The sequence below is a fragment of the Coregonus clupeaformis genome, chromosome 37, assembly GCF_020615455.1.
Source record: "Coregonus clupeaformis isolate EN_2021a chromosome 37, ASM2061545v1, whole genome shotgun sequence".
NCBI lineage: Eukaryota > Metazoa > Chordata > Actinopteri > Salmoniformes > Salmonidae > Coregonus > Coregonus clupeaformis.
In genome coordinates this window covers 15,005,992-15,150,170 of record NC_059228.1, presented here as the reverse complement: position 1 = coordinate 15,150,170, position 144,179 = coordinate 15,005,992, and the positions used below count along the sequence as shown (strand labels likewise).

Genomic DNA, 144,179 nt, shown 5'->3' with positions numbered 1-144,179 from the left:
ATAGAATGAACCCCTTCCTCACGTTGATAGATTCTCTTGGCAAAGGAGAAATGCTCACTAACATGGATGTAATTATTTTTTTTGAGAAATAAGCTTTTTGTGCGTATAGAGAATTTCTGTGAGGTTTTATTTCAGCTCATGAAACATGGGACCAATACTTTACATGTTGTGTTTATATTTTAGTTCAGTGGAAAATCAGCATGAATGGGGCATAACTTTGTTTTGGGCTAGAGACACACGGTTTTCAGCAATGTAAAGGCGCAACCATGACTTCACTGTGCTCCATTTTCCCTCTATGGCAGTGACAGCGAAGCCTATTCAAACTGGCCTGTGCTCTTGGTTCTAACAGGCAAAATGAATGGATAGTGGTGTCTCCACTTCACTCACGCTGCGAGCCGCTCCAATAATTAGAAACACATGTAACAACGGAGAGAGGCAGGTGACGGTTGATAGGGGTTATGACGGGGATATGACGGGGATATGACGGGGGTTATGACGGGGTTTTGACGGGGGATATGACGGGGGATATGCGGCTGGCTGATCACAGCTGTCACACGTGATACTGGATGAAGCACTCATTCTGATTTGACATATCTGACATCACGCTCTGAACTCTGTTTAATATTCTCTTTGCAGAATGCGTAGGGTCATTGATTTCGATATGAGAAACAAATCTCCCCCCAAAAAAACTTTTTTCGGTGGATCTACACGATTCACGTGGATGGCCTACTTTGAGATCAAAACGGCGAATATCATCGAAAACAGCCCCATATCCCCTACCAGCCTTCACCTGCTAGCACTAAAGAGTTCCCTACCTCGTATAAACTACCTTCACCTGCTAGCACTAAAGAGTTCCCTACCTCGTATAAACTACCAGCCTTCACCTGCTAGCACTCGAGAGTTCCCTACCTCGTATAAACTACCAGCCTTCACCTGCTAGCACTAAAGAGTTCCCTACCTCGTATAAACTACCAGCCTTCACCTGCTAGCACTAAAGAGTTCCCTACCTCGTATAAACTACCAGCGTTCACCTGCTAGCACTAAAGAGTTCCCTACCTCGTATAAACTACCAGCCTTCACCTGCTAGCACTAAAGAGTTCCCTACCTCGTATAAACTACCAGCCTTCACCTGCTAGCACTAAAGAGTTCCCTACCTCGTATAAACTACCAGCCTTCACCTGCTTCTTTTCGTTCGCTCTTTCTGCACATCTCCATCCGTTTTTTTATTTAATCTAGCCGTGATGGCGAGCTGGGGTGGCTTATTGGATACACTATCTTTTCATTTCGCCTGCATCTTGACTGGCTGCATCACCGCTTGATATGGCAACTGCACCGCCCCCGATCACAAGGCCCTACAGAGGGTGGTGCGTACGGCCCAGTACATCACTGGGGCTGAGCTCCCTGCCATCCAGGAACTCTATACCAGGCAGTGTCAGAAGAAGGCCTGGAAAACTGTCAAAGACACCAGCCAAGTCATAGACTGTTTTCTCTGCTACCGCACGGCAAGCGGTTTGGGACCAAAGGGCACCTGAACAGTTTCTACCCCCAAGCCATAATACTGCTGAACAATTCATCAAATGGCTACCCGGACTATTGCATTGACTTTATGCACAATCACTGGACTCCACACACACACACACACACATACACACACACACAAAACACACACACACACGCATGCATGCATATTGCCGCCACACACATACTTTCACACACGCTGCTGCTACTCTGTTTATCATCTATCTTGATTGCCTTGTCACTTTCACCCCCATCTACAGTGCATTCAGAAAGTATTCAGACCCCTTGACTTTTCCCACATTTTGTTACGTTACAGCCTTATTCTAAAATTGATTAAACAAATGTTTGTCCTCATCAATCTACATATACTGGTCCCCCCTGTAGCTCAGTTGGTAGAGCATGGCACTTGCAACGCCAGTGTTGTGGGTTCGATTCCCACGGGGGACCAGTATGAAAATGTATGCACGCACTAACTGTAAGTCGCTCTGGATAAGAGCGTCTGCTAAATGACTAAAATGTAAAATGTAATACCCCATAATGACAAAGCGAAAACAGGTTTAGACATTTTTGCAAATTTACAAAAAATTAAAAACAGAAATACCTTATTTACGTAAGTATTCAGACCCGAAATTGAGCTCAAATTCATCCTGTTTCCATTGATCATCCTTTAGATGTTTCTACAACTTGATTGGAGTTCACCTGTGGTAAATTCAATTGATTTGATATGATTTGGAAAGGTACACACCTGTCTATATAAGGTCCCACAGTTGACAATGCATGTCAGAACAAAAACCAAGCCATGAGGTCAAAGGAATTGTCCATAGTGCTCCGAGACAAGATTGTGTTGAGGCACAGTTCTGGGGAAGGGTACCAAAAAGTGTCTGCAGCATTGAAGGTCCACAAGAACACAATGGCCTCCATCATTCTAAAATGGAAGAAGTTTGGAACCACCAAGACTGAGCAATCGGGGGAGAAAGGCCTTGGTCAGGGAGGTGACCAACAACCCGATGGTCACTCTGACAGAGCTCCAGAGATCCTCTGTGGAGATGGGAGAACCTTCCAGAAGGACAACCATCTCTGCAGCACTCCACCAATCAAGCATTTATGGTAGAGTGGCCAGACGGCAGCCACTCCTCAGTAAAAGGAACATGACAGTCCACTTGGAGTTTGCCAAAAGGCACCTAAAGGACTCTGACCATGTGAAACAAGATTCTCTGGTCTGATGAAACCAAGATTGAACTCTTTGTCCTGAATGCCAAGTGTCACATCTGGAGGAAAACTGGCACCATCCCTACGGTGAAGCATGGTGGTGGCAGCATCATGCTGTGGGGATGTTTTTCAGCGGCAGGGACTGGGAGACTAGTCAGGATTGAGGCAAAGTACAGAGAGAGATCCTTGATGAAAACCTGCTCCAGAGCGCTCAGGACCTCAGACTGGGGCGAAGGTTCATCTTCCAACAGGACAACGACCCTAAGCACACAGCCAAAACAATACAGGAGTGGCTTCGGGACAAGTCTCTGAATGTCCTTGAGTGGCCCAGCCACAGCCTGGACTTGAACCCAATCGAACATCTCTGGAGAGACCTGAAAATAGCTGTGCAGCGACGCTCCCCATCCAACCTGACAGAGCTGGAGAGGATCTGCAGAGAAGAATGGGAGAAACTCCCCAAATACAGGTGTGCCAAGCTTGTAGCGTCATACCCAAGAAGACTTGAGGCTGTAATCGCTGCCAAAGGTGCTTCAACACTACTGAGTACTGAGTAAAGGGTCTGAATACTTATGTAAATGTGATTTTCCATGTATTTATTTTTATACAAACATTTCTAAAAAGCTGGTTTTGCTTTGTCATTATGGGCTATTGTGTGTAGATTGATGAGGGGGAAAAAACAACTTAATCAATTTTAGAATAAGGCTGTAACGTAACAAAATGTGGAAAAAGTCAAGGGGTCTGAATACTTTCCGAATGCACTGTCCATGTACATATTACCTCCATTAACACATTTTCTTAGTTCAACCCACTGAACCATCCATAGTTCAAATTCAAGCCCAGGCAGCCGATGCGCTAGTTTGACAACCACTTTACTGGGTGTATGACTGAATGATGGAGAACACTAGTAAGGGGCTTTTAAATGGAAAATTCAATTTCAGATCCCTACCAGATAGCTCTCTGGATAAAACCAAAGTAATTTGCATCTACTGCAAGGCTGAATTTGTTTATCACTGAAGTACATCGAGTTGTTATCATTTACAATGGAGGACATCTTCGGCAGGCTAAGCTAGAAGAGTGTGCACGCGGGGGACCTATAGACAAGCTAACACAAGCAATAGCCAAGTGGACAGCTACAGCTTGAAGGCCAGTCCACATTGTGGAGGACGAAGGCTTGAGGGATATTATTCGGATCGCATCGAACAACTCAACGTATGAGTTACCGTCGAGAGCCACCGTCGATACAAGAATACATGAGCTGAATGAAAGCGAGAGGGCTACGAAAGCAGAGTAGTTGAAACATGCAACGGCTGTTGCTCTCACAGTAGACCACTGGACTTCGGTGAGTAACCACAACTACCTTGGGATTACTGCGCACCACTTGAATGAAAACTGATAACTGCATTCACACGCTCTGGACGTAATGAAGACAGAAGAGATGCACTTTGATGAAACGTGAGCCGAACATTTCATGGATGTAGCAAAGTAGTTGAACATTGAAAACAAAGTTACCACACTTTGCACAGATAGTGCACGGAACATGATTGCAGCTGTGAGACATCTGCCTTTTGAACACCTGCCCTGCACCGCACACAGTCTCCAAAGGTCCATCACAGTGTCCCTATAGAACAGCGGGTTCGACAATGCCCTAGCCAACATCCCAAAAATGGTTGGGCATTTCAAACACAGCCTACCAAACGCTGCAGAGCTAGGACAACAGCAAGTTGCAAATCGGTAAAAGGAGGAGTCACTTCACAAGATGGAATTCCACTCTGGAAATGGTCAAGCGTGTCCACAGAAACCAACAACCACTGAGAGAGGCTCTGGCCCAGCAGAAAACAAGCATCACCATGTTCTAGTTTAAAGCAATCAATTTAGTGTCCTCTTGATGACTATAAACGTTTATATTAATATCAACAATCTGATGTAAAAAATTATGTGTAATTTCACTCAATTGTATGAGGTGAAAATGCGAGCTTGTGTAAGGTAGTAACACAAACTGTCCATACAGTGAGGGAAAAAAGTATTTGATCCCCTGCTGATTTTGTACGTTTGCCCACTGACAAAGAAATGATCAATAATTTTAATGGTAGGTTTATTTTAACAGTGAGAGACAGAATAACAACAAAAAAATCCAGAAAAACGCATGTAAAAAATGTTATAAATTGATTTGCATTTTAATGAGGGAAATAAGTATTTGACCCCCTCTCAATCAGAAAGATTTCTGGCTCCCAGGTGTCTTTTATACAGGTAACGAGCTGAGATTAGGAGCACATTCTTAAAAGGGAGTGCTCCTAATCTCAGTTTGTTACCTGTATAAAAGACACCTGTCCACAGAAGCAATCATTCAATCAGATTCCAAACTCTCCACCATGGCCAAGACCAAAGAGCTCTCCAAAGATGTCAGGGACAAGGTTGTAGACCTACACAAGGCTGGAATGGGCTACAAGACCATCGCCAAGCAGCTTGGTGAGAAGGTGACAACAGTTGGTGCGATTATTCGCAAATGGAAGAAACACAAAAGAACTGTCAGTCTCCCTCGGCCTGGGGCTCCATGCAAGATCTCACCTCGTGGAGTTGCAATGATCATGAGAACGGTGAGGAATCAGCCCAGAACTACACGGGAGGATCTTGTCAATGATCTCAAGGCAGCTGGGACCAGTCACCAAGAAAACAATTGGTAACACACTACGCCGTGAAGGACTGAAATCCTGCAGTGCCCGCAAGGTCCCCCTGCTCAAGAAAGCACATATACAGGGCCGTCTGAAGTTTGCCAATGAATTATATGGTATTATTTTATGTATCATTAAGGCAAATGTAGGGAGAGGTCAAAGGTAAAATAATAATATTAGTAATAAGCATGGATATGTTGTAAAATTAAAAACCTATATGCCTTAAAATGTTTATGGATTGAGAACCAGTTGAAAGGTTAATACAGAGCAGAGACATTTATGTGTTTTTCATAAAACTCCCTGCAGCTGGTCTGGGAATGTCAATGACGTGATGGCTGTGTGGAGATTGAAGTAACAATGGAACTAGTGTTATCATTTCTTTATGCTTATGACCTTATGACCTGACACATGGCCACATGCACATAATCTCAGGGGCCGGGGAGGATGATGAATGATAAATGTTTTATGTGTTATGAAATGATAATGGTGAAACAGAATGAACATGTTTGTTACTTGTAGCTTACTTAGAAAGGATAGTTAATTCATTCTGTAATGGCGGGGTGATGGTTTAATTGCGTGGCTATGATTTTAGTTGATTACAAGAGAAATAGGATATAGTTTACGACGCATGGAGAAGTGAATGTCTTTTATGGTAATAGATCAACTGAACCAAACATGACGTTACTACGGCAATTTAGGATGGTTAATGTTGTTAAGTTCGTTTTTAAACCCTATGATAGAGGTAAATGCAGAACGCTGTTTGAAAGTGTTTTATTGGGTCTGCTAGGAAAAATTGAAGAATTTCCATTTTTTCTCTGTGGATGTTAAACTTGCTGAAACGTGAGAGCGTTATAAGGGACATTATGGGTTACGTTAGGTGTACGGGGATCGCGTGTTTTGTGGGAGGTCGTGGAAGGTTGAATGTTATCGGCAGGAGATTGCTAGCTAGTTAGCAGTGAGAGCTAGTGTGGTTTTCGTTGGGTGACGTCACTTGCTCTATGAACTGGAAGTAGATGCTTTGTGTGGCACTGGTGGAGCGACGGGTAACGGTGCTTCGATGGTGAATGTTGTCAATGTGTGCAGAGGGTCCCTGGTTCGAAACCAGTAGGAGACAGAAAGCAAATATTTTACATTGATGTTGTTGATGTGAATTACTGGTTTCATTGATAACATTATAGGAAAGATGTTGTCCTACCAATCCATGTTGGATAGGATAACATAGTAATTGAAATTGCATATTGGTGAATTGGATGTTTTATTGGTTTATACTATAAATATAAAATAATTTGTCATCTGTTGAGGTACCGTTATGAGGGAAATTAGCGGTAGAGTATGATAGATATTGTAGAGGGTTTAAAATATAAGTTAATTGGGTGATGAGACAGGTTGACTTGATGTTGAATGGGATTGTTTAATAGAAGTAATTATTTCTACTTAGGAGAATGAGAATATGTTATTAGGTAGTATTGCTTTGTGAAGATGATTAACTAATGAAGAACATGTCTCGATAGTTGAATAAGGAACGATATTTGATAATTGATCATTTTATTATGACATTATATAGTTTGTTTAAACAGCAGTGAGTTATGATGATGTTTTATTACTTCAGATAACGATAATTTGTTGATAGTACGTTGAACCTGGGGAGGTAGTTGTTGCTGTTGACTTGATGGATTAAGTAGACATCTTTTAATGGGTTTTGGATTATGAAACAATAAGTTTATATAAAAACATTTTTTTTAAAAGAGAACATCAATGCAACAGTTTGCGACGTTTAAATTACTAAAAAGGGGTTATAGGTTTATAGTGGAAGGTGTAGTTAACTTAATAAAATGTGTTATTATCTAGTGTCTTCTAAGTGGGAGTTTTCTTTTAAGGTTTGATGGGAGTCTCCTATAATATTATGTTAGGGGTAAAGTAGGACACGACGTATCAAACAATTTTAAATCGATGCTGGGGTTAATGATTGTTGATGAGATAGGACTGGGGATATATGTATGATGTTTTGTGTGTAATTACTATCTTTGGATTGTTGATTATATGTTAACGACATGTATACTTTCTCTTCCAGGAACATGGGGATTTCTTTATTGGGAGGTTAAAAAAGTATGTCGGCTAGGGTGGAACTAGTTAGTAAAATTAAGTAGTTTTATTTTTAGGTTGTCATAGGGAGCTACCAAAATAAATAAGGCCTGGCCATTTTTGTTTGTTTATTGTTTTACTATATGGTGTTCAAATAACCACAAACAAACTACTTAGTATGAAATGTTAGTTGTATAGGATTTGTATTTCTATTTGGGGTTTTTTGACAGGATGGAGGTGAAATATCTTAAAGGGGCATACGCATGTAATTTGGGTTTTATTTACTGAGGGATAAGTAAATATGTATGATTTATTTTGAAAAGAGCTGTACTAAGGAATTACAACATTTATGAAAGGTTTTGATGGTTGTTAGAAGTAGTATACTATAGGATGAAACAATTCATTGAATGATTTCAATGACCTCTGAAATCTGTCCTGGCTTTATAGTGCGACCTGATCACCCGCACTATGAATTCTAGAGGCATGCTGAATTAGGGGGGTTAGATAAAATAAGGATAATTGTGAAGAAGTTTATAATTTGGAAAAATCCTATATATAAATTAGTCTAAACAGGACAAGGATGAAGTGAGAGAGTTAGTCCTGAAGGAGAAGTATTCCTTGAATAGTGTTATGGAATACAGTTAAGTAAAGATATGCTCAAGGGTTGTCATTTTAAGGTTAGTTATTATTTTAGGTTTGATAGGCAATATTGTTTTGTTTTGTTTTTTTGTACACATGAATCACGATGTGATGCATGTGTCCAAGGGGGGAAGTTGGGATTACAGAGGTTTTAATGGTTTATTATGGTTTTGTGGGGAAGTATGCAAGGTGTATTAAGGATGTGAGCAGTAGTAATAATGTGTTATGGGTTAGGTTAAATCATTTTTGTTTTTGTGATAGGAGGCATGGTGTAGAGGTGGTCTGTCTATGAAATAAGTGGACTACAACAAGCTGGAAGCAGGTGTGCTTCATAATCTCAAGGCTTCTCTTGACGGATGAGAGGACATGAGTAGCATATTTTGTCTCACCTAACCTAACAATGTTCTTAAGATTTTCTGTTCATGGGTGAAGATAACTATGCCCAACTGAGTAGGATAATCTGAGTATTTTCTGTGCCCTGGAGACTATGTGATGGCAAAAGACTACAGAAGAAAGAGCTGGAAAGACCCTATGTGGAGGGGCCTGTACCAGGTGTGGTTGGCTACCTTAATGATGGTAAAAGAGGTGGAGACAGATACTTAGATTCATGTTTCCCACTATAGGAGTGTTCCAACCTCAGCCATTGGGTAGCATTGTTGTCTTTTGTGTGTGTCTGTGCTTGTGTCTTTGCAGCAGTAACTCTGAGCTTCCCTATGGGTAGGCTGATTGAAGGACACTTTTCACAGACCGATGTCGATAGATTGAGAAGGACTCTGGCTGATCCGGAGACCCTAGTGACGGGGGAAGGTTAACAACTGAAGTAACCATACACATCGTTGTCCAGGTTATACCAACGATGGTACGGATAGAGGGGAGTATCGGGTATCATCTTAACCATTGTACCAGAGTGAGGGAACTGATGATTAAGAGACTTTAAGGACCTTCCAGACCGCCGAGAGATTCCAGACCACCGAGAGATTCCAGACCTCCAAGATGCACCAGATATCCTTATCATTGATTTCTCTACACTTGACTAGTTACCTGATAATAAGGGGAATGGAGTACTGATAACAATAAAGAGCAGAAGAACAAGACATAGAAGGGATATAGACAGGATTAGAATGTATATTCTTGCACAGGCAGGAACCATAACTAAAAATACAGGAAGGGATCACTATTAAAATACAAGGGTTAAAATATTATTGGTGTGTGAGAAACCAGCACAAAGAGTATGGGGAAGTCACATGGGGTAGTGTGACCTTAAGATAATGAAAGAAAGAGACAGGTGAATCATAGACATAAGGAAAACAGTCCAAGACTTAGATAAACAATTTGAGGTAGTATTTGGTGTTAGATTTCCAGGGGAAAGTGTTATTAGAAGAGAGAAGTGTAAGCAATTGTTAGAATAGGAACAAGGAAAGGGAAACACCAGAGTAATGTCAAATAGAGTATGAGCAAAAATATAGGAATGTTACAATAAAACAATTGGGTTATATAATTTGGGAGAATTCAAGGGAGAATGTGAAATTAGGGGTTGTTTAAACAGATAGCCTTTGGAATACAGGGGCCCCTCAAAGGAAAATCTATCAGGCGTTAGATAGAAATGGGTATAAGAATGAGTGATGAAACATAATGATTTGTCATGTAGACAATGTTAATAGGGATGTTTTGGATTGGAAATTAACTCAACTGAACTGTTATGATCTGTCCTTTCCTGAGGTTGCTACGGATGGTGTCGTAATGCATTGTAGAGATCATTTGGCCCAGAACGGTGTAAACCTCAATAAAAACCAAAAATCCTCTACTCGGCTGAAGAGGAACAACAAAGGCGTTGAAGACGTTCCTGTCTGACCCACCTCTGCCAGGAGACCTGAATCCAGCATCAAATCAAAGCAATATACTGGTTTGCACATGGACAAAACAGGATGATGGTGGAGGTGTGGCGGTTCAGGTGTGACATTGGAATTGGGACATTGCTATGGGTAATCCAAGATGAACTATGAAGAACATAATGAAGAACATAATGAAGAACATAATGAAGACGCCAGAAGATTGAGTGCCGGTAGAGGAAGGGAGTGTTAGTTGAGGTAGTATGTTGATTAAGGAGGTATTATACACTACTAAATTTATAGTAATTTGGACAATGCATTAAGGTACTGATCTGATGTAATTCTTGTTATGAGGAAGTTAATGCTAGAATTAGTATAATATAAATATACATTCGGCCAGTATCAATATGTGCCAAGGTGAGAGTTTTAACTTTGAATGATGGAACAAAGGTGGCTAATTAAGAATTGTCATTCTAAAGTTGTTTTGGGTAATTAATTTGATTATGATTATAAATTATAAGTTGACTGACTGATCTGAATAACTTATTAATATTAATGCTTAGTGATGTTGACATGGCAATTGCTTGATTAGATATGGATATTGATTATTTTGATAGTTATAATACTTGTGATATGGGTGATTAATCTTTGTATTGATGGGACATTGGTGGAATGTCCCATAGGGGGGATTATATGGTATTATTTTATGTATCATTAAGGCAAATGTAGGGAGAGGTCAAAGGTAAAATAATAATATTAGTAATAAGCATGGATATGTTGTAAAATTAAAAACCTATATGCCTTAAAATGTTTATGGATTGAGAACCAGTTGAAAGGTTAATACAGAGCAGAGACATTTATGTGTTTTTCATAAAACTCCCTGCAGCTGGTCTGGGAATGTCAATGACGTGATGGCTGTGTGGAGATTGAAGTAACAATGGAACTAGTGTTATCATTTCTTTATGCTTATGACCTTATGACCTGACACATGGCCACATGCACATAATCTCAGGGGCCGGGGAGGATGATGAATGATAAATGTTTTATAATGTGTTATGAAATGATAATGGTGAAACAGAATGAACATGTTTGATATTTTATAATCCAGATACATGCTTAAATAAGGAATATAGACATGGAATATATGCTGTGTTTTAAATGAATGCATGTGTTCTTTCACAGGGGCTCTTAAACTGTGGCCCATGGGTTTGTTATAGACACATGGTATGCATTACATTAGTTTTTTAAGAAGGGGCTTTTAAGAAGGGGCCTAAGCACGCAGCCAATAGAATGATAGAATGAGAGGGGTGGTACAGAACTAAAAAAAAGTTAGGAATGTACGCATGTTTTTTCATTTGTGTGGATATAAGAGATCTTTAAGCCAGAGAGAGACAGTTTGGTTCCATGGAGCAAGCTGGGCTTTGTTATGCAATAAAGTCTAAATTCTTGAATTCACAAGCTCCGGTGTCTTGAGAGATATTTTTGAGTTGATTGTCTCTTAGTCAAATATTTCCACGACAACATCTGAATGATTCAGAGGAGAACTGGGTGAAAGTGTTGTGGTCAGATGAGACCAAAATTGAGCTCTTTGGCATCAATTCAACTCGCAGTGTTTGGAGGAGGAGGAATGCTGCCTATGACCCCAAGAACACCATCCCCACCGTCAAACATGGAGGTGGAAACATTATGCTTTGGGGGTGTTTTTCTGCTAAGGGGACAGGACAACTTCACCGCATCAAAGGGACGATGGACGGGGCCATGTACCGTCAAATCTTGGGTGAGAACCTCCTTCCCTCAGCCAGGGCATTGAAAATGGGTCGTGGATGGGTATTCCAGCATGACAATGACCCAAAACACACGGCCAAGGCAACAAAGGAGTGGCTCAAGAAGAAGCACATTAAGGTCCTGGAGTGGCCTAGCCAGTCTCCAGACCTTAATCCCATAGAAAATCTGTGGAGGGAGCTGAAGGTTCGAGTTGCCAAACGTCAGCCTCGAAACCTTAATGACTTGGAGAAGATCTGCAAAGAGGAGTGGGACAAAATCCCTCCTGAGATGTGTGCAAACCTGGTGGCCAACTACAAGAAACGTCTGACCTCTGTGATTGCCAACAAGGGTTTTGCCACCAACTACTAAGTCATGTTTTGCAGAGGGGTCAAATACTTATTTCCCTCATTAAAATGCAAATCAATTTATAACATTTTTGACATGCGTTTTTCTGGATTTTTTTGTTGTTATTCTGTCTCTCACTGTTCAAATTAACCTACCATTAAAATTATAGACTGATCATATCTTTGTCAGTGGGCAAACGTACAAAATCAGCAGGAGATCAAATACTTTTTTCCCCTCACTGTATAAGCATAATTAGCGCATTATAAAATAATTTAATATGGCAAAATAATTCAACATTGGATGATCGTAGATGTTGCCCATTCAAACTATTGCAACAGTTACATCTAGTTCTCACTAATTTAACCATTTTGAAATTATTATTTATTTCAAACACAAGCTCTACATTCTCCACTCCTTTATCAGCGGCTACTTTTGGCCATTGTTACTTTCAGCAGGTACCACATTGGGACTGTACTGTATGAGGTTCTCTTTTAAATCAAATCCCAAATAATTACAGGATGAAGTAATATCCTGTAAGCAATTTGGCTGATTGTTTTCTCAAACACAGTGTATGAAATAGTATGTATGAAATAAGTATGAAATAAAGTGAAACCAGAAGTTCAAACACACTTTCTGCTTGTCCTATATTTGTCTGAACCATACGTGCTCTATATCCAGCCACACACACATTGTCCTATATTTGTCTGAACCATACGTGCTCTATACTCAGCCACACATAACTTGTATTGTCTTCCTGTATTTTGGGACTTGAGCACGCCAGACAGCAGAGTTCTTGCCATCATGTTATTTCCAGTACATCAGAGCAGGAGAGAGGAGCATGTTATTCACAGTACATCAGAGCAGGAGAGAGGAGCATGTTATTCACAGTACATCAGAGCAGGAGAGAGGAGCATGTTATTCACAGTACATCAGAGCAGGAGAGAGGAGCATGTTATTCACAGTACATCAGAGCAGGAGAGAGGAGCATGTTATTCACAGTACATCAGAGCAGGAGAGAGGAGCATGTTATTCACAGTACATCAGAGCAGGAGAGAGAAGCATGTTATTCACAGTACATCAGAGCAGGAGAGAGGAGCATGTTATTCACAGTACATCAGAGCAGGAGAGAGGAGCATGTTATTCACAGTACATCAGAGCAGGAGAGAGGAGCATGTGTGTCAGTAAGTAGAAACCGATCACGCCCTGGCTGGATGGATGGCTGGGAGGGATGGCTGGGAGGTACGCTGCCGACTCCATGCCAGTATCAACAACACATGACAACGCATTGAAGTCAACCACTGGCAGCCTACTTTAGTAGCCAGGCCATAGGGAGGGACAACACATACAGTAGGCTACAGTGGACAGGACAGGTCAGGAGACTGCCCAGTGCCCATACACAGCTGAGATGAATGGACCACTGCACATTTTGAAACGGCACTTCCTGGTCCGTATGTGATATTTATTATTACATGTTTCACTTTTCTATTATATCTCTATTTTCACTGTTAGTCTATGCCTGTTGTTTACAAAGCATGTGACAAATATAATTTCTGAGATTCTGAGCTTGTTATTGGAAGCCATTGGTAACTGACAAGATGCTAAACTGAGCTGGGCTGAGGCTGGAGTTGAGGCTGAGGCTAAACTATGCTGGGCTAGTCAGGGGTTAGTTAAAGCGACAGTGGACTGGGCTAAACTGGGGTGTGCTTGGCCTTGGTAAGGCTGGTCTGGGTTAAGCTGGGCCACGGCTGAACTATGCTAGGCTAGTCAGGGGTTAGCGAGAGCGACAGCTGAAGGCAGGGTGTGTGCTCTATACTGCTCTGGCAAAATGCAACCCGCTGGTTGCCAAGCACGAGGGGATACACAGCCACACAACAGTTCCTCTCTGCAGGGTAGGGCCCTCCATAATCCACCCCACATTAAAGCTACAATATGTAATTTTTTGGGTGACCTGACCAAATTCACATAGAAATGTGAGTTATAGATCTTTCATTCCAGCTGAAAGCAAGTCTAAGAAGCTGTAGATCTGATCTATGTGCACTATTTCTATGCTTCCCGTTCTGAAGTTTAGTTATTGCGTCTTTGACTTCCGGTTTTGTACACCAGCTTCAAACAGTTGAATATACAATATTTTTGGTTATGGAAAATATATTTCACAGCGGTTCAGATGGTACAATGATTCTCTACACAATGACTGCTTGTTTTGTCACATAACCTGAAATTAGGCTAACTATCCCAGGTGGTGAGGGTAGGCAACAACACCTCTGCCACGTTGACTCTCAACACGGGGACCCCCCAGGTGGGTGTGCTTAGCCCCCTCCTGTACTCCCTGTTTACCCATGACTGCGTGGCTACACACGACTCCAACTCTATCATCAAGTTTGCTGACGACACGATGGTGGTTGGCCTGATCACTGACGCCGATGAGACGGCCTACAGGAAGTAGGTCAGAGATCCGGCAGTGTGGTGTCAGGACAACAATCTTTCCATCAAAGTCAGCAAGACCAAGGAGGTGATCTTGGACTACAGGAAACTGGGGGTGCACAGTGGAGAGGATCAAGAGCTTCCAGTTCCTCACCGGCCACATCACTGAGGATTTAACATGGTCATCTCACACCAGCACAGTCATGAAGAAGGCACGACAGCGCCTTGTCCTCCTCAAGAGACTGAAGAGATTTGGCATGGCCCCTCAGATCCTCAGGAACTTTTACAGGTGTAGCATTGAAAGCATCCTGACTGGTTATATCACCGCCTGGTATGGCAACTGCACCGCCCTCGACTGCAAGGCCCTACAGAGAGTGGTGCGGACGGCCCAGCGCATCACTGGGGGCAAGCTCCCTGCCATCCAGGACCTCTATATCAGGCGGTGTCAAAGGAAGGGCCAGAAAATTGGTAAAAGACCCCAGTCACCCAAGCCATAGTGTTCTCTTTTGTTCCGCACGGCAAGCGGTACCGGAGTATCAAGTCTGACACCAAGAGGTCCCTGAACAGCTTCTATCCCCAAGCCATAAGACTGCTAAAAAGCTAACTAAATGGCGACACAGACTATCTGCGTTGACCTTTCTATTTTATTTTTGCCCTGTCTCTATGCACATTCTACACTCACACTTAATTTTCTCACACACACACACATTCATACTGACTCTACACACACACACACACACCCACTCACATACAATCATCATATATGCTGCTGCTACTCTGTTTATCATATATCCTGATGCCTAGTCATCTTACCCCTATACATAGATACCTTTATCACTCCAGTATCCCTGCACATTGTAAATATGGTATTGGAACTGACCCTGTATATACATTTACATTTTAGCCATTTAGCAGACACTCTTATCCAGAGCGACTTACAGGAGCAATTAGGGTTAAGTGTTTTGCTCAAGGGCATATCAACAGATTTTTCACCTGGTCGGCTCAGGGATTCGAACCAGCGACCTAGCTTACTTACTTACTCCTGTTCTTCTTATTTCTATTTCTTGTGTGTTTTTGTTCTACTATGTTCTAATGTATTATTTTTTTTCTATAGTTCTACTGAATTGTTGGGAAAGAGCAAGAAAGGCAATTCACAGTACTAGAGCATGTGACATTAAAAACGTTAAACTTACCCCTGCCCTCCCCCTCTCCCACTGACTACCTGCACAGACTACCTGCACAGACTACCTGCACAGACTACCTGCACAGACTACCTGCACAGACTACCTGCACAGACTACCTGCACAGACTCTATGCCCATCCTCAGGTCACAGATGTGTTTGATAGGTTGTCATTGTAAATAAGAATTTCTTCTTAATTTACTTCCCTGTATAAATAAAGGTGAAAATAGAAAAATAAAAAGTTCTATACCACTCAGCCACTGACACCTCACACATACACACTACTGACACCTCACACATACACACTACTGACACCTCACACATACACACTACTGACACCTCACACACACACACTACTGACACCTCACACATACACACTACTGACACCACACACATACACACTACTGACACCTCACACATACACACTACTGACACCACACATATACACACTACTGACACCTCACACATACACACTACTGACGCCTCACACATACACACTACTGACACCTCACACATACACCTCACACATACACACTACTGACACCACACACATACACACTACTGACACCACACACATACACACTACTGACACCACACACATACACACTACTGACACCTCACACATACACACTACTGACACCTCACACATACACACTACTGACACCTCACACATACACACTACTGACACCTCACACATACACACTACTGACACCTCTCACATACACACTACTGACACCTCACACATACACACTACTGACACCTCACACACACACACTACTGACACCTCACATACACACTACTGACACCTCACACATACACACTACTGACACCTCTCACATACACACTACTGACACCTCACACATACACACTACTGACCTCACACACACACACACTACTGACACCACACACATACACACTACTGACACCTCACATACACACTACTGACACCACACACATACGCACTACTGACACCTCACATACGCACTACTGACACCTCTCACATACACACTACTGACACCTCTCACATACACACTACTGACACCTCACACATACGCACTACTGACACCACACATACGCACTACTGACACCTCTCACATACGCACTACTGACACCTCTCACATACACACTACTGACACCTCTCACATACACACTACTGACACCTCTCACATACGCACTACTGACACCTCACATACACACTACTGACACCTCACACATACACACTACTGACACCTCACACACACACACACTACTGACACCTCACATACACACTACTGACACCTCACACATACACTCTACTGACACCTCACATACACACTACTGACACCACACACATACACACTACTGACACCTCACAAACACACTACTGACACCACACACATACGCACTACTGACACCACACATACACACTACTGACACCACACATACGCACTACTGACACCACACATACACACTACTGACACCTCACACATACACACTACTGACACCACACACATACACACTACTGACACCACACACACACTACTGACACCTCACACACACACACTACTAACACCTCACACACTACTGACACCACACACATACACACTACTGACACCACACACATACACACTACTGACACCACACACATACATACTACTGACACCTCACATACACACTACTGACACCTCACACATACACACTACTGACACCACACACATACACACTACTGACACCACACACATACACACTACTGACACCTCACATACACACTACTGACACCTCACACATACACACTACTGACACCTCACACATACACACTACTGACACCTCACATACACACTACTGACACCTCACATACACACTCACTACTGACACCTCACATACACACTACTGACACCTCACACATACACTCTACTGACACCTCACATACACACTACTGACACCACACACATACACACTACTGACACCACACACATACGCACTACTGACACCACACATACACACTACTGACACCACACATACGCACTACTGACACCACACATACACACTACTGACACCTCACACATACACACTACTGACACCACACACATACACACTACTGACACCACACACACACTACTGACACCTCACACACACACACTACTAACACCTCACACACTACTGACACCACACACATACACACTACTGACACCACACACATACACACTACTGACACCACACACATACATACTACTGACACCTCACATACACACTACTGACACCTCACACATACACACTACTGACACCACACACATACACACTACTGACACCACACACATACACACTACTGACACCTCACATACACACTACTGACACCTCACACATACACACTACTGACACCTCACACATACACACTACTGACACCTCACATACACACTACTGACACCTCACATACACACTCACTACTGACACCTCACATACACACTCACTACTGACACCTCACACACACACACTACTAACACCTCACACACTACTGACACCTCACATACACACTACTGACACCTCACACATACACACTACTGACACCTCACACATACACACTACTGACACCTCACACATACACACTACTGACACCTCACATACACACTCACTACTGACACCACACACATACACACTACTGACACCTCACACATACACACTACTGACACCTCACATACACACTACTGACACCTCACACATACACACTACTGACACCACACACATACACACTACTGACACCACACACACACTACTGACACCTCACACACACACACTACTAACACCTCACACACTACTGACACCACACACATACACACTACTGACACCACACACATACACACTACTGACACCACACACATACACACTACTGACACCTCACACATACACACTACTGACACCACACACATACACACTACTGACACCACACACATACACACTACTGACACCACACACATACACACTACTGACACCTCACATACACACATACTGACACCTCACACATACACACTACTGACACCTCACACATACACACTACTGACACCTCACATACACACTACTGACACCTCACATACACACTCACTACTGACACCTCACATACACACTCACTACTGACACCTCACACACACACACTACTAGCACCTCACACACTACTGACACCTCACATACACACTACTGACACCTCACACATACACACTACTGACACCTCACACATACACACTACTGACACCTCTCACATACACACTACTGACACCTCTCACATACACACTACTGACACCTCACACATACACACTACTGACACCTCACATACACACTCACTACTGACACCTCACACACACACACACACACACACACACTACTGACACCTCACACACACACACACTACTGACACCTCTCACATACACACTACTGACACCTCACACACATACACACTACTGACACCTCACACATACACACTACTGACACCTCACATACACACTACTGACACCTCACATACACACTCACTACTGACACCTCACATACACACTACTGACACCTCACACATACACTCTACTGACACCTCACATACACACTACTGACACCACACACATACACACTACTGACACCACACACATACGCACTACTGACACCACACATACACACTACTGACACCACACATACGCACTACTGACACCACACATACACACTACTGACACCTCACACATACACACTACTGACACCACACACATACACACTACTGACACCACACACACACTACTGACACCTCACACACACACACTACTAACACCTCACACACTACTGACACCACACACATACACACTACTGACACCACACACATACACACTACTGACACCACACACATACATACTACTGACACCTCACATACACACTACTGACACCTCACACATACACACTACTGACACCACACACATACACACTACTGACACCACACACATACACACTACTGACACCTCACATACACACTACTGACACCTCACACATACACACTACTGACACCTCACACACTACACACTACTGACACCTCACATACACACTACTGACACCTCACATACACACTCACTACTGACACCTCACATACACACTCACTACTGACACCTCACACACACACACTACTAACACCTCACACACTACTGACACCTCACATACACACTACTGACACCTCACACATACACACTACTGACACCTCACACATACACACTACTGACACCTCACACATACACACTACTGACACCTCACATACACACTCACTACTGACACCACACACATACACACTACTGACACCTCACACATACACACTACTGACACCTCACATACACACTACTGACACCTCACACATACACACTACTGACACCACACACATACACACTACTGACACCACACACACACTACTGACACCTCACACACACACACTACTAACACCTCACACACTACTGACACCACACACATACACACTACTGACACCACACACATACACACTACTGACACCACACACATACACACTACTGACACCTCACACATACACACTACTGACACCACACACATACACACTACTGACACCACACACATACACACTACTGACACCACACACATACACACTACTGACACCTCACATACACACTACTGACACCTCACACATACACACTACTGACACCTCACACATACACACTACTGACACCTCACATACACACTACTGACACCTCACATACACACTCACTACTGACACCTCACATACACACTCACTACTGACACCTCACACACACACACTACTAGCACCTCACACACTACTGACACCTCACATACACACTACTGACACCTCACACATACACACTACTGACACCTCACACATACACACTACTGACACCTCTCACATACACACTACTGACACCTCTCACATACACACTACTGACACCTCACACATACACACTACTGACACCTCACATACACACTCACTACTGACACCTCACACACACACACACACACACACACACTACTGACACCTCACACACACACACACTACTGACACCTCTCACATACACACTACTGACACCTCTCACATACACACTACTGACACCTCACACATACACACTACTGACACCTCTCACATACACACTACTGACACCTCACACATACACACACTACTGACACCTCACACATACACACTACTGACACCCCACATACACACTACTGACACCTCACACATACACACTACTGACACCCCACATACACACTACTGACACCTCACACATACACACCACTGACACCTCACATACACACTCATTACCATGCACACACCACATACGCTGCTGTCATAATTGATTGATTGATTATAGTGATCAATATTACCATTCAATGCTGCTATATTATTTATTATGATTATTATGACCATTAGTATTGATCCTGCTACCTGTTGCCGTACATTCCCTCCAGTAACCCTGCACACTGTAATAACAGTACTGGCACGGCACTGACCCGTATACACTGAGTGTACAAAACATTAAGAACACATTCAAGGCGTGCTGGTCCATGTTGACTCCAAAGTTCCCACAGTGGTGTTATGTTGGCTGGATGTCTTTTGGGTGGTGGACCATTCTTGATACACACAGGAAACTGTTGAGTGTGAAAAAGCCTGCAGCATTACAGTTCTTGATACAAACCGGTGCGCCTGGTACCTACTACCATACCCTTTTCAACAGCACTTAAATGTTGTATCTTGCCCCTTCACCCTCTGAATGGCACACATACACAATCCATGTCTCAATTGTCTCAAGGCTTAAAAATACTTATTTAACCTGTCTCCTCCCCTTCATCTACACTGATTGAAGTGGATTTAACAAGTGACATCAATAAGGGATCATAGCTTTCACCTGGATTCACCTGGTCATTCTATGTCATGGAAAGACAGACTGTCTAATGTTTTGTACACTCAGTGTATAGACCTGTATAGACCTGTATATACCTGCACTCAGTGTATAGACCTGTATAGACCTGTATAGACCTGCACTCAGTGTATAGACCTGTATAGACCTGTATAGACCTGCACTCAGTGTATAGACCTGTATATACCTGCACTCAGTGTATAGACCTGCACTCAGTGTATAGACCTGTATAGACCTGCACTCAGTGTATAGACCTGTATAGACCTGTATATACCTGCACTCAGTGTATAGACCTGTTTAGACCTGTATATATCTGCACTCAGTGTATAGACCTGTATATACCTGCACTCAGTGTATAGACCTGTATATACCTGCACTCAGTGTATAGACCTGTATATACCTGCACTCAGTGTATAGACCTGTATAGACCTGCACTCAGTGTATAGACCTGTATAGACCTGCACTCAGTGTATAGACCTGTATAGACCTGTATATACCTGCACTCAGTGTATAGACCTGTATAGACCTGTATAGACCTGCACTCAGTGTATAGACCTGTATATACCTGTACTCAGTGTATAGACCTGTTTAGACCTGTATATACATGCACTCAGTGTATAGACCTGTATATACCTGCACTCAGTGTATAGACCTGCACTCAGTGTATAGACCTGTATAGACCTGCACTCAGTGTATAGACCTGTATAGACCTGTATATACCTGCACTCAGTGTATAGACCTGTTTAGACCTGTATAGACCTGCACTCAGTGTATAGACCTGTATAGACCTGCACTCAGTGTATAGACCTGTATATACCTGCACTCAGTGTATAGACCTGTATATACCTGCACTCAGTGTATAGACCTGTATAGACCTGCACTCAGTGTATAGACCTGTATAGACCTGCACTCAGTGTATAGACCTGTTTAGACCTGTATATACCTGCACTCAGTGTATAGACCTGTATAGACCTGCACTCAGTGTATAGACCTGTATAGACCTGCACTCAGTGTATAGACCTGTATAGACCTGCACTCAGTGTATAGACCTGTATATACCTGCACTCAGTGTATAGACCTGTATATACCTGCACTCAGTGTATAGACCTGTATATACCTGCACTCAGTGTATAGACCTGTATATACCTGCACTCAGTGTATAGACCTGTATAGACCTGCACTCAGTGTATAGACCTGTATAGACCTGCACTCAGTGTATAGACCTGTATAGACCTGCACTCAGTGTATAGACCTGTATATACCTGCACTCAGTGTATAGACCTGTTTAGACCTGTATATACCTGCACTCAGTGTATAGACCTGTATAGACCTGCACTCAGTGTATAGACCTGTATAGACCTGCACTCAGTGTATAGACCTGTATATATCTGCACTCAGTGTATAGACCTGTATATACCTGCACTCAGTGTATAGACCTGTATAGACCTGCACTCAGTGTATAGACCTGTTTAGACCTGTATATACCTGCACTCAGTGTATAGACCTGTATAGACCTGCACTCAGTGTATAGACCTGTATAGACCTGCACTCAGTGTATAGACCTGTATAGACCTGCACTCAGTGTATAGACCTGTATATACCTGCACTCAGTGTATAGACCTGTATATACCTGCACTCAGTGTATAGCCCTGTATATACCTGCACTCAGTGTATAGACCTGTATATACCTGCACTCAGTGTATAGACCTGTATATACCTGCACTCAGTGTATAGACCTGTATATACCTGCACTCAGTGTATAGACCTGTATATACCTGCACTCAGTGTATAGACCTGTATATACCTGCACTCAGTGTATAGACCTGTATATACCTGCACTCAGTGTATAGACCTGTATATACCTGCACTCAGTGTATAGACCTGTATAGACCTGCACTCAGTGTATAGACCTGTATATACCTGCACTCAGTGTATAGACCTGTTTAGACCTGTATATACCTGCACTCAGTGTATAGACCTGTATATACCTGCACTCAGTGTATAGATCTGTATAGACCTGCACTCAGTGTATAGACCTGTATATACCTGCACTCAGTGTATAGACCTGTTTAGACCTGTATATACCTGCACTCAGTGTATAGACCTGTATATACCTGCACTCAGTGTATAGACCTGCACTCAGTGTATAGACCTGTATAGACCTGCACTCAGTGTATAGACCTGTATAGACCTGCACTCAGTGTATAGACCTGTATATACCTGCACTCAGTGTATAGACCTGTATATACCAGCACTCAGTGTATAGACCTGTTTAGACCTGTATATACCTGCACTCAGTGTATAGACCTGTATAGACCTGCACTCAGTGTATAGACCTGCACTCAGTGTATAGACCTGTTTAGACCTGTATATACCTGCACTCAGTGTATAGACCTGTATATACCTGCACTCAGTGTATAGACCTGTTTAGACCTGTATATACCTGCACTCAGTGTATAGACCTGTATAGACCTGCACTCAGTGTATAGACCTGTATAGACCTGCACTCAGTGTATAGACCTGTATATACCTGCACTCAGTGTATAGACCTGTTTAGACCTGTATATACCTGCACTCAGTGTATAGACCTGTATATACCTGCACTCAGTGTATAGACCTGCACTCAGTGTATAGACCTGTATAGACCTGCACTCAGTGTATAGACCTGTATAGACCTGCACTCAGTGTATAGACCTGTATATACCTGCACTCAGTGTATAGACCTGTATATACCTGCACTCAGTGTATAGACCTGTTTAGACCTGTATATACCTGCACTCAGTGTATAGACCTGTATAGACCTCTACTCAGTGTATAGACCTGCACTCAGTGTATAGACCTGTTTAGACCTGTATATACCTGCACTCAGTGTATAGACCTGTATATACCTGCACTCAGTGTATAGACCTGTTTATACCTGCACTCAGTGTATAGACCTGTATAGACCTGCACTCAGTGTATAGACCTGTATAGACCTGCACTCAGTGTATAGACCTGTATATACCTGCACTCAGTGTATAGACCTGTTTAGACCTGTATATACCTGCACTCAGTGTATAGAACTGTATATACCTGCACTCAGTGTATAGACCTGTATAGACCTGCACTCAGCGTATAGACCTGTATAGACCTGCACTCAGTGTATAGACCTGTATAGACCTGCACTCAGTGTATAGACCTGTATATACCTGCACTCAGTGTATAGACCTGTATAGACCTGCACTCAGTGTATAGACCTGTATAGACCTGTATATACCTGCACTCCGTGTATAGACCTGTATAGACCTGTATATACCTGCACTCAGTGTATAGACCTGCACTCAGTGTATAGACCTGTTTACACCTGTATATACCTGCACTCAGTGTATAGACCTGTATATACCTGCATGTGCATGTGACCATAAAACTTTAAATGTTCCCCTTCTGCAGAAAACACCTGCCTGAGTGTATGTGATAGGTGAGAACCCTGAGTTGAGTGCCATTAGACGGGCAGCCCATCCAGTGATCAGGAGGGGAAGGAGATGAGGAGATGAGGTTAAAAGAGATGAAGAGAGGAAGCCATTTAAACAGTATTGGGACATGTCCCATGTACGGTACAGAGAGCGGGGTAAGGACACGAAATGCAACTCAACACCACCTCACACACGCCTCATCTTCACCCACCCCCCCCTTCCCCCTTCCCCCTTCCCCCCTGATTCCCAGTATCCCCAGCGCCTGAGGCCCCCGCTGCCCTGAATCCCGTTACTAACACCATGCCAACGGAGCCGGCCTCACCAGTCAGCTGAACACAGATCCGGTTTCCCTCCTTAATGCTCCCAACATGCCTGTTCCCTCTGTGGCCAAGTGTCAAACCAACCCCTCCCCCCAAAGTCACCCCCGAGGACTAGCCCCACTCTACCCTGTCTTCACCCTGAATATCTTTATACATTATATTGAGAAAGGCAGGTGATCCATCCAGAGACCCAGGTCAGGCACGGTTGTGTTAGAACCTCTCCCCAGGTACAAAGCCCCGTCCTGGGTGTGTGTTTCAGCAGGGCTGCCTGGTTGGCTGACTGGCCTGGGTGATGTGTTCATGCTAGTAATTAAAAGGTAATGAAGGAAAGAGACTTCAGAGACGCTGTTTGCCCTATAGCCCTCCCTGGCCTAATCCTAACTTGAGATGCAGGAAAATGCATGCAACTCAAATCTTAGCACGAATTTCCCATTGAGATCAATGGTGAAGTAGTTTCACAAGTGTTTCTCAAATTAGGTTTCTATCCTTTAATTACTCCTAACCAGAAGGGACACACCATCGTCATGTTAACAACAAACATCATAATGCCATCCTCCAAAGAGTGATCTGGCTCTCTGTGTTTCCCATACTACTATATAACACAGAGACAGGACAAAGTGGATATACACTATATATACAAAGGTAAGTGGACACCCCTTCAAATGAGTGGATTCAGCTATTTCAGCCACACCTGTTGCTGACAGGTGTATAAAATCGAGCACACAGCCCTGCAATCTCCATAGACAAACATTGGCAGTAGAATGGCCCGTACTGAAGAGCTCCGTGACTTTCAACATGGCACCGTCACAGGATGCCACCTTTTAAACAAGTCAGTTAGTCAAATGTTTGCCCTGCTAGAGCTGCCCAGGTCAGCTGTAAGTGCTGTTATTGTGAAGTGGAAACGTCTAGGAGCAACAGCGGCTCAGCCGGGAAGAGGTAGGCCACACAAGCTCACAGAACGGGACAGGCGAGTGCTGAAGCGCGTAGCGCGTAAAAATCGTTTGTCCTCGGTTGTAACACTCACTACCGAGTTCCAAACTGCCTCTGGAAGCAACGTCAGCACATTAACTGTTCGTCGGGAGCTTCATGAAATGGGTTTCCATGAGCAGCCGCACACAAGCCTAAGATCACCATGTGCAATGACAAGCGTCGGCTGGAGTGGTGTAAAGCTCGCCGCCATTGGACTCTGGAGCAGTGGAAACACATTCTCTGAAGTGATTAATCACGCTTCACCATCTGGCAGTTCGACGGACAAATCTGGGTTTGGCGGATGCCAGGAGAACGCTGTAAAGTTTGGTGGAGGAGGAATAATGGTCTGGGGCTGTTTTTCATGGTTCGGGCTAGGCCCCTTAGTTCCAGTGAAGGGAAATCTTAACGCTACAGCATACAATGACATTCTAGACGATTCTGTACTTCCAACTTTGTGGCAACAGTTTGGGGAAGGCCCTTTCCTGTTTTAGCATGACAATACCCCCGTGCACAAAGCGAGGTACATACAGAAATGGTTTGTCAAGATCGGTGTGGAAGAACTTGACTGGCCTGCACAGGGCCCTGACCTCAACCCCATCGAACACCTTCGGGATGAATTGGAACGCCGACTGCGAGCCAAGCCTAATCGCCCAACATCAGTGTCCGACCTCACTAATGCTCTTATGGCTGAATGGACCAAGTCCCGCAGCAATATTCCAACATCTAGTGGAAAGCCTTCCCAGAAGAGTGGAGGCTGTTATAGCAGCAAAGGGGGGACCAACTCCATATTAATGCCCATGATTTTGGAATGAGATGTTTGACGAGCAGGTGTCCACATACTTTTGGTCATGTAGGGTAGCTTCCTCTCAAATGTCTTGTGTTTTTCTTATTAGTTATACTTTTTTTTAATACTGCACTGTTGGGTAGGGCTTGCAAGTTAAGCATTACACTGTACTAGTGCATGTGAAAAATAAAACTTGAATTTGAAATGAAGGGATGATGGAGGCTGGAGGATAGGAGGAGGGTGGATGGGAAGAGTGCCCTCTTCCTGTCCTGTCCTCATCTCTCTGATGCCTCTGGCTGTCATGATACAATGCCCAACAGAGATGTGCAGAAAGGGGCGTCCCCCGCCCTATGCCAGGAGGAAATTGCAGAGGGGCAGAAAGGGGCCGTCCCCCGCCATATGCCAGGAGGAAATTGCAGAGGGGCAGAAAGGGGCCGTCCCCCGCCCTATGCCAGGAGGACATTGCAGAGGGGCAGAAAGGGGCCGTCCCCCGCCCTATGCCAGGAGGACATTGCAAAGGGGCAGAAAGGGGCGGTCCCCACCCTATGCCAGGAGTACATTGCAGAGGGGCAGAAAGGGGCCGTCCCCCGCCCTATGCCAGGAGGACAATGCAGAGGGGCAGAAAGGTCTCTTTCTCCCTCTCTCAACCTTTTTTGAGGGGTGCAAAAAAAAAAATTATCCTGCAATTCTACACATTTTGCCATTACTTATGCCACGTTCATATGATATCTGAGAGACAGTGACTAACAAAATCAATGGGGGCCCCTGGAGGTCAGGGCCCCTGGGAACTTAGATAGCTGGCAAGACCAACTTACTGTTAGCTGAAAATGTTAGTGACTGTCAGTGACTGACATAAGAGGAAAACAGCTGATGCACAACATTTCTAAATTGCACGTTATGTATTCTATTATGCTAACTAACAGTAAGTTGCACGTTATGTATTCTATTATGCTAACTAACAGTAAGTTGCACGTTATGTATTCTATTATGCTAACTAACAGTAAGTTGCACGTTATGTATTCTATTATGCTAACTAACAGTAAATTGCACGTTATGTATTCTATTATGCTAACTAACAGTAAATTGCACGTTATGTATTCTATTATGCTAACTAACAGTAAGTTGCACGTTATGTATTCTATTATGCTAACTAACAGTAAGTTGCACGTTATGTATTCTATTATGCTAACTAACAGTAAATTGCACGTTATGTATTCTATTATGCTAACTAACAGTAAGTTGCACGTTATGTATTCTATTATGCTAACTAACAGTAAGTTGCACGTTATGTATTCTATTATGCTAACTAACAGTAAGTTGCACGTTATGTATTCTATTATGCTAACTAACAGTAAGTTGCACGTTATGTATTCTATTATGCTAACTAACAGTAAGTTGCACGTTATGTATTCTATTATGCTAACTAACAGTAAGTTGCACGTTATGTATTCTATTATGCTAACTAACAGTAAGTTGAGACCCCGACTGATCTCCTAAAACATTATTTTTTTTACCGACAGCATCATCTGTGCAGAGACTGGAGCAAAGAACGAAATGCTCTTGGAGTTGCAGCGGTGTATGTTATGTTACGTGTGCAATGTGATTTGATCTGTGATGTGCCCACCTCGGAGGCCTGTAACTAGCCAGCTAAACCAACAAGAGGAGCACAGTGAGTGATAGCGAACTGAAGCAGGCTTTTACCCACAGGTGATTCATACATGATTCATTCTTTATGTGGGCCACCCCTAGCCTACTGTAGCAGTGGAACAAACCAACTAGGCAGGCAGCACAGCAGGGGGCATCCATATAGTCTATTTTTAGATCAGCCATCCAGGTTACATTCATCAAGCAACATGACCAGGCATTTCACAGACACAGAAAACTGAAATATACCAACCATTGATTCTACTGAAAAACATGAAATAACTGTTTTCCCAGTGGTCTGGAATATTACCATAAAATAAGATAAAATAGAGCATTTTGCAGCCTATATTAGGTGTACTCCCCTACCACATAGACTGACCTGTTGTTGTAAGTTGGTGACAGTTTTCTAGCTATAGGGTAGTAGACAGCTCCTCATAGCCTACCCACTGGGCAAAAACTGGTTGGTTGAATCTACGTTGTTTACATGTCATTTCAACAACGTGGAAAACGTTCCTATTTTTTTCACCCAACCTTTAACCTAAATCCAATAACATGGTGACATGTTTTGTTGATGTTACGTTGAATACACGTTAGCTGACAACTCAACCAAATGTAAATCAAAACTAGAAATTGATGGTGAGTCACTTTCCCAGTGAAGGCCAATTGATGTCACAATGGATGACAACGTCGGGTCATAGGGTGTACAGTAAAATGTGTCAAGACAGACAGTGGCGCAATATCTATCACCATAAAGGTGACATTACGCACGAGATGCCTTTTATATTATGAGCGCCACATCAATAACCAACGGTTGCCGGTTGAGGTGTTTGTCATTACCTTCTTTTTGATGTTGCAGTGGCAGCAGACGGTCCACAGGTATTTGAGGGTCCTCCACAGGAGAATGATGAAGAGACCCCCGAAAAACGTCACCATGGAGGAGGCAAGGAATGCCCACCACATTCGCTGGCCATTGTTGTCGCAGGGCACGTCTGACGAGAACGGGATGATCACGTCCATCTTGGACATAGAGATCGAGGAGTCCGGATTTTTGTTATGATAGTTATTTCTACTCATCATAGAGTTGCCGCTTCCATGGGGAACGGTGGCGTCCGCCTCAGCTAGCATCTAGGAGCCTTGGAGAGCCTATGCCAGCGTCCCCAGCCCCACTCACCAGCCATATTGCTTTAAAAAAAAAAATGGGTTCTATATTCTCACACGCACCAAATTAATTGTTTGTTTATTTCAATCTACTTCAGATTTCCGCGACAGTCGAAAACGCCACACGCACTAACTGGACCGAAATAGCGGTCGGTGTCCATTCGCGAGAGCCATTTAAATCCGCAGTAATGACGAACGTTGAGCGCTTTTCATTTTGAGAGGTTTTCCGCGTCTTTCAGGACCAATGCCATGACAAAGATGGTCTGTCTCATCTAGCAGCCGTCGAGGCTTCCAATGTTGTTTCAGATTATGATAGGCGCAGCGACATAAAAAAAATGATGTTTTCTTCAAACAGTTTCTGTCCGACCTCTCAAGTCGTCTTCCATCCAGGGATTCGGTCGATTAACGGCGGAAAATCGATTTCACTTTTCTAAACGCCAATTTAATCGATAGCCTCGATGGTTTTTGAATGGCTGAATATATTTCAAGTCCCCAAACTGTTGCCACGATGCGAAAACACAAACGACATAATCTAGTGGCGTTTTCCCCTTCTAAATTCAGCATACAATGACAAGCACTCGGGTGATGTCGCCTTCGCAACTGACTGTCCCCATTCGTGCCCCTAGATCCAGCCCAGACTCGCGCAGATCCGCCAGTTGATAGCGCCTGTCAGATCCGCTCGCTCCAGTGAATGCAATATAGATTTACAGGTAGGAGGGGGCGGGGCGTAGCTCAAACCGCTCAAAGATGGGCAGAAAGCAGTAATACCGCCGAGCGCTGATGTTTATACCAAGTGCCGACCAGCCAGCCCCTTGTCTCAGTCAGTTCCTATGGTACTTTCAAGACCACTGGGAACTCTGGAAAAAACTAGATCAAGTCATGACGTCAGGTCGGAATGTCGGACATCTAGAAAGATCCGCCCAGTTTCCGACTTGGAATTCCGAGTTGGATTACTGTTCAAAACGATTTTTACCAGTCGGAGCTCGTTTTTACCGAGTTCCCAGTTGTCTTGAACGCGGCATTAGGCAATAGCCTACATTGTGCTCTTTCAGGGTAACGTATTTGTGCTTAAACTAACGCCTGTCTCTGAGCTGCATATGTGACTGTCATGTTCATTTGAACAGTAGCCCACGATAACTATCCTACTGTGATGCAGCAGCAGCTTCGGTTTGAGATGCCAAGGCTTCCATTTTAGGACCATTATTAGATTGGCCACAAATTATTCCAGTCAATTATTGCCCCCAGTCAATTAGCCTTTACATTCTGAAGACAATTAGACAAAGGATAAGACAGGAACAGGTGCCACCCACAGACAGATGCATCAGTGGCCTATGGAAAGACATGGCTGTGTCCCAGGACAGGACGGTCACGGAGGGCGCATGAGGACCCACAGCTGGGAGTGGGACTTGAACTGGAACCAGTCACCCTTCCAGGGAAAGTACACTAGGCCTACCATGTGCCATAAAGGTCCAGACCTCTTGTCTTGACAGAGATCAAAGTGTGCTACACTCTCTCAACACCTCCCCTATTACCTATGTCCTTTGATCCCTAGTGAGAGGTGAAAGCCTTGAATGACTTTTCACCATATTCTTTACTAACTACACTGTTGAACTGATCTCAGATCTGTGTTGATGATAGGGGCGGACTGGGACCAAAAATCGGCCCTGGCATTTCTAACACACCGGCCCATTTTCTTCCTCGAGGCCCCCACACAGGCCCATTTTCTTCCTCGAGGCCCCCATTTTTAGCCAGATAAGGATCATTTTGTTAGAAAAATCCATGTTAGACAGGCCCACTGGGCTACAAATGGATCAACCCATCTGGTGTATGCCAGAAATGCCATATGCCCAGTCCACCCCTGGTTGATGAGACCAAGGACACACAGATCAAATATATCTAATTAAATCAACAGTTTAAGGGAGATGTGTAGCCTCAGGTCGTGGGCAACCCTATGCTGCCCCACTTCTTATGTAGTGTTTTCACTTTGAATGAAAACAAGGGGTTGAGCCCTGAGCCACCTTGGGCTGGCCTTCTGGGCAGCTGCAACCTTGTCTCAGAACATTTCATATTATTCTGTACGTAAATCCGAGACACACCATTTAGTATGATATGTTGCGTTTCGTACGGTATGTATTAATTTGTGGATGTCCATCATCCATTTCGTATAATATGTTACGAATGACAATTTGCATGATACGTTACGAATTGCAATTCGTACAATATGTTCCTAATTGCAATTCGTATAATATGTTACGAATTTTCAAAACATACAATATGTTACAAATTTGCAAAACGTATGATATGTTACAAATTTCAATTTGTTGTTGCTAAAATTACCTAGGTGGCTAGGTGGCTCGCGCTAATGTTAGCTAGCTGTCTAGGAGTTAGGGTTAAGGTTAGGAGTTAGGTTAAAAGGTTTTCGAATGGCTGAAGATATTTCAAGTCCACAAACTGTTGCCACAATGGGAAAATACAAATTACATAATCTAGCGGCGGGGTTAAGGTTAGGAGTTAGGTTATGAGTTAGGTTAAAGGGTTAAGGTTAAGGTTAGGGTTGGGTTAGCTAAAATGGTTAGGGTTAGAGGAAGGGTTAGCTAACATGCTAAGTAGTTGCAAAGTAGCTAAAAAGTAGTAAGTAGCTGCAAATATGCTAATTAGCTAAACAGTTGTCCGTGAAGAGATTCAACCACGCAACCTTTGGGTTGCTAGACTTTTGCGTTATACATCCACCCATCTACCCCGACTAACCACCCTCCTTTTGTGTTTGCCTTAGGAAACCTTCTGTCTTATGTAACCATACCAATCGTAACATATCATACTTATTTGAGTGTGTCCCGGATTTCCATTTACTATGTTACGTCTAGTCTATGAGACCAGGCTGCTGGGCAAGGTGTGTCTGTGTTAAATCCTATTTCTAGCATTTCTCATCTTAAAATCTGATTTTATGTTGCATTTATTTGAGATTTTTAGTTAACTACTTAGACAACATAACACACCAATTATATGAATTATGCATGTTGTAGAATGAAATGCCTATTTGCCCTATACGCCTATGGATTAAGAACCAATTTAACAATAGTAGAGACATTTCTTTAGTGCAAATGCTTTGCTTCTGAGAAAGGATGGTTCCCTCTAGCTCCCTGCAGCGGGTCTGGGTGTGTAGTCAAGGACATGGGATGGAGATAAACTTCAGGAACAGATAGATCTGTATTGTTTCTCGTTGCTTCTGAGTAACCTGGTCACACGGTCAGGACAAAGAGCCTCAGAATGACCACAGTTTATTTTCAGTTCATCCTAGACAAAGAGCCTCAGAGTGACCACAGTTTTTCAGTTCATCCTGTCTTTTACTATCTTCCAAGGGTACAGCTGTGTGGAGATAGGAGTAGCAACGGAACTAACGTTATCACCTGTTTGTGCGCTATGACCCGATACACATAGTCACAAGAAGAAACTATAGTGGCTCAAGGTCCAGGGAGGGTGGCTGTTTGGATAAAGAGGGGGTTCCGATATTATATGAAAAGCCGACCAAGCAGACATGGGGATAGACAGGAAAGAAGCCAATTTTTCAGTAGACTCCAAAGTAGACTATAAGTTAAATACATTCTTCAGTAGACTATAAGTTAAAACTATATGTTGAACATAGTTAAATCCTTTTAGACTATAAAGTTAAAACGTAGTTAATCACAGAGACAAGCAGGAAGACTAAGTGATACGGAGTGAGGTACAGAGTGATACAAAGTGTGGTACAGAGTGGTGCAGAGAATGAGGAGGCCTGGAACAGAGCCAGGAGATGGACCTGGGAAAGGGCCTGCTCATTCGTACTATGTGTGGGAAATGTACACTATGCATGTTACTGTATATGGACCTGCCATGTTTAAACCATGTTTAAGTATCGATTGATGTATTTTAGAATAAACAGAGCAGAGCCAGGAGATGGCTCTGTTATTTTTTACATGAGAAAGCTTGGTCCTGCCACTATTGTTTCCAAAATGGAATACATAGGAGGAGGAGACTGAATAGGGTCAGATTTCGCCACTATCATAAATTAAGAGAGTGGGCGGAGCAGTCAAAAGATGAAGATTTGGAAACAATGGTGGAAGAACTAAACAGGGAGGGATTAAGCTAAAAAGTAGTCAAATGTAAAGGAATAGAACTGTACATAAACTGAGGGCCGAGTGTTGGGAATTCAGTTGCTCTGCAGACCAGCTCGGATTTGTTGCGTTGTGTAATAAAGTCTAACTTCATTCTACAAAAATTCTGGAAGAACTTTGATTTTTAATATGTATAGGGATAATTTTCCACGACACATTCAAGTGCTAGTCGGAACTAGGAAACTCAGAAATGTCCCACTTGCCAACTGGTTGAACGCGGCACATGTATACTGTGAGGGAAAAAAGTATTTGATCCCCTGCTGATTTTGTACGTTTGCCCACTGACAAAGACATGATCAGTCTATAATTTTAATGGTAGGTTTATTTGAACAGTGAGAGACAGAATAACAAAAAAAATCTAGAAAGACGCATGTCAACATTTTTTAAAATTGATTTGCATTTTAATGAGGGAAATAAGTATTTGACCCCTCTGCAAAACATGATTTAGTACTTGATGGCAAAACCCTTGTTGGCAATCACAGAGGTCAGTGTCACGAACAGAAGAGGACCCAAGAGCGCAAGTTCAAATTCAGAGTTCTTTATTCAAGGTTACAGGCGGGAAGAGGAGTCCCAGGGGTGTCAGGGGTCTTTCAGGGTCCTCCTGTGGGTACCTGTGCTCCGGGGGTCACCAAATGTCCGGGGGTGTCCAGTCCAAGTGCTTAGTGTGTGTGTTCCCCAGTGATGGAGCGGCGTATCGGGCTGAGGGTGGTGAAACGTCTGGGCACGCTCATCTGGTGGTCGGAGACCTGGGGAACACACACACACAACAGCAATATGAATGGCAGGCAGAAGTACAGATCAGGGCTGGGCAAATATCGTGGTGAGAGACAGAAGGCAGAAACGAGTTACCGGAGGGGCTGAAGATCGGAGAGTAGTCGAGGTCCAGAAGGCAGGTTGGGATAGACGGGGCAGTAGAACAAGGAGGCAGTCAAGAAAGGATCGGTATCACAAACAGGAGTCAGAGCGCAGACAGGCAGGTTACTGGTCCGGGTTTGAAGACGATCTGACAGGGCTTGGCTGAAAACCAGGGCTTGATATACTGGGAGAGGTAGTGGGGGAAATGCAGTTCAGCTGGCAGAGTAATTAGAACAGAGTGAGGCAAGGTGAGGATGGTGAGTGGGAAATGCAGTGCAGCTGGCCAGGTAACAAGAGCAGAGCAGGGCAGGTGGAGCTAGTTAGGCTGAGTAGAGAGAGGGAGGTGAGCAGAGTGGAAGATAATTGAATGCAATTAATGTTGCTACCAGGGAGAGAGAGTGCTCATGACAGTCAGACGTTTCTTGTAGTTGGCCACCAGGTTTGCACACATCTCAGGAGGGATTTTGTCCCACTCCTCTTTGCAGATCTTCTCCAAGTCATTAAGGTTTCGAGGCTGACGTTTGGCAACTCAAACGTTCAGCTCCCTCCACAGATATTCTATGGGATTAAGGTCTGGAGACTGGCTAGGCCACTCCAGGACCTTAATGTGCTTCTTCTTGACATTTACATTTACGTCATTTAGCAGACACTCTTATCCAGAGTAACTTACAAATTGGTGCATTCACCTAATAGCCAGTGGGATAACCACTTTACAATATGTATTATTATTATTATAATTATTTTTTTTTGGGTGTGGGGTAAGGGGGGGTAGAAGGATTACTTTATCCTATCCCAGGTATTCCTTAAAGAGGTGGGGTTTCAAGTGTCTCCGGAAGGTGGTGAGTGACTCCGCTGTCCTAGCGTCGTGAGGGAGCTTGTTCCACCATTGGGGTGCCAGAGCAGCGAACAGTTTTGACTGGGCTGAGCGGGAACTGTGCTTCCGCAGAGGTAGGGGGGCCAGCAGGCCAGATGTGGATGAATGCAATGCCCTCGTTTGGGTGTAGGGACTGATCAGAGCCTGAAGGTACAGAGGTGCCGTTCCCCTCACAGCTCCGTAGGCAAGCACCATGGTCTTGTAGCAGATGCGAGCTTCAACTGGAAGCCAGTGGAGTGTGCGGAGGAGCGGGGTGACGTGAGAGAACTTGGGAAGGTTGAACACCAGACGGGCTGCGGCATTCTGGATGAGTTGTAGGGGTTTAATGGCACAGGCAGGGAGCCCAGCCAACAGCGAGTTGCAGTAATCCAGACGGGAGATGACAAGTGCCTGGATTAGGACCTGTGCCGCTTCCTGTGTAAGGCAGGGTCGTACTCTCCGAATGTTGTAGAGCATGAACCTACAGGATCGGGTCACCGCCTTGATGTTAGCGGAGAACAACAGGGTGTTGTTCAGGGTCATGTCAAGGCTCTTCGCACTCTGGGAGGAGGACACAACGGAGTTGTCAACCGTGATGGCGAGATCATTGAACGGGCAGTCCTTCCCCGGGAGGAAGAGCAGCTCCGTCTTGCCGAGGTTCAGCTTGAGGTGGTGATCCGTCATCCACACTGATATGTCTGCCAGACATGCAGAGATGCGATTCACCACCTGGTTATCAGAAGGGGTAAAGGAGAAGATTAGTTGTGTGTCGTCTGCGTAGCAATGATAGGAGAGGCCATGTGAGGATATGACAGAGCCAAGTGACTTGGTGTATAGCGAGAATAGAGAGGGCCTAGAACTGAGCCCTGGGGGACACCAGTGGTGAGAGCACGTGGTGCGGAGACAGATTCTCGCCACGCCACTTGGTAGGAGCAACCGGTCAGGTAGGACACAATCCAAGAGTGAGCCGCGCCGGAGATGCCCAACTCGGAGAGGGTGGAGAGGAGGATCTGATGGTTCACAGTATCAAAGGCAGCAGACAGGTCTAGAAGGACAAGAGCAGAGGAGAGAGAGTTAGCTTTAGCAGTGCGGAGAGCCTCCGTGACACAGAGAAGAGCAGTCTCAGTTGAATGACCAGTCTTGAAACCTGACTGGTTTGGATCAAGAAGGTCATTCTGAGAGAGATAGCAAGAGAGTTGGCTAGAGACGGCACGCTCAAGAGTTTTGGAGAGAAAAGAAAGAAGGGATACTGGTCTGTAGTTGTTGGGGTGCAACTCTTGCTCTCTTGAAGATGGAAGGGACATAGCCAGCGGTCAAGGATGAGTTGATGAGCGAGGTGAGGTAAGGGAGAAGGTCACCGGAGATGGTCTGGAGAAGAGAGGAGGGGATAGGGTCAAGCGGGCAGGTTGTTGGGCGGCCGGCCGTCACAAGTCGCAAGATTTCATCTGGAGAGAGAGGGGAGAAAGAAGTCAAAGCATAGGGTAGGGCATTGTGAGCAGGACCAGCAGTGTCATTTGACTTAACAAATGAGGATCGGATGTCGTCAACCTTCTTTTCAAAATGGTTGACGAAGTCATCCACAGAGAGGGAGGGGGGAGGGGGGGATTCAGCAGGGAGGAGAAGGTGGCAAAGAGCTTCCTAGGGTTAGAGACAGATGCTTGGATTTTAGAGTGGTAGAAAGTGGCTTTAGCAGCAGAAACAGATTAAGAAAATGTAGAGAGGAGGGAGTGAAAAGATGCCAGGTCCGCAGGGAGTCTAGTTTTCCTCCATTTCCGCTCGGCTGCCCGGAGCCCTCTTCTGTGAGCTCGCAATGAGTCGTCAAGCCACGGAGCAGGAGGGGAGGACCGAGCCGGCCGGGAGGATAGGGGACATAGAGAGTCAAAGGATGCAGAAAGGGAGGAGAGGAGGGTTGAGGAGGCAGAATCAGGAGATTGGAGGGAGAAGGATTGAGCAGAGGGAAGAGATGATAGGATGGAAGAGGAGAGAGTAGCGGGAGAGAGAGAGCGAAGGTTGCGACGGTGCATTACCATCTGAGTAGGGGCAGAGTGAGTAGTGTTGGAGGAGAGCGAGAGAGAAAAGGATACAAAGTAGTGGTCAGAGACATGGAGGGGAGTTGCAGTGAGATTAGTAGAAGAACAGCATCTAGTAAAGATGAGGTCAAGCGTATTGCCTGCCTTGTGAGTAGGGGGGGACGGTGAGAGGGTGAGGTCAAAAGAGGAGAGGAGTGGAAAGAAGGAGGCAGAGAGAAATGAGTCAAAGGTAGACGTAGGGAGGTTGAAGTCCCCCAGAACTGTGAGCCATCCTCAGGAAAGGAACTTATCAAGGCATCAAGCTCATTGATGAACTCTCCAAGGGAACCTGGAGGGCGATAAATGACAAGGATGTTAAGCTTGAATGGGCTAGTGACTGTAACAGCATGGAATTCAAATGAGGAGATAGACAGATGGGTCAGGGGAAAAAGAGAGAATGTCCACTTGGGAGAGATGAGGATTCCTGTGCCACCACCCTGCTGACCAGATGCTCTCGGGGTATGCGAGGAAACATGGTCAGACGAGGAGAGAGCAGTAGGAGTAGCAGTGTTTTCAGTGGTAATCCATGTTTCCGTCAGCGCCAAGAAGTCGAGGGACTGGAGGGTAGCATAGGCTGAGATGAACTCTGCCTTGTTGGCCACAGAACGGCAGTTCCAGAGGCTGCCGGAGACCTGGAACTCCACGTGGGTCGTGCGTGCAGGGACCACCAGGTTAGAGAAGCAGCAGCCACGTAGTGTGAGGCGTTTGAATAGCCACTCCTTTGTTGCCTTGGCCGTGTGTTTTGGGTCATTGTCATGCTGGAATACCCATCCACGACCCATTTTCAATGCCCTGGCTGAGGGAAGGAGGTTCTCACCCAAGATTTGACGGTACATGGCGCCGTCCATCGTCCCTTTGATGCGGTGAAGTTGTCCTGTCCCCTTAGCAGAAAAACACCCCCAAAGCATAATGTTTCCACCCCCATGTTTGACGGTGGGGATGGTGTTCTTGGGGTCATAGGCAGCATTCCTCCTCCTCCAAACACGGCGAGTTGAGTTGATGCCAAAGACCTCCATTTTGGTCTCATCTGACCACAACACTTTCACCCAGTTCGCCTCTGAATCATTCAGATGTTCATTGGCAAACTTCAGACGGCCCTGTATATGTGCTTTCTTGAGCAGGGGGACCTTGCGGGCGCTGCAGGATTCCAGTCCTTCACGGCGTAGTGTGTTACCAATTGTTTTCTTGGTGACTATGGTCCCAGCTGCCTTGAGATCATTGACAAGATCCTCCTGTGTAGTTCTGGGCTGATTCCTCACCGTTCTCATGATCATTGCAACTCCACGAGGTGAGATCTTGCATGGAGCCCCAGGCCGAGGGAGATTGACAGTTATTTTGTGTTTCTTCCATTTGCGAATAATCGCACCAACTGTTGTCACCTTCTCATCAAGCTGCTTGGCGATGGTTTTGTAGCCCATTCCAGCCTTGTGTAGGTCTACAATCTTGTCCCTGACATCCTTGGAGAGCTCTTTGGTCTTGGCCATGGTGGAGAGTTTGGAATCTGATTGATTGATTGCTTCTGTGGACAGGTGTCTTTTATACAGGTAACAAACTGAGATTAGGAGCACTCCCTTTAAGAGTGTGCTCCTAATCTCAGCTCGTTACCTGTATAAAAGACACCTGGGAGCCAGAAATCTTTCTGATTGAGAGGGGGTCAAATACTTATTTCCCTCATTAAAATGCGAATCAATTTATAACATTTTTGACATGCGTTTTTCTGGATTTTTTTGTTCTTATTCTGTCTCTCACTGTTCAAATAAACCTACCATTAAAATTAGAGACTGATCAATTCTTTGTCAATGGGCAAACGTACAAAATCAGCAGGGGATCAAATACTTTTTTCCCTCACTGTAACTATAACCAGTTACAAAAGTCGGAAATGTTAGAATTCCAACTAGCACATGAACGAGGCATTAAACCTAACCCTAACCTCAACCATAATAACCTTAACCACAATGCTAACCTTATGCCTAACCTTTAAAGTTTAAATGAATACCAAAAAGCAACTAAAAAATCCGTACATTTTTACAATATAGCCAATTTTGACTTAATGGCTGAGGTAACTAGTGGAAACCGAAAATAACTTGCAATGGTCTCACCTGAGAGAGGATGTAGGTAATATACTGGCCATGGTCTCACCTGAGAGAGAGGATGTAGGTAATATACTGGCCATGGTCTCACCTGAGAGAGGATGTAGGTAATATACTGGCCATGGTCTCACCTGAGAGAGGATGTAGGTAATATACTGGCCATGGTCTCACCTGAGAGAGAGGATGTAGGTAATATACTGGCCATGGTCTCACCTGAGAGAGAGGATGTAGGTAATATACTGGCCATGGTCTCACCTGAGAGAGAGGTAGGTAATATACTGGCCATGGTCTCACCCGAGAGAGGATGTAGGTAATATACTGGCCATGGTCTCACCTGAGAGAGGATGTAGGTAATATACTGGCCATGGTCTCACCTGAGAGAGGATGTAGGTAATATACTGGCCATGGTCTCACCTGAGAGAGAGGATGTAGGTAATATACTGGCCATGGTCTCACCTGAGAGAGGATGTAGGTAATATACTGGCCATGGTCTCACCTGAGAGAGAGGATGTAGGTAATATACTGGCCATGGTCTCACCTGAGAGAGAGGATGTAGGTAATATACTGGCCATGGTCTCACCTGAGAGAGAGGATGTAGGTAATATACTGGCCATGGTCTCACCTGAGAGAGAGGTAGGTAATATACTGGCCATGGTCTCACCTGAGAGAGAGGATGTAGGTAATATACTGGCCATGGTCTCACCTGAGAGAGAGGTAGGTAATATACTGGCCATGGTCTCACCTGAGAGAGAGGTAGGTAATATACTGGCCATGGTCTCACCTGAGAGAGAGGTAGGTAATATACTGGCCATGGTCTCACCTGAGAGAGAGGTAGGTAATATACTGGCCATGGTCTCACCTGAGAGAGAGGAGGTACACTTGTAGGAAAAGGATTCCAAAACGGTTCTTCAGCTGTCCCCATAGGAGAACCCTTTTTTGGTTCCAGGTAGAACCCTTTTTGGTTTCAGGTAGAACCCTTTGGGTTCCATGTAGAACCCTCTATATAATTGTATATTCATTTCTCAAGTTTCATCAGGAAAAGGGAAAATACTTAATAATACGTAACTAGCATAATGTCTGCCATTCTTCATTAACAAAAGTTTCCTACCAAGCCCTTTGCCCTGGGAGAACCTTTTACGTGGTTGGTAGTGGGACAGGAGGGACCAGTCCGAGTCTTTGGGGGTTGTTGGCCCTGTGTGGGAAAACATAAAACCAATTGTTACTTCAATAGAACACGATACAATGCAATGTCATATTCCCGTATAAACCCCACTGTATCCTTTGCGTATGCCAAATAAATGTTGATTTTGATAACATAATATTGACAGCTAAGCCAACAAAATTACTATATCCATGCTTTATCAATGATTTATAACAACTATTAATTAATTAATCCACTCATTCAGTGATCCATCCATTCCGTCATTCATGTATCCTTTAATTCATCCATCCATCCACTCACTCATTCATCCATCCACTTATTCATTCATTCATTCATTCATTCACTCACTCACTCACTCACTCACTCACTCACTCACTCACTCACTCACTCACTCACTCACTCATTCATTCATTTATTCATTAATCTATCCACTCATTAATTAATTAATTCATCCATTCCATCATGCATTCGTTCATTCATTCATACACTCCATGTATTTATTGGCGTGTGAGTGTGTTGGTCTTAGTTAGGGTGTTAGTTACTATGACACAGGATCTCCTGGTCACACCGTTTTGATTTAGAACGTAAACACACATCCAGTTTAACTGATGTGTAAAGAAGATATACAGTGTGAGCTATATGCTGCTGATTTATAGTGTTAGGAACGATTATTCCCTCAACTGTAATAGCTGTCCTAACTGAATCTGCAGTCTTGGGGATGGGCTGTGAAAGGTTGGAGACAAGCCGATTGGCAGAATATAGCTTTGATGTACTGTATGTCTTTATAAGTGGTTTGATTTAATTCTAAATGGAGATGTCATAAATCAGCTTTAACGATCTTCTGTGGTATAGCGAGCATAACGAGGAAGATGTATAGGGGGCCCTCAACGGATGTGTTCATATGCTATCTGGGGGGGCCCTCAACGGATGTGTTCATATGCTATCTGGGGGGGCCCTCAACGGATGTGTTCATATGCTATCTGGGGGGGCCCTCAACAGATGTGTTCATATGCTATCTGGGGGGGCCCTCAACGGATGTGTTCATGTGCTATCTGGGGGGGCCCTCAACGGATGTGTTCATGTGCTATCTGGGGGGGCCCTGACTATCATGGGGGCCCTAACCTAACGTAGCAGAAAACATGACAAATGGTGATTTGCCTTTATTGGAACAGTGATTATATTCATAATGAACCAGAAAATCCTAAATTATTTCTGAACGTTCATCAAAGTTAGCTTGAGAGGTGAGGCTTTACTAAAGCAGGGTTGAGTTGAAACAATCAGGGAAGGGGTGAGAGTTGAGGAGGAGGGGTGACGCTTGGCTAGGGGAGGGTTGACGTCTGAGGAGGAATGACACAGTTCATAATATGTATTTGGTACACGCATCTGACAAACTGGTCTCCATTTGGGTACCAAGCTTTCCATGACAACAACAACAGTATTCCTATTCTATGGAATATGGTGGGAAACTTCCTCCTAATACATCAACCAAGCTGATTGTGTACATCATTGTAAATAATATTATATTCTTTCAAATCTTTGATAGGGAGTGAAAGAGTGTACACTTTGGGGAGGAGGAGGAGCAAGATAATTGAGGGTTGGTCCCAGGGCCTGGCAAGAGGGACAGGGTATAATGGGTAGGTGGGTCATGGGGCCATCTCTCGCCCCAATGAGCAGGTCAGGGAGCCGGAGGACAATTATCTCGGTGAACATCATGGGAAGAAGACCATGTGACCTTAGTTACAGCTTTGAGGAAGTGACCTCGAGCATTGGAAGCCCAATCCACCAATCAGATCTGGTGTAGCTAGAGGCTACCTAACTTGATGGAATGAGGAATCACACAGCGTGCATTTCTGGTACTGGACCGTATAGAAATGTGTCTAAGAAAACCACGTTTCTTGGATTTACTGACAGTGAAGATACTGTAGTTTATCACTAGTGAGAATATTGTAATTGAATAATTTCCCCAAACTGAATACAATCCCATATGAATTAAATTTGGGGGGGAAATTTAGCCATTTTCATTGTTGGCAAACTCTTTGGCCAGAACAAAGTCATTCAGTAAAAGAACATGACCCTGTTCTCCATCTACCATTCAGTCTTTCCCATGTTTTCTTCCCATCCTGTATACTGATGGGAGAGGAGTCAGAGGACTGGACGGGTGAAAGTGAAAAACCTGGTTGATTGTTGCTCTACTAGTACATCTTGGTTAGGGATGTCGGTCTGAATGCAGAGGAATGTGTAGAGAGCTTTGTCATTTCTGAGGCGAGGCCATATCTCTACGGTGATCCAGAGATACGGTCTTCCTTATCTCATTCTCTGCACAGAAAAATTGATGGATGTTCGTTTACTCTGCTGCTTTCAGCTAAATTATAATTATTTCATTATAGTGCATCTGTCAAGGGCGGCAGATTTTAGGGGCATCAGATATTTTGGAACGTGAATAACTGCATTTTCCTGAGCAAAATCTGCTTTATATCAAAATAAACCCCTGTGCAGTGTGGGTCTTACATGTATTTGCTGGGGATCTGTCCTCTCTGGATCCGCTGTGCATTCTCATACAGCTGCCAGACCATCAGGGGCCAAAGCTGCCCTTTAGGTAACTGTGTGTGGTGTCTGGTTGGATACCTTTTCAATGCAAAATGGACAATATCTACTATATTCTATTTCCAGACAGGGATGGTTGAAAAGTATTAAGTGGTCTACATTTTAATATTTCCTAGTACTGAATGAAACAAGGTTGCTAACTGTAACTCATTCAAGAACAGGGAGAGATTGTGAGAGACACGAATAACTGGGGACTCCCACTTGCAGAGACAATCAGCGATCAAGTCGTGGAGATCTCCCCAGGTGGGTGTATCCTTAACAGCATGCAGCATGACGGCAGTTTGGTCGTTAGCCAATGTTAAAGCTTGCTTGCAAGAGCTGCAGTCTCCCGATTGGCTGTTGTGCAGTCACGTAGTTGAAATTTGCATAAACTTGTGAAACGTTGAACACTGGTAGCTAGCTCTCTGGTCGCCAACCGTTAAGTCTCTGTGTGTCTCCTCGTGTCTTCTTCCATTGAAAATTACTGGTCACTAGCAACTAGGTCGCTGATAGTCTTGCCAAGTGTAAGTCCCCAGTAATAAGTCTGACACAGAAGCCATGTAGTTGTGATAGAGAAAATGACTTTTATTCTCATGTTAATGTCTCAACATTTGATACCAATCACATTATTTTAAAAAGAAAATAAAGAAAAGCGCAGAACAGTACCTGGCAGCTAGTCATTCTTCTTAGAAATACAACCATGTCACATGGTATCCCTCTTCTCATTCTAAACCATATCTCTATCTACTCCAAAAAAGGTACATTACAATTGTACTTAATATGCCTAATCATATAGCCCAATAGTCAAACTTCAGATCCGATTTTTCTTTGAAAAACTGTGCAAGAAATCCCTTTTTCATCGAGAATGTAAATATGGAGGAGCAATCTGTCTGTTGTTTTCTAATCAAGGTTATTAAAGAATCAAAAAGGCCAATGAAATGTAAGGAAATGACGTGATACATTTAAAATGTGAATTAGTTACAGTAAAAATTATAATATTAGTACCTATTTATTTATAAAGTCTACTGGGAAACCTAGGAACTATTTGTTAAGGTCCACAGAATAACAAGTGCAAAACAGAAATAAAAAGATAAAACTGACATGCTGGATTTTGGCACATTAGGATGCAGGAGAATGTGTTCGTGCCTCTTAGATAAAAAAAAATAAAAAGACATTAAATAACAATGAAAAAAATCACTAACATTTAAACAGTTTTATTAAGAACAAAAAATGTTAAGAATGATTTTACCCTGCACATTTTCTCCATGGTGTCTTTCTGGTTTGTGAGTACATTTAAAAACAAAAACAAAACAGTTTAAAAAAACATGCTAATACCTGCTAAGACATGACTACTGAACTTCCATAGGCCTGAGACCTAGTCAAAATACATGTACTATAGAATAATTCATCTGCATACTGTACAGTCCATAGGCCCTACATAGAGGTACTCAAGTGCCTGTGAGGTATGTACACACACACACACACATATATAGTCTTTAAATATGTGACAGATAATGTGATGGAGACACAGTGGTCTGTCTAGCCCTGGAGTGCATTCTGAGGTGGTCGCCGTCTGGCCTACTCTCACAACCTTGCTATTGTCATACGCTCTTGTGTTTGTTTGCAGATCTATAGTGGGATTTCGGGAAAACCAGGGAATTTTGTGAAAGTTCCCGGAATTTTGCAACGCTAATGTTAACTCTATGGTGTTTGCAGATCTGAAGGTACCAGATGGGTGTAAACAACATGGTGATGTCTCCAGCTAGCCTTCCAATGGGCAGTGGGGAGCTTCTACCTCCATATTGCTTCTTCTTATCCTGTTCCATCAGATCTGAAATGGTAAGGAATGGGGCCTGTCTCCAACGGAAGGCACTTCCGATAAGCCCGTAAACTGTCCACTCCCGTGCAGTGACCATAGAAACGCAACGAGTAGACCAGACATCATTCGCTACTGCCATGTGTGATTTTCATTGCTTTTGCTTTGCTATAGAAACACAATTGAATTTATTGACACACAGTTACACACGTGATGCACATCAAAGTTTGGTCTGATTGAAAGCTGTAAAATATTGATTGATTTGACCCATCCAAAATCACCTTTTGGATAAAACATTTTTGACAGAAGACCAATAAGACAGATATCGCTTGGAGAGGTTTATCTGTTCTACAGGTAACGTTTATATGGCGTCAACTTCATACCAATATCAAAGACCATGTTTCAATTCAACCAACAAAGTCATTACAATTTATCAATAATATTACTCTCTCGCTCATACACACACACACACACGACTCATACGCACACACAGTTACTATTCCACATTATTAGTTGTCAGTCATTGAACAGGGTGTGTAAAACAGGGTGATGTCATTTGGTACATAGGTTTGCTTTAAGGGCTGATTCTGGGTCAGGGGGGTTTAACACACATTCCAGCAGAACATTTAATAACAATACTCAGACTGATTTGTTAACTGTAAACGGCTGCTTACAACGCAGCTTTACAGAAACACCAACCTAAAACCCTTAGGGAAGACCAAATGAAGTGTAACACCACCTGTCAGTGCTACCAACCTGCTACAGATTACACAGAGAAGAAGAGGAGGCTCTGGTTAAATCAACATTCTAAAAACAATAGAACAAAAATATATAGTTTACATGTGTAGTAGCTCACTGTAGTGTACCTGTAGGTATAGTGTGGAAGGTTTTTTAGTGTTTGTTGTGAGTGGAGAGGGTAGAGGCGCAGTGCAACAGGGTGCAATGGTGGCCTCCATCCTCTAGGGGCAGCCAAGGGGAGCAGGGTGCAGTGGTGGCCTTCACCCTCTAGGTGCAGCCAAGGGGAGCAGGGTGCAGTGGTGGCCTCCACCCTCTAGGGGAGCAGGGTGCAGTGGTGGCCTTCACCCTCTAGGGGAGCAGGGTGCAGTGGTGGCCTCCACCCTCTAGGGGAGCAGGGTGCAGTGGTGGCCTTCACCCTCTAGGGGAGCAGGGTGCAGTGGTGGCCTTCACCCTCTAGGGGAGAAGGGTGCAGTGGTGGCCTTCACCCTAGGCTAGGGGAGAAGGGTGCAGTGGTGGCCTTCACCCTAGGCTAGGGGAGAAGGGTGCAGTGGTGGCCTTCACCCTAGGCTAGGGGAGAAGGGTGCAGTGGTGGCCTCCACCCTCTAGGGGAGAAGGGTGCAGTGGTGGCCTCCACCCTCTAGGGGCAGCCAAGGGGAGTCCACAGGACCTTACTCTGTTCCTGGTCAACTATAGTCATGATCTGAGTGCAAATGTAGGGCAGAGTGCCGCCCTGGACAATACCTGGAAAGATACAGGAAGCGAAGGGTTAACTAGGAACGGAAGATGACACACAGCCACACACACAGCCAAAGGGAAACAGAGACCGTGCAACATGCGTTGAATACCAACCTGTAAAGAATGTGCTATACTCCTGCTCTATCTTCTGTGCAACCTCAAACTGCTCCTTGGAATGTTTTTGTGAGACCTTGTCCCGCAGATACACTGGATCCTTCTGTTCCCTGAGGAGAGGAAACCAGCGCAGAGTATTAAAAAACAGCCTCACTACTAACACAGACAAACCAATAGAGTATTAACACACAGCCTCGCTACTAACACAGACAAACCAATATAGAGTATTAACACAGCCTCACTAACACTGACAGGTAACTGCCAAAATAAAGGAAACACCAACATAAAGCATCTTAATAGGGTGTTGGGCCACCACGAGCCAGAACAGCTTCAATGCGCCTTGGCATAGATTCTACAAGTGTCTGGAACTCTACTGGAGGGATACGACACCATTCTTCCATGAGCAATTCCATAATTTGGTGTTTTGTTGATGGTGGTGGAAAACGCTGTCTCAGGCGGCGCTCCAGAAAGTGTTCAATTGGGTTGAGCTCTGGTGACTGAGACGGCCATGGCATATGGTTTACATAGTTTTCATGCTCATCAAACCATTCAGTGACCACTCGAACCCTGTGGATGGGGTCATTGTCATGCTGGAAGAGACCACTCCCATCAGGATAGAAATGCTTCACCATAGGTTGAAGGTGATCACTCAGAATGGCTGTGTATCTATTGGCGTTTGCCCTCTAAGGGGTTGAGTGGACCTAAACCATGCCAGGAAAACCATCATAATAGAGCCACTAGAACCCCTCAAGTATTTCCTTTATTTTGGCAGCTACCTGTAGATAGACTAGGACTGACCCCATTTAGTTCACTGGTCGATTATTTGGTCGATAGGCTGTTGGTTGACCGACATTTCTTTAGTCCAGCAGGAGCAAAAATAAATACAAATCATGGTGTACAGGACACCTGTCTGATTGGCTCCTGTCTGAGTGGACTGATCCATTGTGGAGGCCGTGGGGACGGCACAGTCCATCACTCTAAGACGTGCTACTGAAATTGTATACGGTTATATTACATAAGAACAATGATGCAACACTAATTAAAATAATATTATTTTATAACAACTGCGCTTTCTCCCGCATTGGATCGCGGTGGCTGTCCGCGGTTCTGAAACATCAGTACGCTGTTGAATTGGTTCCTTTTACATTTAACATTCTAGTCATTTAGCAGATGCTCTTATCCTTTTCCTAGACCTAGACCATGTTGCTATGTGCATAATAGCAAAGTTAACCAGCATATTGGTGTTGAGAACAATGCGGCGGAGGCAGCAGCAGAATGAGGAGATGAGAAAACAGCCCTTGCCTTATTGTCTAAGAAAAGTGCGGAAACCAACTTAATTAGGTCTATAATCAATAGCCTAACTGTTAAATGTGCCTGGCTTTATCAATCATCCATAGATATCTACAGAAATAAGACAGATCCTGCTTCTGTTGCCTGTTTGAGTGTTTGTTTAATAGCCTACTGATTCCGTGATCACCAAGCCTCACACAACCACGTCGGCTAAACAATTTCACAAATTCAGCCGTGTTTAATCTTTGCTATGCTGTAATAAAGGCTTTACACTATTTTCTGTTAGAACGGCCTCTGGTATTACTTATTTATTGTGCTGTTTACACTGTTCCAAATTGTCCGAAAATGTATAATAATAATAATAATAAATAATAATAATAATAATAATAATAATAGCCTAATATCCCTCCTCCTTGATCTCCTTATTGTAATTACGTTTATGATCATCATTATAATAAGTAATTATCATTATCATTAGTAGGCTTAGTATAGCAGCCTTGTATAACCACCATTGAGCTGTAGGCCAAAGAGCGCATCCTGTTCAGTCTTAATACCGTAACTTACTTAGACCTATATTTAAATACTTACAGTGCCTTCGGAAAGTATTCAGAACCCCTTGACTATTTCCACATTTTGTCATATTCTAAAATGTATTAAATAGTTTTTCGCCCTCAATCTACACACAATACCCCATAATGACAAAGAAAAAACAGGTTTAGACATTTTAGCAAATGTATTACAAATAAAAGAACGGAAATGTCACATTTACAGAAGTATTCAGACCCTTTACTCAGTACTTTGTTGAAGCACCTTTGGCAGCGATTACAGCCTCAAGTCTTCTTGGGTATGACGCTACAAGCTTGCACACTTGTATTTGGGGAGTTTCTCACATTCTTCTCTGCAGATCCTCTCAAGCTCTGTCAGGTTGGATGGGGAGTGTTGCTGCACAGCTATTTTCAGGTCTCTCCAGAGATGTTTGATATGGTTCAAGTCCAGGCTCTGGCTGGGCCACTCAAGGACATTCAGAGACTTGTCCCGAAGCCACTCCTGTATTGTCTTGGCTGTGTGCTTAGGGTCGTTGTCCTGTTGGAAGGTGAACTTTCTCCCCAGTCTGAGGTCCTGAGCGCTCTGGAGCAGGTTTTCATCAAGGATCTCTCTCTGCCGCTGAAAAACATCCCCACAGCATGATGCTGCCACCACCATGCTTCACCGTAGGAATGGTGCCAGGTTTCCTCCAGATGTGACGCTTGGCATTCAGGCCAAAGAGTTCAATCTTGGTTTCATCAGAAAACGTGGGCTGTCATGGGTCTTTTACTGAGGAGTGGCTTCCGTCTGGTCACTCTACCATAAAGGCCTGATTGTTGGAGTGCTGCAGAGATGGTTGTCCTTCTGGAAGGTTCTTCCATCTCCACAGAGGAATTCTAGAGCTCTGTCGGAGTGATCATCAGGTTCTTGGTCACCTCCCTAACCAAGACCCTTCTCCCCCGATTGCTCAGTTTGGCTGGGCGGCCAGCTCTAGGAAGAGTCTTGGTGGTTCCAAACTTCTTCCATTTAAGAATGACAGAGGCCACTGTGTTCTTGGGGACCTTCAATGCTGCAGAATTTTTTTTGGTACCCTTCCCCAGATCTGTGCCTCGACACAATCCTGTCTCGGAGCTCTATGGACAATTCCTTCGACCTCATGGGTTGGTTTTTGCTCTGACATGCACTGTCAACTGTGGGACCTTATATAGATAGGTGTGTGCCTTTCCAAATCATGTCCAATCAATTGAATTCACCACAGATGGACTCCAATCAAGATGTAGAAACATCTAAAGGATGATCAATGGAAACAGGATGCACCTGAGCTCAATTTCGAGTCTCATAGCAAAGGGTCTGAATACTTATGTAAATAAGGTATCTCAGTTTTTTTTATTTGTAATAAATGCGCAAAATTTGCGCTTTGTCATTATGGGGTATTGTGTGTGGATTGCTGAGGATTTTTATTTTTATTTAGTCCATTTTAGAATAAGGTTGTAACATAACAAAATGTGGAAAAAGTCAAGGGGTCTGAATACTTTCCGAAGGCACTGGATATAGGCTACTGTATCAATCATTCAGTCATTCGTGTCATCACACATCATACGAGTCATTCATTATTTGAAATGCAAATCAAGCATTTCAGTTTTAAATAAAATAAAACAAAGAGACCCTTGAATAATTAGCGTAAACAATAAATAAACCATTCCACGTCAGCAATTGCATTCACGAATGCATGCGACTGTTTTTAGTCACATTTATTCCACACATCTTTCCCTCCTGAGCAACCAAACATTCTCCTGTTTCGAGTTTATTTGTCACGCCATTGCATAAATTTTTCTGTCACGTGTTACGGTGTTCGGAGTTTGTTATAACCAATTTATGAATGTTATGATATTCTATAGGTTATGTGCATACGTGTCACAAAGAGAGCAATGGTTGAGGGAATGGGGAATGTTTTTCCTATATAAATGAGGGATTTCGGTAACAGAACTTTTCAGTCAAAAATGGCTGTAATTATGTTGCAGCTTCAGCAACACTCACGGCGCGATAAACACTGTTGATGTTCTTTGGTGGTCGCTGCAGCAGGGAGGAGAGAGAGACAACAGGTGCTAGTCACACAGTCACTCAGTCTTTTTTTTTTTTTTACACAGCGCAGCAAGTCTGAGCCCGGCCCGGCACAATCAAATCAATTGCTGGTCGGACTCCCTCTAGTCATCTGTGTCTTAATTATTTCATCAAACAGTGCGCTTAAAGCATCAGACAAACTCAGTGCATATATATAGTTGATTTGATTAAAATTTTACATTTACATTTTTTGTCATTTAGCAGACGCTCTTATCCAGAACGACTTACAGGAGCAATTAAAACACATAAGATGTGTCTATATATGGAAAAATACACATTTTTGAAATTTCAACCAATCGATTGGGGGAGCCCTAAGATAGACAAACATCTTCTTCCAGAAGTTAGCAGAGTAAAATGCATTAAAAATACTTTTGTTACATTCTAGAATTCTAAATAATAGATATCTAAATCCCCAAAACATGTCACTACAACTCTACTCATCAGTCCTGGGACAAGCCAATTTGCTTGCCCTAAGTACTTTAAACAATGCATAAAAATAGGAGTTTTACACTATAAAGGACTTGCATTATGTTTTATCATTGATAAACAGTTCAATATAAACAAAAACATGGATGATGTGTAACTACGCCATTTTAAAGTGTTTTTAAATTGTTGCTAAAATAATGGACGCAAATGCCACCGCAATTCAAGAACGACCCCTCTACTAACACAGACAATCATCTTCTCTCAAGTTGGAAGATGAAAAATAAGTCAATTTAGAGCAGGGCTCTCCAACCCTGTTCCTGGAGAGCTACCCTCCTGTAGGTTTTCACTCCCACTCCAGTTGTAACTAACCTGACTCAGCATATTAACCAGCTAATTATTAGAATCAGGTGCGCTAAATTACGGTTGGACTGAAAACCTACAGGACAGTAGCTGTCCAGGAATAGGGTTGGAGAGCCCTGGTTTAGAGTATGACAACACATTCTGGCTAACTAACACAGGCTAGCTGCTAGCCAACTGTAGGACCCAGTGATATAACCACACACCATATTATATTACATAAAAGTTGGGAGAAAAAAAGTGAAGAGCATCTCCAGCTGTTTGGGGTTACGCAAGGGTGTGTGTGTGTGGGCAAACTCCGAGTTAATCCTGCTGCAGCAGCAAAACACACACACACAGGTTTCCCATTAGCCAATAAAAAAAATTGTAGCGGGCCAAATTGTCCAGGAGTCTGTCTATCATAGCCTAAACTCCAAATAGGCTACTGTTGATTGTGAAAATGTAGGCCTTTTTCATTGAAGTAAAACACAAGTTAGAGGACAAAGAGTATTGTGAAGGTTTAAACCAGTCCGCAAGTGTTTTGTTTCATTCTGTTGAGCCATTTTCTTTGGCCAAATTAAGTTCCAACTGTAATGCTGTGTTTGCCGCAATATAATAGCCTGCTCGTATTTTCCCTATAAACAATGGCTTAACTTATTCTTTGTATTACCCTAATTAAGTTAAGAAACTTGTGAAAGTTGTGTGGTTATTAGACTATTATACTGTAGGCCTATGATATGAAGGCAGTGCGCCCCGGCGCTCCAACTGACTCCGACTGTTGAACTTGAGGTGAGGAAGACTGTTTCAAGCCTACCAGAGTTACTCCTATAATCTAACAATATAATGCTCATCTTTATACAAAATATTCGGAGAGAAAATGTACGAATTAGCCTCCTCCTGTACGCATATACAGTGCATTCTGAAAGTATTCAGACCCCTTCACTTTTCCCACATTTTGTTACATTACAGACTTATTCTGAAATTGATTAAATTGTTATTTTCCCCCCTCAATCTACACACAATACCCCATAACGACAAAGCAAAAACAGATTGATTTTTATGCAAATTTTAAATATTACATAAGTTTCAGTTTACTCAGTACTTTGTTGAAGCACCTTTGGCAGCGATTACAGCCTCGAGTCTTCTTCGGTTTGACGCTACTAGCTTGGCACACCTGTATTTGGGGAGTTTCTCTCTGGCTGGGCCACTCAAGGACATTCAGAGACTTGTCCCGAAGCCACTCCTGCATTGTCTTGGCTGTGTGCTTAGTGTCGTTGTCCTGTTGGAAGGTGAACCTTCGACCCAGTCTGAGGTCCTGAGCACTGTGGAGCAGGTTTCCATCAAGGATCTTTCTATACTTTGCTCTGTTCATCTTTCCCTCGATCCTGACTGATCTCCCAGTCCCTGCTGCTGAAAAACATCCCCACAGCATGATGCTGTCACCACCACGCTTCACCTTAGGGATGGTGCCAGGTTTCCTCCAGACGTGACGCTTGGCATTCAGGCCAAAGAGTTCAATCTTGGTTTCATCAGACCAGAGAATCTTGTTTCTCATGGTCTGTGAGTCCTTCAGGCGCCTGTTGGAAAAGCATTCCAGGTGCAGCTGGTTGAGAGAATGCCAAAAGTGTGCAAAGCTGTCATCAAGGCAAAGGGTGGCTACTATGAAGAATCTCAAATATAAAATATATTTTGATTTGTTTAACACTTTTTTGGTTACTACATGATTCCATAGTTTTGATGTCTTTACTATTATTCTACAATGTAGAAAATAGTAAAAATAAAGAATGAACTTTTGACACACACACACACACACAGTGAGGGAAAAAAGTATTTGATCCCCTGCTGATTTTGTACGTTTGCCCACTGACAAAGAAATGATCAGTCTATAATTTTAATGGTAGGTTTATTTGAACAGTGAGAGACAGAATAACAACAAAAAAATCCAGAAAAACGCATGTCAAAAATGTTATAAATTGAGCTGCATTTTAAATGAGGGAAATAAGTATTTGACCCCCTCTCAATCAGAAAGATTTCTGGCTCCCAGGTGCCTTTTATACAGGTAACGAGCTGAGATTAGGAGCACACTCTTAAAGGGAGTGCTCCTAATCTCAGCTTGTTACCTGTATAAAAAGACACCGGTCCACAGAAGCAATCAATCAATCAGATTCCAAACTCTCCACCATGGCCAAGGCCAAAGAGCTCTCCAAGGATGTCAGGGACAAGATTGTAGACCTACACAAGGCTGGATTGGGCTACAAGACCATCGCCAAGCAGTTTAGTGACAAGAAGGTGACAACAGTTGGTGCGATTATTCGCAAATGGAAGAAACACAAAATAACTGTCAATCTCCCTCAGCCTGGGGCTCCATGCAAGATCTCACCTCGTGGAGTTACAATGATCATGAGAACGGTGAGGAATCAGCCCAGAACTACACGGGAGGATCTTGTCAATGATCTCAAGGCAGCTGGGACCATAGTCACCAAGAAAATAATTGGTAACACACTACGCCGTGAAGGACTGAAATCCTGCAGCGCCCGCAAGGTCCCCCTGCTCAAGAAAGCACATATACAGGGCCGTCTGAAGTTTGCCAATGAACATCTGAATGATTCAGAGGAGAACTGGGTGAAAGTGTTGTGGTCAGATGAGACCAAAATTGAGCTCTTTGGCATCAACTCAACTCGCAGTGTTTGGAGGAGGAGGAATGCTGCCTATGACCCCAAGAACACCATCCCCACCGTCAAACACGGAGGTGGAAACATTATGCTTTGGTGGTGTTTTTCTGCTAAGGGGACAGGACAACTTCACCGCATCAAAGGGACGATGGACGGGGCCATGTACCGTCAAATCTTGGGTGAGAACCTCCTTCCCTCAGCCAGGGCATTGAAAATGGGTCGTGGATGGGTATTCCAGCATGACAATGACCCAAAACACACGGCCAAGGCAACAAGAGAGTGGCTCAAGAAGAAGCAAATTAAGGTCCTGGAGTGGCCTAGCCAGTCTCCAGACCTTAATCCCATAGAAGATCTGTGGAGGGAGCTGAAGGTTTGAGTTGCCAAACGTCAGCCTCGAAACCTTAATGACTTGGAGAAGATCTGCAAAGAGGTGTGGGACAAAATCCCTCCTGAGATGTGTGCAAACCTGGTGGCCAACTACAAGAAACGTCTGACCTCTGTGATTGCCAACAAGGGTTTTGCCACCAAGTACTAAGTCATGTTTTGCAGAGGGGTCAAATACTTATTTCCCCTCATTAAAATGCAAATCAATTTCTAACATTTTTGACATGCGTTTTTCTGGATGTTTTTTTTGTTATTCTGTCTCTCACTGTTCAAATAAACCTACCATTAAAATGATAGACTGTCAGTGGGCAAACGTACAAAATCAGCAGGGGAGCAAATACTTTTTTCCCCTCACTGTACATACAGTTGAAGTCGGAAGTTTACATACACATTAGCCAAAAACATTTAAACTCAGTTTTTCACAATTCCTGACATTTAATCCTAGTAAAAATTCCCTGTTTTAGGTCAGTTAGGATCACCACTTTATTTTAAGAATGTGAAATGTCCGAATAATAGTAGAGAGAATGATTTATTTCAGCTTTTATTTATTTCATCACATACCCAGTGGGTCAGAAGTTTACATATACTAATTGAGTGTTCGGTAGCATTGCCTTTAAATTGTTTAACTTGGGTCAAATGTGTCGGGTAGCCTTCCACAAGCTTCCCACAATAAGTTGGGTGAATTTTGGCCCATTCCTCATGACAGAGCTGGTGTAACTGAGTCAGGTTTGTAGGCCTTCTTGCTCGCACACGCTTTTTCTGTTCTGCCCACAAATGTTCTATAGGATTGAGGTCAGGGCTTTGTGATGGCCACTCCAATTCCTTGACTTTGTTGTCCTTAAGCCATTTTGCCACAACTTTGGAAGTATGCTTGGGGTCATTGTCCATTTGGAAGACCCATTTGCGACCAAGCTTTAACTTCCTGACTGATGTCTTGAGATGTTACTTCAATATATCCACATAATTTTCCTTCCTCATGATGCCATCTATTATGTGAAGTGCACCAGTCCCTCCTGCAGCAATGCACCCCCACAGCATGATGCTGCCACCCCCATGCTTCACGGTTGGGATGGTGTTCTTCGGCTTGCAAGCAGCCCCCTGGATGGTCATTATGGCCAAACAGTTCTATTGTCGTTTCATCAGACCAGAGGACATTTCTCCAAATAGTACGATCTTTGTCCCCATGTGCAGTTGCAAACCGTAGTCTGGCTTTTTTATGGAGGTTTTGGAGCAGTGGCTTCTTCCTTGCTGAGCAGCCTTTCAGGTTATGTCGATATAGGACTCGTTTTACTGTGGATATAGATACTTCTGAACCTGTTTCCTCCAGCATCTTCACAAGGTCTTTTGCGGTTGTTCTGGGATTGATTTGCACCAAAGTACGTTCATCTCTAGCAGAAAGAACACGTCTCCTTCCTGAGCGGTATGACGGCTGCGTGGTCCCATGGTGTTTATAGTTGTGTACTATTGTTTGTACAGATGAACGTGGTACCTTCAGGCATTTGGAAATTGCTCCCAAGGATGAACCAGACTTGTGGAGGACTACAGTTTCTTTTCTGAGGTCTTGGCTGATTTCTTTTGATTTTCCCATGATGTCAAGCAAAGAGGCACTGAGCCTTGAAATACATCCACAGGTACACCTCCAATGGACTCAAATGATGTCAATTAGCCTATCAGAAGCTTCTAAAGCCATGACATCATTTTCTGGAATTTTCCAAGCTGTTTAAAGGCACAGTCAACTTAGTATATGTAAACTTCTGACCCACTGGAATTGTGATACAGTGAATTATAAGTGAAATAATCTGTCTGTAAACAATTGTTGGAAAAACTACTTGTGTCATGCACAAAGTAGATGTCCTAACCGACTTGCCAAAACTATAGTTTGTTAACAAGAAATGTGTGGAGTGGTTGAAAAACGAGTTTTAATGACTCCAACCTAAGTGTATGTAAACTTCCGACTTCAACTGTACATACATACATACATACATACATACATACATACAGTGTGGGAAAAAAGTATTTGATCCCCTGCTGATTTTGTACGTTTGCCCACTGACAAAGACATGATCAGTCTATAATTTTAAATGGTAGGTTTATTTGAACAGTGAGATAGAATAACAACAAAAAAATCCAGTAAAATGCATGTCAAAAATGTTATAAATTGATTTGCATTTTAATGAGGGAAATACGTATTTGACCCTTCTGCAAAACATGACTTAGTACTTGGTGGCAAAACCCTTGTTGGCAATCACAGAGGTCAGACGTTTCTTGTAGTTGGCCATCAATGCCCTGGCTGAGGGAAGGAGGTTCTCACCCAAGATTTGACGGTACATGGCCCCGTCCATCGTCCCTTTGATGCGATAAAGTTGTCCTGTCCCCTTAGCAGAAAAACACCCCCAAAGCTTAATGTTTACACCTCCATGTTTGACGGTGGGCATGGTATTCTTGAGGTCATAGGCAGCATTCCTCCTCCTCCAAACACGGCGAGTTGAGGCCAAAGAGCTCCATTTTGATCTCATCTGACCACAACACTTTCACCCAGTTCTCCTCTGAATCATTCAGATGTTCATTGGCAAACTTCAGACGGCCCTGTATATGTGCTTTCTTGAGCAGGGGGACCTTGCGGGCGCTGCAGGATTTCAGTCCTTCACAGCGTAGTGTGTTACCAATTGTTTTCTTGGTGACTATGGTCCCAGCTGCTTTGAGATCATTGACAAGATCCTCCCGTGTAGTTCTGGGCTGATTCTTCACCGTTCTCATGATCATTGCAACTCCATGAGGTGAGATCTTGCATGGAGCCCCAGGCCAAGGGAGATTGACAGTTCTTTTGTGTTTCTTCCATTTGCGAATAATCGCACCAACTGTTGTCACCTTCTCACCAAGCTGCTTGGCGATGGTCTTATAGCCCATTCCAGCCTTGTGTAGGTCTACAATCTTGTCCCTGACATCCTTGGAGAGCTCTTTGGCCTTGTCCATGGTGGAGAGTTTGGAATCTGATTGATTGATTGCTTCTGTGGACAGGTGTCTTTTATACAGGTAACAAACTGAGATTAGTTACCTGCGTTTTTCTGGATTTTTTTGTTGTTATTCTGTCTCTCACTGTTCAAATAAATCTACCATTAAAATGATAGACTGATCATTTCTTTGTCAGTGGGCAAACGTACAAAATCAGCAGGGGATCAAATACTTTTTCCCCTCACTGTACATACATACACGTCATTTAGCAGACGCTCTTATCCAGAGCGACTTACAAATAGGTGCATTCACCTTATAGCCAGTGGGATAACCACTTTACAATGTTTTTTTTTTTTTTTTTGGGCTGGGGGGGGATTACTTTATCCTATCCCAGGTATTCCTTAAAGAGGTGGGGTTTCAAATGTCTCCGGAAGGTGGTGAGTGACTCCGCTGTCCTGGCGTCGTGAGGGAGCTTGTTCCACCATTGGGGTGCCAGAGCAGCGAACAGTTTTGACTGGGCTGAGCGGGAACTATGCTTCCGCAGAGGTAAGGGAGCCAGCAGGCCAGAGGTGGATGAACGCAGTGCCCTCGTTTGGGTGTAGGGACTGATCAGAGCCTGAAGGTACGGAGGTGCTGTTCCCCTCACAGCTCCGTAGGCAAGCACCATGGTCTTGTAGCAGATGCGAGCTTCAACTGGAAGCCAGTGGAGTGTGCGGAGGAGCGGGGTGACGTGAGAGAACTTGGGAAGGTTGAACACCAGACGGGCTGCGGCATTCTGGATGAGTTGTAGGGGTTTAATGGCACAGGCAGGGAGCCCAGCCAACAGCGAGTTGCAGTAATCCAGACGGGAGATGACAAGTGCCTGGATTAGGACCTGTGCCGCTTCCTGTGTAAGGCAGGGTCGTACTCTACATACATACATACATCCATACATCCATACATCCATGTACTTAACAATAATATAAATGCAACATGTAAAGTGTTGGTCTCATGTTTCATGAGCTGAAATAAAAAGATCCCAGAAATGTTCCATACGCACAAAAAGCTTATTTCTCAAATGTTGTGCACAAATTTGTTTACATCCCTGTTAGTGAGCATTTCTCCTTTGCGAAGATAATCCATCCACCTGACAGGTGTGGCATATCAACCAGCATGATCTTTACACAGGTGCACCTTGTGCTGGGGACAATAAAAGGCCACTAAAATGTGCAGTTTTGTCACACAACGCCACAGATGTCTAAAATTTTGAGGGAGCGTAGAATTGGCATGCTGACTGCAGGAATGTCCACCAGAGCTGTTGCCAGAGAATTGAATGTTCATTTCTCTACCATAAGCCGACTCCATCATCGTTTTAGAGAATTTGTCAGTACATCCAACCGGCCTCACAACCGCAGACCACGTGTATGGCGTCGTGTGGGCGAGCGGTTTGTTGATGTCAACGTTGTGAACAGAGTGCCCCATGGTGGCGGTGGGGTTATTGTACGGGCAAGCTACAGACAATTAACACAATTGCATTTTATCGATGGCAATTTGAATGCACAAAAATACCATGCCCAGATCCTGAGGCCCATTGTGAGGCCCATTTTATTGAAGGTATATGTGACCAACAGATGCATATCTGTATTCCGAGTCATGTGAAATCCATAGATTAGGGCCTAATGAATTTATTTCAATTGACTGGTTTCCTCATATGAACTGTAACTCAGGAAAATCAATGAATTTGTTGCATGTTGCATTTATATTTTTGTTCTATATATATATATATATATATATATATATATATATATATATATATATATATATATATATATATATATATATATATATATATATATATATATATATATATGTGGACACTTAAGCCTATGCATGTAATGCCCTGATGCATTTAGTGCTCAAATCTCTGACAATTGAACCGTGAGGTGGACAATTGTTGTTTTAGGAAAGTAAAAAAAAATACAAATAATTGGTTACAAAGTTTAGCATGTGCTACAAATCGAAACACAAGGAATAGTGTTTTTGTCATAGGCTGTTTTTAAGGACACGTAAATGTGTCTCATTTGGCCAACATCCCTCATTCATTGATGACGCTGGCTGCGCCAGGTCGGATCTGAACGCATACGGATGTCCGGTAAATTTCTCAACTGTCCGGTAAATTATAATCTTCCCGGGCACGTTGTCTGGTGCCACATTTTCCTAATATAAACTGACACACACACACATAATTAAAACACTCATGTCCACACACAGGTCAGACACAGAGCTATTCAGCAAGGCAGTGTGTCTGCAGGGGAATCTCATGGTACAGAGGAAATCTATCCAAACTTTTCATTACTTACTGGTCAAGGAGAGGAAGTTATCAAATAACATTCGGATACAGCCAGGGGATTTCTCAATGTGTGTGTGTGTGTGTGTTAGTAGTCAAGAAGAAAAGGAGCCTGGGGATTTCTGACTGTGCTTCGCGTTATACCGCTATTATTATACTGTAACGTCCTGCTAAATCCCTTTACATCACATTCATTTCTCCAATGAGTTACTCACCCGGGGGACCATCGCGCGCACACACACACACACACACACACACACACACACACACACACACACACACACACAAGCTTTCTGTGAACTCAACCACCAAGTAGAAATTGACAAAACACACTAAATATGCATCTCCATGGAACTATTTCACCTCAGACCTGAGTAGTCTAGTTAAGAGAACTCCTAAAATGGAACATAACATTTAAAATATCTAGAATGTTTATAACACTGAAAGTCCGTGAAGAGGATGGGTGTGGCTGGCTACTTACTTGATCTGCTTGGCGTTTTTGTAGCGGATGAAGATGACGATAGGGTAGATGTGAACGCTGTGTAGCCTCTCGATGGCGTGGGGTGCGATGTCTAGCAGACAGTGACAGTCCTTAGAGAGGGAGGAGAGGACGTCTCAGTTCAGTCCTGTTCTAGGTACAACAACAGGGATGACAAGCAACATGATCCTACCGCTTTCAGAAAGGATCAACATGATCCTACCGCTTTCAGAAAGGATCAACATGATCCTACCGCTTTCAGAAAGGATCAACATGATCCTACCGCTTTCAGAAAGGATCAACATGTTCCTACCGCTTTCAGAAAGGATCAACATGTTCCTACCGCTTTCAGAAAGGATCAACATGTTCCTACCGCTTTCAGAAAGGATCAACATGTTCCTACCGCTTTCAGAAAGGATCAACATGATCCTACCGCTTTCAGAAAGGATCAACATGATCCTACCGCTTTCAGAAAGGATCAACATGTTCCTACCGCTTTCAGAAAGGATCAACATGTTCCTACCGCTTTCAGAAAGGATCAACATGATCCTACCGCTTTCAGAAAGGATCAACATGATCCTACCGCTTTCAGAAAGGATCAACATGTTCCTACCGCTTTCAGAAAGGATCAACATGTTCCTACCGCTTTCAGAAAGGATCAACATGTTCCTACCGCTTTCAGAAAGGATCAACATGTTCCTACCGCTTTCAGAAAGGATCAACATGTTCCTACCGCTTTCAGAAAGGATCAACATGTTCCTACCGCTTTCAGAAAGGATCAACATGATCCTACCGCTTTCAGAAAGGATCAACATGTTCCTACTGCTTTCAGAAAGGATCAACATGTTCCTACTGCTTTCAGAAAGGATCAACATGTTCCTACCGCTTTCAGAAAGGATCAACATGTTCCTACCGCTTTCAGAAAGGATCAACATGTTCCTACCGCTTTCAGAAAGGATCAACATGATCCTACCGCTTTCAGAAAGGATCAACATGTTCCTACTACTTTCAGAAAGGATCAACATGATACAACATGATCCTACCGCTTTCAGAAAGGATCAACATGTTCCTACCGCTTTCAGAAAGGATCAACATGTTCCTACCGCTTTCAGAAAGGATCAACATGTTCCTACCGCTTTCAGAAAGGATCAACATGATCCTACTGCTTTCAGAAAGGATCAACATGTTCCTACTGCTTTCAGAAAGGATCAACATGTTCCTACCGCTTTCAGAAAGGATCAACATGTTCCTACCGCTTTCAGAAAGGATCAACATGTTCCTACTGCTTTCAGAAAGGATCAACATGATACAACATGATCCTACTGCTTTCAGAAAGGATCAACATGATACAACATGATCCTACCGCTTTCAGAAAGGATCAACATGTTCCTACTGCTTTCAGAAAGGATCAACATGATACAACATGATCCTACCGCTTTCAGAAAGGATCAACATGTTCATACCGCTTTCAGAAAGGATCAACATGTTCCTACCGCTTTCAGAAAGGATCAACATGTTCCTACCGCTTTCAGAAAGGATCAACATGTTCCTACTGCTTTCAGAAAGGATCAACATGATACAACATGATCCTACTGCTTTCAGAAAGGATCAACATGATACAACATGATCCTACCGCTTTCAGAAAGGATCAACATGTTCCTACTGCTTTCAGAAAGGATCAACATGATACAACATGATCCTACCGCTTTCAGAAAGGATCAACATGTTCATACCGCTTTCAGAAAGGATCAACATGATACAACATGATCCTACTGCTTTCAGAAAGGATCAACATGTTCCTACCGCTTTCAGAAAGGATCAACATGTTCCTACCGCTTTCAGAAAGGATCAACATGTTCCTACCGCTTTCAGAAAGGATCAACATGATACAACATGTTCCTACCGCTTTCAGAAAGGATCAACATGTTCCTACCGCTTTCAGAAAGGATCAACATGATCCTACCGCTTTCAGAAAGGATCAACATGTTCCTACAGCTTTCAGAAAGGATCAAATGCAAGAGAATCGACTTCTATTACGACAGAACGTTGTAAATTGTGAAAATCTAAAAACCTGAGGACTGCTTTTGAAGTGACATTAAATCTGCTTTTAATTGACCACATCTAACTTAATTCTGAAATAACTAAGGGGTACACTTACCTGATAAAAGAGACGAGGATCTGACAATGTAGAAGTGTTTATCTAGGATCAGGTCCCCCCTGTTCATATAATCTTATTCACTATTATCTAAAAGGAGAAACTGATCCTAGATCAGCCCTGACGTGGTACCTTCTCTGTGATCTCCTTGATGGAGGCCACAGTGGTCACGTCAAAATGGCCACTCCTGCGTTTGTAGTCGATGAAGAGGCAGTCTTTGACTCCGCGCTCTATAGCCTGCTGGGATGCCTTCATCACCTCTGAGGAAACCACATGGAGACAGACAGAAGTCAGAAAACGTTTTGCTACAATGTGCCCTTAAAAATGAATACGACACAGTAGTATAACCAAATAAATAGACATTACAAGAAGGGCTATACTCAATGATTGTATTTCTATAAGTCCAACCCCATTCCGTTTGATAAATGACAAGTAATCATCAATAGTCAATAATATACTCTTATGTACCCTTTGCTTTTGGAATGCATGCAGGACAATGTCTGTGTCCGAAATGGAACCCCATCCACAGAGCACATAAGGCTGTGGTCAAAAGTAGTGCACTACAGTGCATTTGGAAAGTATTCAGAGCGTTCCCTTTTTCCATATTGTGTTACGTTACAGCCTTACTCTAAAATGGATTAAAATATTTTTTCCCCCTCAATCTACACACAATACCCCATAATGACAAAGCGAAAACAGGTTTTTCAATTATTTTGCAAAACATAAAAAAGAAATACCTTATTTGCATAAGTATTCAGACCCTTTGCTATGAGACTCGAAATTGAGCTCAGGTGCATCCTGTTTCCATTGATCATCCTTGAGCTGTTTCTACAACTTGGAGTCCACCTGTGGTAAATTCAATTGATTGGACATGATTTGGAAAGGCACACACCTGTCTATATTAGGTCCCACAGTTGACAGTGCATGTCAGAGCAAAAACCAAGCCATGAGGTCAAAGGAATTGTCCGTAGAGCTCCGAGACAGGATTGTGTCTAGGCACAGATCTGGAGAAGGGTACCAAAAACATTCAGCAGCATTGAAGGTCCCCAAGAACACAGTGGCCTCCATCATTCTTAAATGGAAGAAGTTTGGAACCACCAAGACTCTTCCTAGAGCTGGCTGCCCAGCCAAACTGAGCAATCTGGGGAGAAGGGTCTTGGTCAGGGAGGTGACCAAGAGCCCGATGGTCACCATCCCTACGGTGAAGCATGGGGGTGGAAGCATCATGCTGTGGGGATGTTTTGCAGCGGCAGGAACAGGGAGAATTGTCAGGATCAAGGGAAAGATGAACAGAGCAAAGTACAGAGAGAACCTTGATGAAAACCTGCTCCAGAGCGCTCAGGACCTCAGACTTGGGCGAAGGTTCACCTTCCAACAGGACAACAACCCTAAGCACACAGCCAAGAGAACGCAGGAGTGGCTTCGGGACAAGTCTCTGAATGTCCTTGAGTGGCCCAGCCCGGACTTGAACCCGATTTAACATCTCTGGAGAGACTTGAAAATAGCTGTGCAGCGACGCTCCCCATCCAACCTGACAGAGCTGGAGAGGATCTGCAGAGAAAAATGGGAGAAACTCCCCAAATACAGGTATGCCAAGCTTGTAGCGTCATACCCAAGAAGACTCGAGGCTGTAATCGCTGCCAAAGGTGCTTCAACAAAGTACTGAGTAAAGGGTCTGAATACTTATGTAAATGTGATATTTCAAATTTTTTTTCATAAAAAAAAAAAAGTATTTGTTTTGTCATTGTGGGGTATTATTGTGTGTCGATTGGTGAGCAAAAAAAAAATGTTTTACATCCATTTTAGAATAAGGCTGTAACGTAACAAAATGTGGAAAAAGTCAAGGTGTCTGAATACTTTCCGAATGCACTGTAGGGAATTGGGTGCCATTTGGGACGCATGCAATCTCTATGACTTAAAAGTCTGTTCTGAGTGAATTGCTCTCAGTGTAGCTAGCGACATAGGTACTAGTGCTGTTTTACTCAACCAGTTTGGGGTATTATTAGTATTATAAAGTGGTAGGATATGGTGTACTCTACTCAACAGGTTTGGGGTATTATTAATAATATATATAGTGCTGTTCTCTACTCAACCAGTTTGGGGTATTATTAGTATTATATTGGGGTACTATGTTGCACTTAACTCACCCAGGACACATCTGCAGAACTTCCTGGGGGACTCTTTGACCAGCATGTCCTTGACGGGGTCTGAGAGTGGGCCGAGGATCAGGACCGGCCTAGGAGAAACACACTCTACCTTCTGGACCCGCTGGTACGCCAGGCTCACAGAGTCTGAGAGGGAGACACACACACACACAATACATACAGTACCAGTCAATGTTTGGACACACTCATCCCAGGGTTTTTCTTTATTTTTTACTATTTTCTACATTGTACAATAATAGTGAAGACATCAAAACTATGGAATCATGTAGTAACCAAAAAAGTGTTAAACAAATCTAAATATATTTTATATTTGAGATTCTTCAAATAGCCACCCTTTGCCTTGATGACAACTTTGCACATGCTTGGCATTCTCTCAACCAGCTTCATGAGGTAGTCACCTGGAATGCATTTCAATTAAACAGGTGTGGCTTCTTAAAAGTTAATTTGTGGAATTTCTTTCCTTCTTAATGCGTTTGAGCCAATTAGTTGTGTTGTGACAAGGTAGGGGGGTATACAGAAGATAGCCCTATTTGGTAAAAGACCAAGTCCATATTATGGCAAGAACAGCTCAAATAAGCAAAGAGAAACGACAGTCCATCATTACTTTAAGACATGAAGGTCAGTCAATACGGAAAATGTCAAGAACTTTGAAAGTTTCCTCAAGTGCAGTCGCAAAAACCATCAAGCGCTATGATGAAACTGGCTCTTATGAGGACCGCCACAGGAAAGGAAGACCCAGAGTTACCTCTGCTGCAGAGGATAAGTTCATTAGAGTTACCAGCCTCAGAAATTGCAGCCCAAATAAATGCTTCACAGAGTTCAAGTAACAGACACATCTCAGCATCAAATGGTCGAATTGCTGCAAAGAAACCACTACTAAAGGACACCAATAAGAAGAAGAGACTTGTTTGGGCCAAGAAACACGAGCAATGGACATTAGACCGGTGGAAATCTGTCCTTTGGTCTGATGAGTCCAAATTTGAGATTTTTGGTTCGAACCGCAATGCCTTTGTGAGACGTAGAGTAGGTGAACGGATGATCTCTGCTTGTGTGGTTCCCACCGTGAAGCATGGAGGAGGAGATGTGATGGTGCTTTGCTGGTGACACTGTCAGTGATTTATTTAGAATTCAAGGCACACTTAACCAGCATTCTGCAGCGATACGCCATCCCATCTGGTTTGGGCTTAGTGGGACTATCACTTGTTTTTGACCCAAGACACCTCCAGGCTGTGTAAGGGCTATTTGACCAAGAACGAGAGTGATGGAATGCTGCATCAGATGACCTGGCCTCCACAATCACCCGACCTCAACCAAATTGAGATGGTTTGGGATGAGTTGGACCACAGAGTGAAGGAAAAGCAGCCAACAAGTGCTCAGCATATGTGGGAACTCCTTCAAGACTGTTGGAAAAGCATTCCAGGTGAACTGGTTGAGAGAATGCCAAGAGTGTGCAAAGCTGTCATCAAGGCAAAGGGTGGCTACTTTGAAGAATCTAAAATATATTTTGATTTGTTTAACACATAATTCCATGTGTGTTATTTCATAGTTTTGATGTCTTCACTATTATTCTACAATGTAGAAAATAGTAAAAATAAAGAAAAACCCTTGAATGAGTAGGTGTGTCCAAACTTTTGACTGGTACTGTACATGGTTACACACACACACAACCAAATCAGTCAGTGGGGTAGCGTTACACACTACAGCCCTAATCCATTGTGTGTGTGTGTGTGTGTGTGTGTGTGTGTGTGTGTGTGTATGTGTGTGTGTGTGTGTGTGTGTGTGTGTCCTCACCCTCTAGGAATGGTATGGAGTCTGTGCTAATGGCGTCCTGAGCCACCAGTTCCTTGCCGTCTTTGGAGCCGCTGCGTTTGTGTTTGTGTTTCCTCCTGAAGAAGGATCTCCTGGCAGCGGCAGACAGGCTCTTACTGTCCTTGTCGTCCTTCAGCTCCGTCATACTGTGTCTACGGTAAAACTCCTGGTCCATCCTGCACAGACACAGGCACACAGAGACATACAATATAATTACACAAGTCTCATGACACACGCAAGTATCCCAAATGATGGGGAGGGACTAACTGGTCGCAGCTAATGACTTAATTATGCGTGTGTGTGTTTGTGTCTGCGTATGAGTGTGTGAATGTCTGATTGTGTGTGTGTGTGTGTGTGTGTCTTACATGTATTTGCTGGGGATCTGTCCTCTCTGTATCCGCTGTGCGTTCTCATCCAGCTGCCAGACCATCCAGCTGCCGAAGCTGCCCTTTGGTAGAGTATCATCCACATAGAGGATGTCATCCTTCTGAAAACTCAGGTCCAGCTCTGCCTCCGATGTCCGCTCATAAAGTGCTCTGGAGAGATGGAGGGAGACGGAAGGAGGGGGACGGAGAAAGCGAGAGGATGGGTGGAATGGAGAGCGGGTTAGTGTGTGTGTTCACTGTGACTGTGCTCCTATGTGAGTGCGCAAGTGTCCCTGTTCCCCTTTAAAGTCTAGCCCAGTAAGGTTGGAGCCCCATAGCTCGTTTTCTCAGCGTTGGGGCTGTGTTTGTGTGTGTGTGTGTGTGTGTGTGTGTGTGTGTGTGTGTGTGTGTGTGTGTGTGTGTGTGTGTGCGCGCGTGTAGGCCGTGTCAGGGTTGGGGCTGACATCATGACCCGATCTGTATGACTAGTGACTGCGGCAGGCAGCTGCTGCCATGCAGAGACTCAGGCTGCGTCCCAAATGTCACTATTCCTTATATAGTGCACTACTTGTCAATGGGCCCTGGTTCAAAATAGTGCACTATATAGGGAATAGGGTACCATTTGGGACACATAGTCAGCTTTTTACAGACTTCTAACAACAAACAGCAGCACTGACCGACACACACTCCCCTACAGCCAGTATTCTACGGGCTGTCCCGGTTCTGCCTAGTGCCCACACACACAGCCCCAACGCTGACAAGGCACACACTCTCTACAGGGGAATTTAGCCAGGCGCCAATGGAGAGGGTAATTCTCCTCTGTTTTTCTGTCTGTAGGTATACCAACCCTGCTGTGTGAGACAAACAGACAGACAGGACTGTATCTCTATAGTAAGATACTAATTGTAACAATGTTCAGAACAGAGCAATCCGCTGCTTTCTTGGTGTGCACAAACTGACTCCAAACCTGGCCATCTATGGAGATATGGGTTGGGAACCATGTGTGGTTCGGCAAAAAGGTGACATGTTACGTCTATGGAACAGACAGATACATTTGCCAGAACACAGAATCACCAAAAAAAAAAAAGTGTTTGACTGGGACCTTACTCATAACTATCCATGGGCTAGAGAATTGTTATTATTTTTTGTGAAACTAATTTGCAGTATATTCAGGAACAAATGACCAGGTGGTATTAACCAAATCAAGGACAAGCCTTTTCTGATCCACAAAGAAAAATGGGCAGTTGATGTTGTTTGGTTTAAACCTAAACTTAGAACGTACACTCATCAAAGAGAACTACACCCCTGAACCATATGTCCGTCTGAAACTAACAAAAAGCTAAAAAGTCAGTTTGTGCACAACTCAGTTCCAACACCTTCCCTCTGGCTATAGTTAACAGAGCGCCTGAAGAGGACAGAATTTGCCTACTGTGTGATCTTGGGGAAATCAAAAACAAACTCCATTTAGTGTTTTATTACCCTCTGTATGACGATCTGAGACATGTTGGTGATAACTGAGGTATTCTGGTTACAGGCTGAGCAGAGGCTTGAATTTTGTTTCAGACAGGGCGTGAGATTGCTCAGTTTGTTCACAATGCCTGGAGAAGGAGAAATGTACTTTTTGTGTAATGGGGCTAGATGGTAGCTGGTTGTGTAGTGGGGCTAGATGGTAGCTGGCTGTGTAGTGGGGCTAGATGGTAGCTGGTTGTGTAGTGGGGCTAGATGGTAGCTGGTTGTGTAGTGGGGCTAGATGGTAGCTGGCTGTGTAGTGGGGCTAGATGGTAGCTGGCTGTGTAGTGGGGCTAGATGGTAGCTGGCTGTGTAGTGGGGCTAGATGGTAGCTGGTTGTGTAGTGGGGCTAGATGGTAGCTGGTTGTGTAGTGGGGCTAGATGGTAGCTGGTTGTGTAGTGGGGCTAGATGGTAGCTGGTTGTGTAGTGGGGCTAGATGGTAGCTGGTTGTGTAGTGGGGCTAGATGGTAGCTGGTTGTGTAGTGGGGCTAGATGGTAGCTGGTTGTGTAGTGGGGCTAGATGGTAGCTGGTTGTGTAGTGGGGCTAGATGGTAGCTGGCTGTGTAGTGGGGCTAGATGGTAGCTGGCTGTGTAGTGGGGCTAGATGGTAGCTGGTTGTGTAGTGGGGCTAGATGGTAGCTGGTTGTGTAGTGGGGCTAGATGGTAGCTGGTTGTGTAGTGGGGCTAGATGGTAGCTGGTTGTGTAGTGGGGCTAGATGGTAGCTGGTTGTGTAGTGGGGCTAGATGGTAGCTGGTTGTGTAGTGGGGCTAGATGGTAGCTGGTTGTGTAGTGGGGCTAGATGGTAGCTGGCTGTGTAGTGGGGCTAGATCAGGGTTCTTCAATTCTGGTCCTGGAGGGCCGAAACACTTCTGTTTTTTATTTCTACCTGGTAGTTAATTGCACTCACCTGGTGTCCCAGGTCTGAATTAGCCCCTGATTAGAAGTAGAGGATGAAAAACAGAGGTGTTTCGGCCCTCCAGGACCGGAATTGAAGAACCCTGGGCTAGATGGTAGCTGGCTGTGTAGTGGGGCTAGATGGTAGCTGGCTGTGTAGTGGGGCTAGATGGTAGCTGGCTGTGTAGTGCCACTAGATGGTAGCTGGCTGTTAATTGAAATGCATTCCAGGTGACTACTTCATGAAGCTGGTTGAGAGTGTGCAAAGCTGTCATCAAGGCAAAGGGTGGCTACTTTGAAGAATCTCAAATATAAAACATTTTTAAAATAAAACACTTTTTTGGTTACTACATGATTCCATGTGTTATTTCATAGTTTTGATGTCTTCACTATTATTCTACAATGTAGAAAATAGTAGAAATAAAGAAAACCCTTGAATGAGTAGATGTCCAAACTTTTGACTGGTACTGTATATACACAGACAGAGAGACAGACAGATATATAAATAGACAGAAAGACGCACACAGACAGATAGTATCTCTATAGTGAAACAGATTAAGGATGATCCTCCTGGATGTGGGACATAATTGCTTTAGATTAAGAGATAGTTCCTCTCCATGGGCTTCACTGGTGCATCATGAAACAGGCATTTTGGAGACAGGCTGCGTGTGTACCTGATATAGAAGCCGTCCCCCGGTGTGTCTTTGACCATGTTGAAGTCGTCCGGTCGTTGTTGAACTCTGAGAGTGACCGTCTCAGCCGGCTTTAGCATCTCTACATACACCTCCTCCACCGTCTTGTTCTTCATATTCACTGACCCATACTGAGAGAGAGAACTGGAATTTACAATCCCCTTTATTGGGTCAACATCATCCATTACACAAACAAATGGGGAAAAAACATTCAAACATCAAAAATTAGAAGAGAGAGGAGAGAGAGAGAAGAGGGAACAAGAGTGTGAGAGATACAGAGCGAGAAAAAGAAGAGAAAGAGTGAGAGAGATGAGTGACAGATTTTGGCAGTGTCTAGACCAATCAATACATTCATTTCAAAGCTCTGGGCTGGTCCAGAGATGAAACACCGACTCCTTCAGCCTGTGTGGTGTTTTGGTTGCATGTCTGTCTATTGAATAGTGAGGAGGAGGAGAGGACAGAAGCCCCTTGACTGTTTGAAGTGTCTGTCTATTGATTAGGAGGAGGAGGAGAGGACAGAAGCCCCTTGACTGTTTGAAGTGTCTGTCTATTGATTAGGAGGAGGAGGAGAGGACAGAAGCCCCTTGACTGTTTGAAGTGTCTGTCTATTGATTAGGAGGAGGAGGAGAGGACAGAAGCCCCTTGACTGTTTGAAGTGTCTGTCTATTGATTAGGAGGAGGAGGAGAGGACAGAAGCCCCTTGACTGTTTGAAGTGTCTGTCTATTGATTAGGAGGAGGAGGAGAGGACAGAAGCCCCTTGACTGTTTGAAGTGTCTGTCTATTGATTAGGAGGAGGAGGAGAGGACAGAAGCCCCTTAACTGTTTGAAGTGTCTGTCTATTGATTAGGAGGAGGAGGAGAGGACAGAAGCCCCTTGACTGTTTGAAGTGTCTGTCTATTGATTAGGAGGAGGAGGAGAGGACAGAAGCCCCTTGACTGTTTGAAGTGTCTGTCTATTGATTAGGAGGAGGAGGAGAGGACAGAAGCCCCTTGACTGTTTGAAGTGTCTGTCTATTGATTAGGAGGAGGAGGAGAGGACAGAAGCCCCTTGACTGTTTGAAGTGTCTGTCTATTGATTAGGAGGAGGAGGAGAGGACAGAAGCCCCTTGACTGTTTGAAGTGTCTGTCTATTGATTAGGAGGAGGAGGAGAGGACAGAAGCCCCTTGACTGTTTGAAGTGTCTGTCTATTGATTAGGAGGAGGAGGAGAGGACAGAAGCCCCCTTGACTGTTTGAAGTGTCTGTCTATTGATTAGGAGGAGGAGGAGAGGACAGAAGCCCCTTGACTGTTTGAAGTGTCTGTCTATTGATTAGGAGGAGGAGGAGAGGACAGAAGCCCCTTGACTGTTTGAAGTGTCTGTCTATTGATTAGGAGGAGGAGGAGAGGACAGAAGCCCCTTGACTGTTTGAAGTGTCTGTCTATTGATTAGGAGGAGGATGAGAGGACAGAAGCCCCTTGACTGTTTGAAGTGTCTGTCTATTGATTAGGAGGAGGAGGAGAGGACAGAAGCCCCTTGACTGTTTGAAGTGTCTGTCTATTGATTAGGAGGAGGAGGAGAGGACAGAAGCCCCTTGACTGTTTGAAGTGTCTGTCTATTGATTAGGAGGAGGAGGAGAGGACAGAAGCCCCTTGACTGTTTGAAGTGTCTGTCTATTGATTAGGAGGAGGAGGAGAGGACAGAAGCCCCTTGACTGTTTGAAGTGTCTGTCTATTGATTAGGAGGAGGAGGAGAGGACAGAAGCCCCTTGACTGTTTGAAGTGTCTGTCTATTGATTAGGAGGAGGAGGAGAGGACAGAAGCCCCTTGACTGTTTGAAGTGTCTGTCTATTGATTAGGAGGAGGAGGAGAGGACAGAAGCCCCTTGACTGTTTGAAGTGTCTGTCTATTGATTAGGAGGAGGAGGAGAGGACAGAAGCCCCTTGACTGTTTGAAGTGTCTGTCTATTGATTAGGAGGAGGAGGAGAGGACAGAAGCCCCTTGACTGTTTGAAGTGTCTGTCTATTGATTAGGAGGAGGAGGAGAGGACAGAAGCCCCTTGACTGTTTGAAGTGTCTGTCTATTGATTAGGAGGAGGAGGGAGAGGACAGAAGCCCCTTGACTGTTTGAAGTGTCTGTCTATTGATTAGAGGAGGAGGAGAGGACAGAAGCCCCTTGACTGTTTGAAGTGTCTGTCTATTGATTAGGAGGAGGAGGAGAGGACAGAAGCCCCTTGACTGTTTGAAGTGTCTGTCTATTGATTAGGAGGAGGAGGAGAGGACAGAAGCCCCTTGACTGTTTGAAGTGTCTGTCTATTGATTAGGAGGAGGAGGAGAGGACAGAAGCCCCTTGACTGTTTGAAGTGTCTGTCTATTGATTAGGAGGAGGAGGAGAGGACAGAAGCCCCTTGACTGTTTGAAGTGTCTGTCTATTGATTAGGAGGAGGAGGAGAGGACAGAAGCCCCTTGACTGTTTGAAGTGTCTGTCTATTGATTAGGAGGAGGAGGAGAGGACAGAAGCCCCCTTGACTGTTTGAAGTGTCTGTCTATTGATTAGGAGGAGGAGGAGAGGACAGAAGCCCCTTGACTGTTTGAAGTGTCTGTCTATTGATTAGGAGGAGGAGGAGAGGACAGAAGCCCCTTGACTGTTTGAAGTGTCTGTCTATTGATTAGGAGGAGGAGGAGAGGACAGAAGCCCCTTGACTGTTTGAAGTGTCTGTCTATTGATTAGGAGGAGGAGGAGAGGACAGAAGCCCCTTGACTGTTTGAAGTGTCTGTCTATTGATTAGGAGGAGGAGGAGAGGACAGAAGCCCCTTGACTGTTTGAAGTGTCTGTCTATTGATTAGGAGGAGGAGGAGAGGACAGAAGCCCCTTGACTGTTTGAAGTGTCTGTCTATTGATTAGGAGGAGGAGGAGAGGACAGAAGCCCCTTGACTGTTTGAAGTGTCTGTCTATTGATTAGGAGGAGGAGGAGAGGACAGAAGCCCCTTGACTGTTTGAAGTGTCTGTCTATTGATTAGGAGGAGGAGGAGAGGACAGAAGCCCCTTGACTGTTTGAAGTGTCTGTCTATTGATTAGGAGGAGGAGGAGAGGACAGAAGCCCCTTGACTGTTTGAAGTGTCTGTCTATTGATTAGGAGGAGGAGGAGAGGACAGAAGCCCCTTGACTGTTTGAAGTGTCTGTCTATTGATTAGGAGGAGGAGGAGAGGACAGAAGCCCCTTGACTGTTTGAAGTGTCTGTCTATTGATTAGGAGGAGGAGGAGAGGACAGAAGCCCCTTGACTGTTTGAAGTGTCTGTCTATTGATTAGGAGGAGGAGGAGAGGACAGAAGCCCCTTGACTGTTTGAAGTGTCTGTCTATTGATTAGGAGGAGGAGGAGAGGACAGAAGCCCCTTGACTGTTTGAAGTGTCTGTCTATTGATTAGGAGGAGGAGGAGAGGACAGAAGCCCCTTGACTGTTTGAAGTGTCTGTCTATTGATTAGGAGGAGGAGGAGAGGACAGAAGCCCCTTGACTGTTTGAAGTGTCTGTCTATTGATTAGGAGGAGGAGGAGAGGACAGAAGCCCCTTGACTGTTTGAAGTGTCTGTCTATTGATTAGGAGGAGGAGGAGAGGACAGAAGCCCCTTGACTGTTTGAAGTGTCTGTCTATTGATTAGGAGGAGGAGGAGAGGACAGAAGCCCCTTGACTGTTTGAAGTGTCTGTCTATTGATTAGGAGGAGGAGGAGAGGACAGAAGCCCCTTGACTGTTTGAAGTGTCTGTCTATTGATTAGGAGGAGGAGGAGAGGACAGAAGCCCCTTGACTGTTTGAAGTGTCTGTCTATTGATTAGGAGGAGGAGGAGAGGGACAGAAGCCCCTTGACTGTTTGAAGTGTCTGTCTATTGATTAGGAGGAGGAGGAGAGGACAGAAGCCCCTTGACTGTTTGAAGTGTCTGTCTATTGATTAGGAGGAGGAGGAGAGGACAGAAGCCCCTTGACTGTTTGAAGTGTCTGTCTATTGATTAGGAGGAGGAGGAGAGGACAGAAGCCCCTTGACTGTTTGAAGTGTCTGTCTATTGATTAGGAGGAGGAGGAGAGGGACAGAAGCCCCTTGACTGTTTGAAGTGTCTGTCTATTGATTAGGAGGAGGAGGAGAGGACAGAAGCCCCTTGACTGTTTGAAGTGTCTGTCTATTGATTAGGAGGAGGAGGAGAGGACAGAAGCCCCTTGACTGTTTGAAGTGTCTGTCTATTGATTAGGAGGAGGAGGAGAGGACAGAAGCCCCTTGACTGTTTGAAGTGTCTGTCTATTGATTAGGAGGAGGAGGAGAGGACAGAAGCCCCTTGACTGTTTGAAGTGTCTGTCTATTGATTAGGAGGAGGAGGAGAGGACAGAAGCCCCTTGACTGTTTGAAGTGTCTGTCTATTGATTAGGAGGAGGAGGAGAGGACAGAAGCCCCTTGACTGTTTGAAGTGTCTGTCTATTGATTAGGAGGAGAGCGGACAGGGAGATGAAAGGGAACAGTTCTACAGTGAGTTCTGTTCTGATGACAAAGCTCTAGGCCTGCTTGGAGGACAGAGTGGGAGCATGACAGGAATGGGATAGTACGAGTTAGCTGCCTATGTCTCTCTGTATAGAGAGATTGGCCGTGTAGGTACACTGAGAGAAAGAGAGGAGCGGGGAAATCGATGAAGGAACAAAGACAGGCAGGGAAAACGGTAATGGGCTTTGGCAGGGATGCTGCACGGTGAAAAATGTTCACTCAAAAAAGTTGTTATAGACCTTGTGTGTGGTGTGTCCACCTACATGCTGGTTTATGTATAACCTACCTCCAGTATGAGGTCTCCAGGCTGCAGCCCCTCTGGTCCCCTAGCAGGGCTGTCCTCCTCCAGTCTCTCTACATAGACCCCCCGGAGGTTCCCTCCACACAGCCCCAGCCCCAGCTCTGTCCCCTGGGCCCTGCGCACCGTCACCACCCGCGGCTCACACACCTTACAACTGCCCTCTGACGACACCCTGGAGGGGGGAGGGAAGAACAAGAATACTTTACAAAACGTTAATGTATCTTCTGCTGTACCCCCTGCAATATACACAAAACCACATTAGGTTGGAGAGGCTGGAGCAGTCAGAGGTGTGTGTTACCTGCTGAAGCTGTGAGGACTAGTTGTAGGGGTGGTCTGTTTGGAGGAGGGGGTGAGGGTTCCTTCGTCCTGTTCACTCAGAGTGTCTATAGTAGAGTGGTTGTCTGGGGTGGTGGCTCCACTGCCCTGGGGCGTTGACTGGCTGCTCACCGGCTCCAGACGAGAACTACAGACGCAGAGAGCGAGAGAGAGAGAGAGAGAGAGAGAGAGAGAGAACCTTAGACAAATGAACATCTATCCATCTATTTAAATAGGATACAATGGTGCCAAATGAGGCCTGTATATTTTGCCAAATGATGACTATGTCATGGCCCAAGGTAGATTTTACACCCCTTTTGAAGTATGAAAGAGTGACATTCTATCTTTGATTACCCTTATATTTCTGTAAATTGACCACAGGGAAGAAATGTCATTGTTTACCTGGATCGTGAGGGGTTTCCCAGCTGGTACATGTGGGGGTTGTATTGAGCCATAATGGTGATGGTGTCACACTGCTGACCAATGATCAGCCTGGCCTGCTGCTCCGTGGCATTACGCAGGTTAATACCATTATACTGGAGGAAGGGAAGGAGAGGAAGAGGAGAGGGGGAGCGAGGGGAGGAGAGAAAGAGGAGAGGGGGAGAGAGGAAGAGGAGAGGGGGAGAGGGAGAGGAGAGGGGGAGAGGGAGGGGAGGAGAGGGAGGGGAGGAGAGAAAGTCAAGATGTTATTGAAAAATCCTCACTGAAAATAAACAGCACTTCAATTCTACAGATCATATTCATGCATGAATGTGTGTCTAAACCATTCTGGATAAGAGCGTCTGCTACACTACCAATCAAAAGTTAAGACACATCTACTCATTCAAGGGTTTTAGTTTCTTTTTACTATTTTCTACATTGTAGAATAATAGTGAAGACATCAAAACTATGAAATAACACATATGGAATCATGTAGTAACCAAAAAAGTGTTAAACAAATCAAAATATACTTTATATTTGAGATTCTTCAAATAGCCACCCTTTGCCTTGATGACAGCTTTGCACACTCATGGCAATCGCTCAACCAGCTTCATGAGGTAGTCACCTGGAATGCATTTAAATTAACAGGTGTGCCTTTCAAAAGTTAATTTGTGGAATTTCTTTCCTTCTTAATGCGTTTGAGCCAATCAGTTGTGTTGTGACAAGGTAGGGTTGGTATACAGAAGATAGCCCTATTTGGTAAAAGACCAAGTCCATATTATGGCAAGAACAGCTCAAATAAGCAAAGAGAAATGACAGTCCATCATTACCTTAAGACATGAAAGTCAGTCAATCCGGAAAATGTCAAGAACTTTGAAAGTTTCTTCAAGTGCAGTCGCAAAAACCATCAAGTGCTATGATGAAACTGGCTCTCATGAGGACCGCCACAGGAAAGGAAGACCCAGAGTTACCTCTGCTGCAGAGGATAAGTTAATTAGAGTTACCAGCCTCAGAAATCGGCAATTATCTGCAGCTCAGATTGCAGCCCAAATAAATGCTTCACAAAGTTCAAGTAACAGACACATCTCAACATCAACTGTTCAGAGGAGATTGTGTGAATCAGGCCTTCATGGTCGAATTGCTGCAAAGAAACCACTACTAAATGACACCAATAAGAAGAAGCCAAGAAACACAAGCAATGGACATTAGACCAGTGGAGATCTGTCCTTTGGTCTGATGAGTCCAAATTTGAGATTTTTGGTTCCAACCACCGTGTCTTTGTGAGACGCAGAGTAGGTGAACGGATGATCTCTGCATGTGTGGTTCCCACCGTGAAGCATGGAGGAGAAGGTGAGATGGTGCATTGCTGGTTAACATTTCGGTGATTTATTTAGAATTCAAAGCACACTTAACCAGCATGGCTACAACAGCATTCTGCAGCGATAGTGGGACTATCATTTGTTTATCAACAGGACAATGACCCAAAACACACCTCCAGGCTGTTTAAGGGCTATTTGACCAAGAAGGAGAGTGATGGAGTGCTGCATCAGATGACCTGGCCTCCACAATCACCCGACCTCAACCCAATTGAGATGGTATGGGATGAGTTGGACCACAGAGTGAAGGAAAAGCAGCCAACAAGTGCTCAGCATATGTGGGAACTCCTTCAAGACTGTTGGAAAAGCATTCCTCATTAAGCTTGTTGAGAGAATGCCAAGAGTGTGCAAAGCTGTCATCAAGGCAAAGGGTGGCTCCTTTGAAGAATCTCAAATATAAAATATATTTTGATTTCTTTAACACTTTTCTGGTTACTACATGATTCCATATTTGTTATTTCATAGTTGTGATGTCTTCACTATTATTCTACAATGTAGAAAATAGTAAAAATAAAGAAAAACCCTGTAGGTGTGTCCAAACTTTTGACTGGTACTGTAAATGTCTATAATGTTAAATGTAATGTTTTATTCCATTAACAGGGAATTAGCACATGTAGTCTAGATGTGCAAGTGACTGTGCTGGTTGCAGTCTACATCACAGAATCACATTGACAATTTCCTCCTGAGATTTGATCCTTAACCCTGTCAGGAAGCAATGAAACAGGAAGTTACCTCGAGGAGCTGGTCGCCGTACTCCAGGCCGGCCTGGTGGGCGATGCTGCCTCCCGTCACCTTGGAGACGAAGATGCCACCGTTCTCGCCGCCGACGATAGAGATGCCCAGAGGCTCCGCCCCTTTGTGAACAATCACGTTCCGAGGTTCCTCCAGGTACGGCCTGATGAGAGGGAGGGAGGGAAGGAAGGAGGGAGGAGAATAAACGACAAACATCAGGGCTGCATGTCAATTCCCCGATAAGGGTCTGGCCAAAAGTTCTGCACTACATAGGGACTACGGTGCTATGAAACACACATGTTGATTTTCACAACACAGAGACATATTTCATATATGGAGGCATATTACATATACAGGAAGGACCAACAGACAGAAATAAAAAGGGACAGACAGTGTGCTAAAAGATGAAGACAAGCTAAAGATCCAGAGGTTGTGAGGTGGACTCAGAGGTAGCTTCACACTCAGCAAAGTGACTAGGATTGGACCCAAACACACACAGAATGCCTTGCCATCTGCAAAAGGACGCGGTAGTTCAGTAGCATGCAGCTTCAGTGAGAAATACTTTACACATGAAACAAGTGGCCACGTCATTTCAACAAGTCCAATCATACAAACACAATTGAGACACAGCGCACATCAATCTATCAAATCCGGTTCAAGAGGAAGAGTTGAGCAGGTTTTCTGGATCTTTTCAGTGAGACGCAAGCTAATGTAAACCTAGCATGCACAGACCTATTTGACTCGAAAGTGGGATTCAGGCCTAACTGCTGTTCAGGGGTGAGAAATACCACAACACATGCTTTATACATTCCAGGTGCCTACACTAGATCTCGATGGGCTCTCTACTAGCCCCTAGTCACTAGGCAAGTGCCTCAGGGTTGGGAGTAGGGGTTGTTTCTGGAGGGGCTAGGGACTATATCTATATTTCAGTATATCTATCTAACACTCAAGCATGTTAACAGTAAGACCATCTGTGTCTGAGGTGGATCCAACGAACCTGAGGCTCCTGAGAGAGGAGAACCTCGGCCTAGCAGCCAGAGGGATCCTCAGAAAAGACCTGTTATGGTACAGAGACCTGGAGACATTCACACACACGGCAGATAGAAGAAAGGAAACGAGGGAGGAGATGGAGGAGAGGAAAACAGACAGGGCAGACAGCAAAAGGAAACAGTGAGGTGGTGAAAAATAGGAACTATGCAGAGGTCAAACAGGTCTGCTGTGAGAAGAATAAATAACAGAAAAATACAAGGAAACTAGCCTGGTTCCTTCTGTGTGTGCTTTAGCAAATCCTCCTGACTAACATTGTCATTCCACTGGCATAGTCAGGGGAGTTGGCTAAAGCACAAACAGATCTGGGACCAGGCTACAAGGAGAAACGACAGCAACTAACAACTGACCTTTATACTGCATTTACAAAAAGCATTATAACTGATCTATAATCAATGCATCACACACTTCCTATTTGTATTATTCCAGAGCAGTGTTTCCAAACCTCTCCCCAATTACCCTCAGCCTATTCCAGTACTTGCACACCTGATTCAACTAACAAAGGGCTTGGTGATTATTTGACAAATTGAATCGTGTGTGCTAGTACTGAATTCAAGTAAATAAATATAACTGCTGGGGGCGGAGAGGTACTCCAGACACTGTTTTACACCTTCCAGCCCTAACTCTTTTCAAACTCCTTTTCCCCCCTTGTCTCCTCTTCTCCTTCCTACCGGTCTTTCCTGCGCTCTCCTATTGGCACAGGGCTGACGGAGATTCTAGGCAGGGTGGAGATAGAGCTCTGTGATTGGCTGCTGGCGAACGAGGAAGTCTCCAGGTTGAGAGGTGAGTGGGGTGGAGTGATGAGGCTGGGGCTGCTGCACTCTGAATGGGACAGGGAGCCTGAAGGCGAGGGGCCGGGGAGAGGGAGGGAGAAGAGAGGGGAAGAGACTTAAAATGAGATGTGAGATGAGATAAGAATGTACTTTATTAATCCCGAAAGGAAAATGTGTTTGTCATTCTTACAACCATAGCAAAAACAATTCAAATACTCACAACAGTTAAAACATGGTAGTAGAGCGAGAGGGAGAGAATTGGTCCACAGTTACAGCGTCATTTCTCAGAGAGGTAATCAGGTTGTAAATACCCTGACACAAGCATGTTCACCATCAACTTTAACTGCCAGGGACATCCAATCTATATGATTAAGCAAGTGTTTCCCTGTGTTTAGTGTTATGACTGTTTGGGTCCCACCTCTTTCAGCAGTAAATGACAGCGCAGCACCTGTAAATGAGCTGCTAACAGGGCTGCCACATTCTCCTCCGAGAATACATGAGGGTGGTCAGCTGTTTGATTTGGAATAAGTTCTTTGGTTGAGTGGAAAAATCGGTGTTTTAAAGGCCCCTTGGGACCAGCGTCAGAAAATATTGGTAGAGAGGTACAGTATTCAAGGAATAGGAATCTTAAAAAGTTAATACATTCATTCATCCATCCAGCCATTTGTTAATTCATTCATTTTCCCAACCCCCCCACCCACCCACCTGTTTGTTAACTCATTTGTTTGTTCAATTATCCATCCATCCGTAAATTCATCCGTTCATTCATTCATTGCTCTATCCATGTAGGTACCTCTGTCAGAGCCCAGCATGGATCGAGGGTAGCGGGGCGTGGAGGGTACCTTTATCCTCTCTGTCCGGTACTGGACCTTACTGGACCAACCTGATGGAATGGAAAAGTTCATCAGTGTGTGTGTGCGCGCAAACATGCATAATATGAGTATTTTGTGTGTGTGTGTGTGTGTGTGTGTGTGTGTGTGTGGTATGCGTGGGTGTGTGGCGTGCGTGCGTGGGTGGCGTGCGTGGGTGGCGTGCGTGGGTGGCGTGCGTGGGTGACTGACCAAGGCCCAGGCGAGCGCTGGAGGGTAGTGAGTTGGTACCATGGGAGGTGCTGCTGCTGCGTGACGAGGATGATGAGTAGTCTGCTGCTGGACACTTCTGGCTCAGGTCCAGGCTCAGACGCCCCTGGTGCTGTGGACTGACACACTCTCTCACTACATAATTCATGGGTCGCACTTAGCGTCATTCACGCCATTGTTATGAAATGTATCTTGAGGACTGGTGCACAACTGAACGTTCTACTCAATACATTCTCAAACAGGATGAAAAAGGAGGCAACTAATTAGTAGGAAAACCTTTTGTCATCACTGCAATGTCATCAGATTGACTTTACATGTAGTACAACGTTAGCTAGCTAGCTAAGATTGAGGGGAGAGCACTGGATTTTACCTAGCTAACGTTAGCATTGCTTACTAATAGCAACATTGCCATCTGTCTAAAGTAAATTTGATCATAATGATGGCCAAGTTGTTTCCAACGAATTATTTGCCTACTTTAGCAAATGGCATCATATTTTCAAGTCACTATACTATTTAGACGAAACAATCATTAGCCCCCGTTAAGAATGACTGGGCACATCTTGGTTTTCAGGGCAGTTATTCTGTCTGGGATAGTTACCTGGGGTGTTGGTTGTTGTGCTGGTGTTGACAGATCTGGGAGGAGACAGAGGGACAGTTGTTGGTGTGGACTCTGTGGCTGCGGACTGTGTAGACTGGGTTCCTCATCACAGCAGTCACCGCTGGACACGGGGCTAGGCCACGATGGGCCGAGTCTGACAGAACACAACACACACACTGGTTAGAGATCACAACAACGCCACCACCAACAACCACACCGGTTAGATGGGAGGAACACACTGGCTAGAAAGGCTCAGGATAGAACAGTGTGTGATGGGCCGGCGGGTAGCCTAACGGTTAAGAGCGTTGGGCCAGTAATTAGCTGGTTCGAATTCTCAAGCCGGCAAGGTGGAAAAATCTACCATTCCACCCTTGAGCAAGGTAGTTAACCCCCAACATGGATGTCGATTAAGGCAGCCCCCCCGCACCTCTCTGATTCAGAGGGGTTGGGTTAAATGCGGAAGTCACATTTGGGTTGAATGCATTCAAGTGTACAACTGACTAGGTATTCCCCTTTCCCTTCTCCTTTTGATGTGTGTGTGTGTGAGTGAGTGAGTGAGAGAGACTCACTTGCAGGCAGAGTACCGTTGTAGACTGTGGGGACGAAGCCCACACTGTGTCTGTGGGAGCGGTTGGGGGAGGAGCGAAGCATCTCTCTGGGCTCTGGAGAGTGATCGTCATTGGAGTAGCTCTGGTGATTGACAGATACAGAAACCAATTGGTTTAATGATGAGGAACAGAAACAGCGGGAGAATAAGGAGAAGGACCACAATCACAGTTCAATGACCAGGAGCAGAAACAGGACGAGGAGGAGACTAAAGGACCCGTTTCAGAGTGTTGGGACGGGACCACACCTCCCTGGCCTCTGTGCCTGGAGCTATATTTCTCTCTTTGTATTTAGTGTTTTCAGACCTAAGACGCATCTCTATAGTCTTAAGTGGCATCCTCTCCTTGTCTCCTCTACTTGAACATAGTTGACGTTAAAAATAGGCTAGGAAGGAGCACGCAACTTAAGAGGATGCCTTCACCTGTTCAGTTCTTTAAAGTCACTGTAGATGGAGGACAGGAGAGGAATCCTTTCGAATAGACTATTGGTGACCGGCCCTAGTGAAAAGGACTATAGATAGCATCACATTAATATCAAACTGACCTGGAAGGAGGGTAGGGTGATGGACTGGGGGGTCATCCTGCGTCTGAGAGCTGGCGCAGATTTAGGGCGGGGCCTCTTCACCTCAGGCTCCTCCCCCCGGGTGCGACCAATGTCCTCGTCACATGACTTCCTCGATGTCAGGACCTTCCCATCCAGGAAGTAGTGGTTCCCATTCCTGTCCCTCTCTCGTTCCCGCTCTCTCTCTCGTTCCCCACTGCCCTCCCCCATAACCATGGCAACGGCCTCCCCTTTGCCCCCGTCGGAGGTGAGCGTGCAGTCGGAGGCAGAGCTGCTCTGTTGTTTGTGTTTGAATTTGAACGAATCGCTGCGGGTGGGCGGAGTCGGAGGGGTGGGTGTGGCCGTAGAGGAGGGAGACTCCGTCTTGGAGGGCTGCGGGGAGTGGGCCACCAGCTGACTGGGCGACAGGTACTCCATCTTGGAAGACTGGGGCGCCGTCTCAGGCCGTAATTTGAAGGCGTCTGGGTCGAAGATGGACTTCCTCTGTTTGGGCGACTTGAAGATGGACAGCTGGGTCGGAGTCATCGCTGTGGTCGTATCCACGGCAACGGACATCCCGCCTACGATCATCTTGGGCCAGGTGCCGCCGCTGTGCTTCCTCTCCAGGGTGGTCTCCATGGTGATGCAGTCGGGGGGATTAGAGGGGTCATAGGTCATGGGGGGTGGGGGGGCCTTGGCGTAGGGGGACCCAGAGCAGCACTCCTGAAAGGCGCTGGGGCCGTAGCGGCCCGGGGGACCCAGACCGAGGTCAGAGGACGGCCGGAGGCTGGTGGAGTGGAGAGACCCCATGGAGAACGGCTTCCTGATGTCCCCGTACACCTCCATCCCCTCATCAGGTTCACCCACCCCGCCCTTCCTCCTCTCTCCTGGGACGTTGACGTTACTACCCCCTCCTCGCGTGTCTGGGCAGAAGATGTCTGTCTGTGTGGAGCTGTTGTGTTTGAGGCTGTTCCTGAAGTGTACCTCGGAGAGACGGCCGTTGGACGATGACTCCCGCAGGCTCTCGAAGATGCTCTGGCCTGACGAACTGTGAGGGAAGAACTGGGGACATAAGAGGATAGAGGTGTGTTAGGAATAGCACTGGATTAGTACACACATTTACTTTCTTCCAAAACTTGTCCCCTCCAAAACAGTTATTACACTATCCTGAAATCTAGTCACTGTAGTGCAGCAGTGGAGGCTGCTGAGGGGAGGACGGCTCATAATAATGGCTGGAACGGCGCAAATGGAATGGCATCAAACACCTGTTTGATGTATTTCATACCATTCCAATGATTCCACTCCAGCCATTACCACAACACCGTCCTCCCCAATTAAGGTGCCACCAACCTCCTGTGCAGTGCAGTAGTATCTCAAGTGTTTGCTATTGAGAAACTTGGAGAAATTCAAATCACCGTCCAAAAAAAGAGTGCCCACTATAGCATCAAATAAGAGTGTTGCAGTGTATGGCACTACATAGACTTGAGGATAACTAAAATGTAAGGCTGATTTGAGGCCAGTGAGCAGTGAAGTTTAGATTCAAGTCAAAGCCCTTTCCTAAATAAGGTTGTTATGTGGCATCACATTGGCTGAAGAATAACTTGAGTCTAATTTAAGGCCAGTGCGTATTGAAGGAGCTTAGTACAGGGGGCTAGTTTAGATTCACCTTCATGAGAGAGAGGCTGAGAGACTCCCTGCAGTTCCTCAGCAGAGTCTCACACTCAGTCACCGACTTGTTGTCCAGAGCGATGCCGTTGATCTGGGGACAACAGAGGACACGCTCAGAAACACACTACACCTTTCTCAAACACAAACACACGTTCTGCTAGATCTTCTTGCTTTCAAGCTAGGTTGACAATGAACCTAACCCTAATAGAGATCCCCTACCCCTGAAGAACACAGTGCCAGAGATTGGAGTCTGTCTTCCTTCCTGCTGCAGTGGGATCCTATTAGAAATGTAGGCCAGCGGTTCTTCTTACAACTAGATCACCCCCACACTCCTTTATCAATCGCCACATTTCAATGACAATAGGACTGATGAATTATAAAAAATACTGCGTGCACGAGAGGAGCGCAGGGAGGGGAGAGGAGCTGAGAAGAGCTGAGGGAGGGCTGAGGGAGGGCTGAGGGAGGGGAGAGGAACTGAGGGAGGGGAGAGGAGCTGAGAGGAGCAGAGGGAGGGAGGGAGAAGAGGAAAGTTGGTAATATATGCAAGCCTGAGTCTTTTCTAAAAAGAGGTCAGACTAGTGAATATTTAACACCTAGCATGATACAGTACTGTTTGAAGCATTATATTCCATCTGAGGGGGCTGACAGCTTAGTCTGAGACATTGTAGTAATGAGCATTAAGAGTGCAGCTTTAGCATATGCAGATTGTGCACTGACTGCACGTCGCTCTAGGGTCAGCGTGTTCAGGTCCTTTCCCTTCTAACATAATTAAACATCTACGGTATATGCGAAATATAACCTGCTACATTCAGTGATTAACAACTACAAGGACATGGTATACGATGATACACAACCAAGATTGACATCTGCAGCCATCTAATCCAATGCTCGCTAATCACTAACACTGAGCGGTCATATCCCATTTCAGCTAGTCTGACTTTACTATTAAAAGGTGAGGGTATCTACTGAGTGTGTACCAAATGGCACCCTATTCCCTATATAGTGCATTACTTTTGACCTTGGCCAAATGGGCTCTAGTTAAAAATAGTGCGCTGTGTATGGAGTAATAGGGTGCAGTTTTGGGACACAGCCCTGGTCTGCCATTAGAGGTGAGTGGGGAGACATCTAAGCCCAGCTGTTTTATTAAGCAGCAGAGCTTCACAGTAAGGATCTGGAGGATTATGCTTTCTGCTGCAGTTGGTTCATCATGATTAGGGAGCAGGTCATTCTGCTCGGTAGAGTGATGACTGGCTATGATTCTGTCTGTCACTAGAGATATACAGTACCAGTCAAAGGTTGGACACACCTACTAATTCCAGGGAATTTCTTTATTTTCTATTATTTTCTACATTGTAGAATAATAGTGAAGACATCAAAACTATGAAATAACACATATGGAATCATGTAGTAACCAAAAAAGTGTTAAACAAATCAAAATCTATTTTATATTTGAGATTCTTCAAATAGCCACCCTTTCCCTTGATGACAGCTTTGCAGACTCTTGGCATTCTCTCAACCAGCTTCACCTGGAATGATTTCCAACAGTCTTGAAGGAGTTCCCACATATGCTGAGCACTTGTTGGCTGCTTTTCCTTCACTCTGCGGTCCGACTCATCTTAAACAATCTCAATTGGGTTGAGGTCGGGGGGATTGTGGAGGCCAGGTCATCTGATGAAGCACTCTACTTCTTGTTAAAATAGCCCTTACACAGCCTGGAGGTGTTTTGGTTATTGTCCTGTTGTAAAACAAATGATAGTCCCACTAAGCCCAAACCAGATGGGATGGCGTATCACTGCAGAATGCTGTGGTAGCCATGCTGGTTAAGTGTGCCTTGAATTCTAAATAAAATCACTGACAGCGTCACCAGCAAAGAACCCCCACACCATAACACCTCCTCCTCCATGCTTCACGGTGGGAAAAACACATGCAGAGATAATCCGTTCACCCAAATCGCATCTCACAAAGACACGGTGGTTGGAACCAAGAATCTCCAATTTGGACTCCAGACCAAAGGATACATTTCCACCGGTCTAATGTCCATTGCTCGTGTTTCTTGGCCCAAGCAAGTCTCTTCTTCTTATTGGTGTCCTTTAGTAGTGGTTTCTTTGCAGCAATTCGACCATGAAGGCCTGATTCACAAAGTGCCCTCTGAACAGTTGATGTTGAGATGTGTCTGTGACTTGAACTCTGTGAAGCATTTATTTGGGCTGCAATTTCTAATGAACTTATCCTCTGCAGCAGAGGTAACTCTGGGTCTTCCATTCCTGTGGCGGTCCTCATGAGAGACAGTTTAATCATAGCGCTTGATGGTTTTTGTGACTGCACTTGAAGAAACGTTCAAAGTTCTTGAAATGTTCCATATTGACTGACCTTCATGTCTTAAAGTAATGATGGACTGTCGTTTCTCTTTGCTTACAGTGCCTTGCAAAAGTATTCATCCCCCTTGCCATTTTTTCCTATTTTGTTACATTACAACCTGTAATTTAAATGGATTTTTTTTCCAAATAGCCACCCTTTCCCTTGATGACAGCTTTGCAGACTCTTGGCATTCTCTCAACCAGCTTCACCTGGAATGCTTTTCCAACAGTCTTGAAGGAGTTCCCACATATGCTGAGCACTTGTTGGCTGCTTTTCCTTCACTCTGCGGTCCGACTCATCTTAAACAATCTCAATTGGGTTGAGGTCGGGGGGATTGTGGAGGCCAGGTCATCTGATGAAGCACTCCATCACTCTACTTCTTGTTAAAATAGCCCTTACACAGCCTGGAGGTGTTTTGGTCATTGTCCTGTTGTAAAACAAATGATAGTCCCACTAAGCCCAAACCAGATGGGATGGCGTATCACTGCAGAATGCCGAGTCACTGGTGCTTCCTGCTTTAGTTTTTGCTTATAAGCAGGAATCAGGAGGATAGAGTTATGGTCAGATTTGCCAAATGGAGGGCGAGGGAGAGCTTTGTATGCATCTCTGTGTGTGGAGTAAAGGTGGTCTAGAGTTTTTTTCCCCTCTGGTTGCACATTTAACATGCTGGTAGAAATTAGGTAGAACGGATTTAAGTTTCCCTGCATTAAAGTCCCCGGCCACTAGGAACGCTGCCTCTGGATGAGCGTTTTCCTGTTCACTTATGGCCTTATACAGCTCATTCAGTGCAGTCTTAATGCCAGCATTGGTTTGTGGTGGTAAATAGACAGCTATGAAAAATATAGATGAAAACTCTCTTGGTAAATAGTGTGGTCTACAGCTTATCATAAGATACTCTACCTCAGGTGAGCAAAACCACAAGACTTCCTTAATATTTGATTTTGTGCACCAGCTGTTGTTTACAAATATACACAGACCGCCACCCCTTGTCTTACCAGAGTCAGCCATTCTATCCTGCCGATGTAGTGTATAGCCCGCTAGCTGTATGTTGTCCATGTCGTCGTTCAGCCACGACTCGGTGAAACGTAAGATACAGTTTTTAATGTCCCGTTGTTAGGATAACCGTAATCTTAGGTCATCCAATTTATTCTCAAATGATTGAACATTGGCTAATAGGATTGATCCTTACAAGGCACCCCGACCTACGTCCACGATATCTCTGTCTCTTTCTCATGCGAATGACAGGGATTTGGGCCTTGTCGGGTGTCTGTAGGATATCCTTCGCGTCCGACTTGTTGAAGAAAAAATCTTCGTCCAATACGAGGTGAGTAATCGTTGTCCCGATATCCAGAAGCTCTTTTTGGTTATAAGAGACGATGGCAGAAACATTATGTACAGAATAAATTACAAATAACGCGGAAAAACACACATAATAGTACAATTGGTTAGAGGGCTGTAAAAACGGCAGCCATCTTCTCCGGCACCATATGATGTCTTTAAGCCGTACACTCCACAGAGTTGGGCTTTACGGAAGAGTGGCCAGAAAAAAGGCATTGCTTAAAGAAAAAAATAAGCAAACACGTTTTGTGTTCGCCAAAAGGCATGTGGGAGACTCCCCAAACATATGGAAGAAGGTACTCTGGTCAGATGAGACTAAAATTGAGCTTTTTGGCCATCAAGGAAGACGCTATGTCTGGCGCAAACCCAACACCTCATCACCCCAAGAACACCATCCCCACAGTGAAGCATGGTGGTGGCAGCACCATGCTGTGGGGATGTTTTTCATCGGCAGGGACTGGGAAACTGGTCAGAATTGAAGGAATGATGGATGGCGCTAAATACAGGGAAATTCTTGAGGGAAACCTGTTTGTCTTCCAGAGATTTGAGACGGGGACGGAGGTTCAGCAGGACAATGACCCTAAGCATCCTGCTAAAGCAACGCTTGAGTGGTTTAAGGGGAAACATTTAAATGTCTTGGAATGGCCTAGTCAAAGCCCAGACCTCAATCCAATTGAGAATCTGTGGTATGACTTAAAGATTGCTGTACACCAGCGGAACCCATCCAGCTTGAAGGAGCTGGAGCGGTTTTGCCTTGAAGAATGGGCAAAAATCCTAGTGGCTAGATGTGCCAAGCTTATAGAGACATACCCCAAGAGACTTGCAGCTGTAATTGCTGCAAAAGGTGGCTCTACAAAGTATTGACTTTGGGGGGGGTGAATAGTTATGCACGCTCAAGTTCTGTTTTTTTGTCTTATTTCTTGTTTGTTTCAAAATAAAAAAGATTTTGCATCTTCAAAGTGGTAGGCATGTTGTGTAAATCAAATGATACAAACCCCCCCAAAAATCATTTTAATTCCAGGTTGTAAGGCAACAAAATAGGAAAAAAGCCAAGGGGGGTGAATACTTTCGCAAGCCACTGTATTTGAGCTGTTCTTGCCATAATATGGACTTGGTCTTATACCAAATAGTACTATCTTCTGTATACCAACCCTACCTTGTCACAACACAACTGATTGGCACAAACGCATTAAGAAGGAAATAAATTCCACAAATTAACTTTTAACAAGGCACACCTGTTAATTGAAATGCATTCCAGGTGACTATCTCATGATGCTGGTTGAGAGAATGCCAAGAGTGTGCAAAGCTGTCATCAAGGCAAAGGGTGGCTATTTGAAGAATCTCAAATATAAAATATATTTTGATTTGTTTAACACTTTTTTGGTTACTACATGATTCCATATGTGTTATTTCATAGTCTTGACGTCTTCACTATTATTCTACAATGTAGAAAATAGTAAAAATAAAGAAAAACCATTGAATGAGTAGGTGTGTCTTAACTTTTGACCGGTAGCGTACATGGAACAGGGGTGAAATCAGGTGAAGGAAAAGGAGGGAGAGGTTGGAAGATAATGGATTAGAAGAAGAAGAACAGGAGAAGAAGAGGAGGAAAATGAGGAGAGGAGGAAGAGGAGGAGAGAAGGAGGAGGATTGAAGAAGAAGGAGGAGAAGAGAAGGAGGAGAGAAAAAGGAGAAGAAGAAAAGGAGGAGGAGGAGAGACGGAGGAGGCGAGAAGGAGGAGGAGAAGAGATGGATGAGAAGGAGGAGGAGAAGGAGGAGGAGAAAGAGGAGAAGAGGAGAAGAAGAGGAGGAGAAGAAGGAGGAGGAGGAGAAGGAGGAGAAGAGAAGGAGGAGGAGGAGAGAAGAAGAAGGAGGAGGAGAGAAGAAGAAGGAGGAGGAGTAGATGCGGGAGGAAGTGGAGGATGAAAAGGAGGATGAGAAGAGGTGGAGTAGGAGAAGAGGTGGAGTAGGAGAAGAGGTGGAGTAGGAGAAGAGGTGGAGTAGGAGAAGAGAACTCACAGCGATAAGTCTGTCTCCGACTGTCAGAGATCCCTCCCTGGCAGCAGGACTCCCCTGGACCAGGGCCGTCACAAATACACCACTCTCCAGACCTATACCACTGTCTGGATTAGAGAGAAGGATAGGGGACAAAGATATAAAAGCCATATGCACTAGATGGAATATTATTTAAGGGATGCATCATAAGGCAGAGTTCCATATGGAAGGTGCCAGAACACTCTCATTACCTAAATTAACTCTAAAAAGAGTTTGTCAAAAAAGCTGGTACCTTTGTGTCCGATCAGGTTGATGTGTATGGGGGTGACCAGCCTCCCTCCCAGAGACTTCCTCCTGCGCACCACCATGTTGATCAGCCAGCCTCCATTAAGCACTGCCTTCACCACCTGCTTCCTGTCCTTATTGGTCACATCCACATCATTTAACTTCAGCAACCAATCGTTCACTCTGAAAAGCAGGAAGTGAAATTGTGTTATTGGAGATGATGAAGATGAGGAAAGAACAGGGTGTGTTCAGTGGTGTTAAACGCTACAGATAGAAATGTAAAAAATCAGAGAATTACCTTAACCTTCCATCAGCAATACTTCCTCTGTCAACTCTTGTCACAAATATTCCACAATCTCCTGGTAAATACGGATCATTTACCCCCTCTGCTATGTCAAACCCAAGTGCTTTCAAATCCATGTCATCCTACAGGAAAACAGTTAAGTTTAACATACTGTACACTGGTTATCTACATACATACTGTATCTATCAGACATTATTTATCAGGATTTGGAAATCAATTTATCAAATTATGAAATCAGTCAATCCATCCATCCATCCCATGGTCAAATAATAATTCAATTCAATCAATAACAGTAGTTGATGTCTCCAGACTGACCCTGTCCTTCTCAAACTCCACCACCTCAGTCTCCCACTCCAGAGAGTCTGTGTCGATAGCCGAGTCATGGGAGCTGTGGGCCATCAGCTGACAGAACCTTGCCTCCCTGTCCAGCTGGCTCTCCATCTTCTCTCTGAACACAGTGACAAGACACAGGTCAGGAAGTGATATCACAAGTATGTGAGGATGGCTGGGGGGGGGGGGTTCGAAGGGGATCTAGGACCTCCATCTGGAAGTTGGAGAATTTTGCATTTTTCAAACACCTGAAACAGCTTATTCCTGCAATCTAGATCCATAATCATTATGCTTAATTCTATGTCAAAAATGTCAAGTTTTCTGCATATCTAAGCCTACCTCTTGAGCTGTCTGTATCCTCCTGACTGGTGGTTATTTTTAAAAAGAAACTAAATATCCATCTCTGCTAAAATCTGGGTAAAATATTGAAAGGAATGTGAGTCTTATTCAGCACATTTTTTTTTTTTTGACAAGCTAGCTACTCAAACTTGATTGATAGTCTCAAATGGCTTCTTGGTAGCTAGTTATGAGGTTGGGAACATATGTGGGCTAACTAAAGCCAACTTCATAAAATTGCTAGGTGGTTAGTAGCATTACAAAACAAACAGGACAAATTTGAGGGGGCACCCTATGGACATGACGCCTATGGAAGTGACACCACACTTCATGACTTGTGTGCAGAGCTGGCTAGCGTTAGCCACTAGCCATGCAAAACGAGTGTTGGCAGTGGTGAGCTACAATCTACAGCTACAATCCTGCAATCACGAGGAGGTGTGATGTCGTGCTATAAATTCTCAGACAACACAAAAATTCCTTGATGCCCTTCCAGACTCCTTCTGCCTACCCAAGGACGTCAGAGGACAAAAATCAGTTAACCACTTAACTGAGGAACTCAATTTAACCTTGCGCAATACCCTAGATGCAGTTGCACCCCTAAAAACGAAAAACATTTGTCATAAGAAACTAGCTCCCTGGTATACAGAAAATACCCGAGCTTTGAAGAAAGCTTCCAGGAAATTGGAACGGAAATGGCGCCACACCAAACTGGAAGTCTTCCGACTAGCTTGGAAAGACAGTACCGTGCAGTACCGAAGAGCCCTCACTGCTGCTCGATCATCCTACTTTTCCAACTTAATCGAGGAAAATAAGAATAATCCAAAATTTCTTTTTGATACTGTTGCAAAGCTAACTAAAAAGCAGCATTCCCCAAGAGAGGATGGCTTTCACTTCAGCAGTAATAAATTCATGAACTTCTTTGAGGAAAAGATCATGACCATTAGAAAGCAAATTACGGACTCCTCTTTGAATCTGCGTATTCCTCCAGGGCTTAGCTGTCCTGGATCTGCACAGCTCTGCGAGGGCCTGGGATCGGGAGAGACACTTAAGTGTTTTAGTACTATATCTCTTGACACAATGATGAAAATAATCATGGCCTCTAAACCTTCAAGCTGCATACTGGATCCTATTCCTACTAAACTGCTGAAGGAGCTGCTTCCTGTGCTTGGCCCTCCTATGTTGAACATAATAAACAGCTCTCTATCCACCGGATGTGTACCAAACTCACTAAAAGTGGCAGTGATAAAGCCTCTCTTGAAAAAGCCAAACCTTGACCCGGAAAATATAAAAAACTATCGGCCTATATCGAATCTTCCATTCCTCTCAAAAATTTTAGAAAAAGCTGTTGCGCAGCAACTCACTGCCTTTCTGAAGACAAACAATGTATACGAAATGCTTCAGTCTGGTTTTAGACCCCCATCATAGCACTGAGACTGCACTTGTGAAGGTGGTAAATGACCTTTTAATGGCGTCAGACCGAGGCTCTGCATCTGTCCTCGTGCTACTAGACCTTAGTGCTGCCTTTGACACCATCGATCACCACATTCTTTTGGAGAGACTGGAAACCCAAATTGGTCTACACGGACAAGTTCTGGCCTGGTTTAGATCTTACCTGTCGGAAAGATATCAGTTTGTCTCTGTGAATGGTCTGTCCTCCGACAAATCAACTGTACATTTCGGTGTTCCTCAAGGTTCCGTTTTAGGACCACTATTGTTTTCACTATATATTTTACCTCTTGGGGATGTTATTCGAAAACATAATGTTAACTTTCACTGCTATGCGGATGACACACAGCTGTACATTTCAATGAAACATGGTGAAGCCCCAAAATTGCCCTCGCTAGAAGCCTGTGTTTCAGACATAAGGAAGTGGATGGCTGAAAACGTTCTACTTTTAAACTCGGACAAAACAGAGATGCTTGTTCTAGGTCCCAAGAAACAAAGAGATCTTCTGTTAAATCTGACAATTCATCTTGATGGTTGTAAAGTCGTCTCAAATAAAACTGTGAAGGACCTCGGCGTTACTCTTGACCCTGATCTCTCTTTTGACGAACATATCAAGACTGTTTCAAGGACAGCTTTTTTCCATCTACGTAACATTGCAAAAATCAGAAATTTTCTGTCCAAAAAATGATGCAGAAAAATTAATCCATGCATTTGTTACTTCTAGGTTAGACTACTGCAATGCTCTATTTTCCAGCTACCCGGATAAAGCACTAAATAAACTTCAGTTAGTGCTAAATACGGCTGCTAGAATCCTGACTAGAACCAAGAAATTTGATCATATTACTCCAGTGCTAGCTTCCCTACACTGGCTTCCTGTTAAGGCAAGGGCTGATTTCAAGGTTTTACTGTTAACCTATAAAGCGTTACATGGGCTTGCTCCTACCTATCTTTCCGAGTTGGTCCTGCCGTACGTACGGTCACAAGACGCAGGCCTCCTAATTGTCCCTAGAATTTCTAAGCAAACAGCGGGAGGCAGGGCTTTCTCCTATAGATCTCCATTTTTATGGAACAGTCTGCCTACCCATGTGAGAGACGCAGACTCGGTCTCAACCTTTAAGTCTTTACTGAAGACTTATCTCTTCAGTAGGTCATATGATTGAGTGTAGTCTGGCCAGGAGTGTGAAGGTGAACGGAAAGGCTCTGGAGCAACGAACAGCCCTTGCTGTCTCTGCCAGGCCGGTTCCCCTCTCCACTGGGGTTCTCTGCCTCTAACCCTGTTGCAGGGGCTGAGTCACTGGCTTGCTGGTGCTCTTTCATGCCGTCCCTGGGAGGGGTGCGTCACTTGAGTGGGTTGAGTTACTGACGTGATCTTCCTGTCTGGGTTGGCGCCCCCCCCCCTGGTTTGTGCTGTGGTGGAGACCTCTGTGGGCTATACTCGGCCTTGTCTCAGGATTGTAAGTTGGTGGTTGAGGATATCCCTCTAGTGGTGCGGGGGCTGTGCTTTGGCAGAGTGGGTGGGGTTATATCCTTCCTGTTTGGCCCTGTCCGGGGTTTCTTCGGATAGGGCCACAGTGTCTCCGGACCGCTCCTGTCTCAGCCTCCAGTATTTATGCTGCAGTAGTTTATGTGTCGGGGGGCTGGGGTTAGTTGGTTATACCTGGAGTACTTCTCCTGTCTTATCCAGTGTCCTGTGTGAATTTAAGTATGCTCTCTCTAATTCTCTCGTTCTCTCTTTCTCTCTGAGAACCTGAGCCCTAGGACCATACGTCAGGACTACCGGGCATGATGACACCTTGCTGTCCCCAGTCCGCCTGGCCTTGCTGCTATTCCAGTTTCAACTGTTCTGCCTGCGGTTACGAAACCCCTACCTGTCCCAGACCTGCTGTTTTCAACTCTTAATGATCGGCTATGAAAAGCCAACTGAGAGACCTGAGCCCTAGGACCATACGTCGGGACTACCGGCCGTGGTGACTCCTTGCTGTCCCCAGTCCGCCTGGCCTTGCTGCTATTCCAGTTTCAACTGTTCTGCCTGCGGTTATGGAACCCCTACCTGTCCCAGACCTGCTGTTTTCAACTCTTAATGATCGGCTATGAAAAGCCAACTGAGATTTATTCCTGATTATTATTTGACCATGCTTGTCACTTATGAACATTTTTGAACATCTTGGCATGGTTCTGTTATAATCTTCACCCGGCACAGCCAGAAGAGGACTGGCCACCCCTCATAGCCTGGTTCCTCTCTAGGTTTCTTCCTAGGTTTTCGCCTTTCTAGGGAGTTTTTCCTAGCCACCGTGCTTCTACACCTGCATTACTAGCTGTTTGGGGTTTTAGGCTGGGTTTCTGTACAGCACTTCGAGATATTAGCTGATGTAAGAAGGGCTATATAAAATAAAATTGATTGATTGATTGATTGATGTAAACAACCAAATCAGATTACACAAATGTGGAGGCCACATGATCTCTGTCTCCGGTGTCCAATGGATTATTGCCTCTGGAATCAATCTGCTTTGGATTTACCTCACTATATTGCTATTGGATTAGCTGACTCACCCTCTGAAGTCTTCGCTCCTTGGCTCTTCATTGGTAGCCAACTCAGCCGTCAATCGGTAAGTCTCTGCTCTCTCTACTTTATATCTGCTGGCTTTTTTTGTGTTTGTTCTGTGGGTTCCCGCCTGTGCAAGACTAGTTGGTGTTGTTCTCTGGCTTACTACTTAGCCATGTCGACCATGGTGGTTGGGAAGGAAAGGAGAAATAGGCCTATGGTGGCTGACTGTCACCAAGACCAATTATGTCCTCATGAGGCAGGCCTAGAGGGGGTCGTTGACTTGAAAACCTAAATCTTACTATTTTCTTCTTCGTCACAGGGAAGGAGTGCGACCTCTCAAAGTCACAAGAAACTGAGAGAATTTAACATAGCAGTCACACACTGACCAGTAGAGGGAGATTTTCACATCAATACAGAGGTGATGAGAAAGTGTGTGTGTGTGTGTGTGTGTGTGTAAAGACTCAGGGACTCACTTGAGTTCCTTCAGTTCCCGTGACGCGTCGTTCTTCTGCTTCCTCATGTCGTCAAGGTTACGCAGGGCATCGGCCAGATCGCTGACCGCACGGTCCCGCTCCCTACGCAGGTTGTCACACAGCGTCCTGGAGGGGCAGGATATGACATCATCAAGCATCAGCACAGTTTAGTCCATTCAAATTCCTTGCGTCCCCTCTCCTTGCTTCCTTCTCAAAACGCATTGGGGAATATCCGAGGTTCCCCCTCTCTGACCTTTTAATCCAATGCGTTTTCAGAAGGAGGCAAGGAGAGAAGAAAGACTAATTAAGAAAGAGCCTACCCCACCTTTTATTTTCCCTCCCTCTATCGCCCTTCTCTCTCACCCTGTACTCACCGTATGCTCTCTCTCTCTGCCACTATCTTGTCTCTCTCCTGGAAGGCCCAGTCACGTCGACACTTGGCCACCTCGGCCTCCTGCGTCGCCTCCTTCAGCTCCTGGGACATGGCCTCGTACTGCTTCCTCAACACCTCCATCTCCTTGTTGACCCGCTCTATGTCCAGAGTGGCAGAATCTTCTTTCTGTCACACACACAGAGACACGGACGTTAGTCAGTCACTTTCAGTAAAACAAACTTCAACAGATCAAACCCACATTTCCAGAAACTTTCCAAACGTTCCCAGGTTTCTCAGTAATCCCAGCTGGAGAATTCCCACAATCAGAAGGAAATAACCAGGGAGGGAATCCTCCAGCTGGGATTTCTATCACAGGTTTTAAAGGTAGACTCAGTGATATGACGTAGATGCAGAAAGTAAACAGCATAGTGGGTCAATTTCCGCAACAACTAAGAGGGTTGATGCGTGAGGCTCAACTTCTCCGCTGTTTTGGTGCCCTGGCTACCAATCTGTGAACAGCTTGAAGCGAACCAGTGAACATGCGCAGATACCGTGTGTGACCGTGTGAGAGCGAAAGTCTTGCATCGCGCTCATATCAATATCCGCAGTGCTGCTCGTGGCAACGTCATTTCGCTGAGTCTACCTTTATGCATACTGACTCCTGTAGTGTAAAACCGCAGTAGGAGGGCCATCTAGTGGTCTGAACAGGGAAGTGTCAGCAGCAGCATTTATCTAGGGGACTAAATCTGCTTTTTTTGTAATTCTTTTTTTTATTTAACCTTTATTTAACTAGGCAAGTCAGTTAAGAACAAATTGTTATTTACAATGATGGCCTACGCTTTAGGGTCATTCCACTGACATAATCCAATAGTTGACACTTTATAGGATACACTAAGCTCTATCACTTCATCATGTGTCTAACCTGTGGCTGGGAGCTGTCCCTTCATCATGTGTCTAACCTGTGGCTGGGAGCTGTCCCTTTTTGACAGACAGCGAAGATGGTGCTGATAACTGGGTAGATTGTATTTTTTTAAAGAATTAAATGTACTTTCAATGCCTATGTACTTTGTCCATACCGGTGTTTCAGAAAACATTGTGTGTGTGTTGTTCCCAGGTCTAGCCTGGTAATACTCTCTCAGTAGCTGTTCTCTCTGTATGATAGCCTCTGTCCTCTCTCTAATACAGGTGTGTATTATAAATGTAAGAGCTGTGTGTGTTACCTGTCTAGCCTGGTAGCACTCTCTCAGTAGCTGTTCTCTCTGTATGATGGCCTCTGTCCTCTCCTTGCGGGCCACGTCTCTCTCCTCCCGGACCGTCTCGATGTCTTTACAGGCTTGGCTCAGCTCCTTCTGGGCCTCGGCCTTGTCCTTCACCTCGTGGCAGTACTTCTCCAACAGCTCGTTCCTCTCACAGATTGATCTGTCCCGGTCCACCAACGACGAGTTCAGCTCCTAAAAACAAACAATGAAATCAGATTTAATGCCATAACACAATCACAAAATCCCTTGGTTGATCCGGCAGTGACAAATTTAGCTAATTGATCAGGCAGCGGTCTGAGAGCCTCACTGGCCACTATCCGCTCAGATGATTAATTGATAAGATATATTAATTGATTAACCTATTGATGATTACCTGTCTGAGAGCCTCCATCTCTTCACTGGCCACCATCCTTTCAGACGAGGTGTTTTTGAGGCGGGCCTCTGCAGCCTCCAGCTCTGTCTGCAGCTTGTCCAGCTCCTTGATCACCTGTTCCACAGAGTTTAATAAACCACTTTATTATTGTATTACAGTTTTAGTATAAAATAATAATGGGCTGAATTCCTGGACAAAAATTAAGCCCAGTCCTCGACAAAAGAAGCATACTCAATGGTGATTATACATTGAAAGTAGCTTCTTAGTCCAGGACTAGGCTTAATTGGTGTCCGGGAAACCGGGCTTTAATGTAATATATGTATTTCTCTCTGACCTGGTCCCTCTCGCTCATGATGAGCCTGTACTCGTTGAACACAGAGTCCCTCTCCTCCTTGTACTTCTCACAGTCCTTTACTGCCTTCAGCTGGAAGTTCTTACAGCGCGTCACCTCCGACTGCAGCCGCTCCATCTCCCTCTGCAGCTCCTTGTTCTGGGTTGAAGACTTGTCCAGCTCCTGTTGTACAGAGTCAAACCTGGGGAGAGAGGGAGAGGTGTGTAGTACTGTATAGGTGTGTGCGTGTGTGTGTGTGTGTGTGTAGTGTATAGACATTTCTCGTGGATTGTGCAGTGTGTGTGTGTGTGTGTGTGTGTTTACCTCCTCATGGACGTAGAGCACTGCTGTTGGTAGTGTATGGCCTTGTCTCGTTGTTTCAGCAGCATGTCCATCTGTTTCTGTAGTCGTCGGTTCTCTTCCTCCACCTGCTCCAGCCTGCTCAGGTCCGTGTTGTGATTGGCTACCTTTTCACCGTAGCGTTTGCTCAGCGAATCGTATTCCTTCCTCACCCCCTCTAGCTTGTCCATGGCCGTGTCGTACAGCTTGTTGAGAACCTCTGATGAACCGTTCTCTCTCATCACCTGGAGGAAGGACATGGTCATTCATCTGATGCTTTTCTAAATACACATACAGTTTGTGCATCTTCAGTTGCCGTCTCTGTGTGAAATTACGAATTACTCATGTTTATTATACAGAGTTGACACATTCAAAAACGTTGCTTTATTAAAATAATACATGCATTTCTTCGGATTGATAGAGTGTGGCTATGTTATTCTTCTAAAGCATCATGTTGGACAACCAAGCCACCGGAACAATCAACAAGCCAGAATGAGCATGGATTCATTTTTACACCAGTTAATCAGCAGAGGGCAACAGTGAACAGATGCAGTATGGATTATTCAAGACTATTAGACTGCTTTTACACAGGCAGCCCAATTCTGATATTTTGCCCAATTATTGGCAAAGGATGTAATAATAATAATAATAATTAGGCAAAAGATCAAAATGGGACTGCCTGTGTAAACGCAGCCTTAGGTACTATGGTGTAACTAACTAGCCCCTAGGTTTCACTTTTGCCGGCCTGTAAAATCACCTCATCATTCAAATGCAATAACCTCCCGGCAGTTTGTGTATGTCAGGCTGGACTCTGTGGTAATTACTGTGGGAGCAGGTGTGACCCCAGGGCAGTATTGATCCAGACTACATCACAGCATGTATATAGGGGGGCCCACATACCCTTTACATGAGCCAGTGACCTTGTCCTCAAACACTGCCCTTTACAGAAGTGCTCCGTATGCATCTCCCAGCAGTGTGTGCGTCCTGTCCACTGCAGCAGTCTTCTCAGGTGATTTGTGGGTGTGTGAAAGCACAGCAGCCAAGTATAGGTCACAGCAACCTTGTGTGTGTGTGTGTGTGTGTGTGTGTGTGTGTGTGTGTGTGTGTGTGTGTGTGTGTGTGTGTGTGTGGTGTGTGTGTGTGTGTGTGTGTGTGTGTGTGTGTGTGTGTGTGTGTGTGTGGTGTGTGTGTGTGTGTGTGGTGTGTGTGGTGTGTGTGGTGTGTGTGTGTGTGTGTGTGTGTGTGTGTGGGTGTGGGTGTGTGTGGTGTGTGTGTGTGTGGTGTGTGTGGTGTGTGTGTGTGTGTGTGTGTGTGTGTGTGTGTGTGTGTGTGTGTGTGTGTGTGTGTGTGGTGTGTGTGTGTGTGTGTGTGTGTGTGTGTGTGGTGTGTGTGTGTGTGTGTGTGTGTGTGGTGTGTGTGTGTGTGTGTGTGTGTGTGTGTGTGTGGTGTGTGTGTGTGTGTGTGTGTGTGTGTGTGTGTGTGTGTGGTGTGTGTGTGGTGTGTGGTGTGTGTGTGTGTGTGTGTGTGTGTGTGTGTGTGTGTGGTGTGTGTGTGGTGTGTGGTGTGTGTGTGTGTGTGTGTGTGTGTGTGTGTGTGTGGTGTGTGGTGTGTGTGTGTGTGTGTGTGTGTGTGTGTGTGTGTGTGTGTGTGTGTGTGTGTGTGTGTGGTGTGTGTGTGTGTGTGTGTGTGTGTGTGTGTGTGTGTGTGTGTGTGTGTGTGTGTGTGTGTGTGTGTGTGTGTGTGTGTGTGTGTGTGTGTGTGTGTGTGTGTGTGTGTGTGTGTGTGTGTGGTGTGTGTGTGTGTGTGTGTGTGTGTGTGTGTGTGTGTGTGTGTGTGTGTGTGTGTGTGTGTGTGTGTGTGTGTGTGTGTGTGTGTGTGTGTGTGTGTGTGGTGTGTGGTGTGTGTGTGTGTGTGTGTGTGTGTGTGTGTGTGTGTGTGTGTGTGTGTGTGTGTGTGTGTGGTGTGTGTGTGTGTGTGTGTGTGTGTGTGTGTGTGTGTGTGTGTGTGTGGTGTGTGGTGTGTGTGTGGTGTGTGTGTGTGTGTGTGTGTGGTGTGTGTGTGTGGTGTGGGTGTGTGTGTGTGTGTGTGTGTGTGTGTGTGGTGTGTGGTGTGTGTGTACCTCTTGCTGCTGCAGCCTCATGTCGGCCACCTCCTTCTGGTCCTCGCTGTGCAGCCTGCGGAGCTCCTCACAGCTCTGCTTCAGGTGGTTGTGTTCCCTGACCAGCTGAGTGGTGTCTCTCCTCAACACCTCCAGCTCCTCCTTCAGCTGAGACTGGTCTCCTAACACACGGCTGTGGAGCATACTGGAGACAGATAGGGAGAGGTCAAAACTGGGGGAGGGGAAGACACTTTCCGGACACTGATGGCACATCTCTCAACACGGTCCAAATAGAAGTAGAGATTCTCCACTGGGAGCATGGTGGTCAGGCTAACGCCAAACAGACCTCCTGACTTCAGAGTCTGGCCAGGCTGCTTGGTGTTGTAGGCACGATGTGTCGATAATGAAGAGGGCTCTACTTTTTTACTGATTGGTTGTCCTCTGTGTCTCTCACTCAAACAACCACACACAGCTCCCGAGCGCCGCCACCTTCCCATACATCTGTTGGATTTTTAAATCTAAACAACGTGAAGTCTCGACCCCCCAGGAAAGAAAAAAAAACATTTGAGAGAACCAATCAAACTCAGCCCATTATTGCGCCAATATTGCATTTACAACGGACTCCTGTCCAGGGCCCAGCTTTCCAAAAGCCTCAAGGCGAAGTTCATAGTTAGAACCTTGGTAAGAGCATCTTTACATTTCTGAGCCGTTTCCCAAAACCCTCTTTATTAACGTTGCACTTGAAATCGCTGGTAATCTAACGCCTGCCTCAGAGCACTCATAGAACAGCTAAGTGCATCATTAGATCACCGTTTGTCCTCCCATGTCACTTTACACACAGAAGATCTCAGCTAAACATTGAATGAAGATGTCTTTCCGTCTCTGTGACCGCCAAAAACTTCATTGTTGAATATAATTAGCCTAAAAAGTTTGCTATGTTATAAACAAGCGAAGCAAGGACACATTTAAAAAAATTAAAACTGAGATAATCTAGGCTAAAGATTGACATCACTTTCATGTATGTGCAATCGATAGACCTACCTAGTATTAAGCCATTAGGAATATTGAAGCGGCTCAGTTGTAGTCTATCTATTAAGCTTATAGGCTACTATTATCTAAAAGCTCATGCATTTCACTGTAGCCTAACCAATAACCTAAAGGTCAACATTAGGTCTATGGCAACGTCGCTTAACTTGCTACATCATGTTTAATTATTTGATTGTAGAATATATATAGGCCTACTTGAAGCTCAATTCATGCCTGCCATTAGCTACAATGACTATTTGAGCAATTGCAAAAACCTTTGTCATCATATCCTATTTTTGTCACGTTGACATTTTCTAGAGGGAACGAGTGACTTGACTTTGGCTTTATTCATTCTTGCTCACAGTTTACACAAACTGAAGAAATGCTGAATTTACATAATCAAACATGGCATACAAAATAGCTCGAGAAAAACACAGAATACATCGTAACACATGGCAAACACTTAAATACTGTACATAGTAGGCTACAGAACATTTATCTTGATGGGAAAAGGGATTCAAAAAAATTGATGACTGAATAGCCATACGTCATTTAAGAGCTACAGCGAGCTCTTCTGGAATCATCTTCAGCACGGCACAGCTCCTGTAATGACACTTTCACTTTGTAACGAGTGCACTGCGTGGTGTTTTGGGAAACTGGTGTGACACCGTCGGCCGTTATTTTAACGATGCATCGTTAAAAACACTCGTAAGCCAAAGTTCCATCGTTAACCACACACGCTCACAAGGACACACACTTAAAATGATAGTTCAGGATTGTGGCAATGAAGCCCTTTATATACTTCCTCAGAGTCAGATGAACTCGTGGATAGCATTTTTATGCCTCTGTATCCAGTATAAAGGAAGCTATAGGTAGTTTTGCGCGCCAGTGCTAATTAGCGTTAGCACTAGCTTAGCGCAAAGACAGGAAATAGTCGGGCACAGCTAGCTAGCTTCCAGTCTTTGCGCTAAGCTAGTTAGCGGTGGCTAAAAAAACGACCCCTTACATCCTTCATACCGAACGAAGAGACATAAAAATGGTATCCACAAACTATCCCTTTAAATGCATGCACGCACACACCTTCCATGCCTGGATTTAACGCACGCACACACCTTCCATGCCTGGATTTAACGCACGCACACACCTTCCATGCCTGGATTTAACGCACGCACACACCTTCCATGCCTGGATTTAACGCACGCACGCACCTTCCATGCCTGGATTTAACGCACGCACACACCTTCCATGCCTGGATTTAACGCACGCACACACCTTCCATGCCTGGATTTAACGCACGCACACACCTTCCATGCCTGGATTTAACGCACGCACACACCTTCCATGCCTGGATTTAACGCACGCACACACCTTCCATGCCTGGATTTAACGCACGCACACACCTTCCATGCCTGGATTTAACGCACGCACACACCTTCCATGCCTGGATTTAACGCACGCACACACCTTCCATGCCTGGATTTAACGCACGCACACACCTTCCATGCCTGGATTTAACGCACGCATGCACCTTCCATGCCTGGATTTAACGCACGCACACACCTTCCATGCCTGGATTTAACGCACGCACGCACCTTCCATGCCTGGATTTAACGCACGCACACACCTTCCATGCCTGGATTTAACGCACGCACACACCTTCCATGCCTGGATTTAACACACGCATGCACCTTCCATGCCTGGATTTAATGCCATGGATTACCACATCTTGTCCATATAGAACTTTGCAAAGAAGTACATGTGGTTCTCTGTTAGAGTTGATGTTAACTCTAGTAAGTGATTAGAAGCATGACGGCTACACATACTGTAGGTTGAGTGAAGCGTTTGGTAGGCCTATAGAACATAACTTGATATGACTCCATTATCAATTGACTATAAACGATATTGCTGTACAAATCCTTAATTCAGATTTAGGTAATCCCCATTACATTTCGTAGAAACACACCATTAGCACATAAATGTTCTTTCAATTAGTGTAAATGCAGCACCAGGCACTTCTCCAGTCTAAGTGAGTAAAACAATGATGCCATAAAACCTCTCATTATTCCCATCTAATTACAGTCTATTCAGAAACAGTTAGTAGACTAACGGAGGATTCCTGACATTAGGCTGGGCAGTGTAGTCCAGGACCACTAAACGTCCACCTCTCCCCAGACACTACATGTTGTTGTTTTTTGCAACAACCAAGTCAGTCAGTCGGTCGACCAACCCAATCAGTGATGTGATGATGGTGTTACTCACTGGTAGAAGTCAGCCTCCTTGACGGCCTCCTCACACCTCTTCAGAGTCTTGGTGTGTTGGTTCTGTAGAGACTGGAGATCTGCCATGGCCCTCATACACTGGCTTTTCAGACGCTCATAGTCATGGCTGGCTTTGGAATTTGGCCTTTGGGGAGACAAGGAGGCAATAAGATGCATCACTACATAAGAACTACAAACTGAGACCTTGTCTACAAGGGAAGCCCAATGTCAGTTTAGATATAAGAGTTAGATAGAACAAAGGCATACAGTTGCTTTGCATCGAAATGCAGAGGACCCCAAGGAAACTGCATCCATCTTTATTTTTTTTATTTTACCTTTATTTAACTAGGCAAGTCAGTTAAGAACAAATTCTTATTTACAATGACGGCCTGTGTCAACCCAGAGCCGCGGAGTTCAGCAAACTGTATGAAGGGTTCCTAATTTGCACTCTGAATGGAATTTGATTGTCTTGTAATTGTCTTGGTACATTTGGTTAAATTGGCTCTAATTAAAATGGTAAAATGTCAAAACTGAGTCATGTCAAACTATATGTCTCTCTCTCTCTCGGTCAGTGCTTTCTCTCACACCTTAAATCCACTAGGCGTCCCTCCCTGTTCTGAATTGCGTTTTTAACAACCTGTTACCCGGAACTCAAGAGGGCGTTCATAAACTGAACAGGATGGTTACCGCATGGTTACTTTTCAATTTCTGTCAACAGTATTGATCCTAAAGCCAGATGATAGAGGGCAATAGACTTGATGGGACCTTAAATACACTCAGTCAGAGGCAGGGCTACTTTGCACCTTTCTAGAGACCACTCTTCATAGCAGTGTCTGCAGTTTGTTGACTAATATCATGGGATTGGAGCCCTTTCCCCTGAGAGCACGTCTACCTGTGAGAGATGAACTCACTATTGTGCATCCCTCTTGATTCTGTACATAGGCTTCAGGAAACAGAATGCTTCATAAAGATGTTTGTAAACATGAGCAATCATAAACCTACAGGTCATTGAACTCAAAGTAATGACGACACAGAGAGAAATTAACCAAATGTTACAGTGTCAATCATAGCAGACCGTGTGCTGTAGTTCAGGGGCTTAGGGATAACAACATGCCTGAATAAACTACCTTGAATTGTATGATTAGCTAGAGTGGATTCTATGTCTAAATCTTGTATTTTGACTACTTGTTACCTAGAGACATTCAGTTTAGGTTATCTACTCTACTTTTGTCTAGATGTTGTATTTGACCAATTGTTGGATGAATACATTGATTTACAGAACAAAGACTTTCCACACTGCTCTTCCCTCTCCTCAGTCATGTGGGGGGTGGGGGTTGTCTATACCTGCACTCATCGAAGGTGGTGCCAGGTGATGCCAGGGCCAGACGCTTGCGGAGCTCGTCCCTCTCGCGGGTCACATGGCGCAGCTGGAACAGGATGGTGTCCAGGTTGTCACCAGCTGGCCGGTTGTCGTTGAGGGCTAGGGGTGGGGACGAGGCTGAGCCGTTACCGGTACCGGGGGGTGAACCTGCAACAGTGAGTATGTCACCAGGGGCAAGAGCAGCTCACCGCCACCGGAATACACGGGACAGGAAGGGGAGGGGTTGGGAGAGGATGAAATGGACGCTTACATCATAATATCAACCAACAAACACAGAAACACCTTAGGTTATAAATAAACATTTTATAAGCTCAGTCCTTCATATTGGAAGAGCACTAGTGTTCAGCAAGCGTTGATTGTAGAACCTCTAACTTGAAGTGATTCTTGATCTGGTTCTCCTGTGTCTCATTCTGGGTAAAATAGGGTTTTTATATAGGCCTAACACAGCTGACATTTAACTTGAGTTAAACAAGTTCTTTACATAAACAAGAATTAGACTTGCAAGAATATTCAGTTGACATTAATGTATTATTCAGGTGAAGGCTGAGGTTAAGCACACAAATCCCAAATTAGGATTTTAGCTGACAAACAGGAAAGAGTAACCTCACTTGAACCCCATGCAAAATGGTGAACTTCTACTAGACTGGCCTAATACTGTATTATGTTGGGTAGGAGTACAATGTTTCTCAAAAACCCAGTTACCACCACCAGTAGACTGGGCCAGTAAATGATGATTGAATGCAACACAGCAAGTCTGGACTATGACAAAACAAACCTAGTGGTTGAGGTCTTGTCCTAGACATTCTGAACCAATTCACTATCAAAGTACTGCTTTAGCACAGCGGTTGTCTGATATGAAATTCCTCTAATATTTTCCATTACAATCTCCACATTTTCCAAGAATAGCCTCAGATCTACAAGGCAACAATGCTGGTAATCTCAGACAGGAAAATGACAAGCAGCATATTGGAGATGGGATTTAGATCTGATAAAACATATTTCTGGTACTTTCTGTCTGTCTGGCTTATGCAGAGTCTCTGGGGCACTTTTATAGTGTTGAATTAAGTAATGTATTTGTGTAGTCATTCAAAAAGACAATTTAAAAAGGTAAATTGAAGTAGTAGAAAGTATAAGATGAATAGTCTATATTGAAATTAATCATTTCCCCTGTTCCCTTAGCTACGGTTATTACATTTGTTCCTTTGGTCCTTTTATTGACCTACAGATCAAGAGAAAAGCTCTTTCTTTCTATCCTAATACTTTAAAGGAATACGTCGGGATTTTGGCAATGACTACTTCCCAAGAGTCAGATAAGCTAGTGGATTCAATTTTTATGTCTCTGTGTCCAGTATGAAGGAAGTTAGAGGTAATTTCACAAGCCAATGCTAACTAGCATTAGCGCAATGACTGGAAGTCTATGGGTATCTACTAGCATGCTAAATATCCCTTTAAAACAGCTACCTTTCTTTGCGTCTCTTCCTTTTGACCACCTATAGGTGAAACACCTGGATCTCCTAAACATGACTAAGGTGTGATACAGGACGTGTTAAGTTAGCCTACCTAGTTACGGTGATCATAATACCACCACACCGGCAGGCACGAGTCATGACAGCAGTGAAATTCCACGTGACCTTTTAGTCACAGTAACTAGGCTTCTCCAAGCTCTGATGCTGCTGGTGGTCATTAGTAGCCTACCAAACTCGCTAACTGCCTGGTATTCAGCACTACTGTCCCGCTAATCACTCTGACATCAATGCAAATGTTTTCAAAAATCTAATCAAACACTTCATGAGAGCCCATGAGCTCATGTTGCACAAATTTCTATAGGCTATGCAATTGCGTGAGAAAACAGTTTTGATGGCCTCTATTAAAAAGAGCTAATATCAGCTTTCTATAGGCTAGGCCTACTATATTTATTTATCAACTTTCCTAATATTAAGCACATTGCTTTGCTTTAAAACAGGAGTATAGCCTAACTGGCTGGCATGAAAATGAACCACAGGAAAAGTGTCCTCCATTTGCTATTTAAGTGCATAGATGACATGTATTTTTTTCCCCTGCCCCTGTTCCGACACAGGTGCATGATAATGGTCCATTCTAAATCAAAACTAATTCACACATATATTATTTAGTATATGTAAAGACAACATTAAATTAAGAATAGTCTGATGGGTGACAATATTAGCCTATCACTTGTGAGCTATGTATTATCACTTGTGAATGACGCCTATAGTGTGCAGTAAGGCAAGAAACAGCGCATGCCTTTTCAAATCATAGTCGCACACCTCATGTAGCCTAGCACATAGGCCTATATGTTTTGATAAGGTTTGTATCACAACTAAAGTGGCCAAATTTTAAGCACATTAATTCGCTTTACAACCGTTGTAGAGCCTAACTGGCATACATAGGCGGCACGTGAGTTTCAAGTTTGGAGAAGATCATTTTCACCATAAAAATGCACCTTTATAATAAAGCATTACATTAATAATTCGCATTTGCGGTCACTTTTGAGAACAGTGTTTTCCCGCTAATTGCATTTTGGAACATTAGTGCTTATAGCCTACTGCCGTGTGCACATTGCTGCGCTTATAATGTGAAGAAATAGCCTAATAGTTTATGAAAATATGCTTTCCATCTGGCTACCACTAACCCGGCCACCAACTCTGCACCCTCTGCTGCAACTTGCCCATGCCCCCCCCGCTTCTCCTTCACACAAATTCAGACAGCTGATGTTTTGAAAGCGCTGCAAAATCTGGACCCCTACAAATCAGCTGGGCTAGACAATCTGGACCCTTTCTTTCTAAAACTAGCCGCCAAATTGTCGCAATCCCTATTACTAGTCTGTTCAACCTCTCTTTCATAACGTCTGAGATCCCCAGAGATTGGAAAGCTGCCGCGGTCATCCCCCTCTTCAAAGGGGGTGACACTCTAGATCCAAACTGCTACAGACCTATATCCATCCTGCCCTGCCTTTCGAAAGTATTCGAAAGCCAAGTTAACAAACAGATCACCGACCATTTCGAATACCACCGTACCTTCTCCGCTATGCAATCCGGTTTCCGAGCTGGTCACGGGTGCACTTCAGCCACGCTCAAGGTCCTAAACGATATTATAACCACGATTGATAATAGACAGTACTGTGCAGCCGTCTTCATCGACCTGGCCAAGGCTTTCGACTCTGTCAACCACCGCATTCTTATTGGCAGACTAAATAGCCTTGGTTTCTCAAATGACTGCCTCGCCTGGTTCACCAACTACTTCTCAGATAGAGTTCAGTGTGTCAAATCGGAGGGCCTGTTGTCTGGACCTATGGCAGTCTCTATGGGGGTGCCACAGGGTTCAATTCTTGGGCCGACACTTTTCTCCGTGTATATCAATGATGTCGCTCTTGCTGCTGGTGACTCTCAGATCCACCTCTACGCAGACGACACCATTTTGTATACATCTGGCCCTTCATTGGACACTGTGTTAACAAACCTCCAAACGAGCTTCAATGCCATACAACAATCCTTCAGTAGCCTTCAACTGCTCTTAAACACTAGTAAAACTAAATGCATGCTTTTCAATCGAACGCTGCTAGCACCCGCCCACCCGACTAGAATCACCACTCTCGACGGGTCTGACCTAGAGTATGTGGACAACTACAAATATCTAGGTGTCTGGTTAGACTGTAAACTCAACTTCCAGACTCACATAAAGAATCTCCAATCCAAAGTTAAATCTAGAATCGGCTTCCCTATTTCGCAACAAAGCCTCCTTCACTCATGCTGCCAAACATGCCCTCGTAAAACTGACTATCCTACCGATCCTTGACTTCGGCGATGTCATTTACAAAATAGCCTCCAACACTCTACTCAGCAAATTGGATGTAGTCTATCACAGTGCCATCCGTTTTGTCTCCAAAGCCCCATACACTACCCACCACTGTGACCTGTACGCTCTTGTTGGCTGGTCCTCACTACATGTTCGTCGTCAAACCCACTGGCTCCAGGCCATCTATAAATCACTGCTAGGCAAATCCCCGCCTTATCTTAGCTCATTGGTCACCATAGCAGCACCCACCCGTAGTCTGCGCTCCAGCAGGTATATCTCACTGGTCATTCCCAAAGCCAACACCTCCTTTGGCCGCCATTCCTTCCAGTTCTCTGCTGCCAATGACTGGAACGAATTGCAAAAATCTCTGAAGCTGGAGACTCTTATCTCCCTCAATAACTTTAAGCATCAGTTGTCAGAGCACCTTACCGATCACTGCACCTGTACACAGCCCATCTGAAATTAGCCCACCCAACTACCTCATCCCTATATTGTTATTTATTTTGCTCTTTTTGCACCCCAGTATCTCTATTTGCACATCATCTCTTGCACATCTAGCATTCCAGTGTTAATACTATTGTAATTATTCTGCACTATAGCCTATTTATTGCCTTACCTCCATAACTTGCTACATTTGCACACACTGTATATATATTTTCTGTTGTATTTCTGACTTTATGTTTTTTTACCCCATATGTAACTCTGTGTTGTTTTTATTGCACTACTTTGCTTTATCTTGGCCAGGTCGCAGTTGTAAATGAGAACCTGTTCTCAACTGGCTTACCTGGATAAATAAAGGTGAAATAAAAATAAAATAAAAAAAAAGCTAAAACGTTCTGATCTGTTGCATCAGCCTCATTGCTTTTCAAATGTTTGATGCTAGTGGTTGTATTAATTTAGGATCTATCGCATCCCACAACTGTCCCAGAGTATGTTTGGAATATTTATTTCTCACACAGAAGGAAAGGTTAACCAATAGAATAGGTCAACCTTTGTACTATGGGGGATAGTAGATTGACATAGGCTAGTGCTTTTGCTGTTCATTAGGCCTACTCATCTTGTTGGCTGATGAAAAGTAGGCGAAATGTGGACAGTTCTTCTAACATCTTCAATATGCACCTCAGAATTTAATAAGAGGGACGCGCGCAGTTGCGTCCCCGATGTGTCTGTCTTCACTTGTAGCCTACTTCTAGTTGAGATGCCTGTGAGAAGGAACCGATCACGTAACGGGTATTGGTTAATAAGAATTGAGATATCTGAGAGAGCCATGTGAGTGAGAGGGGATTCGGAGCACGGCAGTTGGGAGAAGGGAATTATAATTATTATATTCAGCCCAAGGGCACAACGCCAAAAAAAGGCATTGATCTTTTAGGGGGCATTACGGCCACACAAGGAGGTTGCCGGTGGGAAATTCGAGGCCTGTTGAGAATATTATGCTTGTCACATTCTGAATGAGAGACTGATGAAGTGTGTGCAGCCTGCACAAGAAACAAAGCTACAGTGGCTTGCGAAAGTGTTCACCCCCCTTGGCATTTTTCCTTTTTTGTTGCCTTACAACCTGGAATTAAAATGGATTTTTTTGGGGGGGGGTTTGAATCATTTGATTTACACAACATGCCCCCCCCACCCAAAGTCAATACTTTGTAGAGCCACCTTTTGCAGCAATTACAGCTGCAAGTCTCTTGGGGTATGTCTCTATAAGCTTGGCACATCTAGCCACTGGCACAAGAAACATCAGAGCTCATACCTTTCATGCAACTTTTTTCAAATCATTAGTTGCATCATGCAGCCTTAGAATGTATTAAAAATCAAAACACATAGCCCAACGTTTGCATCACATCTAAAGTTGCATAAATAACCCTAAATTAAGCATATAAGAGGACATGTTTCTTTGTTAACCGCTCAACACAGAATAGCCGCATGTGAGCACTCCCTCGGAAATCATTTGGAGAAAATATCCTTTCTATTTTATTCAGCTTTGTTCAATTGTATTCTTCATACTACAAAATAATATGAAATAATGGCATGAAATTCTAAGCAAATCTTGTCTGCTAAATGAACTAGTGTAGCCCACAGCCATTTGGCATAGCCAGATCAGAGCCTAACATATGGACAACTCAGAGTATGCTATTCTGTTCTTCTGAAACAGACCACATTTTCTTCATATCATGTTTCTTTAGACCAGTCTAAAATAAATAATGGATTTATTGTTATGGTGTAGGCTATATTAAACAGATTTATTAGACTTTTTAAAATGTAGATGTTCCAAAGGTCTGCATCAGTGGCTTTTAGGCTATGCTTGGAAGCCAGGAGATCCTAAACGTGTTTATGTTCATTACCGGTCAATTACAATGAGACGGGCAGTTATTTGCTTGACAATCACCGGCTGACAAAATTTCAAGACCGCCACAGCCCTAAGCCTACTCCCCGCCTTTCACAGCAGACCCCTCTTTCTCTACCTCCTTTCACCCTCTCTTTCGCTCTTTTTTTTTTTCTCTTTCCCACTCATCCCAGAAAAGAAGCAGGCCTGGCAGGGAGGCCTACAGACAGACAGACCCATCTCTCTCTACCTCCCTCCCTCCCTCCATCCATCTCTTCCCAGAACAGAAGCAGGCCTGGCAGGGAGGCCGACAGACAGACAGACCCATCTCTCTCTACCTCCCTCCCTCCATCTCTTCCCAGAACAGAAACAGAAGGAGCGGGCCAGGCCAAGAGACAGACCGACAGGCAGGCAGGCAGGCAGAGCCAAGCAGGCTGGAACTCAGAGGATTATGTGTCATCCTTGGAACCAGGTTGGGCCCTTAAGGGTTTACGTAACACCCAGTGATGCGCTGAGTCATTTGAACCCCTGTCAAGCTCTGGCTGCAAAAGTGAGTAAGTGAGTGTGCATGTTAAGGAGGTAGCATGGTAAACTAAAAACACACACACAGAGAGAAAGTGTCCTAGGCCCCATACTTACCAACACTGCTTAGGGAGCTGCTACTCTCAGAGTCTGATGGCATGGTGGAGAGAACACTGTACGTAGAGCCTGCAGAGACAGTGATGAGGGGGAGAAGAGACAACGTTAGTAATCAGTCAAAAAGGACATCATCCCGAAATAATACGTGTTTTCCCTTGAAGTCATTCTTGAAACGATAGGTTAGGTTCGTCAATCAATGAATTAATACTGTAAATGTTAGCTACATAACCCAATACAAATAGGCATGAAATAAATGGACAAATAAATCTTTCCTCCTGTACATTTATGATTTGAACTAATCTTCATTCATGTCCCCTCTCCATGCACCTAGTATAATGCTTTTATGTATATTTCCTGTATGTCCCTGCTAGTCAAGCAGAGTGTCACGGTTAGAATGTGAAGTCAAGCAGCACATGGAGACGGCACTCAGGACAATGATGCCCTACTTGCATAGTGCTGCACACTGCTAAAGGTGTCTGCATGCTTCCCAGCCGAAACAGTTCGGGAGAGTTCATGCATATATTGAGACGACATTTTGTGATGTTTTTGTTCGTTTCGGACTTCGGTAAGCGTTTTTTCGGAAGTTCAGGCACACAACATTTTCTCGATGCAAGCCGAAGTTGGTAGCCGAAGTCTACGCCCCTTCGTCTGTGATTGGTTAACAGTAGGGATCCTTCAATAAAAGTCTGTTGTCATTCAACGAGAGACGACTCGTTTTCATGCACATTGTTTCATTGAAAAATACTGCACCAAACATCTTTGTTAGATTTAAAATTGAGCGACTAACGCTTCGAACACACCGACTGCGTCATTGCATTTTGGTACACCAGAAGTACATTCATTTCCAATGGAACGCTGAGTTTGCCTTGCAGCACTGCGTTGCAGAGGCAGTTGCAGTGCGTTCTGTGTGGTGCATACGTTGGATTTATCGAACGTATGCGTCAAACTGTATGCATCAACAGGTTGACAGAAATGGTAGCAGAAGGTGAATGTTGAACTTTTGTTGCACACATATCTAGATGATGCTGCATCTACTACAAGACCATGGTGCTTGCCTACGGAGCTGTGAGGGGAACGGCACCTCCTTACCTTCAGGCTCTGATTAGACCCTACACCCAATCGAGGGCACTACGTTCATCCACCTCTGGCCTGCTAGCTCCCCTACCTCTACGGAAGCACAGTTCCCGCTAAGCCCAGTCAAAGCTATTCGCTGCTCTGGCACCCCAATGGTGGAACAAGCTCCCCCACGACGCCAGGACAGTGGAGTCACTGACCACCTTCCGGAGACACTTGATACCCTACCTCTTTAAGGAATACCTGGAATAGTATAAAGTAATCCTTCTTCCCCCACAAAAAGAAAAAGGTGGTTGTCCCACTGGCTATCATAAGTTGAATGCACCAATTTGTAAGTCGCTCTGGATAAGAGCGTCTGCTAAATGATGTAAATGTAATGCTGCATACTATTTTGCGCAATGGCACAGTTGGCGTGTTCAAAGCGTAAGAGCTCCTTGGCAAAAAGTCAAAACTAATGACCGATTTCTTGAGTTATCTTAGATTCATTCTGACTATTTTGAGGAAGTGTATACTGGCTACGGCATCTCAAAATGGACAAACAGTACTATTACCGCTTTGTTCTTGTTTTTCAAGCAAAGGTATTTTGTGTATGTGAGCACACTCGCTTGGTTCGCCTAGCTGAACTGAAGCATGTTGACGCCTTTAAGCCCAGGGAGATTCTTTGATATTTTAGTCATTTAGCAGACGCTCTTATCCAGAGTGATTTACAGGAGCAATTAGGGTTAAGTGCCTTGCTCAAGGGCACAGACAGATTTTTCACCTAGTCGGCTCAGGGATTCGAACCAGCGACCTTTCGGTTACTGGCCTAACGCTCTTAACCACTAGGCTACATTTTCATGTAGAGGAATCCATAGGGGGGGCTATAGAAGGTCATGCTGATGGACATCACGGCTCTAGCTGCAGCAACGCAACAGACTGACTGTCTTTTCTAAGGGGCCACGTAAACATGTCATGGGTTTAACCCTTTGCTGAGTGTAGAGTGAGTTCTTAGAACGTCGTCATTCTCAGTGTTCCACTTCAGGATTTTTACTTCAGTACAAAATGAATTAGCAGCCCTTGGTGTTGTCATCTTTAAGAATCAGTTAGGTTTGACATAGGACAAAATATCCACATAACGTTTAGTGCTCCTCTGAGTGTTAAGAAGCCAAACTGATATACAATAGCTGGTTATATATATAGCCTAATGGGTATATTGTGATCAACTGAGATGTGTCTCTGTCGAACTTCAAGCAGGCATAAGACTGCAATTAAAGGAGAAGTCATCTTTTTTTTTACAACCAAATCTCTATGTAAACGGCATGTTATAGAAGGGTCCAGACACCTTTGTGATTTCACGTTTTAAAGAAACTTACCCCAAACAGCAAATCACTTCCTCATCCTCATTGTGTAGTATGGGGCCCTCAAAAAAACATATACAAAAGGGCCAAAAACACCCCCAACATCCTTTAAGAAACGGCAAAGCTCTTAGTATAGTGATGCACGTCTTTAGATGTTGTACACATGAAATTGTCATTCAGAACTTTATCCGCAATGTTATATTCTCTTTTGCACGACATCTAAAAATATATAGGTCCATTATCTTCTCTACATTCTTTATATCTGGTTTAAGTTGTTTAAGTTAACAAAAGCGTTTTTGTACAATTTGGATTTAGGTGACCCGAAAAAAAAACTAAGGATTTCAATGGCAGAAAAACCTCAGAAAGGGAGTAATAACATCAAGAGGGCATCGATCAAATCCCATTATCCCAAATCTGCTGTGTCGGCATAAGCCCTTACAACACCAAGCCTGCAGAACAGACAAGGCCTAACCTCATTAGCTGGGGGTGGAGCGAGAGATTAGAAATGAAATGAAGGTAGAAGAGTCTGTTCTGACACTCCCTGAAGCCCTGTGCTCACTGCTCTCCACTGGGGAACATATTCAGAGGATTTCACATTGTTACAGCTGACATGAGAACCGCGCAGAGCCTAGTACACTTCTACCAGTCTGCTGCACACTGAAGCCAGATGGTTCTTACACACTTTTAACTCATTTTCCCAGATACATTTAAAAGGTAGTAGGCTACACTTTAAAACATGTTTATTGTGTCAGATCTGGAAGACTAAGCTACTACTTTTTTATGTTACACTGGAACTCTTGCTGCTCAGCTAGGGGATAAGTCATCTTCTTACATGGAAGTCTAAGGCTTTTTTGCTAGACAAACGTTTTTACTAATACAAGAACAGGTCTGGGAGATGCGTGATTTGAACAGGCCAGCCCCAGAACACAAACATTAATTGATTCTAAGTAATCAGTCCCCTCTCGGACCAGCATGTCATGCCACATTGCGTAGACCAAATCACTTGTAATAATGTAATAATCATCATCACTGCTCACTACAGATTTTATATACTGGCGGCTTGCCTGTTAGATCCTGACTTTAATTCAAAGATAAAAGACACAGTAAGTTAGAAGACAGTATGGAAATTGAGAAAAAGTAGGCCTAGCCTATAGGCTAGAAATTTATGAAATTGAGAAGACTGAATAGTGGCGACATAGTCTACACTGTAAGCCTCTCGAAGCAGGCCAATGAATGCAGTAGAATATTGAATGGTAGCAGGCCATCCGGTGTTGGAAGAGTCGGCAGCGATAGACCTCTTAAAACAGGCCCTTTATCATCAATAGCAATTAGACCTTAACCTCATTCAGCTGGGCTGATCATTTGTGAACAAGCTGAGCGCATCAATAAATAGTGCATGTATTAGAGATGTAAAATATCTAGTGGTCGGCACTTAGGCTGCAGACAGTCCAATTCTCTACCCTTCTATCCTGAAGTGTGCACTTGCCGTGAGGGGGCAGTGAGTAAGTGGACACTTTAGGAAGAAGTGTGGGGAATCAGAACGCAACCCAAAGTGTGCACTCGTTCACTTTCTCTCAACAACATCCAATGCTTTTTCACTGAAGGTGAGTGAGCAAAGCACACTTTAGGAAGACGTGTTGTGATTGTGAACACAGCCATGGAAAATCCAGCGTATTTAAACATCCAGTAGGATACAGTAATGTGAGAGCTGAGCTAGACAGGGATACTAGAACAAAGGCCCATCTCCTCTCCCCGACTCCCTCCATGTCTCCCACTCATCACTCCTCTCCCCCCAGGGCCAAGAGTTTTTGCTCCATACGACCAGATTATCTTTCCATGAAGTGGAGGAATACTAAATTCTGCAATGTGGCAAAAATAAGAAAAGGGTAGAATAGGAAGATTGGCGAGGAACGACAGAGCGTGTTCCCCTCATCCTTATCAGAGTCCGGTGCCGCTGTCAACTGTGACTAAATAATGTATGAAGCCATCCAGATAATTCTCATTTAGAAATGCACCAACTACCCCAAAATCTTAGTATGTGTATATGTGATTACCTGAGGAATTGGATTCTACTATTTCGAACACTTTCTATCTTAAGATCTCGACAACCCAGAAACTAATGATCTGATGCAAGGCATTCTCTTCCTGAGGACGAGAGAAGAAGAACAAAAGTTCAAGGGAAGGAAGGTTATTATTGTTACATTACCAAAACAATACTCCATCTGATATTCTGTATTATAAACTGGGTGGTTCGAGCCCTTACTGCTGCACCCCCTCGGGCCTTATTGCTTAATTAACCACCATCAGCTCCACTCACTTTGTGTCTGAATTCAGGAACAGACTGTCTGTGTGAGTGTGTGTCTGTGTGAGTGTGTGTCTGTGTGAGTGTGTGTCTGTGTGAGTGTGTGTCTGTGTGAGTGTGTGTCTGTGTGAGTGTGTGTCTGTGAGATAGAGAAAGCCACTGCTGTTTGGCTGGGCCTGGAAGGACTATTTCAGGGGGCCTGTCTCTCACAAGAAGGCCATGCATGGCAATGGGTCACATGACCAGAAGAGTCTGCAGGGTCGTGGTCAGTACAAGGAAAACGGGATGGTACATCCTGAACTTGGCCAATAACAACAGAGTTTCAAACAAATCTGAGACCTCAGAAGGACTGAAATTCAAACTAAACATATTTTTGTAAATAAAACAGCTGATCATCACAGAGCAGTCGTGTCCTGAATATCAGTGGAATGTAGCCTAACAGCTTTAGAATAAAACATCATCCTAAATGACAAACAGAAGTGGTGTGGTTGTTCGCCTAGTCCCACTTCGTTCATTATTCAAATATCTGAAAAGACTAACGTGGAGGAACCTCTATATACAGTGCTGTCGGAAAGTATTCAGACCCCTTGACTTTTTCCACTTTGTTACGTTACAGCCTTATTCTAAAATTGATTAAATCGTTTTTTCCCCCTCATCAATCTACACACAACACCACATAATGACAAAGCAAAAACAGGTTTAGACATTTTTGCTAATTTATAAAAATGTACATAAGTATTCTGACCCTTTACTCAGTACTGTGTTGAAGCACCTTTGGCAGCGATCACAGCATTGAGTCTTCTTGGGTATGACACTACAATCTTGGCACACCTGTATTTGGGGAGTTTCTCCCATTCTTCTCTGCAGATTCTCTCAAGATCTATCAGGTTGGATGGGGAGCGTCGCTGCACAGCTATTGTCAGGTCTCTCCAGAGATGTTCGATAGGGTTCAAGTCTGGGCTCCGGCTGGGCAACTCAAGGACATTCAGAGACTTGTCCCAAAGCCACTACTGCGTTGTCTTGGCTGTGTGCTCAGGGTTGTTGGAAGGTGAACCTTAACCCAGTCTGCGGTCCTGAATGCTCTGGAGCAGGTTTTCGTCAAGGATCTCTCTGTACTTTGCTCCGTTCATCTTTGCCTCGATCATGACTAGTCTCCCAGTCCCTGCCGCTGAAAAACATCCCCACAGCATGATGCTGCCACCACCATGCTTCACCGTAGGGATGGTTCCAGGTTTCCTCCAGACGTGACGCTTGGCATTCAGGCCAAAGAGTTCAATCTTGGTTTCATCAGACCAGAGAATCTTGTTTCTCATGGTCTGAGAGTCTTTAGGTGCCTTTTAGCAAACTCCAAGCGGGCTGTCATGTGCCTTTTACTGAGGAGTGGCTTCCATCTGGCCACTCTACCATAAAGGCTTGATTGGTGGAGTGCTGCAGAGATGGTTGTCCTTCTGGAAGGTTCTCCCATCTCCACAGAGGAACTCTGGAGCTCTATCAGAGTGACCATCGGGTTCTTGGTCACCTCCCTGACCAAGGCCCCTCTCCCCCGATTGCTCAGTTTGGCCGGGCGGCCAGCTCCAGGAAGTCTTGGTGGTTCCAAACTTATTCTATGTAAGAATGATGGAGGCCTACTGTGTTCTTGGGGATCTTCAATGCTGCAGACATTTTTTGGTACCCTTCCCCTGATCTGTGCCTCGACACAATCCTGTCTCGGAGCTCTACGGACAATTCCTTAGACATGGCTAGGTTTTTGCTCTGACATGCACTATCAACTGTGGGACCTTATATAGACAGGTGTTTGCCTTTCCAAATAATGTCTAATCAATTGAAGTTACCACAGGTGGACTCCAATCAATTAGTAGAAACATCTCAAGGATGATCAATGACCTGAGCTCAATTCCGAGTATCATAGCAAAGGGTCTGAATACTTACGTAAATAACGTAGTTTATTTTAAATAAATGTGCAAACATTTCTAAAAACCTGTTTTCGCTTTGTCATTATGGGGTATTGTGTGTCGATTGCACATTTTTATTTATATAATCCATTTTAGAATAAGGCTGTAACGTAAGAAAATATGGAAAAAGTCAAGGGGTCTGAATACTTTCCGAAGGCAATGTAACTTACCAGAGGTTTACAACAACACAGTGCCATGATCAATATCTAGCTTATACCTATCCAGTCATTTCAGATCTTTTGAGCACTGAAGGAGTCGAGGCTGGCTAAAGTTAGCCTGGTTCTAGATCTCTCAAGTGCTGTATTGCCAACTATTATGGTCGCTGGCATTTAGCATAAAAATGACCAAGTATAGATTTACATTTCTAGATCTGGGACTTGGCTGGGGTAAAGAGTTTGAATATTGAGACGCAATGAGATGAGCTGCGCTCCGATCCTCTAGCAGAAAGATAGGCACTTGGCCTTCACCCCAGACAATAAGCTCCATCAGAAATGCTGAACAGCAACAGTCTAGCTTGTCCAGTAATGCCCCTACTTGCATTACAGCGAACACACAGCCTATTATCAGTCGAGCTAGTGGTGCTTTAACCCTGAAGAATACTAGAAGTCAGTGTAAGTGAGAAAAGTACTTTCTGAGCAGCAAGCTGGTGCCATGGGTTGACGTCCACTGTTAATGTTGAAAAAACAAACTATGCTAGCAGCTCATAAAATCTCTATAGCAGAAGTGCATTGCTCGGGTCCTCTGGGGCCGCAGTCCTGCTGATTACGTCACCCTTGGCTTTTGACAAGGGACTCATTTCTCCAATCTGCAAAAATATCCTTTGTGTACAATGAAAAACACCAAATAATGCATGCAGAGCAGAATTAGGCCAATACCCGCTAATTATCAAAATCCAGAAAAGAGCCGTTAAATTCTATAACCACTTAAAAGGAAGCGATTCCCAAACCTTCCATAACAAAGCCATCACCTACAGAGAGATGAACTTGGAGAAGAGTCCCCTAAGTAAGCTGGTCCTGGGGCTCTGTTCACAAACACAAACAGACCCCACAGAGCCCCAGGACAACAACAACAACACAATTAGACCCAACCAAATCATGAGAAAACAAAAAGAGATTTACTTGACACATTGGAAAGAATTAACAAAACAAAAAAACAGCGCTAACTAGAATGCTATTTGGCCCTAAACAGAGAGTACACAGTGGCAGAATATCTGACCACTGTGACTGACCCAAAATGAAGGAAAGCTTTGACTATGTACAGACAGCTGCAAGATTTGTGACCTGTTGCCACAAGAAAAGGGCAACCAGTGAAGAACAAACACCATTACATGTTTGTAATATTTATCTTTATTTATTTTCCCTTTTGTACTTTAACTATTTGCACATCATTACAACACTGTATATAGTCATAATATGACATTTGAAATGTATTTATTCTTTTGAAACTTCTGAGTGTAATGTTTACTGCTAATATTTATTGTTAATTTCACTTTTGTTTACTTCACTTGCTTTGGCAATGTTAACACACGTTTCCCATGCCAATAAAGCACATGAGATGAGAGGAGAGGGGGAGAGAGAGAGAGGGGGAGAGAGAGAAAGGGGTAGAGGAGAGTAGCTCTGTCTGTTTATTACCATGACCTCACCACACAGAGCATTTAGACCGTGGCATTTCCTCTGCCTCACAGGGTGATTAGGAAGCACAGCAACAACACGTGTAAACGGTCATGAAGCCCTGTTCTTACTGCTGTTCTGCCTTCTGGCACAGTCACAACACAAACCATGCACACACACACACACACACACACAGCATTCAGATCAAGGAGAGGAGAGACCACCTCTCTCACCACTTCCAAGTCAACATTTACATCAGCCCACTGCATTGAAAACAAAGGGGCAAGGCATTCAGTTCACACCTTTAAATGATCTAACAGAGATCAATTTAGTTCAATTGGGACGATGGCACCACTGACCCGGTTAAAACACAGGTCAATCTTGTGGCCTTAATCAGATGGCCAACATAAGTGGGCTGTGTCACGAATTCAGCCGAGGCTGCCCCTCCTCCTTGCTCGGGCAGGCTTCGGCGTTCGTCGTCACCGGAGTACTAGCTGCTACCGATCCATGTTTCTATGTTCTACTTGTTTTGTCTGTATTGGTCTCACCTGTTTCCCATCATGTAATTATGTCTTCCCTAATTCACCCTCTGGCTCACACTGTGTGTTGTGCGTGTTTGTCCATGTTTTGGTTGTCGTATGTGAGCGGGTGTGTTCCTCCCTGCGTGGAGGTTTGTTCTTTAAGATACCTACGAGTAAAGTACGTTTTTCAATTAGCTCTGTGTCCTGCGCCTGACTTCGTCCTACCGCATTACACTGACGCCTTGACAGGCAGTCACAACACCTCCAGCAATGATCGTTCCTGCTACAAGTCTAGTAATTTCCTATAATCTATATAAAACATTTTTCTGACAAAATAGAGCAATCTTTACCAATTTTAGTTGTAACTTGGGATGTGACAAATGGGGAAAAAATATTAGCTTTTAAAAGAGCCATTAAGAAATATATACCAAAAAAAAGAAATTGTTTTCTATGAAAACGATAAGGAAAAAAAAATCATAATTCACAATGCAGAACAATAATCCAATTACATATGACCGCTAGGGCCGGGCAATTAAGTTATATCTACACTTTACAGACAGAACAAAGTATAGTAACATGTACCGATTTCGTGGTATCCAATGGGTAGTTACAGTCTTGTCCCATCGCTGCAACTCCCGTACGGACTCGGGAGAGGAGAAGGTCGAGAGCCATGCGTCCTCCAAAACACGACCCTGACTAGCCACACTGCTTCTTGACACTCTGCTCGCTTTACCCGGAAGCAAGCCGCACCAATGTGTCGGAGGAAACACCGTAGGCGACCGAAGTCAGCGTGCATGCGCCCGGCCCCCACAAGGAGTCGTTAGAGCGCGATGGGACAAGGACATCCCGACCGGCCAAACCCTCCCCTCACCCAGACGACGCTGGGCCAATTGTGCGTCGCCTCATGGGTCTCCTGGTCGCGATCGAACCCGGAGCTGTAGTAACGCCTCAAGCACTGCAGTGCCTTAGACCGCTGCGCCACATGGGAGGCCCAACATGTGGATAAGGTACAGACGCTTTTCAGAAGTGTCTGTACCTTTTCTGACAGTATAATTTTGCTCCGGCATACAATGTTCTATTGTTTCCCTGACAACAATTAAAGTTGCTGATTGATGTCCTGCTGTTTTGTTTATGCAGATTTCTAATAGTAGGGTAGCTAGATGTGCTTTCTTTCTACTAAATGTCTTAGTAAGTCATGATATTTAACAAAGGAAAGAGTGGTCTGCACGCAGGCAGCAGGCAGGCTAGGATTGACAGTTCTGGTCACTTAGTGATGGAAGTTTGTTCCGCTTCAGAAGTGGCATTATTTTACAGACAAGTAAAATGCCGTTCATGTCTACAGAGAAGGTTTTGCATCGGTGTTTAAAAAGCTGTAGTGTAGCCTACCCTAACAGAAAAACAAACATGCCGTAGCCGAGGTGCTTTCAAGGGGGCACATACCATTATATCTGAAAAGGGTCATCGATACAGGCTATACCGGTAGCCTACTGTAATTTCATTTCATGAGACAAAAACACCCCTACCCATTCTGCAACTAAGAGTAGCCTACCCCGTGCTCTTAAGACTGGCCCCTTCATTGATAAAAAGAAAGTAGGCAGGCCAGCGCGAGGGAGAGAGAGAGAGGGGCAGGCAGGCCAGCGCAAGGGAGAGAGAGAGAGGGGCAGGCAGGCCAGCGCGAGGGAGAGAGAGAGAGGGGCAGGCAGGCCAGCGCGAGGGAGAGAGAGAGGGGGGCAGGCAGGCCAGCGCGAGGGAGCGAGAGAGAGAGAGGGGCAGGCAGGCCAGCGCGAGGGAGCGAGAGAGAGAGGGGCAGGCAGGCCAGCGCAAGGGAGAGAGAGAGAGGGGCAGGCAGGCCAGCGCGAGGGAGAGAGAGAGAGGGCAGGCAGGCCAGCGCGAGGGAGAGAGAGAGAGGGCAGGCAGGCCAGCGCGAGGGAGAGAGCGAGAGAGGGGCAGGCAGGCCAGCGCGAGGGAGAGAGAGAGAGGGGCAGGCAGGCCAGCGCGAGGGAGAGAGAGAGAGGGGCAGGCAGGCCAGCGCAAGGGAGAGAGAGAGAGGGGCAGGCAGGCCAGCGCGAGGGAGAGAGAGAGAGGGGCAGGCAGGCCAGCGCGAGGGAGAGAGAGAGAGGGGCAGGCAGGCCAGCGCAAGGAAGAGAGAGAGGGGCAGGCAGGCCAGCGCGAGGGAGAGAGAGGCCATTGCTTACTATTGAGAAAGGCCGCCAAGGTGGAAACTGAGCTGCACTTCCTAACCTCCTGCCAAATGTATGACCATATTAGACATATTTCCCTCAGATTACACAGACCCACAAAGAATTCAAAAACAAATCCAATTTTGGTAAACTCCATTATCTATTGAGTGAGATACCACAGTGTGCAATCACAGCAGCAAGATTAGTGACCTGTTTCCACAAGTAAAGGGCAACCAGTGAAGAACTGCATTGTTGGTTATGGGCTTGTAAGTAAGCATTTCACTTTAATGTCTACACCTGTTGTATTCGGCGCATGTGGCAAATAAAATTTGATTACAACAAACACCACTGTAAATATTTTATATTTTAGTCATTTAGACACTCTTATCCAGAGCGACTTAACAGTTAGTGAGTGCATACATTTTTCATACTGCCCCCCGTGGGAATCGAACCCACAACCCTGGCATTGCAAGCGCCATGCTCTACCAACTGAGCTATTTATTTTCCCTTTTGTACTTTAAATATTTGCACATAATATGACATTTGAAATGTCTTTATTCTTTTGGAACTTTTCTGAGTGTAATGTTACTGTTAATATTTACTGTTTACTATCTACTTCACTTGCTTTGGCAATGTTAACATACGTTTCCCATGCCAATAAAGCCCTTAAATTGAAATTGAATTGAGAGGAGGGGCAGGCAGGCCAGGGCGAGGGAGGGAGAGAGAGGAGGGGCAGGCAGGCCAGGGCGAGGGAGGGAGAGAGGAGAGGCAGGCAGAACCGTGCGCATACGTCTTGGTAATCTGCATCTCGCAATGTCTTAATTATCTTTCATGCCTCGCAAATTCACCAAAGTAGTCTAAAGTTTGCCTCTGGCTTTATTTAAATTCCCCAGGCCTTTATAGCCATATAATCTAGTTAGGCTATAACACGGAAAATATGGTTTTGTGATAATGCACTGTGATTTTAATTATGAAAAATCGTTTTTCGGTTCTGGATTTTTCTTAACGTTAAGGATCCCAACTTCCAACCCCTAGTTGTAACCCGTTATGCTGGAGTGGATACACCACGGTAGTACAATAGACAAACTGCCCAGTGACATGTAGTATAACGGAAGGCCTAGGAAATGACATCATATCCAGCAGACAGGCTGGGTGTACGATGGATGGATTGATGGCCTAATCTAGAGACATGCAGGGAGAGAAAGGGGGAGAGGAAAGATAGAGAAACAGAGCGATTGTAGCTAGGCGCTACAGTAGTCAGATCCCAGGAGAGAGATAAGAGCATTGGTTGGTAGTAGTGGCACAGTGTCAGGACATAACTCATTGCGTCCCCATGGTTTATGTGCTGCCGGGAGTGAGACACGGGTCGACAGGCAGGCAGACAGACAGACAGACAGACCCACTGGTCCTGTCCTAGTCCGTACACACACACAGAGAACAGCAAGCTGCTGATTGGGCATTTTGGGCCTGCTACACTTAAAAAACAGAAGCTAAGTCTGAGGAAGAGACTAAAAAAAGAGAGATAAGGGCATAGAAAGAGAGAAACGGGGAGAGAAAGAGAGGTCTTCTCTTAATGACGGGCTCTCACCTCACCACAGATCAGCAGTTGTAAAAACAGGTGTTTTCAGAGTACACGGCACACACCTGAGCCGAGTTGAGGTGTAGCACAGTCGCCCAGAGGCAATGGTCCATCTTCTATATACACACACAGAGAGAGCAGGAGATGTGTGGACACAGACACAGCATCCTGTCAGGGAGCATTGCATCACGCCCTCCTCTTTGTGTGTGTTTAAATCAACGTCACAGTCAGTCAGTCAGTGGAGAGAGCAAGAGGCCTATACAGGTATAACTACTCTATAGGTGAAACACCAAAGCACTGCAGAGGACTAGGAGAAGTATCTTACAAAGAACTGCAGAGGACTAGGAGAAGTCTCTTACAAAGCACTGCAGAGGACTAGGAGAAGTCTCTTACAAAGCACTGCAGAGGACTAGGAGAAGTCTCTTAACAAAGCACTGCAGAGGACTAGGAGAAGTCTCTTAACAAAGCATTGCAGAGGACTAGGAGAAGTCTCTTACAAAGCACTGCAGAGGACTAGGAGAAGTCTCTTACAAAGCATTGCAGAGGACTAGGAGAAGTCTCTTAACAAAGCACTGCAGAGGACTAGGAGAAGTCTCTTACAAAGCACTGCATAGGACTAGGAGAAGTATATTAAAGCACTGCAGAGGACTAGGAGAAGTCTAAAAGCACTGCAGAGGACTAGGATAAGTCTAAAAGCACTGCAGAGGACTAGGAGAAGTCTAAAAGCACTGCAGAGGACTAGGAGGCATGAAATTGGTTTTGATTAGGCCTATTGCACTAAATGTGTATGAATGAAATCAGCTTGAAATGCTATAGCATGGTTTGTTATACAAGGCAAATATACTGGTGATCTAATTAGGCTATATAATCTCACATTGACTAAATATAAAACACAATTCTCATATTGGTAGTTTGACGGATTGATAGATTTAATATCCCATTGAAAGAATTCACATAAAACAAACGTGGCATTAGGGCCCTGCGTTTTGCGCAATGATGTGGCATATGCCTGGATTTGAACCTTTAATAAAGCTTTTCATAATCTGAGATTCAATTATGCTAAAGGTGCATGAAATGAAGGTACATTTCTCCATGTTTCCTACAGCAGCCATATTAGGAGGGTTGGAGAAGGAGAACCAAAGACCCGCTCCTCCTCCACTACCGTCACTGTCTACGTGCGTGCAAGCGTGGGTCCGCCTTTAAGTTAGAGGGGTGTGTCTTGTGTGTGTTTGTACAGTGTATGATGCATGCACTGTGTGTCTCAGTGAAGGGAGGAGTCTGCCAGCGAGGAAAGGAGAGTATATCAGTATGAGAGGACGGCTTGAGAGCAGGTTGCTATCAGCGCAGATCACACACACACAGGAGCTAAGTCTTTCATCTCTACGCTCCCTCTCTTTCTCTGCCTGGAGCAACTAGGAGGCTCGACTCCGCTCTCTCAGCAGCCAGGCAGCCTGGTTAAACGCAGTAATCGCATCAGCCTGAATCGCTGCACTTGAAAAGCATTCAAAAATCCCTCTGATTATCTTGACTACAGCTGCCTCCCTCTCTCTGTGCTGAGGCAGCAGAGGAGTTAATACAGAGGAGAGGGCAGTGGAGGCATGATGATACACGTCTCACAGAGACACATTACAACAGGCAGGCAGAGTAGAGCTAATGCTCTGGTGAATAACCACCATGGACTCACTAGGGCTGCGTACTACATGGGACCATTTAAAAATAAATAATATTGAACCTTTTTTAACTAGGCAAGTCAGTTAAGAACAAATTCTTATTTACAATGACGGCCTACACCATATCCTCAATTTCGTGAACTACTGACTAGGGCCCATAGGGCTCTGGTCAAAAGTAGTGCACTCCATAAGGGAATAGGGGGCATTGTGGGACACAGTCAAGGTTACATACATACAGCCCTGCTGCAGCGCCTCTCATCTACAGCATTAAAACACCAAGGTTGCAAGTTTAAAAGATGGTTTATTTTTCTCTGCTCATAAGTAAGCATTTCACTGTTAGTTTACATCTGTTGTTTACAAAGCATGTGACAAATAAAATTGCATTTTATTTGAACTTGCGTGGGACCTGAAGACTTATAATAATAATAATAATAATAATAATAATAATAATAATAATAATAATAATAAGCCATTTAGCAGACGCTTTTATCCAAAGCGACTTACAGTCATGCGTGCATACATTTTTGTGTATGGGTGGTCCCGGGGATCGAACCCACTACCTTGGCGTTACAAGCGCCGTGCTCTACCAGCTGAGCTACAGAGGACCAAGACTTGTGTTAGCTCCTCAACATAATGAAAGTCTTTCTCTCTCCAAAGTTGTGCTACAGCGCCTTTGGAAAGTATTCAGACAACTTGACTTTTTCCACATTTTGTTACGTTACAGCCTTATTCTAAAATGGATTAAATAAAACAATTTCCTCAACAATCTACACACAATACACCATCATGACAATGCGAAAACAGGTTTAGACATTGTTTCACATTTATTAAAAACAAAAAATAGAAATATATATATATATATATATATATATATATATATATATATCAGGCCCGTCGCTATGATACTCGAAATTGAGCTCAGGTGCATCCTGTTTCCATTGATCATCGTTGAGATGTTTCTACAACTAGATTGGACATGATTTGGAAAGGCACACATCTGTCTATATAAAGGTCCCACAGTTGACAGTGCATGTCAGAGCAAAAACCAAGCGATGAGGTCAAAGGAATTGTCCGTAGAGCTCCGAGACAGGATTGTGTCTAGGCACAGATCTGGAGAAGGGTACCAAAAACATTCAGCAGCATTGAAGGTCCCCAAGAACACAGTGGCCTCCATCATTCTTGAATGGAAGAAGGTTGGAACCACCAAGACTCTTCCTAGAGCTGGCTGCCCGGCCAAACTGAGCAATCGAGGGTGAATGGCCTTGGTCAGGGAGGTGACCAAGAACCCGATGGTCACTGACAGAGCTCTAGAGTTCCTTTGTGGAGATGGGAGAACCTTCCAGAAGGACAACCATCTCTGCAGCACTCCACTAATCAGGCCTTTATGGTAGAGTGGCCAGACGGAAGCCACTCCTCAGTAAAAGGCACATGACAGCCCGCTTGGAGTTTGCCAAAAGGCACCTAAAGGACTCTGACCATGAGAAACAAGATTCTCTGGTATAATGAAACCAAGATTGAACTCTTTGGCCTGAATGCCAAGCGTCACGTCTGGAGGAAACCTGGCACCATCCCTACAGTGAAGCATGGTGGTGGCAGCATCATGCTGTGGGGATGTTTTTCAGCAGCAGGGACTGGGAGACTAGTCAGGATCGAGGGAAAGATGAACGGAGCAAAGTACAGAGATCCTTAATTAAAAGCTGCTCCAGAGCACTCAGGACCTCAGACTGGGTAGAAGGTTTACCTTCGAACAGGACAACCACCCTAAGCACACAGACAAGACAACGCAGGAGTGGCTTCGGGACAAGTCTCTGAATGTCCTTGAGTTGCCCAGCCACAGCCTGGACTTGAACCATATCGAACATCTCTGGAGAGACCTGAAAATAGCTGTGCAGCGACGCTCCCCATCCAACCTGACAGAGCTTGAGAGGATCTGCAGAGAAGAATGGGAGAAACTCCCCAAATACAGGTGTGCCATGCTTGTAGCGTCATACCCAAGAAGACTCGAGGCTGTAATCGCTGCCAAAGGTGTTTCAACAAAGTACTGAGTAAAAGGTCTGAATACTTATGTAATTATTATATTTCATTTTCCTATTTTTAATAAATTAGCAAACATTTCTAAAATCGTGTTTTTGCTTTGTCATTATGGGGTATTGTGTGTAGATTGAAAACAATTTAATCAATTTTAGAATAAGGCTGCAACCTAACAAAATGTGGACAAAGTCAAAGGGGTCTGAATACTTTCCGAAGGCACTGTATATATTCATTGGCTATGTCATAGCTAATTTGCAAACGATAAACAAGTTAATTCGTGTGTGATGGCAAATTCAATACCAAAGTGGGGGGCCAAAAAACATAAACTGCTTTGCCCCCAAAAAAAAAAAAAAAAATCTGATAGTGGGGTGATAGATGCCTAGTCTCCATTATACCTCAGATCAGATGCCTACATAGTATATACCATAGACATACATCATTTAGAGAACCAGCTCATTCATGAGCTCCATCAGAAGCAGATTATAATTTAGAATGGAAAATGTATGCGTTAATGCAACAAATGTTAGTGCATCGAATCGATTCAATCTCTAATCAAACCAAATCGTTTCAAACTAAAACGTATCGTTCCTGTACGTATCTAGATATGCATCGTCTTGAAAGGGAAAGGTCATCCCTAATGCATACATATGATGTGCACTTATCAGGAGTCAACTGTAGTCCACCTTTAAACTGCCTGGGAACGGTTGGTTTCAGCCTTTATTTTGAGAAAGTACATACAGGCTGAATGAATGTGTCATTCAGATGCAACATTTTAAAATGGTCTAGTAAAGGTTTCACCAATACAAAATTAAAAAACAGCCCACGGCTGAATGTAATTGGGGACCCCTGGTCTTGTAGGACAATAACTGGGGGTATAGTACTAGCTTATATGCATACTACTGTACAATGGAAAATAGAGAATATGACTGGCGCCCTGTTACTGATTTATAAGCATGGTTATACGCATGCATGCCACGCTAGGGTCGATATGAAAGGGCGCATCAGCCGCGAGAGCGTTTCCATGGAAACAAGTCAGGCTATCTGTGAGCGTATAATATAAGAGCCAGGAAGAACTTGTCTTCGAACGTAAACGCAAATTAGATGATATTAGTATTGCAAACCATTGATGACAACTTGGGAAATTGTCATCTAACCCTAAACAGAATAGGCTACTGCATTTCATTTCCCCTAATAAACTTCAAGTAAAAAGGACAATTGAATTACACTGAACAAAAATATAAATGCAACATGTAAAGTGTTCATCCTATGTTTCATGAGCTGAAATAAAAGATCCCAGAAACGTTCCATACACACAAAAAGCTTATTTCTCTCAGATTTTGCCCACAAATGTGTTTACATCCCTGTTAGTGAGCATTTATCCTTTGCCAAGATAATCCATCCACCTGACAGGTGTGGCATATCAAGAAGCTGATTAAACAGCATGCTCATTACACAGGTGCACCGTGTGCTGGGGACAATAAAAGGACACTAAAATGTGCAGTTGTCACACAATACAATGCCACAGATGTATCAAGTTGAGGGAGCGTGCAATCGGCATGCTGACATCAAGAATGTCCACCAGAGCTGTTGCAAGATAATTTAATGTTCATATCTTTACCATAAGCCGCCTCCAACGTAATTTTAGAGAATTTCGCAGTAAGTCCAACTGGCCTCACAACCACAGACCACATGTATGGCATCGTGTGGGCGAGCGGTTTGCTGATGTCAACGTTGTGAACAAGTGCCCCATGGTGGCGGTGGGGTTATAGTATGGGCAGGCATAAGCTACAGACAACGAACACAACTGCATTTTATCCATGGCAATTTGAATGCATTTAGATACCGTGACGAGGTCCTGAGGCCCATTGTCTTGCCATTCATCCACCGCCATCACCTCATGTTTCAACATGATAATGCACGGCCCCATGTCGTAAGGATCTGTACACAATTCCTGGATGCTGAAAATGTCCTAGTTATTTCATGGCCTGCATACTCACCAGACAAGGTCACCCATTGAGCATGTTTTGGATGCTCTGGATCGAAGTGAACGACAACGTGTTCCTGTTCCCACCAATATCCAGAAACTTCGTACAGTCATTGCAGAGGAGTTGGACAACATTCCACAGGCAACAATCAACAGCCTGATCAACTCTATGCGAAGGAGATATGTCACGCTGCATGAGGCAAATGGTGGTCACACCAGATACTGACTGGTTTTCTGAGCCATGCCCCTACTTTTTTTTTTTTAAGGTATCTGTGACCAACAGATGCATATCTGTATTCCCAGTCATGTGAAATCCATAGATTAGGGACTAATTTATTTATTTCAATTGACGGATTTCCTTATATGAACTGTAACTCAGAAATTGTTGCGTTTATATTTCTGTTCATTATAGTTTGATGGAAAAAATGTAACCTACATACAGTGAAATAGCCCCATCTGTATCCTATACATAGTAGAATCTGTATCCTATACATAGTAGAATCTGTATCCTATACATTGTAGAATTGACCCACTATGCAGGCTACTCCATGATTTTACTACAGGATATGTGCATTGCAACTGTAATGAAAATATGTTGTGACCTGGATATGTTTGGAAAGTGCATAGCGCATGCTTCTCATTCAAAAGGAGGAATGGCAAGTGTGTTCATTTAGCATCTACTGCCTAGCCACACAGTAGCAGAGTCCACACGCACTATAATAAATAGTGATAAGAGTCTGGTTATAGAGCCCGTGGTCTCTATGCCTCTGCTGGTGATCATTTGGTTTTTTTGAAGGCAAAATATTGCTGTGGAATGAACAATGTGATGCTGAAACAGAATGGAACTTTGGTAACAACCTAAAATGTTACCAAAGTTCCATTCTGTTTCAGCATCACATTGTTCATTCCACAGCAATTTTCACCTTTAAAAAAGTTCCATCCTGAAATAAACCACTAGGGCCACACAAGGACCTGGAGTTCTGGTATTATGGCTTTGAATGCTGCATATCAACACCCCTAATGTCAACATGCTCTACTAATAAACATATGAGAATGACTTAGCTAGTCAATGATCCATAGGGATCATGTGGCTAGGGTTGGAAAGAAACAGCCTTATCTTGCTATGTAGACTAGCTTTTAGAAGTATTGCACGGGGGACCACCCTGTAAGTGCACTACGAGACTTTGGGTATAGTAGCACTTCAACATCTCTAATGTTGTGTGGAGGAATGAAGCAAGAATGCGTCCTACGTTTTGATGTGCAAAAGTGTTGCATGCGTGCATGGTAGCTTACCAGACGAATGGTCAACCGGTCCACCGCCGTTACTAAAGAGTGCAGAATACAGCTCAGGGTACGTCTTCTCCAAGGCCACACACAGTTCGAGGAAATGGTCGCTTTCCTTGTTCACAAGCATCTTCAATAGGTGGTCCACTTTCTCCGCGCAGGAAGAGCAGTTTTGGTCCAGTTCGAAGCGGTCGAGCTGGCTCAGAGTACCGGAGAGTATCAGCAACTCAATCAACCGGTCTGCGTCTGTTATTGAGTCCAGCAAGTTTTGGTGCCATTGGTCTAACAACTCTTTGTGCTTTGGCTCCATTGCAGTTCGCTTTAGTTCGGTAGCTAACTAGCTAACGTTAGCAGACTGGTTAGTTAACGTATCCTCGGCTTAATTTCTCCAAAATGACCCCCCTGCCCGATAAGCGAACAAGGAACTAACTTCTTAATTGTCACTTGTATGAATTCAGCAGAACAGCCATGACATCTAATGGCATGGGCGAGCAGTTTTTTATCACAAATAGGAAAAGGCACAAGAAGCCATAATTGTTACCTTTGGCTGTTGACTGCACTAAACAGCGATACATTTCCCCAGCTTACTTACGTTTGGCAACTTCGTCCATTTTTGCGTTATTCCGACGAAACCCTGCCCTAAAATATGAGCTATTTCCAGTCATTTATATAATGCACTATACCAACTCAACTGCTAGGAAAACTACCGTAACTCTCTCGCTCTTCTCCAGTTATACTGTATCCTGCGCCATATCTGGGCTGTTCAGCAGCTGCTGCCTGCTGTCAATCAAATTCCCATACAATGCCATGTAAGGTAAAACGGGGCGGGCCTTACCCCAAGACACACCTGATTTTCAATGGGCGTACGTTCTGAAAAACCCGGCGGAAAAGATGAGAATGGATTAAAATAATTGCATAAAAATGTTGCTGTGATACATACATTGAAGCAGAGATACATTTTAGAAGAGGCAGTAGTGACAACCAACTCAGCAAACATTGTTGGAGCCAATTAAACATTTTCTTTGGTATCCAACATATATCCATTATGGCGAGATGAAGAGGAGATTTTCACTGTACTTGTGCATGTGACAATAAAACTTAAAACTTGAAACTGAAGAGATGTTTTATTTTATTTATATAAATATCAATGAATATTTAATTATTTTGGAATATATTAATTTAGATGATTTTGAACGGGGTATGATAGTAGGTGCCAGGCACACCGGTTTGAGTGTGTCAAGAACTGCAACACTGCTGGGTTTTTCACGCTCAACAGTTTCATGTGTGTATCCAAGAATGGTCCACCACCCAAAGGACATCCAGCCAACTTGACACAACTGTTGGAAGCATTGGAGTCTACATTGGCCAGTATCCCTGTGGAATGCTTTCCACACCTTGTATAGTCCATGCCCTGACGAATTGAGGCTATTCTTAGGGCAAAAGGTGTTCCTAATGTTTTGTCCACATATGTATATATATGATACTGTATGAACCATTCTTACCAGTGTACCAGTGTGCCAACTGTACTGACAAGATTTCTCAATCTCTGTGCAGCCAAAATGAAGGGAGGCAGCAACCAAAAAGATGTATACATATGATACTGTATGAACCATTGGTTGTGAATAAGATCAAATATTGGATGTCGATTAAGGCAGCCCTCCGCACCTCTCTGATTCAGAGTGGTTGGGTTAAATGCGGAAGACACATTTCAGTTGAACACTTTCAGTTGTACAACTGACTAGGTATCCCCCTTTCCTTTCCTAGTCACTGAGTAGCAGACCTGGAGTGTAATCATTAGTCCAAACAGTTAAACGAGAGTTTCTATTGGACAAATTCAGGTACAGTGCTATGAAAAAGTATTTGTCCCCTTTCTAATTTTCTCTACTTTTGCATATTTGTGATACTGAATGTTATCAGATCTTCAACCAAAACCTCATATTAGATAAAGGGAACATAAGTGGACAAATAACACAACAATTACATATTTATTTCATTTATTTCATAAACAAAGTTATGCAACACCCAATTCCCCTGTGTGAAAAAGTAATTGCAGACATGGTTCCAATAATGCCTGGCGAAAACAGTAAGAACATCATACCAAAGGTCAAGCATGGTGGTGGTGGTGTGATGGTTTGGGGACGCTTTGCTGCCTCAGGACCTGGACGACTTGCCTTAATAGAAGGAACCATGAATTCTGCTCTGTATCAGAGAATTCTACAGGAGAATGTCAGACCATCCGTCTGTGAGCTGAAGCTGAAGCGCAGCTGGGTCATGCAGCAAGACAATGATCCAAAACACACAATTAAGTCTACATGAAAATTGCTAAAAAGCAACAAATTGGAAGTTTTGGAATGGCCTAGTCAAAGTCCAGACCTAATCCCAATTGAGATGTTGTGGCAGGACTTGAAACGAGCAGTTCATGCTTGAAAACCCACACGTCACTGAGTTAAAGCAGTTCTGCATGGAAGAGTGGGTCAAAATTCCTCCACAGCGACGTGAGAGACTGATCAACAACTACAGGAAGCATTTGGTTGGAGTCATTGCAGCTAAAGGTGGCACAACCAGTTATTGAGTGTAAGGGGGCAATTACTTTTTCACACAGGGGAATTGGGTGTTGCATAACTTTGTTTATGAAATAAATGAAATAAATATGTAATTGTTGTGTTATTTGTTCACTTATGTTCCCTTTATCTAATATTAGGTTTTGGTTGAAGATCTGATAACATTCAGTATCACAAATATGCAAAAGTACAGAAAATTAGAAAGGGGGCAAATACTTTTTCATAGCACTGTAAGTCCCTTGCCATTTAATTTGCTTCCGTTTAAGAAACATTTTTGGGTGCTTATATTTGTCCTGTTTCAATGCATGTACAAGTGGGAGATTAAAATGTATTTTTTTTTGCATATCCCAACTCCCCCTGAGAGTGTGGGTTCATGGCCAGAGATCAGCAATTATTGACAGCAACCCTGGACCAATTGGGGTTAAGTGCCTTGCTCAAGAGCACATGGACAGATTTTTCTCCAAGTCAGCTCAGGGACTTGAACCAACAATGTTTTCGGTTACTGGCCCAACGCTCCTAACCACTAGGCTACCTGCCGCCCCAACAGAATCAGAGGAATGAATACACCCCTGGGTTCAAATACTATTTCAGGTATTGCAATTACTTTTCAATACAATTCAAAATAAGTATTCAGATAACCTTTATTTGAAAAAACAAGTACTTGAATATTGGAAAGTGTTATTATACATAAGAAGGGTAAAGATCCGGAAGAGGTAGGGTCATACAGACCAATATCCCTCCTTAATACAGACCAAAGGATTTTAGCAAAAACTCTGGCTAACAGGCTTAGCACTTTAATTGGCAAATTGGTCCATTCGGACCAGACCGGCTTTATCCCTAACAGAAACTCATTCTTCAATCTCAGGCGCCTCTTCAACATTATGTATTCTCAGAGGTTACCTAACGTGGACCTTGCCGTTATATCTCTTGACGCCGAAAAGGCCTTTGACCAAGTTGAGTGGCCCTATCTATTCAAGGTCCTACAGAAATGTAATAATAATAATAATAATATGCCATTTAGCAGACGCTTTTATCCAAAGCGACTTACAGTCGTGCGTGCATACATTTTTGTGTATGGGTGATCCCGGGGATCGAACCCACTACCTTGGCGTTACAAGCGCCGTGCTCTACCAGCTGAGCTACAGAGGACCACATATTGGAGATGGGTTCATAAATTGGATCCAGCTTTTACATAGGAACCCCTGTGCGAGAATACTCACTAACCAATCACTGTCGCCCCGATTTAACCTTCACAGAGGGACGAGGCAGGGTTGTGCGCTGTCGCCTATGCTCTTCGCCCTAATTATTGAACCTCTCGCTCAAGCGATCAGATCTCATTCAGCAATACACGGCTATAATACTAAAGATACTCTAAATAAGATTTCCCTATACGCAGATGATATTCTCCTCTATGTAACAGAACCCCAAGCTAGTATTCCATCTATTCTTGAGGTGATTAATTTGTTTGGTACCTTCTCGGGATACAGAATAAATTGGAACAAGAGTGAATTAATGCCCATACGGTTGCAAAACACCTCCTGGCTAGAACATCTTCCAGTTAAGTTATCTTCAGAAAAATGTATCTACCTTGGAATTGTAGTTACCAAACAATACTCCTTACTATTTAAAGATAGTTTCCCCTCTCTGATGCAAAATCTCAAGGCAAACATACAATTTTGGAGAACTCTCCCAATTTCTCTGCTCGGAAGAATTAATGCCATTAAAATGGTCTTCCTCCCACAACTGCTCTACCTATACCAGAACATCCCAGTATTCATACCGAAATCCTTTCATAAACAACTGGACTCTATTATCAATCCTTTCATCTGGGATTATAAAACACACAGGATAGGTAAAAAACACCTATGTAAATCCAAGATGGAAGGAGGATTGTCTCTCCCAAATTGTATATTTTACTATTGGGCCGCTAACCTCCGCGCTGTTACGTTTTTGCTGGATGACGCACCCCCGCCATCCAGCTGGCTTAGTATGGAGCGTGAGGAGTGTCACCCCTTCTCTATTGGTGCTGTGATTTTGTCACCTGTCAATCTGGAGATGTCACTTTACCGTAACAATCCTATTATACATAGCACAGTCCGAATCTGGAAGCAAATTAAAGTCCACTTTGAGCTTAGACCAATATCATTCATGCTCCCTGTTGCCAGGAATCCCTCCTTTGCCCCCTCTAACCTTGATAACACATTAGAGCGATGGGGAGAGTTGGGGATAAGTACCATAGGGGATTTACATCTACCCTTTTTCTTTCTACCTGTCCCTGTTCTGTATGTCGTGTTTTGTAATATTTGTTTTGTGTCCAGAACTCTGGGTCTTGTTGTTCATGTCTGTTCTCTTATGTTTAGATCAGAACTGTACACGTGTCTTTCATAACTATACACCATTCTTGTGTGTGTTCAATAAAAAATATTTGAACAGAATATTGGAAAGTGTTAGAAAATAGTATTTCAAATAAGTATTTGAAAATACTTTCAAAACCAATTTGGTCGAGTAGTTGGTTTTTACAAATAACCATTAAAATACTTAAAGACAGAAAAAAGTACTGAAATAACAAATACTCAAATACACATTTATTTGAACCCAGGGCTGTGTTCATTACGAAAAAACTTCACTAATTTCTTCAAGCCACACCCCACCACAGCTACCAAACGTACCTCAAAGTCTGATCAAGAACGTTGAAAAACGTTTGGGGGAAAGGTGTCATTCAGTACAAGCTGTTACACAGCATAGCGAACGTTCAATCATGTAATCACTGTTGCACGGAGCCTTGTTGTAGGTTGTCCGACTTTCGGCTGTCGACGATGCACCTACCCCGACTTCACTCGTCAACTTTCGTTTAGTCGGCTGCGTTAGTCTTACCGCACGAACAGACATACATTTCAGTGTTTGTAGAGTTTATTATGTTCCTACCTTTACTTCTGTGGAAACAAACCATCCCATCATCCCTTCTATTACATTCTACGAATAAACCGGGCAATAGCCCATAAAACTGTACTCCATCTCTCTCTGTGTTCTTACCGATACACAACCCATAAAAGGGATCCAAACTAATATACAGTTCTTTCAGCCTACCAGTTTTTACAACCACAATGAGTGTCCTAGGCCCCCTGCTAAATCAGCAGTGTCAGCACATAGAAAGAGAGAGACAGAGGGAGAGAGAGGGAGAGAAAGAGAGGGAGAGAGAGACATTTTACATTTTAGTCATTTAGCAGACGCTCTTATCCAGAGTGACTTACAGTTAGTGAGTGCATACATTTTCATACTGGGAGAGAGAGAGAGGGAGGGAGAGGGAGAGAGAAAGAGAGGGAGAGAGAGCGAAAGAGAGAGAGCAAAAGAGAGAGAGCGAAAGAGAGAGAGCGAAAGAGAGAGGGCGAAAGAGAGAGGGAGAGAGAGAGGCAGTAGCATCTTAAAACATGAGTTTGACCTCAATCATCATGCATACGCCACATTTCCATGGCGACAGTCAGTCAGCCAGAGTGCTGCTCAGTATCATGCATGCTTCTCCACAGCTTACGCAACAACGCACCACTTTCATTCATACCACACATTCATGTCAAAGGGGAAAAGAGAGGCAGGGGCTTCTATGGCTGCTGACAGTACTTTAGTCACACACACAAACACGAACGCGCACACACAGGGATGATGCATGGGGAGTGCTGCTGCCTACGATGCCCTGGTTATGAGGACAGGCCATTTGAAGAGTGCTTAGTGATTTTGTTACGGGTGTATAATTCAACGACAGTGATGGCAGCAGGCACATCAGTATGATGTCGTAATGTGTCTGGGAAATGCTCCTGAAATACCATGAATTGTTTATTAAACGACCCTGACAGGAAGAGAGAGAGAGAGAGAGAGAGAGAGAGAGAGAGAGAGAGAGAGAGAGAGAGAACAGTCTGCAGCACCCGGCCTCACCCTACTAGAATCTGAAGTCAAATGTCTACTGTTTGCTGATGATCTGGTGTCCCCAACACAGGAGAGCCTACAGCAGCACCTAGATTTTCTGCACAGATTCTGTCAGACCTGGGCCCTGACAGTAAATCTCAGTAAGGCAAAAATAATGGTGTTCCAAAAAAGGTCCAGTTGCCAGGACCACAAATACAAATTCCATCTAGACACCGTTGCCCTAGATGAAACATAAAACTATACCTACCTCTGCCTAAACATCAGCGCCACAGGTAACTTCCACAAAGCTGTGAATGATCTGAGAGACAAGACAAGAAGGGCCTTCTATGCCATCAAAAGGAACATAAAATTTGATATACCAATTAGGATTTGGCTAAAAATACTTGAATCAGTTATAGAAACCATTGCCCTTTATGGTTGTGATGTCTGGGGTCCGCTCACCAACCAAGAATTCACAAAATGGGATAAACACCAAATTGAAACTCTGCATGCAGAATTCTGCAAAAATATTTTCAGTGTACAATGTAAAACACCAAATAATGCATGCAGAGCAGAATTTGGCCGATATCCGCTAATTGTCAAAATCCAGAAAAGAGCTGTTAAATTCTACATCCACCTAAACCTTCCATAACAAAGCCATCACCTACAGAGAGATGAACTTGGAGAAGAGTTCCCTAAGTAAGCTGGTCCTGGGGCTCTGTTCACAAACACAAACAGACCCCACAGAGCCCCAGGACAGCAACACAATTAGACAATTAAAGATAATTACATGACAAAAAGATAATTACTTGACACATTGGAAAGAATTATCAAAAAAACAGAGCAAACTAGAATGCTATTTGGCCCTAAACAGAGACCTCTTTCATGTCTTCCTTCCTTCTCTCTGCCACACGAGGGCAGTGCTCCCGTTTGCGTTCTCTCTCAGTGACAGGAAAGGTCTCCTGGGTATGGTTCACTTCACTCCCTCGTGCTCCACATCATCTGGTGACCCATGCCCATTGCAAGTTTACAAGAAGTCCTCCATTACTTTATAGAAAATTCCAGAGTAATCATTCCAAATAAAACCCATCAGTTATGACATGTTAATGTTTACCAAGGTTTCTTATGAAAATCACCTTTCGATAGCGTTCTGCTATGCACTGTTTACGATAGAGCACATGTATTCCCGAAGTACAAACAATTCCGTTTCAATATATTTATCAAACAATTCACTTTTGATCTAAACTGTATCCTAAAGGACTTTCCCTATACAATCATCGTGTATGTGTGTGAGTGAGAAGTGACTCATAGTCCTTCAGTCATTTTCATGTAAGGATATCATCCCCAGCTCATCAACCCACCACTAATAACAATGCAGTACTAAAACTCCCATAACACACTCATATCAGTCCACGTCACTTAAAAACAGTAGTGAAACTTTCTAAACTGAATTTCCTTTTATCTAATACCCACTTTTAAAAAAAAGTTATTGTGATACACTGCGATGTCATTTCAGTATTATGCCGCGTTCACGTGCTAGACGTAATTAGGAAACTCAGACATTTCCGACTTGCTAACTGGTTGTCGTTATACACGTGTCGCGTTCAACCAGTTAGCAAGTCCGACATTTCTGAGCTTCCTAGTTCTGACTAGTACGTTATCGGGGCATTACATTCATTATTTATATATTCGTGTATTATTTATAGTAATTTATTCTTTATTTAATAAAACATACTTTTGGCATCTCTTGACTGGTGAGTTGACTCACATTCTTCTCTTTTAGCTCTGTTGTTATGTGGGCAGCTTGTCTCTCCCTTTTCTGTTTCCCTTCCTCCTTGTTTTGTCCCCTCTTTTTCTGTTGTATCTGTATGTGTGTTTGTCCCCTTTATGTGGGTGTGTCTGGAGTGGATCAGGGGGCGTGCTCAGGATCTGCCTCTCCTGTGCAGCTGCGGGTTGTTTCCAGTGATTCCTGCCTACGCAGCTGCATCCTATTCTCTCATCAACCTGCACTACTTATTCCTGGGCATGGCTCTCCACCGGCGCCAGATCGTTGTTCTTACCAGAGCGGTAACTTGGCTCACCAGTAAAGTTATTTTGTCTTTGTCTTCAGCCTGGCTCTCCACTCTCCTTAACCTGTCGTTTGTTTTGTCTTTAGTTTCGGACATATCTCCCAACCTGCCTGCCTTCCTGCCTGTCGGTCTGCCTGCCTGCCTGCCTGCCTGCCTGCCTGCCTCAGCCTCTCCTTCCTCCGGAGCCGACTAGCCCACTCTGTTCCTTTACTTCAGTTGTTTTTGGACTAAGACAATTTTAACTTTGATTAAATATTTTTGTTTCTTCCACTCCCTTTGTCGTGTTGTTTCTCTGAGTGCTGGGTTGAACCATAGCCTAACAGAACGATCTGGCCATGGACCCAACAGAGAAACAGCACGGGGGCAAACAAAGACAGCTTCCAACAAGCTATCCAGGCTCAAGGAACGTTGCTAGGACAGCATGACCAGTTGATTCGGACTCTTGTGGAAGATAATCATCAACTGCTGAACCAGGTGACTCAGTTAACTACACACGTCTCTAAATTGTCTGTTATCAGTTCTCCATCTCTCTCTGACCCCCAGTTTGATGCACCCCAAGTTGTTTCCTCGGACACTAGGCAGGCTTCGTTCCGTCGGGAACCCCCTGTCACGTCGCCTGAACCGTTCAATGGAGAATTGGACAAGTGCCGGGGATTTTTGCTTCAGTGTGACTTGATTTTTCGGCAGAGACCACTGTCGTTGTCTACTGATTCATCTAAGGTACATTATGTTCTGGGGCTGTTAAGAGGGAAAGCTCTGGTTTGGGCTGAGGCTGTGTGCTCAGATCAAACTTTGACTGGATTGACTTTTGCTGATTTCTCTGCTAAATTGAAGACTGTTTTTGACCATGTGGGTAATTCCTCCAAGATACTTTTTAATTTGAGGCAGGGTTCTAACAGTGTGGCAGAGTACTCTATTGAGTTCTGGACGTTGGCAGCGGACTCCAAGTGGAACAATGTGGCACTTCAAGGAGCATTTCTAAACGGTTTGAATGAAGCCATTAAGGATGAACTGGCTGCTCGTGATGAGCCACATGATTTACATTCTCTCGTTTCCCTGTCCATCAAGCTAGACAATCGGTTGCGGGAGAGGCGTCGGGAGAGAGGCGATCGGCCACATCTAGGAGGACGAGTTCCCCAGCCTTCAACCACTCGAGTCTCGCCTCTCCGGAGTCGGCAGCTTCTTGTTCCTGATTCCATCCCGAGCACAGAGGAGGAACCTATGCAAGTGGGTCGCGCTCGACTACCTCCAGCAGAGCGGCAACGGCGCCTCCAGGCGGGTGAGTGCCTGTACTGTGGAGACGCCACACACATTCTGGCTACATGCCCTAAGCGGCCAAAAGACAAGGCTCGCTCGTAACGGTGGGTCTACTTGCGAGCCCAGAGTTAGATCCTGAACCCATCATTCCCCGATTACAAGTACCTGTAACCTTACGTTTCCAGAGTCATTCCCTGCCGCTCTCATAGACTCAGGTGCAGAAGATAACTTTATTAGCCACCAGTTCGTTACACACGCTCGTATCCCCATGGAGCCACTACCTACCCCCATTCGGGTCACAGCCCTTGATGGGCGCCTCCTCGCGGAGATAACTCATCAAACCACCCCCGTTTCCCTAGTGATTTCTGGCAATCATTGTGAAAGCATTCAGCTAAGAGTTATGTCTGGCTCAGCTACCTCCCTAATCCTTGGCTTCCCCTGGTTGGCTCTTCACAACCCACAAATTGATTGGACACGTCACACCATTCTCAGTTGGAGCACTAACTGCCATTCCGAGTGCCTGAGGTCAGCGGTTCCCCCCCCACTAAGTGTAACCCAACTCCTCCCTCAGCTCCTCTTGATCTGTCATCTGTCCCCAAAGAATACCATGACTTAGCGGAGGTTTTCAGTAAGGACAAGGCTCTGTCTCTACCACCACATAGGCCTTATGATTGCCCTATTGAACTGCTTCCTGGTGCTCCCTTGCCCTCTAGTCGGTTATACAATCTGTCCCGACCGGAAGAGAGGCAATGGAGCAGTACATTGGTGATTCTCTGGTCTCGGGCATAATCCGTCCCTCGTCGTCTCCTTTGGGTGCAGGTTTCTTTTTCGTGGAAAAGAAGGACAAGTCGTTACGCCCCTGTATCGATTTCAGGGGTTTAAACAACATAACTGTTAAAAACAAGTATCCCCTTCCACTCATCAACTCAGCTTTTGAACCTCTGCATGGCGCCACAGTGTTTTCCAAGCTCGACCTCAGGAATGCTTATCACCTTGTCCGAATCCGAAAGGGAGATGAGTGGAAAACCGCTTTCAACACTCCACTGGGACATTTTGAGTATTTGGTCATGCCCTTTGGGCTTTCAAATGCCCCTGCGGTTTTTCAAGCCATGGTGAACGATGTTCTTAGGGATTTTTTGAACCGTTTTGTCTTTGTATACCTGGATGATATTCTTGTTTTTCCAAGTCACCCGAGGAGCATGAGTCACACGTCCGTCAAGTCCTTCAACGGCTCTTGGAGAACAAGCTGTACGTCAAAGCAGAGAAGTGTGAGTTCCACAAACAGTCTACATCGTTCCTTGGATTCATAATTGAGAGCGGGCAGGTGAAGGCGGACCCCGAGAAGATCCGGGCAGTGACGGAATGGCCCACACCCACCACCCGTAAGCAACTTCAACGATTTTTGGGCTTTGCTAACTTCTACCGTAGATTCATTAAGGGTTTTAGTAGAGTGGTGGCACCCCTTACAAGACTCACATCTCCTAAAGTCCCTTTTCGGTGGTCCCCTGAGGCGGAGCAGGCGGTAGGGGTTTTGAAGGAACTGTTTTCCACCTCCCCCGTGTTGATACACCCCAATACCTCTCTGCAGTTTGTTGTGGAGGTGGACGCGTCGGACTCAGGTGTGGGAGCAGTCCTCTCCCAGCGCTCCCCCACTGACCAAAAGCTTCACCCCTGTGCTTTTTTCTCCAATAAATTGTCACCCACAGAACGGAATTACGACGTTGGAAACCGGGAACTGCTGGCGGTCAAGCTTGCACTGGAAGAATGGCGGCACTGGCTGGATGGAGCTGAACTGCCGTTTGTGGTCTGGACTGACCACAAAAACTTGGCTTACATCCAAGCCACTAAGAGACAACTCACGCCAAGCCAGATGGGCCCTGTTTTTTAGTAGGTTTAACTTTATTCTTACATACAGACCGGGGTCAAGAAATGTTAAACCAGATGCTTTGTCCCGCCAGTTTGCTGACCCTTCGGAGACCAGCGAGCCTGAGGCAGTCCTGCCTTCCTCATGCGTCGTGGCGGCTGTTCAGTGGGAGATCGAGTCTCTTGTGAAGACTGCACTTGCCACGGACCCGGGACCGGGTGATGGACCTCCCAACCTACTCTTTGTTCCCGAGACGGTCCGGTCTCAGGTGTTGCAGTGGATTCACACCTCCCGTTTTGCTGGTCACCCTGGGATGAGGCACGCGTTGACGCTGCTTAGGAGACATTTTTGGTGGCCTTCAATGGAAACTGACGTTCGGGCTTTTGTGGCAGCCTGTTCAACCTGTGCTCGGGGCAAAGCCTCCCATCAGTCCCCTTCGGGGCTGCTGCTACCCCTCCCAGTTCCCAGCCGTCCCTGGTCCCACATTGCCATGGATTTTGTCACCGGCCTACCCAAGTCTGAAGGTAATGATACTATACTTACCATTGTGGACAGATTCTCTAAATCTGTCCACTATATAGCATTACCAAAATTACCGTCTGCCAGTGAGACAGCGGACCTCCTAGTCCAACATGTATTCCGTCCCCATGGAATACCTGTGGACATCGTATCTGATAGAGGCCCACAGTTTACTTCCCGTGTTTGGAAGGTTTTCTGTTCTGCTTTGGGTGCTTCCGTTAGTCTGTCCTCAGGGTTTCATCCCCAGACCAACGGTCAAACAGAGAGCCAATCAAAACCTCGAAGCAACCCTTCGTTGTGTGGCTGCTCAACATCCATCATCCTGGGCCAAACATCTGCCCTGGATAGAGTACGCCCACAACTCCCTCACCGCCTCTGCCACCGGTCTTTCACCCTTCGAGGTTACCATGGGTTATCAACCCCCTCTGTTTCCTGCTCAGGAGAAGGAATTGGCTGTTCCTTCGGTTCAGGAGAACCTCCGCCGCTGCCAGAGAGTGTGGAGCGACGCTCGGGAAGCATTGCTTCGGACCACCGACAGGAACAAGACAACAGCGGATAGGAGCAGGACTCCCGCACCTGTGTTTCATCCTGGTCAAGAGGTTTGGCTGTCATCTAAGAACGTACCTCTTCGTACCAAATCACGCAAGCTGTCTCCTCGGTACCTGGGTCCGTTTGTGGTGGAGTCCATCATTAACCCCGCTGCGGTTCGTTTGAAGTTGCCTTCAGCCATGAAGATACACCCTACTTTCCACGTCTCCCAACTGAAACCTG

At 44.4% G+C, this 144,179-nt stretch overlaps 2 protein-coding genes across 15 annotated transcripts in view; both read right to left on the bottom strand.

Annotated features, from left to right (window-relative positions):
- LOC121553222 (calcium-activated potassium channel subunit alpha-1) overlaps positions 1–30,649 on the bottom strand; it is a 333,643-nt gene extending 302,994 nt beyond the window's left edge. For all 13 annotated transcript variants that reach the window (XM_041866233.2, XM_041866231.2, XM_041866235.2 and 10 more), the window contains exon 1: positions 29,555–30,649. In XM_041866233.2, coding sequence (XP_041722167.1) covers positions 29,555–29,842 — 288 coding nt within the window. In that variant the 5' untranslated portion in view covers positions 29,843–30,649. The remainder of the gene's footprint in view (positions 1–29,554) is intronic.
- A 13,550-nt stretch (positions 30,650–44,199) lies between these two features.
- Positions 44,200–131,983, bottom strand: LOC121553187 (disks large homolog 5-like). 2 transcript variants are annotated; one of them, XM_045211559.1, is made up of 35 exons: positions 131,251–131,983; positions 111,718–111,786; positions 104,909–105,092; positions 103,566–103,709; positions 100,302–100,485; positions 98,168–98,427; positions 97,847–98,045; positions 97,513–97,626; positions 97,101–97,331; positions 95,882–96,066; positions 95,508–95,633; positions 90,693–90,825; positions 90,372–90,499; positions 90,081–90,256; positions 89,813–89,916; positions 84,096–84,188; positions 82,433–83,491; positions 81,853–81,973; positions 81,284–81,437; positions 80,668–80,804; positions 80,400–80,489; positions 79,505–79,673; positions 78,784–78,861; positions 77,787–77,949; positions 75,661–75,794; positions 75,242–75,406; positions 74,929–75,115; positions 70,125–70,273; positions 67,046–67,216; positions 66,663–66,856; positions 64,854–64,997; positions 62,839–62,966; positions 60,555–60,664; positions 47,042–47,151; positions 44,200–46,933 (listed from the first exon to the last, which is right to left on the bottom strand). In XM_045211559.1, exons 1-35 carry the CDS (start codon positions 131,549–131,551, stop codon positions 46,830–46,832), a joined length of 6,198 nt encoding a protein of 2,065 aa, XP_045067494.1. In that variant the 5' UTR covers positions 131,552–131,983; the 3' UTR covers positions 44,200–46,829. The 2 variants fall into 2 exon arrangements, with proteins under 2 accessions (XP_045067494.1, XP_045067495.1); XM_045211560.1 differs by lacking the exon at positions 78,784–78,861.
- Between the last annotated feature and the right edge of the window lie 12,196 nt (positions 131,984–144,179).

Excerpts from the sequence above, each read along its gene's own strand:
- LOC121553187 (XM_045211559.1), bottom strand. The coding sequence starts at position 131,551 with ATGGAGCCAAAGCACAAAGAGTTGTTAGACCAATGGCACCAAAACTTG. Across the intron at positions 100,486-103,565 it reads AAGGAGGCTGACTTCTACCA|TATGCTCCACAGCCGTGTGT; the intron begins GTGAGTAACACC and ends ATCTGTCTCCAG. Across the intron at positions 62,967-64,853 it reads GTTCTGCAGATGTGTCCTGG|AGGTGATGAAGGCATCCCAG; the intron begins GTGAGTTAAGTG and ends TGGTTTCCTCAG.